This window comes from Scomber scombrus, chromosome 14, assembly GCF_963691925.1.
Source record: "Scomber scombrus chromosome 14, fScoSco1.1, whole genome shotgun sequence".
NCBI classification, from domain to species: Eukaryota; Metazoa; Chordata; class Actinopteri; order Scombriformes; family Scombridae; genus Scomber; species Scomber scombrus.
The window spans coordinates 8,828,248-8,950,143 of NC_084983.1; the positions used below are offsets into that span (position 1 = coordinate 8,828,248).

Consider the following 121,896-nt stretch of genomic DNA (forward strand, 5'->3'; position numbering starts at 1 on the left):
TATATTGTTCTTCAACACCAATGTTGCCTCAAGATTGTTGAGCTGTCAGTGCTGTCGTAATGCTGGGCCTTAAGTATATTATTTTAGCTACTAAGACTTCAGGGAGAGATTTCAGTGATTCAGTGATCTCATTTTGCCAAAAGGTTACTTGCTCAAATTTGACAAGGAACAAAGGCTAAAGTAATGTTGCATGGACATCTGAGGCAAAAAGCAACAACAAATAACAACCATGGATACATTAGATGAAATTAGCTACATATTCCCTGACCACAATGACCTGGATTTGACTGAAGAAGACAAAAATAAAAACAAGCAAATATAAATTAGCTGAGTTCAAAAGCCAGTCTGCAGCCTGAACACATCTAAAGAGCACTCTGAAACTCCACATCTAACAGCTACATTACAGCTCTACCCTGTGGCCCCTCACCTTTGCTTGCAAAACTTTTAAAATGTCTCCTAGCTAATCTTTTTATTTCAATATCTGAGCTTGAATTATTTAGGTAGCACATAGTCTTTAATCAAAATATGTACATGGCAGCTGTTTTCATGACAACATTAAACAGATTATTGCCTAATTTGATGTTCCTGTCATTTCCTATCAGTCAGACTCTGTGGCTCTGGCAGTAGATCTATAATAGGTCATTTGATCAGATCAAGAGTGAGATCAGCCAGTGATCAGCGGTTTACTTTAACACTTATACTTCAGCCAGGCAGTCTGATTGCCACTTAAATGTGGAGAGCCCGTGGGTTCCCCCTCTTGGTTCTGGTCCCTGTGCAAAAAGGCTTTACTGACTTTTTCATCTCATATTGAGCAACCATATTTAGAACACATGACGAGCTACTGATGCACATGAATTCATTCCATATTTGCTGGGTCAGTTGCCATGGGGGTCTCTCTGTGGATGGCATTAGGGGAGTCTATGTACCAATGCCATACTGCGCATGACATTGTAAGCCACAATTATATTTTGCAGATTTTCTTACCTGTCCAGACACTGTCTACTTGCTTTCAGCCAGTGATGCACTCTATGATGGAGCATGTCTATGCATTTTTTTTTTTCACTAAAGAGCAGCTCCCAAGGTGACAAGGTTGGCAAATAGGGTCATCAAGTCATGGCTTCACAGAGTAACCTCTGTCCCCTAAGGACGGAATTAATGTGATGAAAAGTTGACAGCACACAGGTTTGGAATTACTAAATGTCAAACCGCATGCTTACCAAGAAGACATCCATCTTTGAGACTTACTCCCCACGTATAGAAAACCTGGCTCCTAGAAACTATGATTATATACTATTGATATACAACAGAAAATATGATCTGAGAGAAACATGCTGGTTAAATTATGTGTATTTTTCAACATAAAGAGGGAAATGTTTTCAATGAACGTTTTTGTGCAAGTCACAAAATGTATGTCATGTTCATGAACAACACTTTCAATTGTTTTTTATGCAATATCTGTTCATAATTACTGAAGCAAGGCTCTTTATTGTATGGTTATGTTTTCGCACGCATAGCACTTTGTTATAGTTAGGAGAAGATTACAATTAAAAACTGAACATTTTAAAAGTGACAGGATGTGACTATTTCGTTAACATTTAACCTAAATCATTCCTCAACCTTAAGCAAAGTGCCTTTGTTACCAAAGCCTAACCACCTTCAGGACAAAGGATGTTAATCCCAGTCTCTGGTATCAAAGTCACTCCTGCTAATTTACAGTTCTGACCTCTAAATAAAGCAGTATATCATATCCTCAATAATCACAAAAGACAGAATTATTGTTTTCTATTAGTAGAAAATATATACATAACTATTATTTTCTCAAGCGATGGAAAGGGTAACCAAGTATCCACGTTTTATTCTGTTACTGCAGAAGTGCAGTTTATATCCTCCTTGAAAAAGATTTGGGAAAAAGATGTAGGATAATGTTGGATGATGTTGGATATAGTACTTTCAGGGCAGGAGTGGGCCAACATTTTAAGTAACTTAAAGTACTCTTCGAGGGAGGCACGTACAAGGTTAATAGAATTATTGGACCCCCACTCGACTGTGTAAAGCCAAGCTTCAATATGATCCTAACCACTGGAGTTTTAGAGAGAAGGGCACACTAATTCAGGTGTTATGAAGATGTGTTAAAACAGGAATTTTGGACGGTGATACATAATTGTATCCAGGCAATCAGTGATGTGGGTATCCCCTATTGCCCACAATTACTTATACTAGATGAGCCTTCCACTCCACTGATGGGAAGATTCAGCAAGTATCATATGCAGGTGAACTTTTCTTAACTGTTAATTGAATATTAAGATGCATTTATCTTTTTAGCTCAACCTCATATGACACCAAAGCTTATTACTCACATAGCTTCAATTAATGTTGCATAGCCGTGTACTCTTGTTTTGGTCAACTGATTTATTTATGTAGTTTCTTTTTAGCCTAGGTATGTGTTTGCTGATCAATCTCTTTGTGGGCTTTATGTTGGAAAATCAATAATGATAATGAATCAGATAAATAAAGCATGATAAATTATCTGGCTCAATGATGATTTTTTATTTTGCTGTTGGTTTTTGTCTCAGTGATGTCTCTGTGTTCCCAGTGTCCAGCAGTTATTTTGGTGAGTAGTGTTCTCATAGCTGATAAAAATGATGACCAATCTCCGAAAATGATACTCATATTATTATAAATTGTAACGATCCTTTAAAACAAAACAAAGCTGATGTGTAACATATTCATTATTTATTGTGCTGTGTCATTTCTACCAATGTAACAGTGTTTTCTAAATTTATTTGTGAATCCTTTTTATTAATACTTACTGTAATACAACTGATACAGATACCATCTGTCAGTTACTGTGGGATGCTTTTATGTAAACAGCTGAAGTTATTGCCCCAGTTTGTCCAGTGATTTCAAACACAGCAGAAGGTTTAATAAGGCCGGCTTGTAAATATCATCATCATTGACGTCATTGACTGTGTGCCTCAGAAATCTAAGCCCCTGACAATGTAAGGCTTCAAGTGGACAGAGAGCAGGTTTATGCCTTCAACTTTCAACTTTTATAAATACCTCAACCATATTAAAATGTAAAGATCTGATAAAAAATGCTCACTGTGTGTTTTAGTCACTTAGACCTCATGAAATATTTCCCAGAGTGCAATGAAGCGACCAAACGAGGCGAGTGGATGACTCCTTTCAGGCCTGGCCACAGCTCTCACATTAGACAGCCCATCAACAGGCACATTTTCACAGGGGGGGAAACACTAATGGTGTGATTAGGCTGGAGGTGAATCTCAAGGCCTTAGACAGCCGTTTACATCCTGGCATCCAATGACCATAGAAAATGTATTATAGTGTCCAGCCTACTATTATGCTATATTAGTTTAGCTTCTATCATAAACGTACCAGTGGCAAGTTATTATTTAATCAAGCGCTTGAAATTATTTTCAACATCTTATCTCCATCCCACCATTAGAAACCCAAGAATATTTGCAACATAAGACACAGGCTTTGAATGCTAAAAGAAGGACACATGGCAAATCTTTTAATCCTTCACAATCTGGGCTGCAATACTGTATATACTGGGAGGAAAGCACGGGTGAGGCTGAGTCCATCCATCTGGGTTCAAAGATCCAGTGCAGCTGTATGCTGTTAATCCTCAAAATTGTACTTTATATTATGGAAGTGGAGTGAGAGCATTGTGGCCAAGAATGAAAAACAACAATAAGCCACAAAACAACAGCCACAAAAAACACAAAACAGGTAACACAGCTTGTAAAAATCATCTTGTCGTTCAATATTACTACAAAAGGTAGAGAAATACAGTCTTAACTGGCTTGATTCAGTAATTTTATCAAGTATCAAATAAGGATAAAATAACCTGTAATGTCATTCCCATACCCTCAATGTGAATTTTAGTCATGTCCGTATTGATTAAATTCCCAAATACATTTAAAATGCTTATAGAAACTGACATAAATTATGTATCAGTACAACAACACATATACAGTGCCAAATGCAGTATTTTTAAGCTACTAATGCTGAAGTAATTATGCACTTGAAATTCAACCCACACACAAGCATAATCAACAACCACTTTTTTTACAATTAATTATAATCTGAGATATTTACCAGGCAAAAATGCCAAATTATTTTTGGCTTCTGCTTCTCAAATCTGTTTTTTTCTTCCTTTTTTGAGTGTTGGTTGCACAAAACAAGTATTTTAAAGATGTCATCTTTAGCTCTGGCGACTTTTACCATCTTTTGACATTTTATGGACTCAATTGTTAATATGTTACTTTATTAATCTGATGAAAGTAATCATTAGTTGCAGCCAACTACCACTATGCTTGTAGTATTACATGATGATGATACAGATGAACAACCAAGTCATGCAATAGTTATCTCATAAGTATGACACTCTATAGTATGAAGTAATTACCAATAACCAGATTCATTAAGTATTATAATACAGGGTTTCTGTACAAAACAAAGTACCTGAATCCATTTACTGGAAGTCATTATACAGTACTAAATTGATGAGTGTAAAAAATCAGTTTCAACATCTAAGAGTTGCTTTCATTCGTACTCTTTGCAGATATAGATCTTTTTTATTTTGCAGATATCATTATTCCATATGAACAAAGGCAGGTAAGATTCCTATTGTTTGAGAATGCATGGTGCAGTGTAAAAGCTGTCGACAGCACTTTCATACAATAATAGCTGCAAGCAAGAGAAGAAATGGATGTGAGGTGCCACACATGCCTTTGTCCATTGTACTCACTTTTTACTCCCCCACAGGCCCTCCACACTCTTTGCCATGTGGCACACAAAATGCTGGCAGGAGACAGAGTCTAACTGGAGGAGAGTGCTTTGATGAAAATCCAAATATTCCTTGAGAGGAATCACTTCTTCAGTATTGTTTTCCAAACATCTCTTTTCACATCAAAATGTAATGGGTGATACTGCATATTGAGAGCAGATTGTGTAAAACATGCAGCGTCATACAGTAGTGTAAAGCAGTCATAGTACTATGTTTTTCAGCCAGGAATGGCGTGTCAGTTGTCAGAGGAAGAGCTGAAATGGTGCAGCAGCACATCTGGTGAGGAAGCTGATAGAGGAATGACCTCACCTCTGCCATCCACCATTGCTGAAATGCCCCGAAGCAGGGCATTAAACAAGGCATGGAGAAACTGCAGTAGTAGATCTGCTCTGAGGCCAACAGGACAAGGCTGTAATGTTTGTACTTGGTAGCTCCCAGCTGTGAGTGTGGGTACACATATCCTATAACTTCCCCCAACAGCTATTGTTGTAAATAGGAATGTATTTTTAGTGAACATACCTTGTTAAATCGGGAATATAAATTGTATGACTATCAATTTGGATTTCATGATAAGCATTCTGCCTTTATGGCATTGGTCCAATTAGCTGACAGAATAGCTACAGCTTTAGATAACAAAAAAATTACAATAGTATTTATTGATTTGTCAAAAGCTTCTAACAGTGTAGATCATAACATATTATTAAATAAGCAACAAGCTTATGTTGTTATTAGTGTTGAACTTAATTGGATTAAAAGATGCCTGATTAACAGGAAACAATGTGTCATTTGAAATGGAACCATACTGCCAAATACAGTGTGGTTTTCCACATTAGGTCCTCTTTCATTTCTTACGTACATTTGTAATTTGCATTTGGTAACAAAAGAAGTACTCTTCGTTTTATATGCTGACAATGCCAATATTTTTCTTACAGATATTGGTTGATAAATCGTATGAACTGTGTTCTACTGTACATAGGATGGATATCAGGTTTAAAAGCAATAAAATATTCCTTGATGTTAAAAAGAGTGTATACAGTATATGAAGTAGAACCCTATCTCTTAGGACAATATGTTTGTGTTTGTTTAGTTCCTTTTTTTATTTAGAAATGTTCTCCTCGTGTTTGTTATCTTTACTGCCTTGGTTGATTACCCCATGTGTTTCACCTGAATCTTGTTTCAACTCACCTGTGCCTCATTTGTAGTATCCCTTGCTATTTAAGCTCAGTTTTCTGTTCAGTCTTTGTTGAGCCTTGTCCTCTCTGTTTTGTACTTGTCCGTTCTGCTCTGTTCAGCATTGACCCTTTCTTTCTGGCCTTTTTATTTTTTTGCCTGCACAAAAGAATTGGCAATTTACAGAATGTAAGACATATTTTCAAGAAAATACTTTCTGGATCTATATTATTCTATGATTTATACTTTTATTTCTTATGGTAGCATAGTACGGGAAAGCACATACAAAACCAATCTCTATTCCATCATTGTATTACAAAGTAAATTCGTCAGAATAGTCACTAACTCTTGCTGGAATGAAAATACTGCCCCATTATTTCAAACTCTTGATTTGCAAGACATATTTGACATCAATAAACTTCAGATAGGTACTATTGTATTTCAGTTTTTTAATAATTTGCCTCTTTTATTTCTATAGTTTCTTTGTAACTAGGTTTAAAATCCACCATTATCACACCAGAGCTTTTGAACTTGTATAGAATAATTTCTATGGAACTAACCTTGGCCAGTTTTCAATCAGCTACAGAGGTCCAGTCATATGGAACAGTTTTGCTGCTTCACCTTGCAGTCACTCCTCATTTCAGATTTAAAAAACACATATTTATTTCTCTTTCCATCCGTAGTCTTTTTGTTTTTTTTCATGTCTGGAAATTATATTTTTTTCTCTTTTAGATATTTTAAAAGTGTGTGTGTGTGTGTTTGTACATTTGTGGCAAGCATATACAGATGTCTTTAATTTCATTATTAGTTGTTTTTATTTTTTTACAAGCCCTCAGGGTTTGTTTTTTTCAACCCACCTGTGCATATTTGTTTTTGTGTGTCTTTTCTCTTTTGTTTTATTTTACTATATGCACAAATAAAGAACTAAGAACAAAGAATAAGGAGACTAGTTTATTGAACACTGCCACTGCAGTGACAGTAGAGTCAGTAAATACAGTACAGTATCTTAAAGGTGGGTGCGTCTCTGCACTCCAGGCAGTGTATTTTTCTGTGTATGTAAGGCATAAGCACAAGTGTAGTCAGCAGTCTTGTGAATTTGGCATAATAGAGAGTGTCACCATCCCAACATCTTGTACTCAGCAGGAAGTGACTTGGCTCCCTGGTGCTGGTCTTGTTTAGTTTCTATGTTGTCGTGCAATATAATGGATGATATACTCAAAGTTTTTCCTTATTAGCTAGTATAAATGGCAAACATATTTGAGCAGTGAAACACTTCTACGGAGACTGTGTGTTAGAAAGAGACAGGCAGAGGAAAGGGAGAAGGGGTAATTGTTTGAGAGCTTGTTTTATCATCACTGAGTAATAATTGCTGTAATTAGTGAGAATGTACATCCATCTTTTTCAGATCCGCTCATGAAAAAAGGGATAAATTTGACAATAGGGCAAACAGATTGTTTTGTTGTAAAGATTACTTAGAGTTTAAAATCATATCAGATGTGGGGCAAATCTCCTCTGTATTCAAGCAGTCAGTGATAAGAGTCTCTGGCGATCCATAATGTTTGTCTGCAGTAATTAACTGGAGGTGAAGATTATGGGAGATTTCTTCTCTAGTGTGTACACATCATGCAGAATTCATATTCTGACCTAAGCCGAAAACAATGAGCCTCATTTATAGCATCTGCTCTCGCTGATGGAGGATGGGTTTGACAGCGATCAAAACTGCACACTAATCTACCCAGCTGGCATTTGTCATTGATATGTATTTATGGCAATCACACCATGCATTTTAATACACTTTTACATTATGAGCCACAGAACAAAAGAGGAGATTTGCGATGTTACTGCAAGAACCAGGTTGACAGAAGGAGTCCATATTAGTCACTGCCAATACTCAGGTAATCAAGCTCAATCAAGGTGTCATGGCTGTCACATCTTCACATGGTAATACGTCTGAATGTTGACTCAGCTGTAGAAATCTATTTGCTTCGACTATGTCTAGTTTGACTGACTTTTACTAATACAACTGTAAATGAGAGAAACCCATGTGGTTAAGTTTGGTGCCTATCAGCACCCGTATATTAAAACAAAATAAACATTACATCCGTATTTAAACAACAGACTTAACACAAGAAACAAAAGAAAAGAGGCATCTAGAGATATACAAAAGGATATGTGTAGTGCTATTATTGTAATTTTGAAAAGTACACACTACTTATCTTAATCCTCCTGTTGTTTTCCCGTCAACTGTGCAACTTTTGTCCTCCCGGGTCAAAATTGACATGGTCTGGTTTACGGTGCATAGGGTATACATTTTCACCCAATTAGACCTATTTAGATGACTTCATTCTAACTTGTTACCAAAGGTTTTATGCATATTTTTGAAAATGATGGTCAACAGGCCTACTTTTTGAGTTAATGCCTGTTGTCCTCTTAGCAGTGAGGTTGCATAGTATCCAATTGAAACCCCTCTCATCATCCCCTTACAAGCGTGTAGGAGAACCTACAGTGGCTGCAAAACTCGCAAAGGCCCTCTTTAGAGCCACTCTTTGGTTTGTCTGTTCTGGGCTACTATAGAAACTGTTGCTGTGCAACATGGCAGGCTTTGTGGAAGAGTAGCCACTCACTATGTAGATATAAAGGGCTCATTCTAAGGTAACTAAAACACAGCACTTCTTACTATAGGGTATTAAACACTAATTAAACATATTATATTCCATTTCTGCCAAGTGTGTTCCTCTAGATGTCACTTAAGTCTGCACACTGCAGCTTTAATGATTGCAATAGTTTTATAGAGACACATGATGGAGGAGATTTTGTCTCTGTGGGGGGATGGGGGGCCCAAAATTGTATCAGGGCTAATTAAAGGTCATGACCTTTAACTGTGCAGATAATTAACCAGTTCACACAATGAAGGTTAAAGCTGCTAATCCCAATTGTTTTCAGTTCTGATTTGCATTGATCTAAAATCAATATTATCCATCACACTGTACAATATCTTAGCATGACTTTGCTTATATATTATTATTGTTTATTTAATTTGACTGAAGGGCTTTTGTAGACATTAAATTATTGATAATAAAACTGATATATGATTGGGCTAATGAGAAAGATTTAAATCCTATTTGAAAGTTGAGCCTTCAAGTTACCTGTCCAAAATCAATATCAATGTACTGCCAGGGTAAACATTTATTGTGCAGGGGTCCTCTTCAACTCTGATTGCATCTTCAGCAATCTGTTGATGGGAAATCTCTTTAATAGCCTCTTTTCTCAATTGTTCTTGTGTGTTAAGCGTTTTGTCCCTGTGATCATGGGCAGGCAGGGTAACTGTTGCTGAGGGTTAGGGTTAGACCTGAGCAGACGTTTAATGTTAAACTGCGCAATACAAATAATCTCGTCAAAAAGCTTCCGATATGAATGATACTGGACTGTGAATGATGCTCTTAAAGCAGGAATGTCGGTGTGCCATTGGCCTTTCATGAATAGCACTTGGATTTAAATATGGACAGCCAAGTCCTTTTATGATTACACATTAGCAGCTTCAAGAACAATTGTAAGCTGTATGCCACTTTCCAGTTAATCCATTATACATCCATCACCCATCTTACAGAAACTAGCTCTTGTGCTCTCTGAGCACTGCCCAAGCCAGGGAAAGGGTTTGACTGTAGAAGCTCCTGCTATTAACAGAATTAACTCCAGCCAGGAGCACAGCTCAGGGAGAACACACCAATTCCATTATCTCAGCTGGACGGAGGCCATTCTCTCTCTGCCACTCTAGCCAAAGTGCTCCAAGCATGAGCCCATTGTACAGAGACACAACATGCACTAACTCTCAAATGCACTCTATCAAAGCCTTTCTGCTTGAAATATTCATCTAGTTGGAAAACCACATTTGAATCTTTTGAAAAAAATAAAAAGGTACAAATATTTAATTTGTTTTTGCTTTTACTGACTGAGTTACGTGAACTACAGTGTACCAAGGAATATTTGGTACACTTTAGTTTACATACAGACCCTTTCCCAGGACATTCTAAGAAACATTGTTTTTCCTTCTCAGCTGTCATACATGAAGAGCAGCATAAATAGACAGCAGGTTGAAAAGTTTGATTATATAAAGCAAGAATTACTGTAGTAAATAATTTATAGCACAGTAATAATGCAATAATATGGTGACCGTTTGGTGATTGCATTTACTAATCAGGTAATAAGATTGCAACAATAATAGATAATGTATTGGTTACTGAAAGGTGTATTTGCATTTTCATGATACATGCATGAATGTGATTAAAAAATATACATTTAAGTCTGTAAGAAACAATGATATTAGTAATTACAAAGGAAGTTTCTGGTTTTGTGCACATAACATTATATTACATTAGGGAGATGATAAAACATTATATTAGCAACACTTAGAAAATAAAACCACAATTAACCACACTGGCTCATTTACATTTCATGCTGTATTCTGGAAATACTGTTATTAGAAACATATGTAATATATTTTTTAATGGTATATGCAGTACTTATAGTTGCAAGTAGCTATAGCGTTCATGCAGCTGGTGCAACTCATGGTTCATATTTACTATAATTGTTTAACTTTTCATATTTTCTTCAATATATTTATTTATTTTTACTAGCTATTAATGTATTCACTCTCAGTTAGTATTGATTTGAAAATTATTGTTCATGCTTTATGTATCTGAACAGAAAAAAACCCCTGATATCCTTTCAGTTAACTGCTTGTTATCATTTGTGTCATTAAAGTTTGGATAAAGGATAAACTCTTATATAAGCTCTTATAAACTGTTATATTGCCAATAAATTAATTGTTTTACTACAGTTGGATACAAGCATGCACTCCAAGCCAAGGCCTTTTATCAAAAAATGTATCTTTTGAAGGTGAATTTTGCACTCTGATCATAAAAAAAAGTTTGTTTTAAAGCCACATTTTGGTCGTTATATAAAATGAAAAGATTTGTTATAGGCTTCTGGGTAAACTGACTGAATTGATGTGTTTTTAAATCAATATGTATTCTTCACTTAATTCGTATATCCTTGAATAGAAATGGCACGTGTTAAAGTATAGTTGACTCATCATGTTAATGGAAAGTTTATGGAATCTACTGCAGTGTCTCACCGATGTTCGTGGTTGCTATTGGAAACTAGCGTCAGCCGTCTTTAAAAGGTAAGCTATTTATCAGCCAAATAGCTTTCTTTTGTACTATACTGTGCCCTTGTAAGCACAGAACTGTCCATTAGCATATTCAAATAAGTCATATTTATGTTCAATGTTAATGTTGAATTAATAAAAAAATAAACACTTGTTTGCTTTTCCTCCCAGTGCTTGTTAAAACAGGATCAGATAGATTTAAGAAGCCTGATAGAGCCCGGAGGCAAGAAAGTGAGAAAGCAGAGAAGAGCAGGTGAGAAATATGAATCTGGGCTATAATCATTTATAATCAAATACTGTTGAGTATATAATTAGTATTTCAAGAATTGTTTTACACAAATTTGCCCCCTGGCTATAAAGGCTTGGGACAGCATATTTGTGGAGTTGCTTTTTCCAATATGGCCTCCCATGACCATTATCCATTTGCAGAATGGATAAAAAAAGTGTGTATATATATATATATATATATATATATATATATATATATATATATATATATATATATATATATATATATATATATATATATATTTAAACTGTGTGCATCAGTAAAGCAGGATAAACATTGGAAAAAGCCCCAAATTACAGTTGCACTGTGACTTGTTTACAATAGCCAGTAATAAGACACATTTATTACCATTTGTTTGACACATAGCAGCTGTTGTTCCTTCCAACATGGAGGGAAAAAAAATCCGGAGTATTCTGTGGAAAAACTTCCATTCTTTCTAAACATAAAAAAACAGAACAAATTTATATCTTATTGTTTTTCAATGCAGGCATCAAAGAGAGAAGCAGGCACAACCCAAGCCAGACAACAAGAGGAAAGAACAGCTAAGACTGCACAGTGTGAAATGCATTGTTATTTCATACACCGCACTCCTGTGACATTTTCTGCAACATACATGGGTAATTCATAACAAGTGCGAGATCAAAACAATAAAATAAAATAAAATGTTGGAGTTTCATATTGAGCTTGTCAATAAAGGTATCCCAGGGGAGGCAGAGGAAGATACAGAGAGAAGAAAAAACAGAAAGCATAACAGAGAGGGAAAGTGACCAGGTAGCTCATATTATCAAATAGAGCATGTCATTGGTGTTCAAACGTTATTTTCTGCCACTTACTCCCCAAGGCAATGCATTCTAGGTGACAGGAAATGTTGTCAACAATGCAGACTGATGACAAATTGTATAATAAAATGTAAAACAATTGATTTCTAATAAATTGTTTCTAAGTGTATGTGTGTATTCATAGTTGATTCAAAAACATTGCATTTAAAAACTGTATTAAATGTACTGAAAATCTCATTTCTAACAATGGGTGACTTTTAAATGAATACATCTGGCCTATTTGGAAGTGTATTACCTGCTAGTGTTGTTTTGTATAGAGGAATTAAGAAGCAATACACATTTTGACAGTGGTAGCAACAAATCTAAAAGTTTATTTAATGAGGCATTGCAGTGATTTTCAAGGTCCAATTGACTGCGCAACGCTCCCTTAAATGCTTCCAAATCAATATAAGTAAGGTGGTAGTCGTACACTTTGTTTATAATGAAAACCTGATTTCTCAAGGGCCACTGATTTAAAAAAAATTCCAAGTTTAAGAATTCAAACAGGAAAGGGAGTTACTGTTGAAACCTCGCCTGCCTGCAACAGTGAGTATAATAGGTAGATTTCAGAGGATTTAGGAAGAAAACAGCATTTGTGCAAATGAGGTACTCAGAGTACCTTCCCTTCCATTTTACAATGACCGTCTGAAGCAGTTGAACACTAGTCTACTGAGTGCACCCTCTTTACTTTGAGTATTGATTGATGATGATGATGAAAGTTGCTTTTTCTTTGAAACCCCAGTGACTGAAATTAGAGTGGGAGGACGATTCTTCTAATTCTTGCAAGCTGTCCAACTGCAATGAATACACTGAGGACTGGTTCATTTGATTCATGATTAATTCCTGTGAATGTGGCTGATCAACCACATTTTTTTTTGGAGAGCAGCCAGCCAGAATTAAGGCAATTCCCAAAGGTAGGCAGAAAATAATTGTGTTTGTCCTGAACACTTGTTTTGTATTAGCAAACTTGTAGGCACACTTTGTAGAGTATAGTTTATAGTACAACCACTGGACATTAATCTATTTGCAATGTCAGCTCAATTGGACTGGCCATCCAATTCAATACGTGACTCAATGACTCTGTGATGCTAATGCCTGTTAGAATAAAATGTCAGTCATCCGTGACATAGATACCTCATACTGTTATTACCTCAATGCAGGTGAATATATCTAAGATGTAGAATAAATTATGAATCAAGATGTATAGGAAAGGAAGCTATTTGAAAAAAAATATTTTCAAAATGATTTGAAAGGAATGCATTTAAGTGTATAACCCTAAGATGCAGTATAAGTAAGACATACAACATTGTTAATGTTAATACCTTAGAAAGTACTCTGAGGCAGAATTTGTTTTAAACGTAATCACTCAGACACTACTCCTGTGATTTGATTAAAGCAGAAGGCATGATGATTTTTGGCACTGTGTTCTGGCAATAACATAAATTTATGTGCCTGACGGGGACATCATATTTCAAGGTCAAAAATTCAAACCTTGCAAATGTTGACATGTTCCCAAACATAATTTCATAGCGGTCCAACTCCCACATATTGGACTGTACTATTCCTTTTGTCAACACATTTATATTTTGTGTCACCTCCTTTAAGTATCCCTACACCTTAATCTACTACAACTACATTATAATGTGACAATACTGTAAGAATACTAGAACACTGGTCTGCTGAGTTTTTTGATGACTATTCTTACAGTCCCTGCATTCCATGATTATACTTTGGGTTTCTACAGTCTCAATCTGTCAACTGGGGCTACTTACAGCATTTATGTGTTACATTTATTATTTACTTGTCACTGAACCCTGTTGGAATAATCGGTTTAGAGGGACTATAATATGAAAAATAGTCCAACACAAATGATTCTATCACCACACAACCAAAAAAAGCCACAATCTGAGCCTTTTATTATTTTGATGAAAGAAATATTTCTTAACCTTATACACAAACAAGACCAAGATGGAGAGCTAAAAGGCCTTAGCTTCACAGTCAAATCAAGCATTAGCAATTACTGTTTTTTTCAAAAATAATTATACAATAAAGAAAAGTATAAGGGAACTGTGCAGGCCAGCATGAGTTTTAGACACCACTGAGACACAAACCAGTTTTAAATGTGTAATTTTAAAGGTGCAATATACAACATTCACCCCTACTAGATGTCAGAAAACAACTATTTACCAGGAAAAAGATACAGTGGAGTAATGGTGTCCTGAGCAGAGAATGAAGTCACACTCCATGTCAGTGCATGTGAGTCCCTCCATGTCCTCTCACATCTGTTTTCAACATGGTGGCTAGGTCACAATGTTTCTTATATTACAGCTACACAAATCTAGATGTATATTTGATCAGCACTGCCTTGTTTGGGTTGATTCAGTTCATATTGCAGTTTGTAGTTCTTAGTATCAACATAAAAAAAAAACATCTACAATGTTATGACCTCTCAATTCACATGCTCAATTTTCTGCTTAAGTAGTAACTAATGTCATAATAACTGAACATACTGCAAAATATGCCACTCAGAATATTCACTGTTGATAAAGCCTACATTTGCAGTGAAGTACCTCAGTCATAATAAGCACATGTTCTACCCTCTTCTTAGATCAGAATCAGGACTGCATGAAACCTGAACATGCACTATGAAGATATTATTGCAAATTCCTAATATTCATATCCATACACCGTTTGGCTTACCATTAATTCACTGAAATTGGTTTTCAAAAATAGTCTTACTGTTGAAAATGAGATTGGTGGCATCCTGGTGGTTGGTGTGGTTGACACACACACGGCTGCAACATACCCAGTTTGATTCCAACTGGGAATCATTGTTGCATGTCATATTCCTCTCTCTAACCTAATTTCCTGTCTCTTCACTATATAACTATCCAATAAATACAGAAATGCACAAAAATAACAAAGGAAGACAATGAGATTGATAACTGCAGCTCATTAGATATTGCCTTTCATCTCACAAATGGAAATGCACACTATTACTATTGACATGAAAGTATTTGGTGCAACAGTAATTCATAGAATTCACTGCAACACTGCAACCGGGTTGTTGTAGTCTCTGGTCCTTTGCTGTGCTGATACACTCTTGTCTTAATGAGAGACCATCTCACCAGACTCATTAAAAAGTAGTAATTAAATGTGCCCTATATGCCATCCAAGCAGGTCGTGTCTGGTACTTGCTGTACTCCAGCAAGTACAAGTTTAAATGGTGCAAATATTTCCATAATTTTTACAGATTGCATCTTCCTTTGTGTTCAGTATTAAGTGTTATTCCCTCTCTACAGATACATACCAGCATATCCCTGTTCTTTCTGATCTTTGCCAGAGATTGGAAACTGCTGTGCACAGTTTTTAGGATGTATCTTCGGTGTATACAAGCTTTATAAATGAGCCCTCGGAGATCCAAGTCTATGATCTGTGATGTCACATTGATGTACAGCCCGGAGCTGTTCTTCTACTTCAATGGATAGGAAACTGACTGGATTTTTTTAACCATTATTTATCCAGTGAAACCTGGATGAGCTCACGCGCTATTGTTCAGCATGATTGTACTTGATTCCCACAGCTGTCTACAACCATAGTCTGATTCAATTGATCAGACAGCATCTGTACTTTACCACACCAGTGTTTTCAAGACACACTTTGTAATTCAAATTTAAACGGGGCTGACCCACTGCTAAATGTCAACATGTAAAAGAACCTGATATCAGTGTCAGAATGATTGACATACATTAAAATACCAATACTGATGCTATTGACAAGACTTGATCTACAATAAATTATTAAAGCCTACAGATAGTATAAAAAGATAGCACCAGAAAACCGACTTCATATTAATAGTTTTTGTGCAGTATCGGTTTAACACCTCCATCACACTGTATAAGAAAATGCCTGTAATTTATATTGTCAAAAAATGACTGATTGGGTCTTGTTGGTTATAAAACATTGAACACATTTGACAGCCATTGGTAAACTAACCTTTATCATATGTTAATCAAGGTAATATAACTGGGATAAAGTATTTCTTATCCATTTATTTCAGCATTTTTACAGATTTTATTTAATGCAAACTTGCAACTTTATAGACACCTGCCTGCTTTTCCTAATGTAGCCCAATTAAATTCCTACAAACTATATCTTCTTTTTAGGATTATCTTTGTAAAAAATCTGTTCAAACCAGTAAGCCTACACTTACACATCAAACACTGTTATGTCACAGTTTCCGTTTCTGTCCTTTTCCAAATCAATTATGCATCAGTGTGGTGTCTCAGATTTGGGTCTAAAACAAACCATTTTCTGTCATTTTTGGCTACACAGGAGGAGACAGTGGTGAGTGCTCACTAATGCTGAATAAACCGTCCAAGGGCAAAGGGACTGCATCTCGAAATTCACAGGTGTTCCCCGGGAACATCCAAATGTATTCAAATTCACAGGCATAGAGCTAGATTGAGGATGTTTAATAGGCTGCTGGAATCCAATAAAAATGTGCTGATTTACCTATAAAAGCTGTAAATGATCTATCTGGAAAGAAAAGAGGAATATTCAAGTTAAATGTCATAAAACGATTTTTGCTCTTATGTGGACCAAAAGGTTAAAGGCTTTTCATCCATGAGGAAAAATGCTCTCCCCATGCATTTATTTATACTCTGGCTGTTATGGCTTTTTCAAGTGTCCCTACAGGGCTGTCTGCACTTCCAGCACCTCTCCACTCTGACGCACTTTCCCTGGTGGGGCTTGACTGCACTGGTGAGCATGTAAAGCCCGTCTCAGAGCACTCTTCCTTCTGCCTGGGGAACGACACCCTCAGAAAACACCTACATGAAAATGCAATTAAAAGCTTCTTTCTCTGAATAGTACAGCCTGTTTTAAGGGACAGTGGCAGGAAATGTAGTATGAGAGCAACATGGACAGAGGATGAGGGACTGAGGTGGAGAGGTACTCCATCTGCATTCTCCATCTAAACCACTCATCTTACATCCATCATTTCAGCACTCAGTCTTAATTTACCCATTTTTATCTGATGAAACACACTCACAACCACACACACACAAACACACACACACACCCATCCTATTTATAGTAGGGCTACATCCACTGATATAACAAGCTTTTCATTACATGAGGTTGAAAACATTTTTAATGGATTGAACCTATCTCTTCATTATAAAGACCAATATATTTTAAAGGGAGGTTTTTACAATTTACTGTTTGTAATCCTTGAACTTTAATCTGTATTTCAAGTCATCTGAAAGGTGCAGGGATTATGTTCCACGACTAAGTCCTACCTTTGAAAACCTGCAGCGAGTCCAGGGTGGCAGGAAAAAGCAGAGTATGTAAGCCAAATATTTAATTGCACAAATGTTTCTGGTAAGGATTAATCAGTCTCTCCAGAATTCTTGGAAGGATGTTTCTGCAGTCAAGGATTTCAAGCAGTATCTAACTTATTCCCCTGGGCTCTTGAGTATAATATAGCATACATTTACAGTATCCATTGATCCTGACTTTTAAGAACCTGACCGATCAAAAGACCTGATGGCTATCAACCTACAGCCTCTACACGTAACAATAATGATTGATTTGCTTCCCACTGTTATTATGTCCATTGTGGCTGCCTCGCTTATGATTACCAGGGATTGTGCAAGCATAGTGCGGCAAAAAAAAGAAGGCTTATTTAATGACAGACAACGGACAAAGCAGAACCTTTTTCACCTTATCACATTTATGGTGTTACTTTATAATGGTGTATGGAGATTTTAAATACCTTTGTGGCATTTGGACCACCCCCAGATACAGCATAGAATTTTGTAGCAAAATGCTGCAGGGAAAATAATCTCTTCATGAGAATCTTGGCTCTAACAATGTGAGCAGTAGATTCAAGAGGAATGCTTTAATTGGCATTAAATAGGACTCGACATGCCCGAGCCAGCACAGGTGTCTTTGGGTCAGTGATGCGTCAGTAATATGGATCAGAATAGATATCAGAGTAGATTTCTCATATCGTTTGTGTGCAGCCAATGTTAAAAATCATTAAATATCTTGCAGCACCCTCTATCTATTCCTCAGACATTTGATTTGTACATTGAGGCAGTGATGTAGAGATGAATGTGATAGTTTAGAGGGCTGTTGATTTTAGATGGTAAATGACTTTAGGCTCAAAACACACCTAAGATGCTGTACCAGCATTTTAAGACGGGATGTGAAGCCAGTTAAGAGAACACATGTTGTTGGAGTAACAGCCAGGTCATTTATCAAGTGTTATCTGCTCTTCTGTTTGCTAAGAAAATGAGCTAGGATACACATGTACCCTCTGTATCTGTTTTACTTAAATCTGTGTTTCTGTCATGTTTTTGCTTGCAGACTCTACAAAATAAAAATAAAAAATAAATTAAAAAACGGTTTTATTTAAAACAACATGTCTTTGGTTTTCTTCGCTACGGACTATTTGTGCGCTGCTGGAGAGCTATCAAAAAAGTAATTATCTCAAATCAACATAACATTTAGTTGCTTTTAGATTGCAGTGTGGGAAACCATGAAGAAAGTTATTTTATACGATATCTGATAATTATTTAGAGGTTGTCATTACTGAAATCTATCTCTCTCATGGGTGGAGAGTGTCTGTTAGGAGAGCATACGTTGTGTGGGTGCTTGATTGTATAGCTCATTAAGCTCTTCATGCATTCACCATCACTGTAGAATGTAAACATTCAATTGTAGACAGTGTATGAGTAACCATCATCTGTAACAAAAAACAATGGCCAAGTTGTTTTTACCTAAATGCTTTTGAATCATTAAACAGCCCCATGGTTTTTCAGCACTGTGCTGCTGACACTTCCAACAAAAACGAAATGTACAACACGGAGAGAATATATCTATGAAATGTGTAAGTGTGGGTTGCTTTTGTCTTGTCCTTTTTTCTTTACTGCTGCATGATTTCAAAAGTCTGCAGAATTATTTTTAGTGCATATCACGTATAGTACACACTATATATATCACACTATAGTCTTACAAGTTGGGTGTTTTATAGAGTGTAGGCTAAGCAAATCTTTATAGTTCTACAACAATAGCATCAATAGCACAAATTTAATGCAGGAGTAGAGTGGAGCCTGGATTTTTGTCACACCACTATATGCCATTTGCCACATTTGGCATTTGGCTTTGACAGAAAACACAGAGTGCGATATTTTAAAAGCTATTAAATATTCCTTTTCATTGAGTCTCTTCTTCAGCATAAATGAGATTGCTGAATTAGTTGCATCTTTGCTCTCTGGATACAAGTATTCCACTTTATAGTATGCTTTAACCCTAGGTTCAAATTGTCTGTATACTGAAAATTACCATGGGCTTCTTCTCTACTCTAATTGCTCAAGATGCTAATTGGACTGGGGAAACGGCCTTGTTTCATTGGGGATTTCCACAATCTGAATTCAAAAATAAGAAGCAAAAAGGTTTTCGAATTGCCACAAGACATCTGGATGGCCTTGCCCTGAAAGCATATCCATAATTAATACACAAAGTCTGGTGGAAGGTGGCTTTTTTTTCTTTTTTTTGCATTACCCCAGCTAAATATGAAAAGAAGATGTAAACTTGGCGTGCGAGAAGATGACATTTAAATTAGAGCATTCGGCCGTCATTAAATTTAAAGTATAGAGGCCAGACATAATTTCTCTGTGCGCCGCCCTGTCATTAAATGTAAAGGACTGAAAATGTTTTAGATGATCATAACATCTCATTGCAAACATCAGACATTCTGTGTGTATGCGTGTGCATCTTAGACAACAGTTTAATCTAAACTTAAATAATGTTTAAACCTTTCACATAAAATAAATAAATAGTTGCTGAAACCAAGTACATGTATACATCTTCTCTAATACCTTACTGGAAGATAATGCTCTTAACTGTCATTGCAAATGTTGAGGTTTAAATGCTGAAATCATAAATCGACACAAAGTAATTTCTTGCTGTGTAGCTGAAGCCTGTGTCCTTATAATTGAGAAGTGTGAGGAAAGAAGGAAAGAATGGATCAGTGGTGAAATCTTGCATTTGTATGTGGCAGGCGGCGTAGCGTCAGACATAAAGGTCACATGCTGCGCTGTCATTGTTACATTTTGAAAAGTGTGGCAATCTGAAAGCGATGGCTGCCTTGAATGACTATGTTAAAGGGAGGCAGGGCAGCTAATGGAGACAAGCTCTTTCCATTACAACACCATCTGTTCCACTGAGCAGTACTGCTGGCAGCTGCACACATGTTGGAGCGAGACCTAGAAACCAGACAGAAAGGTCCGAGTCCCTGCACTCTGTTAAGACCTTATAAAGCCAGTTATTTTATGACAAAGATCTAATTGGCTGAACTGATCAGTGGAAATCCTTTGAATCCTCTGCTTGATATGTTTTCTATTGATATCCAAGGGGCAAGATGAGTAAGATTTTAGATGCTTTAGTGTTGAATTTAATTGCCTAAGGTGAGGTCATGAAGACAGCAATTATAAAGTAAACATGAACAAATTATTCTGGAGCATAAAAATGTTCTCTTCCATAAGGGTAACCAACCTAAATGGATGATTTTATTTGAATATTATCACAAACACAGTCAAACTCTCTGTGTTTTCGTTTGCGGTTGTGTTCCATACGGTAAGTTTTTGTCATGACTGTGCTGTAAAATAAATGAAAGCAATAAACGTGGCTGTTGATTTGGTCAGAGGGATTCACCGTGAAGCCATCCTTCTACATGAAACATTTATTTCTCCTAACTACCTTGCAGAACCTTTGAGTGGTAATAACATGTTTCTTTCCGCTTGGCCGTGCCAGACGAGCGACAGGAAGACTGTAGGCCATAATTATCCTGTTTGTTCAGAGGCCCAGTGCTTTTTATTATTTAAATCTCCTAGGGCTGTGAAAGTGCTGAGAGGCAATTCTTTCTCCCATTTTTCGCCATGCTGTGTTAGTCAGTGTTAATGCCGCTCTGTAATTTTTTGATGTTCTGTTTGCTCAGTGTTCATCAAGAATGTGAAAGATGCCTTAACCAAGAAAGGGACGTGGCATGACAGTGTAAACAAATAACTTGAACAAATTGCTTTATACAGACATAAGCACTGATGATAACAGACATCAAATAGTCATATTATTATGACGAATCAAAACTTTGTATTTACAATGAAGTGATTCCGTGCCTCTGAGGTAGCACTGTTTTCCTACTATCCCCTTCAGTCAGTCATCAATCTGGGAGACTGTCTTGATGCTTTTATTTATTTGACCTATGATTGTTGCAAATAGGTACAGTAGGTCTATCCATGTGATGACATGAAAATGTTTTATGTTGGCAACATGTCGTGAAATAAATTCCAAACTTTTCATTGTACATTATTACCTTATTTATCGAAGTACGCTCAATATCTTTCCACAACATTACAGCGCACTTGAACCTGCTGTGCGGAAATCTTGTCTCCCCCTTCTGGCAGTGAAAGTAATTACACAAACACTGTCAACACAGGCTCTACTCTGCCACTACTGTTGTGGTTGTAAAACACTGGGTAAATTATTTTGAGCATTACATCCCCCGCAAAATGACTCATTTCACTATCAGAACTTGATCCATTCGATCTGTCTCGAAAGTGTAGAAGAGCTGCAAGATTAAATTAATGTCTTCCCATTCAAGTTAACAGAGGGCTCAACCAGAAGTTAGCCTCTCTGGTTAGTCTCTGGTGTGCATGCACTAAGGTTATAGAAACCATCAAATTTACAAATGGGTGTTATTTGGATAAACTGACCATATATTGGGAATCTGGGTGGTTACTTTTGCACCTGAAAAAGTATTAAAGCTCAATAGATATTAACAGTCCAACACTGTAAATTACAACAGCTTTTGACCGGTCAGATTTAATGGATCCTGACCCATCCACATGAGTGCTCAGCCCTCTGGTATCTTCTTCTGGTCACAAGGCAAACCAAGCATTTGCTGGTTGACACAAAATGAATCACTACTGGTGCACCAGTGTGGTAATGTCACCAAAGACACCAGATTTAAGAACTCTGAATATAGTGAGATACAGAGAGGTTGACCCGATGATGATAGGTTTGATCAGCATTGTGTGAACTAATTTGGCAATGGCTCGAATGTAAAGGTTGTTCATTTATATGTAAAAGACCTACACTGCAACTTAAAGTGACTTATTTCTCTGTGATGAGATGTCATTACTTTAGTGGTGCATGACTTTTGGCTGCCACACTTGGTATTTTACAACACATTGTAATAGTTTTATTTCTGCACCATTTTCAAAAGAGATTTAACAGATGTACAGTATACTGCATCAATATGCTAAGGACAGGAGAAGACGTTGTCTCGGTTAGTCATCATCAAAGCATTTCTTTCCCACCAACTGCTCCATGATAACAGGATTTTACTGGCAGTAAATTAAAGGCCACCAGAGCCACATGAGCACAACTAAAGGGGATGTAATGGTCCATATTTACCACACACAGGCATTACCTGCATCACAATATTTGCGATAACTGTAATATATCCATAATCATTGGTATATATTTTTACAATCAAGACAATGGTGTATTTATTGTTAACCTACCCATCCCCTGGGTAAGCTTTTTGTGTCTTGTGATTTACCCGAGGTAGTCTGAGAGACACTGTAACATTAGCTCTGCAGTATCTATACCAAACAGCAGCACAATCATGAGCTCATACAGGTCACAAGAAAAATCTCATGTGACTGAGGTTTGTTATTCTAACATTTAATTATCTCCTAGAGAAATTATAGTGACTGCCATATTTATAAACGTGCATTGTACTTTTGCTCCGTTTTTCCATTTTCCACCATCTCGTGACAATATTGCCTATACACCATTAAAGTATTTCCTTTTTCCAGGTGTCAAACCCCCCACACACTTTCTATGAAAATTAATTCGGAGCTGATAGTGGGCAGTCGCTCTCAGCACACAAGCTCATACAAAGCAATTGTACACAAGACAATTGTAAGAGAAAGAAACCGGAGCCTGGGAGAGCAGAGATATCTGAGCATGTCTGAGGAGGCCTGTGATTTGCTTATGCTGCTTGGAATGAGACACCAGCAGGGCAATACTGTATCCTCTGTTAACTTGAGTGTGTACCAGTGAGGGAGTCCGACTTAAAAGGTGCTGTGGTTTAACTCTCACTCCCATTTTGTAGTCATTCGGACTGCAGTTTTAGTCCTCTCCAGATGACACTTCCCTCAAGGTTTCAACAAACTGACTTCAGCATTTATTTTACCGTGAAAGGAGTTTATGCTGTGTTGCCCCTCATTAACTCTTCTGTCTCTAACTATGATTTTAAGAGGTTATTACAGGTCAGTCAACATGAGTTGTTCACATACCTCTTTCGATAAAATACTGCAACTGACTCACATTTATCTTTCTAAAGAATCATGTAGATAAAATACACATTTTGTGTCTACTGTATGGCAGAAGTTTTTACCTTATTTTCTGGGAAAGAATGACAATCTTACTTCCAATCCATCTAGTGGTTGTGCACTCCAGTTCTGTGGTTGGGTGTGGTATTATACTTGTGCCTTCAGCATTATTTAAACATTTGAACGTTTCAATCTAGGCTTTTGGTCAGAGAATATAAGCTCAAAGTACTACAACAAACTGGAAGCAAGAATGTATGGACTTACTTGGAAATCCCTTTCTCAACAAAGGGTTCATTCTTGTGTTCTTGACCCCTTTTCTCCACCATGACGCTACCTCCAAAATTAAATCAGCCTGATATTTACTACCCTTAAAAGCCATTTGACAGCCTCACCATAAATTAATGGGACATATTTGTCAGCAGTACCAGGCCACACCCGACATCTCAAAGAAACACTCCTTAATAGATACAGTAATCTTTGTTACTGGACTTTTAATTTGTGTTAAATGAATCCAACTACAATTTACACTGTGTTAAAAAATAAACAAAACATTTTACGTTTGCCATTAATGACACAATTAAGCAAAGTGTGGCATTCAAAATAGTGCAGAAAACCACCCTGATACAAAAGACGAAGGATATCAGTTTGTCATTAAGAGAATTTGTCTTGAATCCTAAGACACTAACTTACAGTGTGACATTAAAGTATAAGACCTAAGGGTAGCACTGTCCTTTGCTAAATGCTGAGGAGGCACAGCAGTATCTCTCTCTCTCTAATGCTTGTTGTTTACAGTAGGCTGAATAGCAGAGTTTGGGATTTATAGGCAGTTGTGATATGAACGAGCACAAAGACATGAAAATGTCACACTTTGTCAAATGGCTTGTGACCTGGAAAAAGAAGCACTGTTTACAGAGTAGTGCGAGCCTGTACAGAGTACATCATAATGTGCATGACCATGACTAACAATTACTCCTGTATTTGAATATGCGTAAATGTAATATCTCTAAAGCTCATATTCACAAAGTGAATGTTGTCCTATCTTCTTCATATACTCTTTGAAGTTGTTATAATTAAGAATCTGCAAAAAAAGATTGCTTGGTGGATGAAGATAAAAGAATCTCTAATCACTTACACATGAGCCTGACTTACCTTCAAATATATCCTAATGATAACTAAATGTACTGCAAGACATACATAACTGTGCATGAAAACAATAGCACCGTCTAACCAACTGCAGTGTATGCAGCAGTGATTTGCAAAGCCACTCACATGTACTCCTTTGCATGTAAACAATTACCTCCACGCAGTTTTCCAATTACTTATTGATGATTAAGTGTGTGGATAGTCATCCATTCATTCAATTGTTTACAGTGTCAACATAAAAAACAAAACAATGTGATTAATATTGAACAGAGCATGCCTGTTACCTCCGGGATAGATTGCTTTTTATTGTGTTCTTTGTTGTCAAAGGCCTCTCATAGCACCTGGAGGGCTTCTGCCTATAAAACCTGAACAACAGGGAATGTGAAAGAGTCTCCCAAATGTTAATGTATAATGTCTTCAGCTGCTTAGAAGTTTCTGTTTGGCTTTTCAACTTAAATCAAGGTTCTTTTGTCCAGAGGTGGTGGTGGTATTTCACTGTTTACAATAGAGATGGCCTTCCATATACAATGTTCAGCAGTAACAGATTGAATGACTTTCTGCTTGTGAACACCTGTTCCCTACACTCCATGCACTTTTTTTTCTACTGCGCCGTGACAATGACCTTGTGGTCACCTCACTTTACTTTGACCAGAGTCAGTGGAACTAGAATAGTTTTTGCATGCTAATTGGGTTCAGTTCAAGTATCAACATTGTTCATGGACATAATATAACATGCTGTAATAGCAAATTCAAAACTATTCCCAGAGAGGAACCTAAAGCTGCATGTTCAATAAAATATAAGATAGACTGGTGCCTAGGTATATTTCTGGAAGGAGCAGAGTTAATCATTTTCATCATCATTTTATTTATTTAAAACCCTGAAAAACACATTGAGGGAGATATATCAATTAAAAACAAGGTAAAATTAACAATGCTAAAAATTGAAAGAGTAGAAATTTACTGAGACTATTAAATAAAAACAATGAGCACAATAAGAATAAGAACAATTTATAAAATAAAAAGCAATGACAGTTACAGTCAATAAAATTAGCCATTCAATGTTGGAATTGACTTCACAGTATTAATGAGGTCAACTTGAAGCATATTCCAAGTGTGTGTGGCACAGTAACAAAAAGCAGATCTTCGTAACGCTGTATGAATTGTTGGCACCTGCAGGATGAGCCGTGTCTGTGAGCAGGTACAATGCCTTCAAGTTCAGAGTCTTTACTGCAGATGGAAAGAAAGTGAAACAATTAGACTGTACTTTCCACATCAAGACACACAGTTCGCAACCCATCTTTTCTTTGACAATGCCCACAAGAGAGAGAAAAAAATGAAACTAAATAATCCATAAAATAATGTGCCGTGATTACAAACTATCTTCATTTCAATGCAAAGTACTGTAAAAATCCATTAACCAGGAAACTTTCATTTAACTGACAACTTCACATTACCGTCATCAATATTCTGCCGCATTTCTTAATTTGCTTGTTGTCTGATCCAATATGTTTAATGAATCTTGCTGAGTGGGCCGGGGGACTTAATGGGAGCCAGCTGTGCAAATATTCAGTTTTAACAGCTGATGGTTCTGCTTTTAACAACAATTTGAAGCATATTATTATTATTGTTATTATTAGTATTATTAGTATTAGTAGTAGTAGTAGTAGTAGTAGTATATTCAGTAAGTGTTATAAATATTCACAATTTAACAATGTCTTCAATAATAAATAATAAGGATAATGATAAGGAATATATTAATGAAATACAGTACAGAGCTTGCATATTAAATAAACAGTTAAGGACTTAAATTTTGAAGTAAGAATCACAAAGTTAAATGCCAGTTTAAGTAAGTATAAAATAGGACTGGCAAGTAGCACTCTAAAATACATTTTCACAACATGAGCCAACAGATAAACCTTCAAGGAGCTCAGAGTATCTGTATCTAAATCAACCTGCGTGTGTAATGGTCCACCTTTATTGCCTTCAAGAAGTATTTATGTTATTTTGCCAAACTCTGTATGTCGGTCAAAGATTTTTAATAGGGCTGTAGTTTCACATGTCAGCTCCAATATCCCCCCCCCCCCCCCCCCCCATCCCTTCATCCTTACTTCTAATTCTAAAAACCAATTACCTTGTGTGCCCCACATGGATTTAAAGGCAATTAAACAGAAAGAAATGTACACAGAGCAACAATCAACTTCCAAGTTATGAGCATTGCCCTGCAGCAAACTGCCCCCTGCGTTTTTCTCATGGATTTGTTCCTGCTTGTCAACAAACTTTACCGAACTGGTCTTGTGCAGTGACACAGCATTGAACGATATGAGAACATCTGAGGCAAAAGGTCAAGGCAACACGACGAGTCTAAAAAGAATAAAGATCCACAGTCCTGCTCATGGACTATAGACGCTGCAATATTTATTACACCCAGCAATACAAAAGATTTAGATGGCACAAACAACATCATTTTTGATGATTTTTGCTATGCTATGTCCAAGCTGTCTACAAGTGATAAAGAATGTGAACGTGCTCACTATTGGTTTGGGCAGAGTTACTATAAAGAGCTCAGTAATTTCTCTGCAAAGTTTATGCGCATGACCAACAATATGCATTTATTTTTACATTTGGATGATATATCTCTGGAAACTCAGATGTTTTCTTCATGTTTAAGCTTTTTGGTCAGCTGCAGTCTCGCTGGACGTGCCTTGCAAGGTTAGATGGCTAGATGGGTTAAAGTTTAAATAATCTGAAATGTGGGCAGCAGAAGTGGAAAATCCTATATGTGCAAAGCTCAAAGTGGTACTGCTGCTAGGTTTGGCCTCATAGTACTCTGCAGAGTTTAACAACGGGTCAAGCTACTGCACAGCGATTCTGCTGCTGATCCTGTGTAGCTTGCTTCAGAGTCTTATTAATAGAGGAACAAAAAATTATCAAGTTTGAATCAGTGGTTTGGTTTATATACTGTGGGTAGGAAAAGTTAACAAATTTGACTTGACTTAATTTGGATATTCAAATGCTGATAATGAACCAGTGGCAAAATGTAGATATTAGATAAAGGGTGTTCATGCATTTATATTGCTACATTTACCTTATCCGAATCCTACAACTATCACAGACACTATCTAGTAACTAATTTCAGTCGCTTTAGCATAGGATATCAGGAAGTGATATGTCATCTGGGGAAAATGCTTTATTTTTAAAAGTAGACCAGAGGAGTGTATGGATTTGGATGTTTAGTGCATCTTAATACAGCTTATTTTTAAAAAAGCAAAGGCAATTGTAGTGTATGTGCCAAATATGTTGTATTTAATGCAATGACACTTTGTTACCAGGAGATGGCAGCAACACTTAGTTTCAGTAGCAAAATCATTTCACTCACTATCCCTGACTGGTGTGTGATGGGAGATGGGCTTCCTCAATATATAAATCTAAATGTCCCATCTCAGAGTTATAGAGTTGTAGACAGTACACAGTTAGGTCTAGGGTGGGCCCCTCTTTATTGTGACATATTTACATAGTAACAATTAGAAATACACACAATAAAGATGCAAATAAAGTAGTAATTAAGCAAAGTGGCAAAATATATTTTCTCCTCTGTTCTGGTGGAGTATTTCTCCAATTTCCCTAAACCTTTAATGCAGGTTCAAAATGAAGTCATGATGCCGTCTCTCAATTGTGTTTTCTGGAAGAATAATATGCTGCTCATGAGGCATCTATTGAGTCTGGGCTGCTAGAACAATGGTTTTGTCACGTGGAGCAATACTCATCCAAGATCCAGGATTACTGCTTTTCACCACTTGATGGCAGTGCAACTGAGGACATCTGCAATTCCTTGACTGATAAACGCAAGCTGGCTTTGTAGGAGAAAATGTCGCTGCATATAGGCGATCACTGAAAGTTATTCATTTGAAAAATATATATTCACTTTACAGATGAGATAATGCACATAAACATCATCTCATGAGAATGACTTAACAACAAATGAAGACAAATAGATCATAAAACCACCTAGAGGCGAGGGCAGTATCTGTTTATTTGATCTATAAACTTATAGCACAGAACATTCTTTTAAAAGCAGAATAATAAAAGACGATGAGGGAAAAGTACCAGCTCTCTTGTAGGTGTCTGTATCTGTATGTTTGACCCTGTGTCAATGAATGAACAGTATGTGCCAAGTATGCATAGCTTATTTCATGGCAAATAAGAATGTCAAACAAAAACCACTTGCTTTCAGAACGTCAGAAGCTAAATAATGTATAGTTCTCTCTTTTTTAAAAGCAAGTATACAGTCCTATGTATTCAGTATATGTCTTTCTTACTCAGTAGAGAAGAAGTCCAGCAGCCAGCACTGTTAGAAATGGTAAACAGCATGTTGTGAGACAGTCACAATCAGTGTTATGAAGACTAGAGGCAGCCTGCTGGCTAAGTTTTAATGTTAAACAGAGCCCTGTGTACTGTGCTAAGATGAATATTTCATTATGAATGTCACAGCATGCAGTGAAATGACCCCAGCACTGTATAAAATGACCAGCATCCTGCTACTATCTGCATAGTGCTTTGGCAGGCATAATTAGATGAATCTATGCCCCGAAGATGTCAGGCTGTTCCTGGGTCAAAGGGGTATCCAGTCTGTTGCAGGATGAGTGTAATATAATGTAATTATGTATCTAGTATACTACCCACTGAATGGTTTCAGCTGTTGACATCTCTAAGTGGGCAACCCATGGGCTTTTTAAGGCCACCAACCATTTCCCTCGTTTTCCTAATTTTTGCTCTCGTGTTGTACCAGATTACATGTCATTTCAGCCCGATTTTTTTGCAGTTTTATCAATTTTTAGATGATCAAAAATAACAAGAACAATACTAAGCATAAAAAGCTTATTTTAAATTATGTTAAAATATTTCTTCACTTCATATCTGCATTAATTGAAATCCCGGATTCCATTTTTGTCAACATTATCTGCAAATGAACTTTTCTCAAGCATCCGTGTCAGCCCAACTTAGGCTCTGTGGCTGTCATTCAGCGGGGAACGTGGTGAAGTTGTACAAGGTGTGTCAGCGAGATACAGCAGAGTCAAAAGCCTGGGGCATGGTGTGTATTAAGGTTAATTTGAACTGATTAGATTAAGCAGTGGGGATGTTGCTGTGGGGAGTGAGAGCGATGCGGTGTGTCCTGCCGTGAAGGGTGCGTAGTGTGCTTTATCTCGAGCTGGTGAGGGTGCAACTTCATGCTTAGGGATAGCAGGTCACATGAGTTCAACTCTTTGATAACATTTATCCAGCAGTTTGTCACGCTTGATGTGAGAGTCAAATTGGCAGGGTCTGCAACAAGGAAAGCACTCTGGATGAGGTTGGTAAATGCTGTTTTTCATTAACAGTGCAATCCTCCTCACTCTCTTCCCATTACTATTGTACTTGATGTTTATTATATTGAATTCTGCTTATGTTTCTATAGTGTCTTTTGTTATTATGCGGTCTGTCCCAGGTGAGCTAAAGTAATTTTGTGTTGTCCCTCCTTTTCTTATTTCCAGTGTCTTCTTCCATTACACAGTAATGCTGACTGAGACAGAGCACTGAGCCCTTAATGCTTTGCCTTTCTGCGTATACATTGCAGCCACTCCTGTTTGTCTTTTCCTCTGTCTATTCAGTTCATCAGAAGCCTAAAAAAGATTTCATGTTTTTAAGCAAGGTCCTTCCAGTGTTCTTTGTTGTTTCTCCCTTGGCCCTTTTGGAAGCCCACTTTTCCCAAATGTACAGCTGTTACACTTTGAAGAAAACTCAGTGCTAAAACCCAAACTGAACAACCACAAAATCAAAGATCTGTATCTGAAAACTGCTGTTGGCCATAACAGATGATCAAAAGTACACAAAAATCCTTGATTTTGTTTTTATTATTATTTTTTTCTTCAAGAAACAAATTTAGCTTTGACATATCCAAGATAAAGTGTTTCCAAAATAGGCTCAAGGCCACACAAAACACTCTGTGAGGCTGTACTCAGGAAGAGCAGTGCTTTGAGCTCACACACTGATAACATGTTGACATTAGCAAGCTAACACTTGCTAACTAGCACTAAACACAAAGTATAGGTGGGAATGTCATCAGATATGCAGGTATTTTGTTATAAAACATATTGGCCTGCTGGTTTTGCTATGTGAAAAGACAGACTATCACTTAAGTATTACAATTCATCCCGTGGAGAACTATCTTTACCAGATTTCATGGTAATCCATCCAATAGCTGTCAAGACATTTCAATCAAACACAAAAGTGTTAACCTCAAAGTGGTGCAATAGAACCATGAATGTCATACAAAATTTCATGGTGATCCATTTAGTAATCCATGTATTATTTATATACATTTACTTGTTGAGATATTTATGTCTGGACTTAAGTGGCGGACCAACCAACCAATTGGTGTTGCCAGTCCTAGAGCCACAGTGCTAAAAGTGTATAATCCTAATATGACCAAAACATCTAAGAGAGACTCATACTGGATTTCTACTTGCACCTCCCTATACAGCTTACAACTGAATTTTCCAGTAATGAGTCAGTAAACTGGAGTGAGTGAGTTTTGCATCTGAAGTACTTCCCATAAATTATTTGCATGCTGTAGCAAATAGAGACAAGAAGGAATGAAACAATGTGACAATTCTGATGAGCATGGCTCATGACTGTTTTTCATAAAATACTCATGGCTGTGTCTTAACCTATTAAGAAATGAAGGACTGTCATCATGATTTCATCATGTGCACAAGGCATCTGTGCAATTAAAGGACAATGAAAAGGAGAATACATGTAAACTGGTGCAGCTAATGAAATCTGCAGGTATTGAGAGTGTTGAGGTGATTGTTTGTGTGTCTCACAGAAAAGAGAGACAGAGAAATCTTCCTGGTTTCCTGAGCGATACTTAGAGAAAATGATGAGCAGCTTGGTTAAGCTGACAGGTCTTAAATCTGTCTGTGCTTTTGTTTAGATATGCAGATTGACTGGGTATGAGGATGCGACAAAATTCTGCAAACCTGGCTGATTAGAGGGATGTAAACAGGTGGTATTAGATAGAGGGGTGACAGTTAAGGCACATCCAGATGTAATGCAAATATTCCATTATGCAAACATATGTCTGAAAAACATGTAAATATCAAATTTGAGACAACATTTTTCTCAACATAAAAATACTGCTACTTCTGCTTGCTTGTAGCTGGGTATGAGGGAATTAAGTATGTAGTTGATTGTATGACTTTAAATAAATCCTTGTAAAGATTAAGTTGTTCTTTGAAAGCACAGCCCACTATTTAATTGGGGTAATAATGTTATTAGGTACTAACATTGACATAACATGATGAAAACATAATACCAGTTGTTGCTTCCTGGTGACCAATGACCACACAGTGAGCAGATGACACTAATGCAATTGAGGTATTCAACACTGGTTAAGCCCAGTTCAAAAGATAAATACATGGTCAAGCACAGAACACTATTTAAGAACAGAACATAAACAACTTAATCAGAAAGTGTGAACATCTGTTAACCCCATTTTAAACATAATTTCCTGTCACAATAAGCTGATGATGATGGGATTTTTCCGCAGGTGTGTTGCTCATCTGAAGATTTGTACCAAGCCGTGTGTTATTCAGCGCCAACTTCAATCTGAATTTCAAATATATATCAGCCAGAGAAAATTAAATCTCATGAAGACATGGCTGGATATGGATGGTACACTTGCATTAATGTTAACATTGTGTAAAATTACATCAGCCGGGAATGAAAGTATCTACATCTCCTCTCCAATTAAGCTCCCTTTACCACATATTAAGTGCTCAACTTAAGCTGTAGGCAGAAGAGGATGCATTTCAACATAGCTGGATTTCCTTTCAGTCTGTTTGGCATACAGTTTATGTGAAGGTATTACTAAGCCCCTCTAGATTTTAGTTTCTGGAGAAAAAAAAATACTGCAGCCAAATTGAGACTCTTCATCTAAGCTGCTTTAAGCCTCAGTGAGGGCTTAGCTTTCCCTTATTAGTATTGGCTGCTGTATAGATTCTGCAGACTTTCCCCTCTCCCTCTCTTTGCCACCCATGTATTTACCTTTGATGCAACCGTGTGCAGTGATCACTTCAAGCAGACCCCTTAAGCTCACATGTTAAGATGGAGCATGGTGGTTATATGCTAGTATAACTTGTTGGTTGTTTCTCCAGCGAGTATGCGCTTCAAACACAGCTTTCCTTATCAAAGTCTTGCTGATACACAGTGCTCGATCCAAATATATGAACTCAAGGAAGAATAATTGTAGATTTTTTGGGTTTTACATTGAATATTTAACCACTGAAGGTGAAATTACAGTGGGTGACTGAGTATTTCTTGTTCCTAGGGAAAGCATCATATTTTATGTATGTGAAAAGCGTATCTTTTTCTGAATAATCTATGAATAGGCTGATTTTTCAGCTAGATATGCAGTGAGTAGCACCTCTCCTGGGAATGAATGCAAATGCGTTGGATATATTCTTTTGTATTGTTAGTCTTGAGAGTGCCATCTCTTGTGTATTATGTATCAGCTTTCCCCCCTGTCTGTTTGACACCCAAAACAACAGCACTGAATGAACAAGTGTCTGGAGGCTGCTGCAAACACTGACAGCTTCTGTCATTTTTACTTTTGTATATTGTTTGGCATAGATATGGAAGATTTTTTTGTGAAATTGCAAGATACGTCTGAAGTCTTGAATATTTAAAACTGCAAACAAATTCTACAAACTAGTTTGTAGAACTGCGTCGGTAGTAGAGGGAGCAAATGTGAAGCTTTTGCGTGCTATTGCAAAACAGTTGTCTTTTTCACTTTCTGCATTCAAAAGAGGCTGTCAGGTTTCTCCTATATGGATTGTGTGCCACAGCTCATAAGTAGGGGGCAGCAGTGCAGTACACACAGTTAGTAGCTGCTGTTAATTGCTGCATTGGAAAGGATATTATCAAAACAGCAGAGGCAGACAACAAGGCAGACGCTTGCGGCAGAGATTGGATAAACATATAGTGTACTAATCTGTGCAACTGAAAACTGTAAATAGTTTATATGTACAGCAAACCAACTTACCATCTTGTTCAACACTTACCCAACAGAGGAAATGTTGAGCTTTGCTGATAAATTCTGTATATGCCGCTTAAGAAATCTACATGAAGATAACTAGGAAATATGATTTGCTCTGAAAAGAAATAAAACAGTAAGCCGATGGTGACCACACATATTCATAATAAGCACTTCAACAGCTGGTCAGCATCCACAGCTGTGGCACATTTTCTTTGATTACCTCCAAATCTCCAAAAATCCTCTAAGCATCACACAAATTATGCTTCCAGCACTGGGTGGAAGGAACCCTTTCCAAACCCATTCCTACATAGAAGATTCAGCTATATTAATGATGCAGCATGCAAGTCTTCACAAAGGTTTACCACATCTTTATTGTGTTCATGTTACAATGCAAAATGGTCACTACCAAAGTTAAAACCAAACTTACGCCTTTGGGTGTGTGTGCAATGTATGGGTGTGTTGGTAGGATGGAAAGTCGGACAACTGTTCAATCTGCAAAGCAAAGTAACTGTTTTGGTTTCCTTAAAGCCCCAACTGTTCAGTTGAATCTATTGAAACAAAGTAAACACCTGGCACAGTTCCAACCAAAAACTCAAACCCAGGAAATCAAACTTCAATATTTGCACCAACAATTACAATTAAGGATATAGAAAATGAATATTTACAATGAGCGCTCAATGTACCATAGCCTTGTCAGTCAGTTAGGTTTCAGGGTCATCATTGGCACTGGCAAAGATTGTTATTCAAGGGTATGAATCCAGTCTCAAGGGAAAACAATGTCCTTTCCCACTATTTCATAGTGTCCTTCTTCGTTCTTTCACAGTGGTGTTAAAGAAGCCTCTTTCTGATGCCTCTACTACTCTGAAAGAGCAGGACTGAGTGGGCGTTTCCATTTGAACAACCTGGACAAAAAAAATCACAGATGGAGTTGTCCTTTGAGGCAACAGTGGTAATGATGGTGATGATGGAGGCTCAAGGAAAGGGTTTTGAAATCTAGTCTCCTGGCATCTGGCACTGTGTTGTACTTTTTTGTCCATTATTAAACAGTTATTTATTGAGGAATGAGTGCCCAGCTAATAAGCCGAGTGCCGTTTTGGGGTATTTTAAACACCCACCAGAGGGATGTATGGTCTGTTTGAAAAGTCCAGAGGCTGCCTTCCACATATGTCTTATCTCCAGCATTAAGATCACTGCAAAGCATTTCAACTCAGAAGCACAGTAGTCAGCTAGATGCAGACTGCAGGTGGCAAAAGTGACGACTTCCTTAGTCCCAAGATTAGTTTTCTAGATGAATATTTCCCCCAGGCTGTTGTTGGCATGAATGAATAAAAGAATCCAAGGGTCCTGTAAAGAGTACGTGGTTCCTGTAACAGTTAACCAGGGTTTCACCAAATTTACAACATGCAGCATGAAAAAAGTTCCTGTTTTGTTCATTTTGACACGTTTAACTAATCGAAACTTAAGTATAACCTTTGCATGAACATGTGAGAAGACTGTAATACTCCCAAATGTATGAAATTTGCAAATGGCAATCATTTCAAATCAAACAGGGCACAGGCACCATTTGTGATCTGTGTGTAAGTGCATGCAAAGGCAGCTGAATGTTTAAAAAAAGTGGTTTCAAACTATGCAAGGACAGGATAATTGGATGGTTGTTTGTGTGGCTTTTGAAAAAAAAAGCCATGGGCATTTTAATGAAGCACTGTCGATACATTTAAGCACAAAAGGACAAACAAGCACTAGCTATACAGGCCATAAAACAATTTTCAAAACAATGGAGAAGAGATATCTAAAAATGGGCTCAGTTCCATAAATCTCAGTGTGTAGCATTTGAATCTTTAGAGTGCCAGCTGTCATAAATCTGCACAAGGCCTTTTTCCAAAACAAACAAATATGCTTCAAAACATTGGAATTTTGCACAGTATGCCAGCACCTGGAAATTGGTATCATTGCAGGGTGCACATTATCTCCCCGAGTAATCATTGGAGCATTATAGAGGGTTGTGAGTACGGATGACCATGGGAAGGGGCTTACATGCTCACTACACATTAGAGTCAGATGGACAGTCCAACACTTTTACTAGCTGTTCACATCATTTGTTTAAACAATGTAGAGCTGGAGCAGTGGTGTATAAATACCTGTAAGTAAGTCATTGCTATTTTTAACTACTTGTTAGCCATGTTTCAATTTGATGATGGGTGTTATGAAGAAAATCTTCCATCATGGTATATGTCATTTTATGTCACAGTAGCACTTTACTAAATAGCATAGACCTAGACACTTGGGGTATTCCTATAACTAAGGCTACTGTTAAAATTAACGAATTGAAGATTTAATTTCATATAACAGATGCATGTAGAACCTATTTCTGCCCTGTTCAAATTGTCACTTCCCACGTTCATGTGTATATTCTTAGTTCAGCCTTACAAGGGAAAAAAAGGTCTATCCAAGTTTATTGCCTGATTTAGCCACAAATAATGAGCTTCTCCTCAGACATTGATCTTTTTAATGAAGATCCACCAAGACCTGTCTTAACTGTCCACCATCCTCAAGCTGTATAAAAGCCTTTCTGTTGAGCTCTGTTGGTACACACATTGTACAAGAACAAAATATGCAGTGAGGGGGAACAGAGACCAGTGAAGACAAATGAACAAGCCTTACTATGAGTTACAATCATTTTAAACACAGTGTTACAATTAGGTAAAATTGGCCAACCTTTGGACAGAAATAACCATAGATGAACAGTTCATCATCATCCACAAGGAGAAATATGTGCTTCATGCTATTTCTTCAGTTTTAGTTGAAATCACTGTCTCTGCCTTTCCAACTACCAAGCATTTTGTAAAGTCTTTAAGGATCATTTTGAGGTCAGGCATCAAGGACCAGCAGATAGGTTAACTTTCAAATACAGGATACAGTGTTTAAAGCATTTTTACATTTGCATATACAGGAGTCACTGATCGGCAGAGACAGATACAGTTACACTGCTTCAAAAGGTGATGCATCATATTTGAAGTGAATCTCACATTCAGATATCTGCCTGTTTTGAATTTGAATCCATCCAAAGCTATTCTATGGGGAAACACTAAATATAACTAATGAATCATTTTAAATATTTGATTTTTAAAAATTGCTTTAATTATTTATTATTTATGCCACTCAACATAATGAATATACTATGTAATACAAGGAGTGAATTTAGATTGTGTTTTGATATTCAAGGTTACATTAGAGATATATTGTAAGTCCTGAGTTCGCTTAGGTTGCCACTAAAACTGAAAACTTCATGTGAATGTGACATATTCCTTCCTGTCATGCCCTTATCCCTGCTCCCTCCCTGCTTATCCCCTTATCCAAATCAACCTTGCACATTTAAAAACAGTGGCAAATTTGAACCCTTTTAAATGACATTAGCAATCACCATCTAACATCACTTTATTTATCAGTGGTAACCCATGTTTGTCTTCTGTGAACATTTTTAGTTGCTTTCAAGTAGACCAAAAAAGTGCTGTTGTGCTTTCTGTACCCAACACTCAAATCTGCTGCTTCAACCAATCTAAATTTCAATATCCAGCTGCTGCCTTTGTGCTGTCGAGGCTGTTTCATGGGATATCATTGTAATGTGTATGAGACAATGGCACAGCTACATTGCTATGATGAGTCATATCATCCCCAGTTTTGTTTGAACATCATCCGCCTGTGTGTTAAGACTGATGGTGACATAAGAAATGACTAGGTTCAATGTTTTAAGGCGATGCATGAAGTCCTAAGTGTCTGAGTAATGTTAGGGTAGTGTATGTAGTATAGGCTTCATGTGAGTATGCGTCTGAGCTCTGCTGCCATTTGTCTCATAGACAACAACACTGTACAACAGTGTTCTAAAGGTTGGGAGTCAGGAGTATTGAATTTTTCACACCAAGGGAATGTCACCTGCAAGCTTCATCTCATTTCTATGTTGTTGTCATCACTAGGAACAAGATTGACTGCAATGTAATGCTGTAAGATGCAAGACACTGTTTTAAATAGCATGAACCCAAGATGCTGAGTAAAACAAAGCATTTGCGCGTGGGTAACTGGATTTAAATAGGACAAAATAGTCCAGAGTACAGTATTCGTTCAAGTACTATAGACCTTTATCTGGCCTAAACACTTATGAGAAGGCAACCTAATTACCACTAATTAATGTAAGGGTTCCCACTTGCTGCTTATGTGTTTTAACATATACTATTTTGACTCCACTGTGCAAATCATGTGAGGGTAACAAGCTGTCCAAGTACCTGTACTTTACATGTATTTTGCTTTAAAGAGTTTATTTTCCATTTATTTTTTCCAAGTTAATAAACAGTCAGTTATCCAACGCTCCCTCAGACCAATGACAGAAAACTTGTATCACATTGTACAATGTATTTACATAATTAGTGAAAACAATGTTAATTTTTTGAAAATGACTAACTAATGCATTGTAAAAATGTGCTAGACATCTATTTATTTTCTGTTATTTCAGAAGTTCAATAATTAAGTCAAATCATTAAGTTTCAATTCAAACACTGAATTACATGGTGGTATACCTTTTTTATAGGAGAGGAAAATGTCCTATTGTGTTTGGTGAAGCCTCTGGGGGTCAGCCTGCTACAAAAGCAGTTTCTGACAACGTGAAGGAGCAGTAATGATACCAAGGTCCTTTTGGATCACCAAGTCCATCACCCTGTCACACAGAGTGAAGCCATAAACCCAGGGTTACTTGTATCTAAAATCTCATTCTTTGGTCACTACTCCGAAAGCTCACAACCATAGGTCAGGGCCAGGCAGATGACTAACCAGAAAATGATGCACAAAATTGCCAGTCAAACTCACAGTCCCTGTTATTCCCACTACCTGACACACCTGAACTCTCCTGCTTGGATCATACTGTATAAACCCTTTAATGTAGCAGCCCACCATTTATCCAGAAGAGATGCGTGTCCTCAGAAATGGAGGTACTGCCTGACAGAAAAAAGTAGAAAAAAAAGTATTATTCCTTACATAAATGCAAATTTATGCAGCAAAGTCCTCAGAAATCTAATCAGATCATCTACTATAGAAGAGTGCAAGACAGGTGGTGTAAGTATTAGGTTTCTGGCATGTATTGTTCATGAGTTATTATGTTTTCAAGACTGTGCCTACACAGACAGATGCCACAATGATGACATAAAGTCCCACATCTATTGTCCTAAAATGAGACACAATGTGCAGTAATCATTTCTCTGATTATTACTACACATCTTTCATCAGTCACACAAAAGATTTTGCTCTGTTCTTCCTTTGAATGGACCTACTAGTGTGCATTTATTAATAGAACTAATCATAAAGGACCAGAACAGCACTGTTGGGATTTTGATGAAAATACAATATAATTAGTTTATTGTCTTAATAAGAATACATACCATCACTCATCATCAGACAAAATTATCTTGGCTCACTGCAGAAAATTGATTATTGATCATGTCAAATTGAACTCACACAGCCACATAGCTTCTCTCTGTGCAGACTGATAATGAATCCCCCACCTTAAATAGGTCCTCCAAGCTACTGAACAATCAGTTCAGGCAGGACCATATTTCTGACAGGAGAATAATGACAATGTTACTTGTATTGTAAACATGACTTTGTTATTTCTCACCATATGCCAAGAAACAATCATTATAGATCAAACAAGTACTGATCAACACTAATCTAACCCAGTATAACCACCCCATACTAGGTTTAACCCTTTAACCTATGACATCACCGATGATGTCAGCAAGAGCATTAAACCAGGAAGTGTTTTGGCAACACCCCTTTTGACCCATGGGAAAGCATGGTAAGTAAGAAGAAGAAGAAAAAGAAGGATTACCTCAATAAACAACAACTGAAGATAACAGTACTTCTTTGCCTTGATTTAACTAGAACATATTGTTTTGAACTGTTACAAAACTTAACAAGTTTATACAAGATAATATACGGGGAAAAAATGCTACTGAATGTCATGCTAGAAAACGTACAGAATGTACTTGTTTTGTTACATTAAGTGATCTCAGAATGCCATTTCAATTAGAAGATTGCCAAATTCTTAGCCCATGAACATTAAAATGAATTACACATATCCTAAAACTTCAATTTTATTACTCCTATAAAGAATCCAGTCGCATACAGTATTACTGTTTATCAATTGCTTAGCAGCTTGGAGCTTTTAAAGCAAACTCTAAAATGGAACAGTAGTAAATTTGTTGAAATAACAGGAAGTGATTTAAATATGACATGGATCCATGTAAAATGTTTTCAGACCAATAAACAGACCAATAAAATAAATCTTGTCTGACTGAAAGTACTAATGTCCAAGGCTATTTAATGACCAACACTGACACATGCTCTTTAAAACCCTTTTACTGAATTTTTTCTATGTTCTATTTAAAGCAGATACCTGTGCTGTTTTAGTAACATCTAACGAGATTAAGAGGTGAGTGCCAAATAAGTCTTTCACCCTTAACTACCTGTTTGAGACAGAGAAAGAGGCCATTTCTATGGAAATGCAATGTTTACACGCATGGGAGAAGTCTATTATCTGCCACTTTGAAAATGTTAAGAGCACAGTGCTTCCTGGGGTTTCTCCCTCATATTGCTCTCAGCATTTTCTTCCTTGTTTTTCTATTTTTTTTCCTGTGCTCATCCATGGGGGAAAAAACATTGTGTAAATGCCCTTGTGCCTGATTAAACACAAACCCTTTCTTTCTCCTCCACATATAGTGTATATAGCTAAAGAGATATCTCACTAGTGTCCGCCAAAGTACCTCTTCCAGATGCTGAATGGGGCCTTTTTCACCTTGAAAGCATTTAAATGGAGTTGGTAGGATTGGGTCCTTCTCTCTCCACTCTAGCAAGGTGTGTCAGGAGTTCAATGGTGGTTTGTGGAGCGTGAAGGTATACAGAGGAAGCAATGTGTCCACAACCAGGGAATAAAGTGATAGTAATGCATTGAAAAACCACTCATCTCTTAGAAAAACTGCATCTCTTAAGAAGAGACATCTTGGGATGTCTAGCTTTGATTTTAAGAGTCCTTTGGACATTTTCTTCAAAGTGTCCCGAGAGGTATGATACAGCTTGAGATATGATAGAACAATTGAAAGACTGAAAAAACCCTTATTGTTGAGACTTTATTAACATAATTATATTATTTTGAGCCATCTGTCTGCTATAAATATATAATGTAACTTCTCATAGGATTAAATAATGCAGAGTAGGTAAGTCTACTCTGGCCTACTACTGACCATGGCTCTGTCTACAAATCATTCTGGACCTGTGGGTACAGGGGGTGGACACAATGACTTTATTACTTGTAAATTAGCAAAGCATTACAATTGGCATCACAAACAAATCAAAAATCGCAATGGATAAAACAGACCAAGCTTAGCAATGATAGAATTGCATGACTGTTGCGTTGGATTGTATTCCGTTAGTGCCCACCTGTTCTGTCGTAGGGTTTAAAGGATACTGCCTTCTCAAACACAGACACAAGGGCAACATTTTAGGGTCATGGGCAATGCCCTCTGCCATGGAACAGGTGGTGTGACAAACTGTGATGTCTAAACATGTAGTAGATGACTTGCTTTCAAAGTGAAGTTGCTTGTTAATTAATCCTACAGTATCATGTACACCTGCTGCCCGCATCACGGTATTTCTTCCTACACTACTGTACATTGGAAACATATTTGATGTATTTAACAGTTTTCCCTAATCAATAATGACAATGTAGGCTGACCAAGACATTTAAATGTGTGTGTGAGATCCAAGCCATTGGTGTTTGATGGAAAGTTTAGATTCAATCAGCTAATAATTGATGATAAAACCTGTGAAGATGGCAGCAGCACAACACTTAGATGTATGAAAATTGATTCTTCAGCTGATTTAGTGTCTTTTTTTTGCACCAGGTGACAGCCATTGGATGACGATGAGCCAGCTTGTGTCATTTTACTCTGTGAGGCTTTACAGAATCACAGTGATACTGTCTAGGTACGTTACTCTGCCACCTGACCATCAATTTTCATGACTTGTAGCAAAGCCTACTGTGGAGTGTTGTCTGGAGACTGTTCAAGCAGGAAATCCCCTACAGGGATTTGTTCCTTGATCAGTCAGCTAGACCTTCCCCACTTCCACAGTCCACTGGTGTCTTCCCTCTTTTGTCAGCCCCACACCACCTCTGACGGCCATGAAAGCACCTCCACACATTCTCCTAATAGTGTGTTGAAGTCAGGCAATTTGAACCATTTTGGGAGATATATGAGGCAGAAACTAACCACAGCCACATGTCACTGACATTGTTGGATCATACAATATAATACATAATGATTTCATTGATTAAATATGCTATTCACAGTAATGCATCTATGTTTATTTTATGGAGTAAATTGAGAGTATTTCAGTAAAAACTGTGAGCTGAAGCCAGCAGAAAGCACTGAGCTGCAGTAAGGGGTGTTCTTTCTCAGTATAGGACTTGGATATAAATCCTTTGATGAAATGGATGTAATGTTAATGTGAAAAGTATTGCTTAAGGAGCTTAAGGTCACAGTGAAACAACATATTGATATTTTCTTTTGTCTCTATTAGATAACATTCTTGTTAAAACAAGATATTGGGGAACAATAAAAGTAGGGGAGCTGTTATTTTAAAGAGAAAAATGTGCTTTTTCTTGACGGAGAGGGAAAAGGCCAAAGGGTTCTTCAAGTAAATATAATGATTTTTTTTATTCAATGGCATATTGGCAAGTCATTTATCTATCATACTGCTACTTTAACCCAGCCATAACATTGTTCACATATTCTGATGCTGCAATTTAAAAAGTTGTTGATACCTTGCGGCCATGACTGAAATGCTCTAGTTGTACGTAATATGAAAGTGGTTTAAATTTTAAGACGGTGTTCCCGGTGTCTAATGGACTGAACACCTTGAGCTGTTTAAGACAGAAGTTTGTCACTTGTATGCAGGTTTGAGCTTCGTGGTCAGGACATATGTCTACTCTCACTAAGGCAGAGCATGCCTGGTGTTGAACACACTGTCACACACACCATCTGTTACCTCCAGCACTCCTGGCTTGGACAAACATGGTTATGAGTAGGTAATGGTGCGGACGAAACTTGCGACCTTGACACTGTCTCCTATGTGTGATCAACAGGAAGGGAGAGGGAGAGACGTAGATTGATGAGAGTCGGTAGCCCTTTTGATTTTGGTTTGTGCGAGAAAGGCACAAACCCACGTTGCCTGGAAACATGTCTGCGTGAGATGAGAGATGGAGTCTTTCTCTGCCTCTCTTATCTTATTCAACTTAAAAGATAAACATCAAATCACCTCATTCAATAAATGTACTTTCATTTTTTTAACCTTATGTTAGACATCAAATGCCATTATGTATGCCTCATGCCTTTTTTTACATTTTAAAGCTATTGTCAGCCCCCTCCCTATATGAAGACACTTTTTCCAGATGTATTAAACCTGTTTTCAGAGGGTGTGTTAATTTGCATCTTGCCATAAGTGAGGTGTCACTAAGACCAGCTTAGTCAAAGATGATCTGCATCTCTGGGTGTAACTCAAATTCTGTAATCTGTGGTAATTATTCAGAGTATTAGGATTTATTTGATTTAAAGGTGTCTGATTTCATACATTTATGTGCATGTAGATAATAATCATATTTTTCAGTGCTTAATATTTGAACATATCTACACCTACCTTTCCTTGCATTTATACACTAACATGAACATTTTGGCATTAACTCCACTGCAGTTGTCTTGTATGTCTACTGTTTTCTCTCCCTATACTCTGTAGGAAGAAATATGAGAATAATACAAATATTTCTAACAGCTCACAATGAATACTGTAGCAGCAACGCTGTGTATTAAGTCATTCGGTGCAATTAGCACTAACTGTGTTCTTGAAGTTTCCTTCTCGGATCATTAGAGTTCACCTTGATGGATTTTGCGAGGTAATTAATTTATTGAAAAGCCTATATATTATCCCCTCAGCACCTATGAAAGATTGGAAGTGCAATTGGTTAAGGTCACTCCGCATAAAATCTGAAGAACAGTCAATTGGTGGCATGTTACTTACTGTAAATCCTCCACTGAATTTTATTTTTTAAAGTATAGAACAGTTCTCTCTCTCTCTCTCTCCCTCTCTCTCTCTCTCTCTCTCTCTCTCTCTCTCTCTCTCTCTGTCTCTCTCTCTCTCTCTCTCTCTCTCTCTCTGTGTTTTTTCCCCCAAATGCCACTTGACTATTCCTGCACTTCAGTTATGGTGAGGGCTTGCACTATTGAGGTGCAACTAAAAAGCTGTTGAGAGGGAAGAGGTCTCCACAACACCGTGAACTGAGCTACTGCCATAAGAACAATCTCACAGGAAAATCCTATTGAAAACATCATTTTCTGATGGATGAGATCCATCCAATTGAAATGATTGTATTCACTTTGCACCCCCTTCATACAGACTCGATTTAGCCATCGTCTACAATTATTATTCGATCTACTGCCGTGAACACTGTGCCAAAAATGGTTTAATTTCACCCTCCAGATCAATAGCACCTGATACAGCCCTGCTCATTCTGGTCTCACTGCGAGGCTGCATTCATAATGATATTGACAATATTGAGTGGTATTGACGAAAGGGCAGGACAAGCGCCTCAGGCGGTGGGCAGGAATGAGGAGCCATTTCTTTACAGCTGTACACCTTTGTAATAGCTTTTTCTACCATTTAAATTAACACTTCAGCCAGTAAAACCAGAGGGCTCGGTTTGTTTATTAACTCATTGGTTAAGAACTGTCCATAGAACTGAAAGGGTTAGGATTAATAGAAAAAAAAGAAACAATAAAACAGAAAAATACATAAAGTCTTTGAGTCTTTCTTTTTCTGCAAAACAAAGGAATCTTGTGCATTTGGTGGACAAACAAAATGGCTCCAGAGACAAATATAGTGTATCTCTGGTTCCAGTGGCAATGTTGCATACCAGAGCATTACCTAGGGATGCTTTTCTCATAAGTGGATTGTCATGTTTTACTGAATGTGTCAAAGTAAACCTGTCACCTGTCACTGTCCTTCATGTGTACACAGGACAGTGCCCAGATGTTGCATGTTAATAAGGTTTTTAGAAGAAAGAAAGATGAGAAGAAACAATACTGTATGAAAAAATAACATTTATTTACATCTATTTCATGCAGATAAGAACAGTCAGGCAATTCAATACTGCATAATATATTCACTGCATCGCAGCAACCCATTTATCTGTCACAAAAATCTACTGTAAGTAGTGTTAATACATCTAAACTGTCAAAGAAAGACTGAAAGAAAACACTAAATAGCCAGTGCAGCCTACTTTGATTTAAGTTTATTATTGATCATGTTTCCATTATTGTGTCTTGTAAGCTAAATTAATCAGCTGTTTGCATTAAATTGTCCACAGGAAAAGAGGGAAGGGAACACTAATGAGCATCATTACCATCCACTTCTTTACGATTTAAAGTGCTGAACAGTAAATCTAGTGATCAGACTTATTGTAGGCCTATGTGTTAGTTTCTCCCAGGGCAGCGGAGAGGAGGGGCTGTGCTGTGCTGCACAGTGCAGCTACTCACCTCTGACTGAATCCCGTCTCCACCTTCCATCCCTCAACTTGTCCCACATGAGGATGGATGCGTTTCCCTTCGTTCGGACCCGGTAAAAGTGTCTGAAGAATGCGGTCGGACGCAAAGCCGTCAGTAACAGGAGTGTCTTTGGGCGTCGGTGATGTTTGCAATTGGTGATTGCAGAAATTTCCAACGTGATCGGCGAGTCGACAGACCAGTGCTTACTGGTGCGCTCTTGGAGAGGAAGAATGGACATGTGAATGAGAGTGATTTGGTTCAGCGGCTGAAATACCTGTTTCGGTTGTTTTAGTTCACTTACTTGAAACAGTAAATTGCCACAAAGTGACGCAAGTGAAGGCAGGATTGATTGATTCATTGAGTGAGTGATTTTTTTTTTTCGCTTGAAGAGGAATTCATGCGCCGATAGCTTACGGGGCCAATATGCCAGAATGGGTCCTCTACAGTATTTATTTCTCTGTGGACTTCTCTACACCCAAACCGACGGTAAGTTCATCAATACAATGTTGTGGTTGAAGTAATGTCTTGTTCTACATTAAGCTTTAGAAAAGCACACTGGGCTGTGACCTGACGCGTATTCTACCCGTGGTTTTGCCCGCTTAAGTGCATTAATAAGATACGGAGTAGGCTATGGTATCTCACACGATTTACAGTGAATTTGCTGCTTCTCTTTAATTTTGTGTGTATATACACGTTTGAAATCACAAATTCAGCATGCCAGTGCACCGCAGCACGGCTGGTTAATTTAGCCTTCATGTAAAATTGGGCCGGGCCAACTATTCAGCAGCTTAGGGAAATGAAAGTTGCTCATTTATTCATAAGGGCTGCCCTAAATTTGAACACGTTTGTAACTTGAATACAAGATTTGACAGCTTTGAAACCCCTTATTTCCTCAAGCATCGTGGTTTGAAATGTGTGCTGGCAAAAATTGAGCTCACACTAAACTTTTTTTTCTTTTTTTCTTTCTATTGTAAAGGAAAATGTGCCTTGATTAATTATTTATTTAATCAATTTCACTCAAGATCTCTTTCTTGTATAAACGCCTTAATAAGTGTTACAAACCTGTAATATTTCAGCCTGTGCTCACAATAAATCTATATCTCAGGTCATATTCTGTGTGACCTAATGCTCAGGTTGCACAGGCAGATGACCGTGCTTATGTCCTTTAGCTGAAATATCTAATGTGCCATGAAAAAGATGCTTACTCATATAGTCTGGAAATTCACCCCTGACTGTGTCTACAGGTTACTGATACCACGAATAGACTTACTGTGCTTGTGTATAAATGCAGCTGCACCTTAGAGACATATCTATCTGTCTTTCTTGACAGGAAGTGTTGCTGTTATCATGAAATGTTTTGTACTACTTTGTCCCCTGTAGACCATAGAACATAAAAGTGTGTCAGTGTAGATATACATGTGATGGGACCTTCAGTAAAGTGGGTGTGGATGTTGGGTGGTTTATTTTGTGTTTTCTTTCTTGCTTGTGGAGGAATATTTGATACTGTACATATGTGTAATCTGAGGCAAATCAATGTAATGCAGTGCTCTGCGGTTAATCCCGACTTTCTGAAGCTTATAGTATGTTTACAACGTTGTCAGACAGGTGCTGATCGAACTCTAAGGTTATTTTGCAGGTTGTAGTGTGTAGTGGTGGTGTTGTATTAGACTGCATTATACTGAAATGTGTTTTTAATGTTTTGTCCACCCACGTTGACATTCACTAGGGTTGAATCAAAGCATCTCTGAAACAGTGTGAGAACATTCATAGATACTCTAAAATACGATTAAGTGCAATGCTGTTGATTGTGTTAGATTCATATGGGAAAATCTGGTCATTTTGTGCATGTTTAAGCCTTTTAGATTTAGAATTCAAAGTTTGTATAAGAACTGAAAGTGGTACAAAGCATCCCAACTAATGGTGACTGGCTGACTATACCTATTGCAATACTGTAATAATATGTGGTCTATTAGGGAGGATAATGTTGAGCATGTGTAGCTGGTGGGCAGTTATGTTGCATTGATGTTGTGGCCATCTTGGCTGCTTGTATCTAAATCCTTTTTGAGTCTCACTGCTTTAAAAATTGTTATTGTCAGTTGTACTGACATTGAGGTTATGACATCTTAAATTAGATTTTCAAATAACGGAAAGAACCTGGAAGACTGGTGCCTTTGGCCTAACAATCAAATTAAACATGTAGTTATAAGCCAAAATGGAGTTCCTTGAACTGCTGGTATGCAGTTTTAACCTCAAAGTGACTCCTATCAGAGTGATTTCTGTTTATAAGCCAACATGTTCCTGACCATGTTTTTTTTTTTCACCTGCAGGACCTTGAGTTTCTGTTTCAGCACCATGGATAGATCCCCATAAAATGGCTTAGTGGTGGAAAAAACAGACCACATTATGAACTAAGTTTGATCCACTACGGCCTTAGACTGTCCTAGACTAAAGGATAAGCTGTATTTTTGACCAATAAAGGATTCTTAGTGTATCTATAGCAACAATCTGCATTTTTAAGACTCCAGCCAAATTACCATGCAATTTAAAGCCTAAATATCAATGCAGAACTATTCAGCAGCTAAAATACAAACATTTGATCTAAGGTGTGTGTGTATAAATCCAAATATATATCTATCCATCCATTTATTCATTTTATATCCCCACTTATTCATATTCAGGGTCACGGGGTGCTGGAGCATGCATTGAGAAAGAAGCAGGCAAACCCACCGGACGGGTTGCCAGTCCATCACAGGGCAGTAGATTGACAGGACCCTGCAGGACCTTCTTGCTGTTAGATGACATTACCAACCACTGAGCCAATGTGCCACCCACAACTTAAATAGTCTCATTTAAATTCTGTTGTCTGACAGCACAAATATAAAACTCTACATTAGCCACAGCGGAGACCGAGCAATAGGACAGCCAATTAGACAAACTCAGAATTCCACAAACTGTGTGTGTATGTGTGTGCGTGCCATTGTGGATCCACTCAAATGGTATTTACCCAAGAGACATATGTATAGGGTTTTAAAAGCATGTTAAAAACATAATGTATCACCATAGTTTGGTGGGCTGGCGCCAGCTAATGGAATGCTTTTTGTCAACAAACCTCTTAACATTATAGACTGTCACATAAATTTTACTCACATTTGCTTTTTTATTTCAGTTGCCGTGTAGGAGCCAATCATCATGGTTGCTTTTGCGATTTGTTTGATTTGTCACTATCAAAGGCAAAAAGACATGGGACCGTGTAACATCATTTTCATTTATTTATATATCTTATTTATTTCTTTGCCTCACGACAGTCCAAAAGGTGTTTTAGTGACTTCGACATCACACTTGAGGTTTATTTACATGCAGACAGCCGCTAAGGAAAACCTTTTTAACACAGATATTATAATGTGCTCATACACCATGAAACAGATGAGAGTTGTGATGCTGTCATGTCTGTAAACAAACACAGCGCTGCTACATTTGGGTCATTCTTCTGTGACATTTAGCGGTTGAATTTAAGAAACTGCATTAAATTGAGCTTAAGAATTCACATGGCCAAATAAATGGAAAGAATGAGCAGAGTAAGGGTCGTGACTGGGTTGTGGTTACACCAAATTACGACATTATTCTTATTAAGCATGTCAGGATTAGACATTTGCATGACCTTTGCTGGAGATTGACGATCAACTACTCAGGTTAAAATATAAATGCTTGTTAATGTGGAAATGTAGCCTGTAAGGAGAAACGTGAGGCTCCTGAAATGTGTACTTTGCATATCCTCAATATTATAGTACAAAGTGAAAAATCCAGTGTAGCAGTCACCGTTCTACATCTACTGAGACAACATGTTTGATGATGTCAGTGTTTGATGGAAACTGTTAATGAAAAAGCTAATGAGATGTAATGACTCCTCAGCTCCTGCCTGTGAAAGTAAATATTAAAGCCCGAGTGTAGCAACACGGCATGTCGTGCAGCCAGTAAAAACACGACACTAATCAACTTTCCCATCAAGGACTGTAACCAAATTATAATTTGTATATTCTGCCAATAACATGTACAAATCTATTTACATCTATTGTTTATTCAAGACCATTTATTCAAGTTTTCCTTATTTTAATAGATATAATGCAATATTTCTGCAGCATACTCAGAGTGAGAATTGCTTTGCTGTTTTTTTGACTGCAATTTGATTTTCCAATTAGTTTTTTTCCAGGTTTTTGTAGTTTATGTTTCTATTGGCCATAATTGCTGCTGTTGCTCATGTTAACTAAATATTTACTGTGTTTATCTCAAACACATTGCTATCGTTGCTGCATTTATTATGAGCCTGTAAATATTACTTCAATGAAACATTTCACACTCCTGTTTCCCTCTAGGGTCTCGTCTTCGCCAGGAAGACTCCCCTCCCCGCATTGTAGAGCACCCTTCTGACCTCATTGTGTCCAAGGGGGAACCTGCAACTCTCAACTGCAAGGCAGAGGGACGTCCAACCCCCACAGTGGAATGGTACAAAGATGGGGATCGTGTTGAAACGAACCGCGACAACCCCCGTTCACACCGAATGCTGTTGCCCAGCGGCTCCCTCTTCTTCCTACGCATCGTCCACGGACGAAGGAGCAAGCCCGATGACGGCAGCTATGTGTGTGTAGCCCGAAACTATCTTGGGGAGGCCGTAAGCCGAAACGCATCTCTAGAAGTAGCACGTAAGTCTTGAATTTTCATCTTGTCCCTCTGGGCACAAAGGTAATGCCCTGGTCAGTGTTGCATGACAGAATAAGAATGAAAAAATGGTGTGCTAGTATATTACAGTAATATGAAGTGTGTGTTGATGTTGATGTTGACCTTTTATGGAAAATATGAAGATGTGTTAAAGCTGTATCTGAAAAAGGTAGAGTTTAGGTTAAATAAAGCATAACATTTTGGGGATATTGTGCTAAGGGATACATATAAGATGTCATCTGTCATAATATGAGCAACGTCACCTATCCACTGAACCTACAAGTGTGTGTGCTTAGCCATGTGCATAGCATGTGTGCACATATGTGTGTGAATATGTTTTCAGACTGCTAGTGAGACCTGTTTGGATGACCTGTTTGAGTAATGTATGGGCAGAGCTGTGAAACGCTCCAGGGAGGCAGAGAAAGGGGGCAGGATTTTAACCTAGCTAACTCCCCTTCACTGTTTGGTTTTGGAAAGATGCAGCCTGCTCCCAGCCAGTTTTCTCCCTGTGTGGGAGAGAGACGCTCTGGGCTATTCACATTTCCATTATGTGCTAAACTGAGCTGATTTCTTGCCATGAACAAGATGCACACACGCTCGGACGCACACGCAGATATACATGCATGCAAACACAAACACCCACACTGTCTCCCCTGCTCTCCGTTTCGTACTCTCACAGAGATGTAGTGCACACGCTGGAAATTGGGAATTCCAGGCAAACAGCATATTGCAATTTGATTTTAAATATACAAAGCATTTACCTGCCAAATTCTTTCTACATATATGCCTCTTAATTGCAAATGAAGCACTGTTTTGACTCATATATTAGGTGAATCTGGGAAATGTTGCGCATAATAACTTTATACTGCAGTATGTTGTGCTAAGACTTGACAGGAACTCTCCCCTTTACAATGGCATAGTCTTAATGGTGCTGTTGAGACTTGTGCTACTTTTTCAACCAGTCTGGATCTGGTTTTTGGCTTTGAGGGGTTATCATGGAATAGGAGGGGGAAAAAAGGAAAAAAACGGAGATAAGAGCACTGGACCTAATAGGAAATCAGTCGAGACATTATCTGAGATCTGCGTCTTTTTGTGAAACACATTCTCTCTTTGTCTCAGTGCCTTTTCCACATTAGACACTTGTATTTCTATTGTCTTCTTTTGCTGGGGCTGTTTGCTATCCTTTCTCCCAAATCAATATTGTGCTGAACTGTCCTGGAAAAACTGAAGTTTAAGGAGGTGCAGGATATTTGAGAGGATACACAAATATGCCCATAAACAAGAATGTGTGTGTGGTTGTGTATGGTAAAGGATACGGCATTGATGTGTTCAATGCAAATGATGTTTACATACTGTATAAAATTCAGACATTGTGGTGTTTGATATTCTAGTTGATAAGCATATTATACATTGTACCTTATTTTGCACATCTTCAACAGTAGAGATGTGCTTGAAGACAGTGAATAATTCTTTCTCATGACGAAACCAGAGACCCAAAACTGTCGTTATAGTGTCAAGAGACAAATATTATAGCTGCTCCACTGATTCCCTCGACTGAATAGAGGCCGACTTTATGAACACAATGACTGTGTCAGAGTGATTTTGTAGGGATTTTCTGGCTCTCCTTATTTTGCGGCACAAACAGGCATTCGGAATTCATTTGCAGAGTTAATTGTCACATTCATTGTCAGTAGGAGCTGCAATTATTGACGTTTTTTTTCCTATTGTTGGAAGAGAGCTAGGCTACTTATGTATCAGCAACACATATGGAGGGTAAAATAACAAATACAAGATAGTGTTGCAAATGTGAGCACACAGGACCTTAATATAAGTATCAGAACATAAGCCATATTGAATATGGCTCCAATTGAGCCCCAGACTAGTTTTAATAGTCCTTCAAAACCGCCTTAAATGATCGTTCTTGAAGCCTTATTTAGGTCTGTTAATGAATTCATATGTATTTTGTATATGTATAGGGGCAATACGTCTCATTTGGGGATATCCTGTGGGATCAGTGTTTGCACAGCAGAGTGCACCTGGTACTTCTCTGTATTCCTTTGCAGCTATATAACCCTGCAGACCACCTACAGTATCTGAGTACTCCCAGTTCTGATGAACACTGAATTTCAAGTACTTGCTGAAACTGACATTTTTTAACTGCTTGATCATCAAGTCTCTTTTAAGGTTGGGTGGTAACATAGTGATAGGCTTTGCAATTTAGTTTCTTCAAATTTAAGTTTTTTTTCCCCCTAACCTTTATATAATTGTGATGCTCACTATAAGCTGCAGCTAAATATCTTGCTCACATGTTGTCCCCACTTATGCAGACACTTATGCAGACACTGTCAATAGTTTATTTTATCAGGAGATTCTCTTACATTAAGACAGTTCGACTAAGGCAGCCTCTAGTCTTCTCTGTTTGATTCTGAATATCATGGCTACAGGGATGCATAATTGCATGACTCCTTTAGGGGCTGCAGGATCCTGCCAGTATTGCTGCAGCCAAAGTTGTCATGCAATGCTGCGGGTGGGAGAAAGCTGGTAGATGAAAATGCTGTGGGGAAGCTCTGACAGTAAGCCTAGCTCAAAATGGTCTGTTTCCTTAGGAGTCCACACACATTCTCAAATTTTCTAATGGGCTGTAGCATTGTATCTCAACCAGTGGCTTAGAAAATGTAGCTAACTAGAGGGGTGCTGCTCCCTTGGGTACATTTGTGCTGTACAAGCTCAATTTTGGTGGTTCGTCATGCATTTTATGAGCTTTAGCCTGACTGAAATTTGAAGGGACATTATTCATTTTACGTGATGCAAAACACTTCAGCTGTTTCAGATGGTAGCAAAGCTTAGAATATGTAAATGATGTAGATACACCAGATAAATCTGCAGCTGGCAGCCTGGAAAAAGCAAATAATGTACCTTTTAACATTTGTTTGCCTTATGAATTAACCAAGCCACATACACATTAAAAAAAAACTTATTTCAACATTTGTTTTTTTCCAGACAAGTTGCACAGTAAAGCTCATGACAAATAATCGATAGACAGTAACCTAGCAAATTCATATTGCATGTGTGGGTTGGTATTGATCTTCTCATCTGACTGTGGGTAAGATTGCAAAATAGCAGAATGCACAAAAACAAGTATTTTAAGGGTTTTGCCTTTTTTACGGTTCTGTCTTACAGTTACACTTGTTCTTCATGTGCCTTATCATTTCACTTCAGGCTCATTGCAGTATAATTGTGATCTCCTTCAAAGCAATATTAACACATTTGTGTTTACATCTGCATGGTTATTTCTTCTTTTTGCTTAATCTTGTATCATGTGTCTGTAGGTACTTTCCAGAATAATAAACACGGAGGACTGGAAATGAGAAAGCCAGAAGGAAGGCACTGGAGTTCTGTTAATTTTGATTGTAGGACAGTAAGGGAACATGTACTGTATGTCAGTGGAAAGACCATGGGTTCAGATCTGTAGTATTTCCCCCCTTGTTGAAATTCTATTTCCTGAGCAGTCTTGTTGGGTGCATTTTTGACACATATGATAACATCAGCCATTTTGTCGAGAACTGAGGCCATGTCTGTTTATTATTAGAAGGTCTTGTATTTTATGCTTGATAAACAAGACTTATTGTGTGTTGTGTACAGTTGCAGCATGTCACATGTTTGTCACATCCAAGTATGTAATTTTAATAATCTACAATCACCTGCTGTCAGTGTGTACAATCACACCCGGGCCAACCGCCGAGCCAGCTTTTCACATCTTCTGTCTGTTTAGTCAGACACTGCTGCTGAGCACTACTTCAGAGCAGCGTCAACAAACAACTGATCGACCTCCAGGCCACCAGTGGACTGGCACTAATCATCATAGTGAGTGGCTGTTGATGGAATTAGAACAGCTCCCTCAAACTATTAAGAAGGGACAGAAAAGACATAAACAGTAATGTGCTGAGAGGAGGTGTGGGTGGAGGGTCAGCAGATGCAAGGGTGTTCATTAGCACACAACCCAAGAACAAGATGAGTCCCGCTCTGTTTGACTGTGCTAAGTGAATTAGAAGTATGGTCACTCAGCTAGACAATCATCAATTATATCCTCGCTGTCACAAGCTGCCAATAAAGTAGCAGCCATAATGCTAGATAAATCTAGTGTCTGGATTGTGTTTGCTAGTGCTCTGAGGTAATTATTTTAATGAGAGGTTAAACACACTGGAAATTAATTTGAAATTTTAGTAGAATGAGTATGCCTGTGATTGATACTTTGGGGTGCAGTTAAGATCTGCAGTTGTGAATTCTGAGCCTACATCTACAGAAAGGGGCAAGTGATAAATAACACTTAGCTTGAGAACTGTCACAAACTATGTTATAAAATTTTACATTTTTGCCATGGAAAAGGGAAGTAACACAATTATCTGTTGGAACCTACTCCAGCACACACTAGGCAGATGTAGGTGTTATGGTTGGCAGCAGCCATTTCAGAGAGAAACATCTATAAACTGTCCAAGTATAACCCCCAAATATTGGAAAAGGTTAGTTAGTGTTGGAGAATTAGGTATTTTGACATCTGTACCAATGGTTTGTTTCACCAAATTTACTACATGCAAGCTGGAATTGGCAAAATAAGATAATTTCCTCTCACTCACACATTTAACTAATTAAAACAAACTGCGTGATTACAACCCATACATGAGCATGTGAAAGCCACCATTTGAGATCTCTGGTAAGCAATATTCACAAATCGCTTTTATGAAATGGGCCTGAGATCCAACATGAAACCAGCCATTGGAACCCAATCCTAGAAAGACAGCAGGGAATCACCCCTAATAACACCAATCAGCATTCCATATTTTCTAGCTTCTATCGGTCTAGAATGTGTCTGAAAATCTTAGTACTTAGAAATAACCCGTGCTTACAAAATTCATGCAAAAAGGGAACAAATTGCTCCATTGCTCCATCTCTTCTGTTCTAATCTGAGAAAATTACTTTAGGGACAACATATTAAATGTAAAGTCAGTGATTTTAATGCAGTACATTTTTGTCAAATTCAGCAAATACCTCCTCACAGACCGCTAGCTATCCATTTTGTGTGTGTGTGCTCTGTAAATGGGCATTTAAACACAGTAGCTCGGAGCAAGCAACACGCTATTGCAGCCAATCAGCAGGGGTCATTTGTGCTTGTGCACATAAGACAGGGGGAAGTCATCAGAACAGTTGTTTGTGTGAGGACATGACAGTCTAATGTCTCCCGCACCCGTTTAATGGCGGGGGAGGGCTGGTAAATTGGAGTAAGAGAGAGGAGCCGTGGCCAATTCACATAGGTTTTTCCTCATGGAACAGATTTGCTTCCATTTTATTTAATGTGTCAATCCACACTGAATTCAAGACACCACAGAGACCCCCCCCCCCCCCCCCCCCCCGTTTTTTAATGCTCTGAGTCGGTTTCTGTCGTGTTTAGTGAAGCATAATCTAAGCAGGCAGCTATTTAATTCAACCAAATATCTCGCTGTATATGCGTTTTGAAATTATTAACCCGAACCAATAAATCAATTAATAAAAACACTGAGGGTTTCTTGCATGGAGCCATTGTGCAAACTATTTTGGTTCTATAAATTCCTACTGTCTGTCAGCTGACAGATGGCTGCTTCTGTGTACAGAGATGCTGATTTTCCACATATTTTTCTTTTAGCCTTGGCCTTTGTGGTGCGCATCCATGAATTTGGGGGGCAGAGCTTCTAAAGGAACATGAAGGAAGGAGAAGATTTGTTTGGGTTCTTAGTTAAAATGTCAACCTTCTTCAACAATCTTTTTACAGAAAGACTGACTCTATCTTTTAATTGTTAAGCCAAGACATACTGTACTATTCAAAACTTTGGAAGTTTGTCTAAACTTTTGACTGGTACTGTATGTATTTTGTGTACCAAAACAAAAACTCAGCAACATTGCTACACATGAAATATGTATGTGAAGAAGATACACATTAAATACGTTTTTTAATCAACATTATTCGTTTTAGGCCATAAAGACTGTCAGAAAATTATTTTAATTTGACTTCTACTTGTATTGTGTCTTTATCCTGTGGAGAAATTGTCCTTGTACTCTTGCTCTGCTTCTTTGTCACAGTGTTCTTTTCGGTGGTGGGTATTCCTTTCAGCCATTCAGCACTAGAGACTATGCAGTAAACAACATTAACCTAATTGGCATAATTTGATAGTCAACGCCATTCTTTCTCCAAGCATGAAATAGTGTTTTCTCGCAAAGTGCATCACAGGGAGGGAATCATTTATCTCCACCTCCATATTTGTGCCGTACAACTGGCATACACTATACGGGTAGTGGATTAGAAAGTACTTCTGTTTGTTCAAGCATCCAGCAGATCCAGGCTACTGTTCTGGATGGGATTTCTGTTGTGATACCAGAAAAGTAGAGGTTGTGGTCAGACATTATTAAGTACCTTGTTAGTGCTGGTGGTGGAATTCTGCAAATGTAGTACACCATTTAAGGTTCAGTAGGACTTCTTTTGGGAGTCATTCTCTAGTGTTTTGGGGAGTGGCAAGTTGCCATTAATTTTGCATTTCTCTCTTACCCATCGACAACATTCAAACTTAGTCTCTGCCAGCCCTGTGTGTTCCCAGGCAGATTGTCAATGTTTTCTGTGAGTGGATAGGTTTGCCACATTGCACCATCTGTTGCCAGTCCAACAGCCCCCTTGTGTGCTTTTCCCCTGTTTGCCTTCCTGTGCTTTGCTCTTGTTGCACTGCTACAAAGTACTGAGTTTTGTGAAGTGATCTGGCTCAGCTGTTGAGGTGTTGGAGATAAGCTTGTGGTCTCAATATCTTTGTCCTAGTTGTCTGAGAATTCCTCTCAAGAACAATCAGTCACAACTTTTTAATGCAATTGTTAGATCACTGTTGGTCTGGTCCTTTTTGATATAATGTGCCATTTTAACATTTTCTTGTTAATCAGTGTGCCAAATCGACATTAAAGTTAAGTTTTCTCCCATAATCAGGAGATTGTAATTATATATATATTAGCACTATACAAGAAGTCTGCCATACTCATGAAAACATTTACATCTGAGTTAAAATCATTAACCATACCAACTTTCCAGCAATCAGGTTAATCAGCTCTAAAATAAACAAATAGTTGTTTAAAAAAGTGTTGCAATGCAACATATCAAAAAGGGAGAATTAAGTGTAACAGACAGAAATATGAGTGCCACATCCTTATGAAAAAATTCACAAGTGAGATGGAAAAAAGAGACCAAGACAAAGGGCTCTGTTATGCAAAGCCAAGTATGCTACAAATAAACAGATGCCTACCAGTCAATGTGATCCCTGGCCCTGCTTTTCTTTGCTGAGCTTCATTATCTGGGGGTCATAGTCACTTTAAGTTGCGCACAAGCTTTGGAGTGGTCAGTTGTCAAATGGCTGCGGGAGGGGCTGAGCACGCTCTTCATGTGCCAGACTATCTGCTCACAGAGATATATTGATCGGAGGACTGTCAGCAAAGCCGGTGCAATGTTCCTGAGACAGCTATACTTAGTAGAGATATCCAGCAGGTGAAGATGCAAGCTCCGTGATCATGCCCTGCTGTGGATTCCAGCTGTTTCCGTAACTCAACAGTGTTGAACTCTTTAGCTCAATTAGCTGCATTACCATGTTCTGTTGGATCCAGTCTATCAGAGATGAATCCGGTTCATGTCCATCAAAGCTGTTGGGTTTGAGGAACAGAGTAGCAGAAAGTAACAGTAACATGTCCAGAACAGTTTACCATGCACCATGCAGTTGGAGATTGAGTTTGTTGAGGTATCCAGTAATATCTTTGAGAAACCTAAGTTTCACAACCCATTTCTTGTCCGTCAGTTCTGGAGAGTCTTGGCCTATATTCTTTTTTGTTAGCCAGGAAGGCCATTATGACATTAAAGTAGCTGATTAACTGCTCCAAAACTTTTTTTTAGCTTAGCCACCTAGCCACTGAATGGAGAGGGTTATATTTGTATGAGCAGTGCATTTCTTTGAGCAGGCACCGGAACTGTTGGTGTGTCAGAGCAGATCGCTTAACTATGAAATTATCAACCTTCACTTTTATAGCCATGATCTCCCTTCAGATCTAAATTTGACAGAGGTGTGCACAGAGATTTTCTTGGTGTATAATGTAGTAATGTATAATTGTGTGACTGGCTTATTGCTTAATTAATGTGACTGCCCCCCTCTGTTTCCCAGCCATGGCAGGGGTGTCATCTATTGTCACTGCATATATCAGTCCCTTGCTCCTCAGAATTTCCATATAACATCTTTGGCTATGTCCTCACCTTTTGTTTTTCAAGCATCGATTTTAAGCAGCAGAGCTTACCCCTTACTGTCAAATCACAGTATCTTGCCATGACATGCCCTACTCTGCCTCTGATTGGGTCTTCATGGAATGCAAGTGAGAAAAACAAAATATATCAAACTACCATAAATAACAGGCTGTGCAACTGCAAACAGCTGTGAAAGAGGGAATATGGCATGTGGATGAAGGGCACTTAAACATTTCCAAAAAGTTCTTCTCTTGCACTTACTGCAAGTATGCCATTGGTTATGCTAAAGTGGGCCAATAGTGGCATGCATGCCCAAGGTTGCTCACCCCTGATCTGGTGAATGTGTACTGGAAAACAAAATTCATTGTGGAAATACATCATTCTGGATAATAGAGATACTGTGTCACCATATAGAGCTGACATTGTAGAGTTACCAAAGAATAGTGTGATGTATCATTCTTCCAAGATTTATCTAAGATAATCTAATCAGTGGTATCTCAGATACCACCATATCAGATACCATATCTAATCTGCTCCTGCTTTCAACCCCTATTAAGTTAGGTATGTATGCATATGAATGAAAATATGTATTTATATGTATTTGATCTTTGATTTTCTATGCCTTGAATGAAGGGTAACTAGTTTAATTTGTGGTAAAGCAGCTATCTTTCAAGCACAGACGAAGCTAAGATGTGTACTTGCGCTACAAGAATATAATACTTTAAAAACTATAGGCGGTCATTATTTGAAAAAGTGAGGCACACCCCCCCCCAACAGATACCCTGATCCCAATCACTCTGAGGCATTTTTTTGTTGCTAGGAAGCCCAAAAGCAAGTATTAATTACTTGTGTGCCAGCACGCTAGACATACACTAAGTATTTGCAACAAGTATGTCGAGGCAATGAAAAACGCAGCAGTAGCTGAAACACAAATCTAAAAATTTACCCCAAGGTTCAAGTGCCCAACAAATTTTCCTCCAAGGTTGATGTTTGTTGTTTATGTCGTGGCAATTTTTGTCAGTTAAATCAGATACTGTAGCTCCGGGTGGTCAGTAATGAGCATTGCTAGCCTTTCCTCCATTTCTGTTGTCGACAGTGCAGTTGGAAAGGCCTAGCCTTTATCTTTTATGATTGGACAGCTGAGAAAAATCCACAGTGCCCTAGAGTGTTTGTCTGCTCAGAGCGGAACTTTCTTTAACTCAGAGCATTTAAAGCCCTTGTCCAAAACTACAAGATATATCTGGTGAATGAAAACAAAAGTCAATGAAAACACACTTTAAACCCATTGAAATGAATTACAAAAATGGTCCATCCAGGGTTAATAACTTGCTATGTTATCATTCAATTTGATTAAGCCTTCATGATTTGACAAAGAAATCAGTTATTAATTATTATTTTTCAGTTTTCATACAGTATTTCATTGCCACCTGAGGCCTATTTGAGTGGTTGTGTCCCAATGTACTACTTGCATTTTGTGCATACTTGCTATAATTGCTATCCAATCCAGTGGTTGATTACTGTAGTACCATATTTGCCCATAATGTGGCTGATAAAACTGAAATATTTCAATCCATCCACCATTTGTTATTTAGTTGTTGTGTCAATGGAAGATATTAAGAAAACTCTATTAGTTTCATACAGAGTTATTTTCCTGTGTTTTGAGTGATCTCAGGTTCATAACAGCAAATATAAAGGTGTCCAAGGCAGGCAAGTGGAACTAATTTATCCACATTTCTTTGGCTAAAGACAGTGAGATAAGGGGCTAGCATCTGGTGCTAACTGGACCATGCTCACTCCTTGGAGGTCTGAGCATTATGAGGTTCGGTAAGTTAGCTAAGGGCTAGCATCTGGTGTTAATTGGACCATGCAAACACCTTTAAGAGCTCTGGTGCACTTTCTTACAGTTGGTTGGAAGAAACATATGCTTGGTGTGAAGAAGCATACTAACTAGATTACTATATGGCTTTCTTGGTGTACTCTTCAAATTCTGCATAAATCCAAGACAAATTTAAACATTTTTACATGTTATAGTCAATTAGTGTCATTTTAACAAATTAATTACAAGATTTTTGTGTTTATTATTATTATTATTATTATTATTATTATTATTATTATTATTATTATTATTATTATTATTATTGTTATTGTTATTGTTATTGTTATTATTATTATTATTATTATTATTATTATTATTATATTTTTTATTATTTATTTATTTTATTATGTATTGTATTTTACTTAACTGTTATGTACCTATTTTCAAAACACAGTTGTAAAGTGCTTTACAATAGAAATAGAACACATTTAAAATGCAAAAACAAACTGAAAGTCATAGAAAATAAGCACTTTATGAAAACACAAAGTAAAATTATCTAAAATGCAATAAATATGATAAGATCATGGAGAAGTAATTTCAAACAAATGGGTTTTTAACTGACGAGACCGAGTTAGCAGTCGTGATCTCCTTAGGCTGGTCATTCCAAATTCCGGTAGCCATGACTGCAAAGCCTCTTTATGTATCAGTCTGGACCTTGGAACAACAAAAAGCAATGTGAGTGATGATCTCAGGGAGTGGGAAGAAACATAGGGCAATAAGAGAAATGATAAAATGCTTTGGGCAGGGCCTCTCAGAGCTTTGTAAGTAATCAATAAAATCTTAAAATCTATTCTAAAGCAGGTGGTAGCCAGTGAAGGGAAGCCAGCATCAGTGAAATGTGATAATGTTTCCTAGACCAGGTTAAAATCCTGGCAGCAGAGTTTCGGATGAGCTGCAGGCAGAAGAGGATTTTTTTGCTGATGCCAGACAGCAGGGAATTACAGTATTCCGATCGACTGGTTATGAGAGAACGACAGTTTCCAGACTTTTGGCAGAAAGAAATGGTCTAATCCTTGAAATGTTTCTGAGATGATAAAAAGGATTGAAGCACTGAATTAATATGTTTATCTGTGGTCAGGTTTTGATCAGAGATGACACCAAGGTTTCTGCAAGCTGAGTTATTGAATGGAAAAGTGAACCAAAACTGAAATGTGATTGTTTACACTATATTGACCTTTAATGAATATATCTGTCTTATCACCATTTAGCTACATGAAATGTGAAATCCACAGTGAAAACTACAATGTAGCTGACAACAATCAGCTATACCAATGCAGAAGCTACTGTCTTTTAGGTAGGACCTAAACCATTCCAGAGCAGTGCCACTTATACCAACCCAGTTTTCAAGACGATCCAAAAGAATATTATGGTCAGTAGTATCAAATGCTATGCTTAGGTCCAGGAGAACAAGAACGGATTCATGGCCAGCATCAGGTGACCGTAATAAGTCAACAATGACTTTGAGAAGAGTGGTTTCAGTAATATGTTTTTTTTTCTAAAACCAGATTGGAATTTTGATATTATTATTATATTGAGGGTCAGACAACAATATAACGGAATTTAGATCGATATTTTAGAAATAAAGGCAAGCAGTTTATCTGCTACAACCTTTTCTAAACCTTAGCTAAAAATGGGAGTTTAGAAATAGGCCAGAAAATTAAGATCAGAGGATCAGGAGAGCTTTGTTAGATATGGTTGAACAAGAGCAGTTTTAAAATTCAAGAAAAGAACCTGTCAACAGAGAGCATTTTAAAATGTGCAGGATAGAGGGGGAAACTGTAGTTAAATCATCCTTTAGAAATATTGCAGCAAGAATATCCAAAGGATATGTTGAGGGATTTATTTTCATTATTATCAGTCAGTGGAGAAATTGGGTTGAATAAGCAGAGGGAAACTGCACAAGAATCGGGAGAGAATGCAACTTCTAATAATTGAGACCTTCTGGGTGTATAGAAGGACATACATTTGTTGCATTTCTCAGAGGTGGTAACTAAGATCTGGCCTGGAGGATCAATGGCACTCTGCTCATAGTGCTGAACTACATTTGTGGGTTGGACTGATTGTTTTCAATAAGAGTACCAAAGTAAGAATTTTTACCCTCTGCATTAAAAATCTCAAATGTTCCAGGTGAACTGTGAGTTTAGATGATTTCTACAATTGTCAATTAATATTAAGCTATTGACACTGACAATAATTAGGAAACTAATATATGTGAAGTAGGAAGAGATTAATGTAGAAACTATTACACTATATGCAATCTTTAGCTCCTGGGTTAATAGATTCACAGTCAAATCCAGTATAATGGCAGCAGCAGTCAGTACCATCCATTAGTATAACAGTGGTTATGTTTAGGAAGTCATTGGCAAAACTCTGGGAAAAGTCAAAAAGGGTCAAGCTGCTCACAAGCACCTGTGACAGCCTTTGACTGAGGATCCCTGTTATGAATAAACCAAATATTCCTGTCTGCCTAAGGTGTGCTGCCCACAGATTGAAAATCCTCCAGCAAAACACCAGGAAGGGTGCAGCTGCCAGCTATCCAATTCCTATTTGACAGACATTGCTTCTTATAAAGAGAGAGGGGAAAAAAATATTTACTGTCAAAGTAGCCTTGGGTTTTAATGCTTAAGTTGGTCTAGTGCAAGAGAAGACTGCATGGCAATACTGAACCCATTAAAAATGCAGCCAATTAAATAATATGCCTTATCCCTTATGTCAAAAGAATACTTGATGAACAGACACTCAAAGTTACATGAGTGCTACGTATACAAAGACATTCATAGTTTTGTCTGCACGTTTGGGTCGGTAAGACCATATCACACCATTCATTTTCAATGTGACAGATCACATTTTGATTCATTACATGCTGCCGACTACCTTTCAAGGTATTATATTGTGATGCCATATACACTACATTATTGGCTGTAATTTAATGCAGTCGTGTTCCAACATTTGTATTTGAAATATGGCTGTACATCTCCTTTTAGATGAGTTGGCGCCGGCTTAAGCTACTCCATTAGCAGACCTTGAATGAGGCCTTCACAGTATTACAGATACAGCTGTAACTTATTGCTGCTGTCATCTTTGGAAGCTGCAGCTGTGGTGTAGCCTTCTGTTTTCAGAAAGCTACATCCAGTCATGTTTGAGAACCATAATATAAAGTCACGTATATAGATGAGGATGTTCAGAGGGGAGTGTGGTCAGAAAAAATGTAAAATCGCATTAATGATAATTGAACTGACCCCCAGCATGCCTGTGTGCTCATAATAAATGTACAGTATGTGTGTGGGCCTGAATGACTTTACTCATGTGTGATGGTGTGTGCATCTGAGTGTGACAAAGCTAAGTCGTGTGTCTCTCAGCAAAATGATAATGGGTCATAATTGCTGTGCAGTTCTGATCAATGTGCAATCTTTGCATAAAGACTTGTTTTGGCATATGGGTGAGAGGGCATCTTCAGGCAGATTTTGTACTAATGGAAAAAAAAAAAACACCCAGGGACTTTGACCCATTAACAAGCAACAGTATTAATAAAATGCATGATCTCTGTTCTTCTGTGGTATATTAAGCGGGACTGGAAACTAGTTACTTTATTAAATTATCTGTCTTTTTGTGGTATAATGCAACTAATTTGAGTAACCTCATCCACTCACTTTAGTGATCTCCAGTCTGGCTGGGATGATGAGAGTGAAGAGCATCACCAGCCAGCCAGAGGGGCTCTGGTTGGTTTATTATTCATGTGGCCTACCCAACATCCCACCCAATCTAGGCCAAACCGCTGTTAGAACTGCTAAGTGTCACTTTTGAGACTTCCGTTCGCCCATTCATTCACCTCCATCACATCAGTTTGCCCAAGAATCCTCAACAACTCCATCCATCGTATCCTCTGATTCACAAGATGCGGGGGGTGCCAAGGCCAGGGCAGCAATAAGATGACATCAGACTCACCCAGTATACACCTCAGTGAGTAAAAAGGGGAGAATATCCGGAAGCTTGATTAATTCATGAATTCCACTGAATGTAGTATCTTCTTTCTATCCAACCCCCAAGCCCACACACTCAAGCGTCCGTTTCCTCATGCTTTTTACCTGTGTATTTCATAAATAAATGCTCTATATAAAACAGAGTGTGCACCGTTATGTTGCCTGTCACTGCCTTTTATACCAGTGAATCCTCAAAGTGCTGTGCTCCATGTGTGTCAACTCATTCTCCACTGGTTTGCAGGGTGTAATTGCAACAAGGCAACACATAAGATTTGAACATGTGTAAAGCAAGAAATAGTTACTATTGGTGCTGCTAGGCCAGAGATGTGGACTGGATGGCAGACCTAGAGCCAGTATACCAGGGGACCAAGTGGGGTTCCTGGTAATCAGACAACTGATAACCATCTTGCGCTGCATGCCTTTTTAAATCTGAACATCACTGTCTTTGACTTCCCTGTCCTCTACACCAAACACCCTGTTTTGATCTCTCTTTATCTCTTCTACTTTTTCGTCAAGCACCTTGCTTACTCACATCATGTTCCTTAATTTCTTCAACTCACAGACCTGGTAATCTGTGATGTTTTACCGCTGATGTGTGTTCCTTTTTTTGCGGAATTTACAAAAAGTACTAATATACTTCTGGTGTCTTGTATATCATGGATTTTTATGCACTGCTACATGTACAATGTTCAATTTATTCTGTGGGGACTCTTAAGTCCTTCACTGCAGCTGTAAAAATCCCTTATTTGAATTAAAAGTGATAGGAAATGCATGTTGAGAGCTACAAGGTCTATACTGGCTTAACATCATAGTTAAAGACACTTTACACTAGTTCACAATAAATGAAGGCAAGCCGTGTAATTGCATTTGTTGCAGAGGCGATTTCTTTTGCCAAAGACTCATCTCTTACTTTTGAAGGAAGGCTCTTTCGCTTTTTTTCACAACCAGTGTTTTTTAGTCATACAAGAGACTGGCGCGGATGCTATATGCTGTATGGGAGTAAAGGGGTTATTGTAAACTGAATTGAATATAAATGTATAACAGACACAACAAGAGTAAGTGGATGGTGCACAATAGCAGCATTTCGTACATCATAGGAGTCACACCACTTTGCTATTTCCTCTTTTTACCTTTTCCTTGCAGCAACCTTTTATACCCCAGGCTGAGTGCCAGGGAAGGGAAAGATGGCAAAGAGAACACAATATTGGGACCAAATTCATATGCATCATGTCATTTGGCTATTTGGAAGAAGGAAACCCAAAGCAGAAAGATCTAAATGTTGCACTGGAGACCAATGAGTCAGTACTGTTGTCACAACAGGCTATCATAAAAACATGACTGTACTTAAAGGCTATCACAGGACTTTTTAGAAAGGCAAAATGGATATTTTGGTTTGCAGGTAACATCTATTTGATTATACAGAGTGCAACAATGTGGAAAGCTGCTTTATAAAGCAGTTGTGCTCCTGTGTAAAGGATGATGCTCTTATGGTTAGTGGGTTAGCTTGGTGTCATGCTCCAATAGTTAATGTGCACTAGTCCATTGCTGCAGATGTTGTCCGTGTGGGGACTGGAACTGAGGAGTGACCAACAGAGCTCAGCATGGGGAGGAATGGACAGTGTGTTCCAGAACAGATGTTTCCAGCCTTTGTGTGTTTGTCATTTGGGCTTTAATCTGGTCAGTGAAGGGCATTAGAGTATAGAGTAGGCAAAGGGGAGGGATGCTGCATGCATGGGGACCCCAGCTGTCTGCTCCCTTCTGAAAGACAACCCCCCCTTCCCAAATCTTAAATTCACTCCCACATTCATGCTCCTCCCATTCAAATCCATACCCATGTACACATGCAAAGCAAACAGCGCCCAGTTTGTAATTGGCTCAGAATTAGGGCACATGGTGTATTGTTGAACCTGTGGAGATTATGCATTATGCTTGAATCTGTGGAGATTATGTAGCGCCGGGATATTATGCGTCCATTTTCTCTGATTGCCTCTCTGTATTATTTTATGCCTGTGCTATGGTGGAATATCATTTTCTCCTCTTCACCCCCCCCCCCCCCCCCCCCCCCCCACTCACCACCACCACCCTCCCTCTCTGCCTCTCTGCCTCTCCTCCTTAGGGCCTCTGGCTGTCTCCCCACAAGTGATGTTCTCCTGGCCAGATGATGCATGCATATCTCTTGTGTCTTCTTGATGCTAACTCACGCCGACATTTGCACGGCATTGTGGGATTCTGCTCTCGGTCATATTTCATGTAATGATGAAAATGATGATGGTGATGAGGATTTGTGGAGGGGATGGTGGGGCGCTTCTATTTTCTGCCCTTGTCTTTTCTTCAATATCAATCAGCGCGGAGAGATAAGATGGATGATAATGAGTGTTCACAGAATGAGTAGAAGGGATAACAAGTTTTGGTTTAAGTTTGGATGAGTTCACTTTCACTTTCCATATCTCATGAGCAACACCCATTCTGCTCAACAAAGAAGCAACTTCTGTCATTATCAGTTTTCAGTATTTTGAACTGCACCACTTGCACAGCTGCTAATGTGGTGTTGCAAAGGTTAAATTCTGGTGAAAAGTTAAGGAACAAAGAGTATGTGCAGAAATACATCAAAGAGCAGGATATCATACTGTCGTAGCGTGGGAATGCAGGAAATCGAGGATATGTTTGGAAGTGAGGTTTGATAAGCGAGAGTAAGATTTTTTATCTAAAAAAATGGCATATGTAACTTAGCCTATAAAAGATGGATTTGGGTGTGTCTTGTCAATCTCTTTTTCTGTGCAGAAATCACAACATGGTATAGACATACCATAAAAGAAATATACCACGCTAATAACTGAAGATCTTTCATGCTGTATAGCAGATGTTGTTTTGATGGTGTTGCTGTTCTCCATGTCTACACTAACACTGCGTTCTGACAACAAGACAGGAAGTGAAACAGATCCCTAACAGAATGGCGTTTTCCTTGCGTTCCAACAAGGGGAAATGTGTAAAATCAGTGAGTCGGAAACAGGAAGGATAAACACAATACAGGAAAGAAGTAGGGGTATATGATTATTTGGGATAACCCTGTAGAGAGAGGATGAGAAGGGGCAATGGCAGACTTTTGGCCTTCCAGCAGTGTCTCCTCTGTGTGTATCTAAGAGAGTTAGAGAGAGATGTGGGAGGTAGTGTGCACATTTCAGGGACTTGCCGGTATGCAAAGCTGTGTCAGTGGATATAGCATCTATGGAAGAGAGATTTCTTCACAGTCTTCGCTACACCCTAATTAATCTGCTTAAACCTGCTAGGCCTGTCTCCAGCACTCTTACAAATCAGAAAAGCCAGGCAGCTCTGAATCCAACCAGGATTTTCTCCATGGATGCTGGTGGAAAATCACTCGAGCCCCACAGCTGACAGCTTTCTGTCAGAGTGTGCAGAAATGCATATAAAGTAGAGACAAACACACACCTCATCATTTACCATGATGGATGTTGGGAGGGAGGCAGTTGTCACAGGGGTCGTGAAGCCCCTGAAACAATCAGGTTGTTGGTATATATTGTCTGCCTGCATCCGCTCCCGACACTTCCGTAGCCAACAGATGAAGCAATTTATGACCAGTAGTGTTCTTTTAGCCTTGCCCTGCGCTATGGCTGTGATCTGGATCTTACACAAATAACAATGACAAAAGGGTGACAGTCACTTTATTTTGTCTCTTTCACTCATAGAACTGGAGCTGTTGTAAACAATTCTCCTGGAAATATCTAATGGAAAGAATTCAGATCATGCAGTCAACTGATAGTGAAGGATGTTGTTAAGAACTATCCAAGCTTATGTCAAATCCAACAAACTCAGCTAACCTTATAGGTCTGCTAAGCAATATGCTCTTACAGAGGAGTTTTTTTTTTCATAGCACAATTTCTATAACTCTTGCATACGCTCGCTTTTTTTTTTGCTCAATGGGCCTTTTTTTAACAAGCAAATTTAATGTATTGGAATATTCTGGTCTGATCTGTAAGTCCATGCAACTATAGAGTACAGATTCCCACACTGAGTTTCAAATCAGAGCTGGCGATAAGGTTTCAGGGTTTTGGTTGCACTTAAGCAGATTACGGCGTAACGATTGTTGAATAAAGGACTCATCGCTGAAGCAAAAATGAAATGTCCAATAGCTACTTGGCAGTATGCTACAGTATCTGCAGCATATGAACTAATATAACGGAGTGCATGCGCTGCTGGGATTTATGAAATTAAACCAATTGTAATTCTATACAGACTAAACCAAAAAATATTTATATGACACAGTTCAGCTCCTTAAACCTGCCATGCAATAATTTCAACTGATGATTTGCAAAGTGACCTTCATATGATATAGATACTTATCCAATCAATCAACATAATGGATATAGTATATTGCAAAGCTACTCTTTGCAGCAATATTTCATGACAAATTTTATGTAGTCAGTAGTAGTGTTGCATTTCTAAATATGTTTGGATCTGAAGGACTGCAGCTCATAGTGATGTTGATATGCTGTGTTAAAGTACATGAAAACAACAAATACATGTAACAATGGATCTAGCGCAGTACACAACTTTAGTATGAAAAAAATAAGGTTGGGGTTTGAATAGTGTGAATCATAATGGGATTGATTTGAAAGAAAAGATAAATAAATGAATGAATTCAATAATAAAATACATGAAACCCTTTATGGTGATTCTGAGAATTTGCTCTACATTCTGATGAGTTTGCTCAAGCACAGTTTAATAGGAAAATATCTAAGTGTGTCAGACATTAAACCTGTTCTCCTTTTAACCAGAAGACAATTACAGTAAAGTACTATTAACACTTGACCTACCTGTTCTCTTAATTTGAAATCAAACAGCTCTCTTGACTGTGTAGCTAGACATGGATTAATGGAACAGCAGCCGTATGATTTGCAATCATACTTATTAAACTTCGAGACAGTCTGCTCAAGCTTGATTAACTAATATCAGTCAGACATCTAAGTGCGAAGGCTTTTTAGTATTTATTGAACTGTAGAATCTAATTCACAATCCATGTGTAGAAGCAATTGTTCCATGTCTGGTAAACAGAAGGAACACAGTCAAAGTCTTTTTGGGCTTTTAACATAATTCATTTGTATTTTGAGGTGTGTCACTTATTGAGTGGGAAATGGATTAGAAGATTAACGAAATGACTCCATTCCTGTAATTTGCTAAGCCAAAAAGCACTGTTATGTGTGGATTTAAGTGATGTGTTTGGTAACCCGCTTGCTATTTGTATGGTTAAATACCAATCGCTAAAGGGAATGGATAGGAGGACATGAGATGAAGATGATTTTTCAGTACAAGAAAATGTTTTGTGCATAAGTCGAAGTAGCAGACTAAAGCAAACTGACAGTAGTTGACTCTTTTTCTTGTGAAGAAATGGATTTAGATCTCTAAGCTTTTATGTATAAATCAGTTATGGGGCAACATTTCCACATATATGTAGTATAATTCCTGGCCATTTTTGACTAAAATGATTAAAGTGGACAACAGACTGTGTTTGCCAAAATATCTGCCAGTTTATCTACCAGTTTGTTCCACATAAAAGTGTGGTGGGAAATCCTCTATTAACCAAAGTTATAATATTATAGGCAAAATTTAATTTAGGTAAGTGTTTGGTTCTCTTACATCAGAACTAATAAACATTCAACAGTCATTTTCATTGTACTAGGCCAAGTGTGAAACTGAAATCACTCACAAGAAATAGTGTCTCAAATCACATACTTCCATTTGTAGCCTACATTTCCACGTAGTACACTGTATACACTATGTAGAAGTACATAGTATAAGTAAGTAAGCAAGTAAGTTTACTTGTGTAGTGCACAAACTGCCACAGGGTAGTGTACCTCAAATCAAACACAGCTGTTGTGCACTTATGCACTTATCGGAAATGACAGTTACCTAGTTAGCATTTGCGTTATCGTTCATGGTATCAAATCATTACAGACTGCTAAAATAACGTAATAAACCTACCAAAAACAACACATGTATAACTCACATTTGTATAATGTTCCCGATTCTCACCGTAGTTAAAACGTCCTCAGCCGCCACTTTCAGCTTGAAAAGTGATCCCTTCCTTTCTGCTACATAGCCAAGATGGCAACCATTGAGAGCGAGAAGTGTCCATTGTTCCACACTCAACTTTTTGACCATACAGGTATTCATAATGCACTGCATTTTTTCATTATTCTCAGTGTGAATGCACTTAGGCACTCAAAATATTAAGTGTAGGCACAGAAGTATGTGATATGAGACACAGCAGTAGTGTCCTGATAATATGTTGAAGTGGAAAAATAAGCTTTTGTTCAGACACAAGATAAATATAAACAAAGAAAACTAGACTATAGGATGGTGATGTAGGGAGATGTGTGTTGCTGTGGTACCTTGTATTAAACTGCAAAGTAGATAGTGGGTTTCAGTCACACATCACCCAAGCTCCAGAAAGCGCTTGAATATAGCTGATATCATATATTTTTTGTTTTATGTTAACTCTCTGTACTGGGTTTGGACTTTTTAAGCACAACTGAAAAGCAAATTTAAAGGCCTTCGTTAACGGCTTTACACTGACCAGAACCCACCACCTACTCTTCTGTCTAAAGTGAACATGACATAACAGAAGGTAATGACGCAGAGACCCCCATTATCTAAGAAGAACTGCTTTAAAGCATACAGCATACCATAATTATAGCCCACAGATGAATTGCCATGACTGCTATAAAAAAAAAGCTCAAACGTCCAGTAAAAATTCTGGCCTAAGTGGCACAGACAGTACTAACTTCACATAATTTGCAATTCAGGGTGCAACTTTGTGTGAGTGCATTTGTAAAGAGGCCATTTCTCTTATCTGCCAGCTTGATTCAGATTGCCTCAGATAACCAGCTCCTGTCATGACAAAGCTACAGAAACAGTATATCCCATTCCAGTGCAGTCATGCTTCCAATATGAACATTTGTCTTGTCTGTTTTGCATATTTTATTGAATTAATTTACATTTCATGAAGTATTAACAATATTAGATTTATTTTTTTATTACTACACTGTACAAGTCCCCTGTGCCACACTCACACAAAAAGATAAAAGTTGTATATTCTTGCCTAGACTGGGAAAGAGAAGGGACTGAGGAAGATCAGGGAATACCATAGATAACCAAGATCATTTGTGTTACTTGACAGAACTAGTTTAACTTTTGAGTATGCATGTTTGAATAGATAAGTCGTGTCATTTTATGTGACCTGATTACATTTTTAAAGCTTGTTTAGATCAGAATAACAGATATTTTTTTATATTATTAAAGCAGCCTCATATCATCAGATATTTGCTCATTATTGTGTCATGCACTGTACAGTTTGTTGAAAAGTAGCTTTGTTCGTTGTTGCAATGTTTTTCCATCTGCTCTCAAAAGCAGCAATCGCTCAGACACCACACATAATTAATTAAATAATCCATTAGTAAAACCAGACGAATGTACTGTATGTCCCAACTGAAATCATGACCTTTATAAAAATTATTTACATTAGAAATAACTGTTGACAAAACAGTCGCACCTGAAGGTCCACTTCCTTACTTACTCTCGAGCTTTCCATAATATCACACAATCCTCATCAGCAGATTGAGTTTGCTCCGTTACCATTGAACTGTAGATGTTCAAATGATGATAGACATGGTAAATTAAAATCACTGTTCCTACTTAAAAAAATGTGGTGAACTTACCACCTCTTTGTGTGATACGACTGCACATGCAAACCCACACGCACACACACACACATACACACGTGTCCTGACAAATGCGCACGCAGTAACAGTGAGCAGGCAGGCAATCAATTAAATGATGTTTTAATTGGACTTAGGACGAATGCTAAAGCAGAACAATTCCAAAACCATCCTTCTCCTTCTGTGTTAGCTCAATTAATCCCTGATTGGAGCTAATTGCTTGTGCGAAGTCTATCTGAAATAACAGTGGATATGAAGTAGGCTGAGCATGCTTGGCTGTGTCTCCTTCACTCTTTAAATGCAGTCTTACTGCCAAACAAACCAAATATTTGATGACGGAGTGTCTAATTGCTTCCTCTCTGTCTCACTTACTTTCTTGCTGCCTTTGATTAACAAGCATAGACAGGTGCATACTACAATGATGTGTGTGTTGGGTTTAAATTTACATTCATGCACCATGGTTTATACATTAACACTGCAGTGGAGGTTCTCAATCAATTCACTATGTCTGGGCCCTATGTCACCATCCATCAGTCCTCTGGTCGTACTTGCTGTTCTCCAACCATTAGAACACTCCGGTCTGGCTTCACTCAGGCTATTAGCAGCTGTTAAGCAGGCTGAATAAACTGTGAGCTAATGATTAGAATGCATCTGCGAATTGTGAACTCTATAGCACTGCATTTAGCAACACTTAATTAATCTTAATGCATTCCGAAATAAGCCAGCCAAACAAATATCTTATCCATAAATTACTTTTCTCTGTTCCATACCACACATTGCCACAAAGCACTCCCTAGGGATGCTTTAACTCTGGAACATTAATGTATGTGTGTGTGTGGTGTGTACTGTATACATGAAAGCAGGAACACATACAGTAAAAGCTGACTGAAACACACAGACTCTTCCCCAGAAAATAAGTGTCTTCCACATTATTAACACTGTAAATCAACCTTTCTCTCTTTCTCTCTCTCTCCCCCCCCCCCCCCTCCTCATCATCTTCATCCTGCTCTGTATTTTTTCTCTTTTTTCACACCATAATTCTCTGTCTGTCTTCTTATGATGTGAGGGAACACAAAGAGTTCAGGACTGCACCAGTGCAAGTTTTTTGAAGGGATGCCATTTAAATTTAGTGATGAAGTTGAATGAACGGATTCACTAAGTGGTCTTTGCAGGAGTATGTTTGTTTGTTTGCATGTATGTGTGTGCGCGTGTGTGCGCGTGTGTGCGCGTGTGTGCGCGTGTGTTCTTATGTGTGTGTAACGCCTGCCACAGCGTTCTTATCACCTCCTCACACACCTGCTTCCCTCGAAGACTTAGCCTCCCCTCTTCTCATGCCTCCTCATCAAAGCCAGATTCCAGCCACAGTTGTCGCTTCCCTTTCCCTGCATGCGTTTCCCTCCTCCCTGTCGGGCTGGTCTGGCTCTCGCTCAACAGCCATCACTCCCCTTGTATTACTGTGTTGTCCAGGCAGTGTAAGACCTTGCTGGTATCATACCATCCCTGGGTGGAAAATTCATGCGGCTCTTGGAAGCACTATTAAGGATTAGGTAGGATGACAAACTGCTAAAAGCGCAAAGCCTGAGGTTGGTGGCACTGGAGGAAAGGACATTTTACTGCAAACTATGTTTTAGGGAACAAAATCAGTGTCGAATAATGTGCAAAAACCTGCTATAAGATGAAATAGATGACAGCGTGTGCATGAATGAGAGGAAAATGGTGACTAATATCCTGTAACTTAGAGGGACATTTTGTACCTGCTCATTGGTTGCAGGTTCACAGTAAGTTCTGTCCATGCCTAGTCATCTAATGATTGCGATAACAATGTTGAACCTAGAATGCGGTACATGAAATGTCCTTATTTCCCAGAATATAGCGAAAATAGGATGTGATTCAGCCCTATCTAATTAAAAGGCATCTGTGTAGGTGGCAGCAATTTAATTTGGTTTCAAGTCAACTTTTGTCCTCCATTGTTAAACAACTGATCATCAACAGTACAAATTAAAAGTACTACATTAAAGCCACAAATCTAAATCAAAGCCACAAAGAGAAGATAATGATCTGAACCTGTAAATGCTGGAAGTTTATCTAAAAGATATTGCAAGTCTGTGTGTTTCTTTAAAATCTCCTCCGATAGCCAGTGCATGCAGGCTTTTGGATCTTAGTGTACAAGGTGACTTTGGTATGTTAGTAGTGTCAAATCTTCACCGTACAGATCGTGGTTTAGGGCTACTGACTGTTCCTCACTGCTAAGAATTCACCAGTTTCACACAAACACAGATGGAATGTGTTCACACAGTTTAGAGAGAGATATTTTCCTTCTGCACCTGCCAAGTCTTGTGTTTTTGGTCTGTTTGATGGACACTCAACCAGGCTCATATGCCTGGAAGCGATGCAAATTCATCTCAGTTTGGTAACATGGCAACAAATATAAATGTTGCATGATTCTTGTCTTTTTTCTATATCTCTCTACTGTCTTTTCCAGAGCTTTACAGACCTTCAATCAGTCAACCACTTAACATTGTCTAATTGCCTTCCTGGCTGCCATTACTGTACGTGCAACATGAACTCTACATGAATTTCCTTGCCTCTTCTCTTTCATTCCCTCTTCTCTTACTCATATGTTTCTTTCCACATACCTCTTGATAGCGGTGGTAAAGTGTTCATATTTTTAATTAACTTTGCCAAAAGACGGAATGTCTTTGGATTTCTAATTAACAGGGGCTGAGGTTTAAGTATATTGGGAAAGTAAAATGAGAATCTCCATTTCTTTGTCTCCCTTGAGGCTAGGATTTTAGGAACAATTTTGTTATGTCTCATCAAGCATCTTGTGCAGGGTATCTCGGTACTTGCCACTTTTCTGATAGGTTTGATAACAATGTGTCTGTTAAAAGATTAGGCTTTTTGTGGATTGCTTTTTTTATGTCTCTGTTTATCATGGATGTGCATTTGTCTGATTCCTTCACCTAATAGGAGCGGCTATTTTCTTTTTGTTGAAATAATGCAAACCTCATCCATGCATGTAATGTAAACAGTCATACCTACAGTCGTGAGAGCTTTTATGTCAGCATCTGTATGTGCAGTGTGCGTCCCTCCCTCACTGCCGGCTTTGTCCTCCCCAGAGAGCTGCAGCATTAATAACTGTAAGTGGATAATGCCCTAGCTCGAATTCCGATCAAGGTTTAATAAGAGCATGATTCAGTCAGCCACTGGCAGCAGGAGGCACTTTGTGTGCGTGGTCTGTCTTTGCAGGCATGTGTGTATGTGTACATGTATTTGCCTCAACGTATGATATTTTGAATGCGAGCCTGACTAACTAAATATCACATGTCTGTCGGGGCTTGGGTGGTCAGTATACAAATGGTAAATTGGTGGTAAATTAAAGAGGGGATACTAAGAGTCATTAATAATGTAATCAGGAGAATTCTTTGTTGTTATAAACCACTTTAGGGCCTTCACTCTGCTTGTGCCAGTGTATCAATGGGTGACTAAGATGATTTTGTCATGGCTTGTTCTTGTGTTTACACATCAGCTTCATGTTTGCAGCTGTAGATGGAGCATCTCTGTGTGACGCTGTCGAACACCATGCACAGTCAACCACTGTGTAGCTCTGCATATATAGTTTCCATTGAAGTATGAATGCAACTCAACAGAGTTAATTGGAGCGTTGCATGGATTCTATATGGGTATGCCTTCAACAGCCAGTGTTCTAATACAAACAGACTGGTAGGCCTTGTAACACTGCATAACATAATACATTACAGCAAAAGGAACAAGGAAATGAAAAATGTACTGCAAAGTCACATGGAAACACTTTAGAATTATTAATGTTTTTTATGTATTATGTAATATTGAGTTCTCTGTGGATGCCGAAGGACAATACAGAGGAAGCATAATTCATGTTGTGAAGACGCGTTTTGCTGAGAGTCAGGGCCATTAAACATACTATCTGCTCATTGCCATTAGCTCCAAATGCTCAGAGAGCAAACCTAACTTTGACATCTAATCCTCTTACTCAGAAGAGGACTAATGCACACAGAGTATACAGTTCATCCGACAACCAGATCTATTTTTTATGTGCGTATGTTGAATGGCACAATATCGATGAGAATCGCGTTTTTTTGTTGTCTCCCCAATCTCTTTTGACTCCCCCCCCTCTGTTCCTGTCTCCCCCACCCTCCATCTAACCAGATGGCCTCCCTCCAACAGAGCATTGACACCAGATGTGCAGTTCCAGTGTCGACTCAGGGACCAGCTGGGCTGAGTGTGCCAGTGGTTCTGTTAATGAAAATGGCTCCACTGTGTGTGTGTGTGTGTGTGTGTGTGTGTGTGTGTGTGTGTGTGTGTGTGTGTGTGTGTGTGTGTGTGTGTGTGTGTGTGTGTGTGTGTGTACTATGTGTGTATGTGTGTGTGTTGTTTACTGTGGTTCAGTGGCATGTGACAGTTGGGGAACTCTCAGTGGGTGAGGGTTTTGAGAGTGAGCCACAGCAAGTTGCACTGCAGCTCAACTCAGCCATGCAGTGCTCAACAGCACACCCACCAAGGTTGAAACTATACAGCTACCCATCCAGAATAAACACACACACACTCACTCATTCTCTCTCTCTCTCTCTACATCCCATCCCTCCCAACATCTTGCTATCTGGCATACTATTTTTCTGTCTGTTGAGCTGTCTCTCACATCCCCCATCTTCCCTCATACATAATTATATAGTCTTTCCTCTAACCTATTTAGCAGCAAGGGGATCACTGGGCTTATTACTAATTCATACATACTCCTCAAACAAAGAAGTAAAAGTACACACAGTCCAGGGGAGAATTTATCCAGCTGCAATTGCTTACAATGAAATATGTTAAGTTTTATTAAATATTGCTCTCATTCGGATTGGTCGCAAATAGAAACGTGAGCGCAAGGTAACACTATAATGAGCGTTTCATACTGATAAAACCTCGAGACCCAACTAATGAAGTTGTTAGTACATGCTGCGCTCTGTAATTTATGAATTTGCACTGAAACAATTCATTATTACAGATCGTTCTGCTGATCAATTAAATGATAAGGAAACAAAGAAATCCCGTATGCTTGGCAATAATTCCGGCAGTCTCCATAGGATGAAGACAAATGAGCTAAGTGAAAAAAATTTCTCATTAAAAAAAAGTGTTCCTTTTAAAAAAATTGTAATGCAAAAAAAAAGTGATAGATACGGAAGCATACACCTCTGTGATAGCCTAGTTATCTGAGCTGATTACGTTTTGCCCCTATCTCCCTGCAAAGAGATTATTGGGTGGGTGCGGGGTTTAATACCTACACCAAATTGGCTGACTAGGTGGATGAGATTCCTCAAGCTCTTAAGCATGCTCTGAAAGAAGATTCTTGCACTTACAGGATAAGTCATAGCCTTTTGAAATTTCTGAAAAGAGTGTGGAGTCCACTCACCTATACTGTAATAATTTTAGCATTTCAGCTAGAAGTGGTGCAGCAGAGTGACACAGGAGTGAAGGCTCCCATAGGATTCATTCCATTAAGCCAATGGGGGCAGAGATGTGACTCCAGATATTGGAGACTTTTCAGCTCTACAGTAATATATCTGGCTGCACCCCAGAATATCCTTGAATAATTCTCACATGACTTTCACTGATAAAAAGTTCTTCAATTTTTAGCTGCCTCCCTTTTTTAAAGAGACTGGCACTTACCAGTCACATTTATGACAAATAATGTGACACCTTTACAATAGGTACACATTTTAAAAATAAGACTTGACATGTGGATGGTGAACACATATTTCCTACTACATAGTCTGGCATGAATGTTTCCATATTCAGACTGTCACACTGAATCTGTTTCTCAGACAGCTGAAATCTGTTAAACCAAGGTACAAGACCAACTGCTAAGCCAACCATTTAACTTTGGTAAATGACTTGACTGTCACTAACCTCAAACTTTAGTTAGCTATATATACACCATAATCATCCAGTGGTAAACTGATGATGAGGATGTTCTTAGTCCAATATGGAGAGATTTGTCAATGTAATTTTGGTCACTTAACTTAGTATTACAACTGATGTGTTTTGGCTTGGCTTTATCGCAGGAATCAAAACTTTAAAATCACATTTAACAGAATATGATAACTAGACTAAAGGTCTATGCTAGCAGCTCTGTAAATTGCACAGCAGAGTTTTGAGCCACATGCCAAAGTCAGTATGCCGATGTTTGGCAGATATGATATTTACAACAATCGTTTGGTCAAAACAATATGAGAAAATAGTGAAAAAGGCCTATGCAAATGATCTAAACTTCTAAAAAAAAAAGAAAAGCATCAAATCCTCACATCTGAATAGTTGGAGCCAGAATATGTGGCATTTTTGCTTGAAAATCACTTGAAATGATGGATGATCGATCAAGAAATTGTCAACTAATTATTCAGCTCTATTCACCACCTGGGTTACCATCTGCTAGTTAGCACTAAGCAGGAAGTATACCAGAGGCTGATGAATGTCATTTGTTTGCAGGTATTTGTTCATAAGCCATATTTATTGATCAAAACAAAATTTTGACCTGATGAGAGTATTAGAGACAGATAATCACTAAGGTCATTAGGGTATATCCTCTAGGGATCATGAGTATCAGTGCTGGATTTCATGTCAATTCATCAAATAGTTATTGATATATTTCAGTCTCAATTAAGGTTGTTCACTGACCAATCAGCACACCAACATTGCCATTCCAAGAGTCACATGGCTAGTAACAATCATATGTAGTCCAAATAATGTAATAAGCAGTACTCGCAGGTCAGACATATCACAAAAGTGACCTGTTAAGTTTTAACAACACTTCTGTCTGTTTTTTTAATCTGTTCAAAGTTGAGGATGGGGTCTATCCTAGTATTGAAAGATGGGCAGGGTACACTGATGGTCTGGTCACCAGTCTACCACAGGATTAACACATAGACTGGCAAATATGTTCACACCTACAATGATTAAGACTTTCAAAGCCACCTAACCTGCATGTCTCTGAGCTGCAGAAGGAAAACATGGTACCCAGAGGAAACTTAGGCAGGCATAGACAAGGCGAACTCGGTTCAAGGCCCTTTTAGCTGTTTGTTAATTACTTTGCGGTTGTGCTGCCCTAATAGACTTTTTCTCACAATGCACTTGCACATTGCTCTCCCTGTGGTTTCATTCAGACAGAAGCTTGTAGATAGATATTTTAGTACAGAAATAAATTATTAACATGTAGCCTTGGATTCAGAAAAATTGCAAAAAAGCCTTGGTGATGTGTGGGGGTTGATGACTAGTGTGTCAGCTTGAAGGCTCTGCTGCCATGTGGATTAGGCTGTCTACTGTGCACACTTTGAATGCAGCTGTGTTTACGCATATCACTGCTGCCAGGAAAACATGCTGAAATGTACATACATTAGCACTTTAATCTTCAGTCCCAAAATGGCCATTATTGCCATTACAATGAAGGGGAAATAATGTACAATTTTATGGTTCTTATATTTAAAAAAAGACAAATAAGAAAGCAAAAGGTTTTATTTTGGGGGAAGTAGATTCCTGACATTGCCATCACTGGTTCAAAGTATATTAAGACAGTATGTTATGGTATAGTCAGGTACCAAATATGAAAACAGCAACCAGGTAGACTCCACACATATTGCAAGCCAAGTAATAATTTGCTGAGGGACTGGATGCTCCAGTGGGTGTGTTGTTCCACTGTGTCTCATCAATTACATTCCCTGAGAGAAAACACCCGGCTGTTTTCTGTTTCTTCGGATGCTGGGGTTAATGGTGCTTTTCTCAAACGCCTCTGCCAGGCAATAATTGGAGCAACTTAACAATCATAAGTGCAGTCTTTGTAGTGTAGGGAGCGCAGGCTGAATACAGCTTTATTAACTATAAAAAAGTGAACTTTTATTGATTGACCCCTTCTTCATTCCTCCTTTCATATCTCCTAACCTCTCACTTTTATTACTTTACAATGAATAACACTACAGATCATCTGAATAGAAAAGATTTCTATCAATATGCATTTCAAAGCATGTGGGTGCTTACAATATCTAGAGGATTAAAAAAACTTAATAATCAGCAGTGAAAGGAAAACCATTTTCTATACATTTGCATTTAAAAAAAGTAAATTAAATAAAGTATCTGAACGTTTAGACATTTTGTCGCCAACCATGTAGTTTTGTCCAACATTGGCTTTATCAATGTCATCCCATTTCAAAGTTGCCTACATCTGAATTTTGGGATAATCCTTGCTCAGTGGCGTGAAACTAGCTCAAGGTAAACACAAGGCACCCTATAGTTTGCAGGAATTTCAGTTGCAGTTGCAGTTTGATGCCATTATTTTTATTAAATAGTTTCAGTTCAATGAATAATATTTGAATTTCAATCATGGAATAAAAGAAGATAGGCTGTGGAAACCAACTTGTTTGTGTTGGCTGTTTGTATGCCGTGTGGGTGCTGGTTGATTTTCTTTATCCAGAAGATTAAGACAGGATTGTCAGTTTCCTTACGCCTTGTACCTAGAGAATATGGGCTGGCATCCACATCCATGCTTGCATCTGTCAGTCATTTATTGCATGTCTTACACTTCTGACCTTTTTCTTACTGAAACGTGACACAGATGTTGTCTTGTCTCTTTCTCTCTCTAGTTCGTCTGACCACAGACAATTGGGTTTGGCACATGGTGGTGCATGCAGATCAGACAGTAAAGTCAGTGCAGACGGGCTGCAGCGCGGCACTTCATGCTGCAGAGTCAGCCCTCACAGCAGTCATTTTTACCATGATTTAAAGGGTTATTACATCGCCTGCAGAAAAAGAACTGTCCTTGTGTGGTGTACTGTATTTCATCAGGGAGAGCTCTCTGTGATGAGTGATAGCATGTCAGTAGTAACTCTGATTGACAGGTCATGAAAGCATCAACAAATATGATTTTATTTTGATAAAATCAAGTAAAGCATGGGACGAGAAAATCAACTAGGACCTATCCTTCTTTATATAGAGAACAGCTGAGCTAACTGCGTTAACACATATTGGTGTGTGTTAGCAGAGCTTAGAGTCAGTTTTAAAATGATTTTTTAAACCCCAATATAAAGAAAGAAAGAAAGCTGATAAATCATAACAATATACTGCCTGTACTTTAGGAAAGGCTTGGTTGTATTTGTTGCTTTAATCAGTTGTATTTGGACACAGGTATACTGGTTCTGGGATGTTCAAACATTAAACATCAAATTTGACTTTAGACATAGTAATTTTATCAAAATATTATACAGATTTTTATTTTTTTAAATTAGACAAAAGAAGGGCAGTGTGATTCCATTAACTCTTATTGTGGAAATTCAACTTAATAATTTAACAAGATTACAATTGTTTTATTACAATTTATGGAAAATATATCAATATATCGTCCATTGCTCTGATACATCATTATCTACCACTTCCTTTAACAACTAAATAGATGTCTTTTTAATGAAGGAAATTGTCATCTCTGTCCATAAGAGTGTGTGGTGTTTTTGCCAGCCATCCTTATTTTTCTTTATTTTTCTAGGCTTCCTGTCAGGAAGAACTTGTGTATCAGTTGTGATAAAAGAAAGTAAAAAAATACATTTCAGAATTTTGGTGGTGTCCTGAGATTGCAGCAGTGTTAGTCATGAAGTCAAAAAGCTGTGTGATGCAACACAAAGACTGTGCTGTTCGCAGCCTCTCTTCAGGACGCACAGATTCACAGCTTATCATGTCTGAAAGTGAGCGTCAGACCAGTCTGCTGCCTTTAGCCCACTTGGCAGCCTGGTGGCTGTTGCTCATCTGTCCCCAAGCCAGTATGGGCACATCACCGATCTGGACCAGGATTAAAGGACCTAATACTAACAGCTGTGCTGAGATTAGCCATGTCAGTATTTACAGTTATTTTGTCAACCGGTGCACCACACACTCTGCTCAAATGATGAACTGCTATATATGAATTCCTTGTCTATTTTACTTTTATTGAACATTTACACTAAAAAGCATTTCACACATTTATTTTTTTGTGGAAAAATGGACAGAGTAATGCAGAGTACATACTGTAGAATGGTGGGGATAGGCGGGGTTGATTTCTATGAAGGAGAATGATTGCTGTGACTAATGCTGATATACAGTATGTGGATAAACAGAACTGTCAGAAGCGTTGGAAGAAGCCAACTCCTTTGTTGCACATGACCTGCTGTAAAATGGTGGGTGTTGGTAAAAAAAATAGAGAGAGGAAGACTGACAGAGGATGAAGAGAGAGATGATTAATTTAAAAATGTGAATGTCTGCAGCATAAAGATGTTGATGGATGGAGCAGTTTTATTGTGTGTGTGTGTGTGTGTGTGTGTGTGTGTGTGTGTGTGTGTGTGTGTGTGTGTGTGTGTGTGTGTGTGTGTGTGTGTGTGTGTGTGTGTGTGTGTGAGAGGGAGCTGTTATGTGCGATTGTGTTTGCACATGTACCTCCCTCTGCGTTTGTCAGCGTGCACCTTCCCCAGCAAGTGCATGAATATGCATGTGTGTGTTCACACGGGGAGCAATGTTCTCTCTCAGTGTAGACTGATCACCCCATGATGGGCGATCACTGGAAGATTGGACTGATTTTCCATACCTATCTATCTACAGAAATGCCATATATAAAAAATTGATGCCATTTTCTGAAGTGGCACCCGTCTTTCCTTTGATAGATAGTGCATTTTTAATCTGCTGAGATGCTTTATGTGATGGAAGAGGTAGAAAGAGATCCTATAGGAGGTGTTGGCGAGCAAGCAGGTCAGTGACAGCCACCAACAGCTGCTCCTTTCCAGTCACTACATACAAACGGGATCTGTGCTGGGTGGCCTTGGGCTTACCAGGGGGTGTGCATGGATGTGATTAACGGAGATTTGGGGTGAATAATCTTCTAAGCTGCTCAGTGGAGCATTGGTGTTGGGGGCTGGGGTGGAGATGGGAGGGGTGTAGGGTTACTAAAAAATATACCTGGGTCTCCATCCTTCTGTGTGGAAGGTGACATGGCTTTTGAATGCTTGACTAGAGCCATACCACTACATCAGCCATGGGGGAAGCTGATATTTGCTCGTAAGATATATCACATTGGTGTATATGCTGACCACTAAGTGAAAAGGAATTGCAGTGCATGTGTTAGAAATTCCCACTAGAGAGCAGTGACAAGTTCAACTGTAAAATGAATGTCAACATTTTTGCTACTACGCAAATTTAAGGGATCCTTATCAAAATGGTTTGATCCTTATCAAAAAGATAAATACTGTATATTGTTTAGGGTTTTTTTTTAAACTAGTTTATTTGTGATGTGTATTATGGGGTATGGATGTGGGATTCTGTATGTGCCTATGCATAGTGTCACCTCCAGGTCACATGAACCTTGTGTACTACACTCATATTTGATCATTTCAGTTCATTTACTAATTTAGAGATCAAAGGTCAAATCAGTGCAATCAAAGCAACAAAGCGAGTCATATATTATCAGTTAATGTGGTAGCATGACATTACCATATTAATTAGTTTTCTTTTGTATTGAATGCCAGCAGTAATGGGGGAGCAGTGCCCAGCATCATAGCTCCAAGTTATTTAAATGCATTCATACATATCTATATGCTATCCAAACATGCACATATTGTGGACCATCTGTATGTAGCCATGCAAAGAAGGATTTACCCAGGATGTTGTGATAAGCACAGCTCAGAACCACCATCTCTGGTGGCCATCACAAGATGTGTTTGATCCTGCTGGATCACAGAGCATCACTTTCTTCCATTAGATCCCACACACAAGAATTGCAGCAATAAGGAAATATGACACCAGCTACTATAGTGCATATACATCAAAAATTCCCATACATCATCACCGAAGGGCACAGAGAGCAGAGCAAAAGTGGTTGCTAAAATGATAATAAAGGTGTAGTATAACAGATTAGGCTTTTTAAATCTTTGAAGGGACTGTGAGAGAACGCATTTCACCTTTTTAAACCAAAATCCACTTTATTCAAATGTGATCTTGATGATGATGATGATGACTGCAAAAAACAGCAGCATGCATTATTTCAGTTAGAGAAGATGAGTGCATGTAAGAAAGCACTCTCTCCCCGAGTGACCACTGCTTTAGTGAAACAAGGCGGATAAAAGGCTAGATTCTGATCCCTGACTCATTTTCCAGTTCATGTTGTACATCGCCGCAATATTGCTGTAAGGGTCTATGATATGCATGGTCTTGGAGAAAATAAATAATATGATCATTTTCTATATTTGCTTTCTTCCATTTTTCTCCTCCAGTAAGTCATTATCCATGTTCATGAAAGTGAGGCATGTGTGCCACCCAGCTCAATCAGAGTCGGGGAAACATTTCGTCAAATACTGGTATAGACAGTAGAGAAATTCATGAGGAGTAATTTAGCGTCCTTAAATGTGAAACCATGAGCTGATGTCATGAACAAATGTTCTCATGGTGCAATCTACACAAATGTGTGTCCAGATTTACAGGTGCTAGTAGACAAAATAATAGCAACTATAAGCAGATTTACATAGTGTAGTCTGAGAGGTGCAGCAATGTGTTCTTGTGAAGAAATGCATGGAGACAGGAGTAATTAATTATAGATGTAGAAATGTGGTCTGAGGGAATGCTGTTACAGTAACTAGAGGGATGGCAAGTGAGAGATGAGGGGAGTGGAGACGCGGGGGGATGGGAGAACCTTCCTTATATACCATCCACAACTTCAATTTAAATTACATGACAGGAGAATGGAGGTTAATTAAACATGACAATGGTTGGGTGTTTATTGTTAACCCTTCATGGTGGCTGACTGGCTCTGAACTCAAAGGCCAAAGAATGAATAACAAATACGTTTTAGTCTACCCCAAAGTGTAAATTCACATTCAAACATCTCATGGAAAGAAAGGCTTGGGGTAAAATGTTTCCTAGGGTTCTGTGTGCTGCAAATCTGGGTGGAAATGGGTTCATTCCTAAGAAAATGTCAGTAAAAAAAAAAAAGAAATTCACAATCCAACAGCTTTAGCTAGAGTCTTCCCCAGTTTATAAAAACAAAAACTGCTTCGAAAACTGCTAAATTTTTGTTTTGCCACAGGCTTGCACTTTTCAGTGTGCATCTATTTCCAACCATCATATTGACGCTAATTGGACTCGACACTAATGATGCCAAATAAGCAAAGTGAAGCGGTGCTAGGTTTTCTAACTGCCTGCTTATAATTTTGGAGAAGGCCTATTCCAGTTACCATGGACCTCTTGATCTCACGCTGGCTTTGAGATGTGATGGTATGCTGGATTTCTAAAAGCAGTGGCCAGCAATACAAATTAGGGCTGGAATTTATGTCATACAAACAATGACTTATTATGAGACTGTTTCTTTTCAAACCAATACTTATTTTCATATCATGCCTTTAAGCGTATTGTGTGGAGATTATATACTGATTAAATGCCAAGCATTGAAATATTTTCTGCATGCTGGGTACCATGTTTTTTCTGTGAAAGTGGGCCTTGATTTACTCATGTTGTGTCCAGCTGTTGTGAGGACAGAATTATACTAGGTAATGCACGTCTGTGCTGGGCTCGTAGCCTTAGGGGACATTGTGTAAACGCTCCTCATCTCCCTGCTGATCGTGGTTCTGACTGATTGCTGATGACTTTTTTAGGGCACAGACATGTTAAGTTGTTTATTTATTAAAAAAAAATCCCCAATGCAAATAGACCAACTCTCCACTCTTTATTTCTCCTCCCCCTGATTGTGTGTCAGCATATCGGTCTTGGTTTCTGTTTCTCTCTCTTGAACGATAATGATGTGTTGTAGTCATCAGCAAAGTTTGTGATATAAGAACAGGGCAGCTGTTTTTTTTGTTTGTTTATGCATGTGTGCGTCTGAATGCGTCAGTATGCATTTTATGCATGTGACAGATATGGGACATCCTTGACTTGCCGTTGAGAAAGTGACACACCCCTTCAGGCTATAGCGTTCAAAAAGAATCTTCAGCAAACTCCAAACCACAATTTAGCAGGACACTGTCATATGTAATCACTTTACTGTTGTAATGCATTTTCTGACACTAGATCACCAACTTTACAAGGCTATTGTAGTTATTTCAGACTCACAATACCTGGCATTGGGCTGGGAAGCAAGGCATACAAGAAATAGAGTTGCTATGGAACAATTTATTTTAAAAAAGGACCACCTGATTGCTGTTTAAACCTGTTATGTGGCAAGCTTTGTCTACAAGCAGCACATCACTTCCTCGCCGTATCTGTGAGTCCCAAATGGAAATACAGCCATCTGTTATGTGCAAGAACTCGCAAGGTGTCTTCATCTTTCCTCTCTACGACTCATATACAATTCTGTTTCTTTTTCTCCTCTGCGGTGTTGCTATGCTACCACAACAGTTTTCTTTGGGTTGGGTTGTAAGGTGTGAGGTTATACTATAATTCCCTTGCTGGACAACCAGCCTCCTTGCACGTACGCACACACAGGCATGCATAATCATGCATGAGCAAACAAGCAGATCACTACAAAATAAACAAAATGCTGCATGAGTTAATTAGGTTGTGATTTTCTCACCCATCACCATCTGTCTGTCACACCTTGTTTATTTACCGTTTTGTTTTATGAAGTGAATGGATGTTGTATTCAATGAATTCACGCTCTGAACTGACTCAATGAGTTCTAAATTAATAGGTCAAGAATGATTAGTAAATGCATCAGCGTTAGCATCTTCACACTACCTCCCGTCTTTTGTCACACATGCATGGAGGACACTAGTAAAAATTACAATTACAACTTGTCTAATGTGAAATTCATTTTCTAGTGACTTTACATTTGGATTTTAATAACCACTAACATACCCACAAGGCTGTTGTGTACATTAGACAACAAAATTATTAAAGGACTAAAATAGTGAGACATTTATGAATGATGGCAGAAACCTGACAGAATTCACTTTGATTTCAATGACCCCCCAAGTAATGGGTGACAGAGGCTGACAGAGGTGGTGTAATGTTACTGAAAAACATATCTCACACCATACAAATATAGCCTAGCCTTATTACCTGGGGTCACCAGACAGCTAAATTGTTGGAGGACGCTGAGACAACAATTTAAAGCCATTTTGGGACATCTCACACTCAGCATGTTAAGCTTAGCATGATATTCTCAGACTTATCAGCTGTACTCAGGCTCAGCTGTGTTGTAAGAGAACGCTAATGATACTATCTTTAACATGTTAACATGCCGATACAGTTGGAAGATGATGTTAATAATGATATTATGACAATGATATTATGACGGCTGAAGCAATCACGATTCAGTCAGTAGTTGTAGAGATTCTGTCATGGAAGTGTCATGAAGTGTCTAACAAGTCGAAACTTTGACAGAGAAACTGACATCTTTCAGCCATGCCACCAGGATGATTAAAATACAAATATAACATGAAGCATTTTTATTGTATTTTTTTCTTATCTTGGCTGTGTGATGTAACTACTAACACTCAGCAGCATTGACTTGCATACTTAAAGAGAGGCAGTAAATGCTTGCCAGCTTAATGGATGCACCTGACATTAGGAAGATAATAAATGCATTGCCAGATACACAAGCTGCCTGTGCAGACCTGGGGCAGGTTTTAAAACATTACCAACTTTGTAGGAATAACCAGGTCGCTCGAAATATACGCATTTGTTACCGAATGGAGTTGATATTCTACTTCATAGTCATTTGGGGAGCTTGTGAGCTGAGCAATCTGCATCAAGATCTCAAGTGTCTTCATGGATTTTCAGTTGTGGTGAAATGGTGAAATGAAATTCACTGATAGTACTGCTGCCGTTGAAGAGGGTCGCAAGAAATCAGGATGCTAAGATGGAATATATATTAAAATGTACAACCACCAGATATCCCCCCTTCTCCTGTTAATCATATAATGAGTCCCTGTATATTATTTGTATTCAGATATTTCCACCTTGTCACATATTTTTACCACCTATTGTGCCATGAAATGAAGCCCATTTACAAATCATTCTCCTTCTGATTTGATAAATGAAACTGCTGAACGAGTAAGTCCCCTGAATGGCTTGTTTGAATAATTGAGCAATACTCAATCAGACAACATTAGGCAGTGGTGGCGGCCCCGCCATCTGAAATAATTACCACCCAACAACAGACTACACATGGGTGCTGCCTCTACAGGGGCTCCACATTTGAGACCATTAAATGAGAACAACATCACCACCACCCCACATCTCACATGCCTTCATGAACACCACCTACAGAAACCTGCAGAGGCCTAGTAGTGAGAGCAGGACAGGAAAAGGGGGGACACCACATGTAAGGGGTAGCCGTCACGGCAGAGGAGTAATGTATTCTGTCGGGATTGAATAAATCACAACCTCAGTTGGTATCAACAGCATTTATGTATCTGGACAAACTCCACCCCATACTCTTTTAAATTTGCAGTAGCCTATTATCAAGAGACTGTCGCTTAATAAGTTATTCACTTCTCATTTATTTAGACATGATATATTATGTACACCATCAATCAAACAAAATTGAATAACATACATTTTAATAATTTGTGGGGTAATGTACAAATTGGAATTAACCCAGAACTGGAGACAATAAGTAAGAAAAAGGCAATAGAGACAAATAAAATATGTTTGGAACTTAAATGATTTAGATAAAATTGGGAATTGACTAATATATTGATCACTCTTATCAGCACTTGTAAAAGACAACATATTGTTTGAATCTGATGTTAGCGTAGGGTTTTTAGATTTTGTCACAGTTCTAGCTATTCTAATCATTTAGAAAACAATAGTTGCTCTCAGCCTTACCATTACAAAAACTTTTCTTTAATTAGGTTTTTACTTCATGTCTTGAGATACCCACTACTGTTTTTCTCTTTCTGTGTCTTTTCCACAGTCTCTTGAGACAAGCTTTGCTGTTATCGACGCATCTTTACTGGAACAAGTTAGTTGTATGACTATGTGAGCGGAGTGCCGCTTTTATGGAATGGGTCACTAAGTGAATACAACCATGCGACAGCCAGCCAGGCGTATGTCTGTGCCAAAGTAGTGTCTGCAACTGAGACTCATTTACTCCAGCACAGACTGGGTGTGATTGACAGCCACGCCAAAGGGCCTTTGGCTCCTTCCTGATTTTCTTTTTCCACTAGAGGTGTCCTCTGGGACTTGGAATTCATGCTACAGTATATCAGCTGAACAGCTTATAACTGTAATGAGGATGAAAAGAAAACTGAAACCAAGAACGCTTATTTTAATCTATGCTGCTCAGAGTTTTACATACTATCATTTAGTTTTCGTCATGCACCATGCATTTGATTTACATTTTGATTTACTTTCGACATTTGCTGGAAAACCATCAGAACATTGACAAACATTACATGTTTTAGTTGGTCTACATAAATGGGATACAGAGAAGAGGGCAGTAAGTGTGAACTGTAATTAGATTCATCAGTTTGGCATGAATTAGTCATTCATTGAACTGAAACAAAACAAATCTTAACTATAATTTGTTTTTTCTTTTAACTATATCTTATTTTCACCATGATTGATGTTACACAAGACACTTTATTATTCAAATCTGGACCACAGTAAGGCTTTTCACAAAAACATCATGTCATAAGCTATTAATGCAAAGAGGCCACAATTCATTGTAGGATCCAAATCACAATGTCTATTTTTAACCATAATTCCAGTGATGCCTTGCAGTACAGTCATTCCTGTATCTACTTAAAGCAGTAGCTTTTAGAATTGATATTAGGGATAACAGCTGTGACAGAATTAGGAAGTTTTGAAGCTTTAACCTTTTAACTCAACATCAGCTAGCTCATACAGTACCTCTGTTGAAAATTCACAAGTACGGCTTTTACTGGCATTGTTTGACAATTCTTGATGTTCTCGCTCCTTTGAACACACAAGTACAGATGTCCTTGCAATGGATAAATGAATATATTTGCACAACTCTGGGAGATTAAATAAAAACACTTCTTATGGAAATTCATCATGAAAGTTCTAGATTGTTACATTCATGATTTTAGAAAAACAAATGTGGCATATTTTATTAAGCATGGAACTGTCATAATTTTGGGCTCTCGAGTTGTTGCCACCCTTAGAGTATGTATTCCCCTAGAGAAAGGTATGGACAACCTTTAGTGCATTTTTTCAAAATGTATGATCCTCTATTACTCTTTTCAAGAAACCAATGTCTGACCCTGTGTCACCACACACTCATCTTCAAACTGCTGTTTTTATCCAAGGTTTTGGAAACAAAAACTCTGCCAAAATAGATTATTTAATTAAAAAATCATGAATATTCTAATTAATAGTAAAATTGGAGTCTGATTATAGTGAACTTCACAGCACACACATTAGATACTCCTGGTGAGCCTAGACTCGCTCCTTTATATAGTATTGCATTTATAATATTCTGTTATAGAATTTTAAGTGGCTATTTAAGGTTCCCAGAGGATGCATTTTAATGATTTGGTGACCCTCTGATTTTGCCTCTAGCACAATCATCAGGCCAATATGTGTATGTGTATGTGTATGTGTATATGCTATATGCTATATTTCTAATACTCCAACCCTAGAGGATAGGTTTAATGGACTGAGCTCATTCACACTCCCCTGACGATGGACTCCATTATGGACTCTATAAACTTTCATCCAATGCAAACCACGGGTCAAATTGTCCACCGTGCCTGTCTCAGTATTGCTGCCACCAGTGTGTGGTTTAACATAAAAACAATAAGCATTGGTGTTTTAATGTATGTCATATACCATCACAGTGTTTGGACTTTCGAATAGTATCCGTACCCACAGTAGGGCTGTAGAAATTTAGTGTTGTGTGAATTCTTTAATGCAGGATTTTTTATTTATTGTTTTAGACCTCCCTCTTTGTGTTCTTTCTCTGGTTTTGCTTTGCTTTTATGTTTCTTCCTGCTCTTCTAGATGTCTTTCCTCTGTATATTGTACTGTTAATCCTACCAGACTTTACACACTCTTACATTTATCTACTGAGATCACAGAAGAGCCCATACCTAAAGCCTTAGGGGGATGGCTGTATTATTAAAGACAAGAGACAAGAGATTGCTGAGGGTCCTGTGAGGCTGTCTGCTTGATAGAATTATCTTCAGATTCTCACTTTAGAAAAAGGTGGTAGAGGTCATATAGCCCAAGACAGCTCAGTCTTAGAGTAAGTTTCTGTTTCTCATAATGAAACAGCTGAACCTAAAGTAAATTTCAAACTAATCAACTGAATGAACCTTTGTTACAGCAAAAGTAATGTCCCTCGCTCCTCTCTTTTATCTCTTAGTGTTACGTGATGACTTCAGACAGAACCCACAGGATGTGGTGGTGGCGGTCGGAGAGACCGCCAGTCTCGAGTGTCAGCCTCCACGCGGGCATCCTGAGCCCACCACCTTCTGGAGGAAAGATAAGGCTCGTCTCGACCTCAAAGATGACAGGATCACGGTGGGTCACTCCCCAGGGGGCACTCTTGTGCCTTTTAAACTACTCTTACACTCTAAATCACATACTGAATGATTCACATTCACCTAGCACAGTTACAATGTAAAGCACTTTGTGTTGTACTGGTTAACTGATATTGAATATCTTTTTTCTCAGGTTCGTGGGGGAAAGCTGACCATCTCAAACACAAAGAAGAGTGATGTTGGGATTTATGTGTGTGTAGCCACCAACATGGTTGGGGAGAGGGAGAGTGAAAAAGCTCAGCTCTCTGTGTTTGGTAAGTATGAGATCCACTGGTTCAATAAGTAATAGAGCATGACTTTCTCAGGTACTTACTGCTCACTAGCACATACTGAAATTACTATCCTTCACAACTATATTAAGCTTTAATGTTATGTCCTCTGCCCACATCCAGAAAGACCAGTGTTTGTTCAGCGGCCTGTGAACCAGGTGGTCTTAGTTGACGAGAGTGTGGAGTTCAGGTGTCAGGTCCATGGTGACCCACCGCCTACACTGCGCTGGAAAAAGGAAGACGTGGATATTCCCCGTGGCAGGTGAGGAATGTGTGTGAATGTGTGTAGTGCATATGTCTGTCTATATATATGTGTGTGTTTGTGCACACATATTAATGCAGTAAAAGTGATAATGGATATGCGCTGAAGCAGAGCTAATGAGTCCCGCAAGGACAGAAAAAGATTTGACATATTACTCATGGAAGACTTTCATCAGTGTGGCAAAAATCGTTTATTAGCTGCAGAGAATTTCATTATTTGCTGTTTGAACTACAATGCTAACAAGAGATGAAGGTGTGTCCTTGTTCGCTTTCCACTAATACTCACTTGAAACACCATTATACTTTGTATTGCACATAAGGCACCAAAAGGTCCAAGTGTGGACATATAGCAGGATAATATTAATATAAATCCAATACTTAAGCCCTACAAGGAATTGTGTCTATATGAAGTTAATAATGTCAGGTCAGTTAGAAAGGTGTTAATTCAGTTCTGTGGTCATTCCGAAGCTATAATTTGTGGTGCTGTTGCATTGGATAACATCCTACTTTAAAGTCTTCTTGCGGTTTGGTCCACCACTGTGTGCCCACATCATAAGCGCATGTTAAAAGCACTGCAATCATGAACACATATTTTAGAGTCATTAAGAGCCTGTCATGTGGGTCTTAACAGTAACTGATCAGCACTTTATACTTTTAATTACATTATGACTCATTATGTAATCTGGCCATCTATCAAAACCTTTTTTATGTCTTTGCTAAGCTTGAAGTAGTCCTTCTATCCAAAGTTTCAGAAATCTGATAAGTAAATGACAAACATCTCATACTGTTAGGCGTCAGTGCATAATTCATATTTATGCATAATCCCAGAACAGTTCAAATACTTCTGCAATTCAGTTGAGCAGTTTTATGTAAGAAAACTTCACTTGACAATTACATTTAATCACTAAACTCAGGAAAACACTTTCTTAATGATCTACTGTTTGTAATTTCAGACACATTATGAGACTGAATTAAAAGAATATGCACGGCAGCCTCTGTCATTCACTGTTACGTAAACTGTCTTGATTCATGTATGTCAATTCTGGATACATCTAGTCTTAATTATGCATACACACAGAATCCTGCCCTGGGTTGTTTGTGCAGCAGTAGATACATTTCCATATTTTTTGTACTCTGCTCTGCACCGTTTTCCTGCTTTTGATTCATGGATATTTGGCAGCTATACTGTAAAACTAATTACAGATTATGTTTGTGGAAATGTAGTCAGTTACTACTGCAACTGCTATCAAGTAAATCAAGCATCGAGTACATCTAATATATCAAGTTTATTACCTAAATGTATAAAATTTGAGTGAATATGGAGCCTGTGATGCCTAGAGAGTTAGAACTACTAGACTGCTCTCCTTAAAAAAGAGAAACGTTTACTTGTACTAGAAGTTAAACTAGCACCTGTTACAAGCCATTACTGCCATAAGTAAAACAAAGTGGCACCCTCTCAGGTGTGTCATGGTTTAAGAATATACTGTTAGAGAGAATAATAACTACCTGTCTCTCCGTCTGGCAGTCTGCCTGCCTACCTGTGTTCTGCCCTCTACCTCAGTACCCCTTGACTCCAGAAACATGTCCTACTTTCAGACCTGCCTCGCCTCACTTCCCTTCTTCCACTTCTTTCATTCTTTTCCTAAACCAGTCAGCCTCCTGGGAACTCTGTATCTGGGTCAGAGATGTGCTGTGAATGGAGTCCTCACCAGACTCTGGACAGACCCCACAACCCCCATCGATATATTCTCCCCACACCCTTTGTAACATCTATTTCAAATGTGACTTTTTCTCACCCCTTGTGCCATTTCTCTGCCTGACTTGTCTTCCATCCCTGAATCAGTATGGCTGGCTAGACAATTTCACAGGATCTCTCACGCCAAAAGAGACCCCAGAGAGGGAGTGCCTGACTTCTTGCTCCTCTACTCATTCTGTCTGTTGCCCCTCTGAGGCGCTTATCTAAACTCTGGTAGCTGAGATGTTTCTCTCACTCTTGCTGCACTAGTGCTGCCTCACAGTACCGTATGCTGCACTGGTGGATACACACTGATGCATGCAACGTCTCTATGAATTAGTCATTTCTTACTGCTCGGCTCATTCATCAAATTCAGTTTGTCAGACTGTGCCACTCCCTTGCTCTCAGACTGTTTGTCTATCTGTCTCTGGCTCTGTCTCCCTCTCTTTTCTTTGCTCTCTCCCACTCAGATACACTCACACACACATACGCACATACACATATAGTATAGCATGCTGCACAGCCCACACCACAGTGGGTGGCTCGTCTTTATAAATATTGAAATAGTGGAACAGTCAGGGTTCCAGCTGAAAGCACCTTTCATTTTGCCATGCCTTCATTGCAGCATAATTGCTCTCCTTTTTCTGCCTCTGCAGCAGTGTGTACAGCAGGGAGTCTTAATTGCTTCAGAAAGTCTGTCTTTATTCTATCAAAAATGACACAACCTTTATAAGAGCTTTCATCTAAGACATCACACAAGTTTAAACAAGCTTGATTCAATTTCCATGTTTCTTGTTTATATTTACTTATTAAAAATACACATGCTGTATAATGTTTTATTGATCTTCCGGTTTGATCGAATCAACGTTAGATATCACTTGACTTGTCACTAATGCAGACTGCAGTTAGCTTGATTTCAGCTGTTCCTCTCTGTCGCCAGGTATGACATCAGATATGAAAAAGAGGATTCCCTGCTGAGGATAAAGAAAGCGTCAGTCAGTGATCAGGGGACCTTCACCTGCCAAGCAGAGAACCGTGTGGGTAAAGTGGAGGCCTCTGCCTACCTGACTATCAGAGGTGGGTAACTGCTTGTGGACTCACTCGTGGCAAAGCTCATAACCCATCCCTGATATTTTTTTTGTATCTCCCAAAGGAGACCACAGGACAATCAGTCCTTTATTGCCCATTTTTACAAGCGTTATTGCCCCCCTGCTGAAAGGCTGGGCCTGGCCTCAGTTTTTGTTTCATATAGCGGCTGATGTAGTAGATTGCTCCAGATCTCCTGCTAGGCTCCAGAGATGAACAATCTAGCCAGCTTTAAGTGAACTGTTATGACCTTTCCTGGGGGGTTCATTTTCCACCCAGCCCACTCACTCCATATTTAATCTATATCGACGGGAGGGAGCTATTTCATAGTAAAGGTTGATGATGTGCAAATAAAAATATTGCTATTTGGCAAGTCAGATCTGCTCTGCTTATGGCTGTTTGTCACAGGGGTGTGTGAAAGCATTGTTCATACAACTCGAATGAGTAACACTTGATTTGAAACAAGACAATATAACACATACTCAACACCCGAATAAGATGTATGTCATGCATCATCATACATACTGCATATCATAGATCACATGACATTAACTTTCTATTCCTTCTTTATCATGTACTTTGTGTGTAAAATTCATATTCTTGTTCTATTTTCCATGCATGAACTGCATTATTGTTTTAAAAACATATTCTGATCCAACTTTAAGATTGGTGTTGGAGTCACTCAAGACATATATTGAGTGATATGTTATATTGGGTAAGATTTGTGACTGTGCTTGTGTGAAATATTCAAGAAATGTATGATGAGTTAACACTCATTATAAAACAAAAACTACTGGAAAGCAGTAAGTAATGGACATAAAAAATAAAATAGGTGTTAGTGTTTTTCTATTTATTCATTCGCTGTCATGACATTATGTTTTAATTATTTTCACTTATTATAATTCTTATTGAGCTGATGAGAGGAGATATTGTAGGTGCAACAAAAGTAATCAACGAGACTCTGGCAGTGAATGATGTACATTTTCATATAATTATATTTTGCTGTATTTAATCAGTTTAATTAAATCTGTTCTAAACCTGCCCTTGTGAAAGGTTGCTTCATTAATATGAGACACCTTGATATAAAAACACATCTGTTAACTGGGTGAATGTGTTATTTTTGTGACATAACTAAAGCATTGCATATAAATCACTTAAGCCAGTGGTTTTTGGCATTGGGTCACCCTTTCTCCTTATTGTTGCCAAGGTGTCATTCCCTCAAGGCCCATGCCATCACCTGCATTGGTGACCGAGCTCCACCCTCCCCCCACCCCCTCTGAATTTCATGGATGGAAACCCGACTCCATCTCACTCATTTCTGATTTTCATTCTATTTTTTTTTCCTGTCCCTCTGTTCTACTCCTCTGCTCTCCTTCTCTCTGTGTTGTGCGTTATAATCTCACCCACACCATTGTTGTGTCACCAGCTCGCCCTGTTGGTAAGTAAGAGCTGATCCCATTGTGCATGCGTTGCTCTTTTTTCTGTTTTTTTAATCACGCACATGTATGCATGTACTGTTGTGGCATTCCACAAACACATTCATCAAACTTATATTGGACATGCATATCTACATTGCTACTATCAGCCCTTGACTTCCCCTGGCAGTCTTTTGTAAAAACAGTGGATTTACTACTTCACTTCTTTCAATGTGCGGGTCCACAGATGGTTGATGTGACTTAGTTCAAAAACTTGAGTAGAGAAGGGCATTATGGCACCCTGCTAATTACAGTACCTGATATAATTCATTCTGATTTTCTGGCCGCTGGATGAATGGCTTGAGTGATTGGCACAGTCAAGAAATAGATCTTCAACAAATAACATACACTCCCAGTGCATGAACCTGCTAGTTTACTGCTGGATATTCAGGCTAAGCATTTTGATTCAAAGTAGCCCTCCTGTAATACACACTTTGCATCAGTTTGCAAATATGTCTACTATTGTGTTGTGGTTTATTTGACCTTTAACCACAGAGGCACCCCAGTTTGTGGTGCAACCCCGTGACCAGATTGTCGCTCAAGGAAGAACGGCTACCTTTCCCTGTGAGACCAGGGGCAAACCTCAGCCCACCATCTTCTGGCAACGAGAGGGTAGTCAGGTGAGGATACTGATTTAGACATAATGTACTTGTTTATCTGTTCTGTAAATATGTGTGCATGATGGGGAATTAATTATGTATTGTTTCTCTTTATGCCCATCTTTCTAGTCATACATAAATTGTGCAGCAGCATCCACGGTCAAATATAAATATAAAAGTCAGACTAAATGGATCAAGCTAGGATGACGCTGTGTGTGGTTCTGTGCCACGTACAGATAATGAAGTGGTCATTTATCATCAATCTACACCAGTCTGACCAGCCAATTCACTTAGGAAGAAACAATGTCATGTGCTACATTAGAGTCATTAGACATAATGAAAGCAGCTAATGTCCTTTCCTGCCCATCAGCTTGTCTGCTCGGGGTGCAGAAATGGATAACGCTGATGCCTCAATTTCATGACCATGACTGCAGGTTATCACAGCAGGATTATCACTCTGGGGGTAAACTGCCATTCAGACCTAGTAGGAAAGAGACGTTGACCCACTTTTCTTACTGGAAAATACACTTTATTGTATAAATGTGTAAGTAGTCAGTTGTGTTAGTAAAAAATAAAGTATAATAAACGCAGTCTTGCATTGAGACATTTTTAAGACCATCAAAACTTAATTTTGGTTAAATCATTTAGTTATTGTTATAGTTTTAGGTATCCTTTATGGACAAAAAGATATACATGATTATCATCTGCATAAACTTAGAATATATATTGTTTGTTACCTGACCAAAAACTGAATGGGTCCCTATATTGATCCTTGGGGTACAACACAGATGAGTAATGCAGAACCCTGTTAGAAAGATATGATTTAACTACTGAAGATCCAAGCAATTCTATATAGTTTATGGGCTTGTGAAGATGCAGTATATGCTCAAAACAACTGTGTGTTGCTGCAGCAATATTCGGATTACAACTGGAGGAGAAGGCATTGAATTCCTCACACTGAGATGAAAAATACTGCTGTCAAAAAGAAAAAAAAAATCTCATCTGGGAGGTTCCAGTCTCTCGATGTAATACTTTTGTCCACCACGCAAGTATGTCATTTCATTTTATTTACATTACTTCCCACTTTCACTCCCTGTAGGATCTTCTGTTTCCAAACCAGCCAACACAGGGAGACAGCCGTGTGTCTGTGTCCATGAATGGAGAGCTGACTATTTCAGCAGTGCAACGCTCTGATGCTGGGTATTATATCTGCCAGGCCCTCACTGTTGCAGGCAGTATCATGGCCAAAGCCCAGCTTGAGGTAGCTGACGGTAAGTCTGGATGCACAAGCACACACACCACACCTTCGCACACAGTCACAAAATAAATGTGTTTCTATAAAGTATGCTAAAACATAAAGACTTTTTTTTTTTTTTTTTACTCATGTGATTTAACAACCCCTTAATGTACTAATAACAATTATGTTGAAACATGTTTTCACTTAAATTAGTATTTTTACGCCCTGTTAGGTACATTATACATCAGGGAGGTACATGCACAGCATTAGTGACCACTCAATGCACTATTGCATGATTGCATGGTTCAATACACAGGTAATACAACCAGATTGAAGCAATTACATTTCCCCTCCATGGTATCATCTGGAAAGATTTGGAAAAAATGAGGGTGATAAGTATTGTAGCCTTGTATCACCATATCTGAACATGTGAAACATTTTGTATGAATGCATTCATACACTCACACTCATACACATACACTCCTTTCAGTGAGTGTGTCCTTATAGCAGTCTTCTTTTTAAAACAGTAACTTCATGTCTGTCTGTCTGTCTGTCTGTCTGTCTGTCTGTCTGTCTGTCTGTCTGTCTGTCTGTCTGTCTGTCTGTCTGTCTGTCTGTGTGTGTGTGTGTGTGTGTGTGTGTGTGTGTGTGTGTGTGTGTGTGTGTGTGTGTGTGTGTGTGTGTGTGTGTGTGTGTGTGTGTGTGTGTGTGTGTGTGTGTGTGCGCGTTCGTGCGTCTGTGTGTGCACATGCAGCACTGTGTGCATTAAAATTCAATGTTAGCCGATCCATATAATGTTGTTATATGTCTGGATTGCAGTCCAAAACCAGTGTTGTTGAATCATTGCAGCTAAATGTTATGAACCTGAGTTAGACAGAGATACACTCACTCACTGAGTGAGACATTCATGTTATTGGTTTGCAAAAGGAATCGGGTGTGTCCAATACAGCAAATACTGCTGATTCGTATTCAATTCATAAACTTCCAGTGAACCCAGTTTTTTTTTTTAATGCATAGAAAATATGTTCATGATGTAAGCACATGAACATTTTTTTATTAGGGCTTTCAATTGATTGATAGTAATTGCACAATTTGCTGTGATTAATTGAGATTAATTTTCTTCTTAATATCTTGTAAAGGTTGTAATAATTGATATTAAAATGTAAAATGTATAATCAACATCAAGGAAGTAAGTTCAAAAACTATTGTTTAATAGCATCTTTTAAACTTTGAACACAGATTCTCTCCTGTGAACTATGTATTTACAATAAAAACATACGCACGTGTATATGTGTTGTACACATTCACACATTTGAATGTATTCATACAAAAGGTTTTCACACATTCAGATATGGTGATACACAGCTACAACACTTCAGATCCTAATTTTATTCCATATAAGCTTTAAAATCATGCAAAACACCATTGAAGAAGCTTGCAGCATTGCCACTTAAATACTCAATCCTTTATGTAGTATTAAAGGCTATTTGTGTGTCCACACTTGCACTGGCGAAGATGCATGTGTATATTCTAAAAGCCAGTCACCCGCAATGATTCTTTTCATTTTTCATCTGAAAAGACTGAAACTGTAAAATAAAAGTGTCTCCTTGATGGAGAGACACTTTGCACTTCTTTGACAAAGCTTTAATGTCAGTACTAAGTGGTGAGCCGCTGCCAGCTCAAAGCTGTTGATGCCCCTCTCTCCCTTTGTTTCTTGGCTGCTTCTCCCACACATTATTGAATTAACATCTGTTAGTGTTTTTTGGAGAGGAAATGACTCCTGTACTGTCACTCAGAGGAAAAGGATCAATATCAAAATGTTTGGTATAGAGCACAAGGGATGGAGGAAGTGTGGTTGATTGATGGTTGTAAACATTGACGGATAAAGTGTTTGGCGTAATGTCAAGTGGAGTTTTGGAAGCTTGCACAGCGCCATTTTCTAGCATTATTTAAGAATGGTTAATTAGCTAGAAGAAAGCTTTATGAAGGCTCAGATATAGACTAGCGTTCCAACATGGGCATTGCCTTAGATGTGTGATTGACAGGTGTACTAATTATTCAGTCAGACTTGAGATAATGGCACTTGCAGCAATTTGATGAGGCAATAGTGCTTAGAAAAGGAGTCATGCACTGTAAGGTTGAATTCCAGAAGGTTGTGTGTGACTGTGGCATTGTTTTTAGCCATATAAGCTGAAAAATGTTTAGAACCTACTGAGTATTCAGATATACAGCTGAGACATGGAAAGAGTGGTTTGCGAAGTTTCTATGGATGTAAAACAATACAGGATACACATTTTTGAAAGCCATAATGATAGTGATGAGTGAATAATGGATACTCAAAAGATAGGTTTTTAGTGTAGTTTGGCTTTAACCTCTCAGACTGATTCCTACAGACAATGAGAATGCCTGGAGGCTAATGTGGCTGATCAAAGGGTACAAACCAGAAGCTCTATCTTTCAGTTCTTGTTTTAAGCAGTGGTTTAATGATATTTGTAGAAATGGTTGCACTTGTTAGGTAGAATCATCTAATTAATGTTTTAATAAACAGCATTCACTTAGCAGCAGCCATAAAGCTAGTAATTAGGTCTACTAACATTAATTTGTCTGCAAACTTAAGTAATTCAGTTTATTTCATAGCCTGAAGAGCCTCTGGTAGTATCAATAAGTGAAGCACAACCTCGAAAAGCAACATTTTGTTATTACCTTTGTCACTAAAGCTGCAGTATATGATTGCATTTCTTACTGGACTCCACCTAAACCAGGAACATCAATATGATGTTGTTATTGGCTCTGTAATCACTTGGGGTAATGATGTCTATGTCTATCTTTAGCCATAATAAAGACTATGCTTAAAAAAAAACCAATAGGCTGTTTTGAATCTGCAGGTATAGGAGACCCAACCTGACACCATAAAAGAAAAGCTGAAATGATGAAATTTCCCACTCGGTTATTTGGATTTGTCCTAATAAAAAGTGAGGGATCACCCGCCCCCCTCCCACCACAGTTACCCAACTGTCACTGATCCTGTTGTGTATTTAGCTTAGTGTTGCAGCCTAAACATTGTTCATAATCCCTCATACTGTCGCTATCTATTTTTGTTTCTTTAGTGAACAAAGGTTTGTAAAACATGCACTCAGAAGGCGGCCAGTATTTAAATTGAAAACTGACTCAATAAATACATTGTATGAATTATTTATGTTTTCTTAATTTCACACTCATACGCTCTGCCATAGCAGTCATATCCAAGTGAATACATTTTTCTATTGCCATACAATGGAAACATTTGAGCCTCTATAACAACTGGCATATTGCATGTGGTTCTGCTTACTGTACACTGTACTACACCTAGTTGTACCTGATGTGTCTGCTACACTGCTTGAGCTGCTGTGTTCCTCATTGTGCTGAAGGAGGTGCGATAAAAGATAAGACGGGGGGGAACCTGCTGTAAACACTTGTACGAATGGAGACAGACCTGATAACAGTGGAGAGCAGCAGTGAGGAAATTGGAAGCGGGGGGTTGTTACAAGGCCTAGAGAGATTCAACACTCCAGAAATTACTGTTGCTGAGTGCAGGGGCTGTTTTCTGGATGATATAGCATCCTTTAAAAAGCTTTAAAAGAGATGTATTGTTTTTCTGCTTGGCATGCTAATTCAGAGTATAGTTTTGTGTGTGTGTGTGGGTGGGTGGGGGTTGGTGGGAGGCGGGGGGTGTAGGAAGCGTGGGGACAGGCATGAATGTGTTGAGAGGTGTTATAAAGAAGGTACGGTAATTAGCACCACGGGTGAAGCATCGTTAATCCTTACCTAGTAATTAAAGCTCATAGGTGTGATGCAGTGCCACGAGCACACTGCCCTACTGTGGATAAAGCTCAAAAACAGTCACTTCCTCTTACAACAGATCCATCAGATTGAACCCTAACATATTGGGTTTGCAATTACTGCAATCACAAATTAACACTTTGTGATAAGGTCATGTTTTTTTTTAAAAATATATCTACAAATCAGGCAACATCTAACTACGTACGGAGTAATTGTTTCACGCCAGGACAGTGACATAGAAATTACAGTGCTAGAAATGTGTTCAAATAATAACACATGTCCCTTGATTATTATCTTTAGCTCTGAAGGACCGCCCACCACCAATCATCCGCCAGGGGCCATCCAACCAAACGCAGGCGTTGGGAGGTGTGACTGTACTTAGGTGTCAGGCGTCAGGGGACCCAGAGCCTACAGTCACCTGGCGAAAGAACGGGGCCAATCTGCTTGGAAAGGATCCACGGTTTTCTCTGCTGGAGCATGGCAGTCTTCAGGTCCAGAGTGCCAGGGTGAGTTGTAGTAGATTACAGTGAGATGCATAAACATTGGGGTTAACATGTGGCCTTTTACCTTTAGCATTAGGTGGCACAGTGGCTTACTCTTAGATACTATTTAAGGATAATTACTGATTATTACAATTTTGGTTTTTAGATTTGACAATAATTATAAGGGTTTGTTAATATTATGTATGCCAAAGTAATTGCTGAGGTCTTGGAACAAGCTAATATTGCTACATAGAAGTCTGACAGGGAAAGAAATGAGCAGCAAGCCTGTGTGTTTTAAACCTGACAGCTCACATCACATTCTTTGTTTTTTGTGATGTGACTGCTTTCCCAGATCTCAGCAATTAAAGTGATAAGTACAATCGTACTAGAATCGCAAAAATAAAACACAAATTTTAATAAACTAGAATTATCGTTTAAGCTAAGCATCCTGCTGGAGAGCAGAAGATTTAACAAAGATTTGCTGCCTTTTTGCCGTACATGAAGTAAGCGATTGTAGCAATCGAGGTTCCCTGGCAGCAGATCTATCAGGACTGAAAGATTAATTAATAAAAACAAAGGGTTGTTAATTAATGCTTGAGAGAATGTTTTGCCCCAAAATGAAAATAAAGTAATTTTCTACTCAGCCCCATATCAGTTCAATCTTCCCTAGATGTGTTTCTGCAAACAATCATACTGTGTGCACATTAACATTCTACTAACCTTCAAATTATACATATAAAGCATACACTATACTGACACAGGACATCCAAACTACTCTCATGTTTCTCCTTCAGACTCAAATAATATGTCTATGTTACATTACTTTTACTGCACTTCCGATGCAAACAACCATTATTAAATACGATCTATGGGATGAAGGATATAAATGTATTGTATTCAAGGAACTCGAAAAAACATGTGTATTATGTTGTGTGTCTGCACGTCACATCCTTCTGTTGCATGTGAAAGAGAAAAAAAGAAATTCTCTCATCTGCCAGCTGATGTCACCTGAATGTAATTCAAATGGACAAGTGTAGTCAGGTTGCTTTTAAAAGATGAATAGCGAGTATTGATTTTTTAAGACATTAAACGCTGCTATTTAGTCTGAATCTCTGAGGCAGCAGTTAGACCCAAGGACTCAAGGACAGGGACTAGTGAAAGGAGTCTAAAGAGGGTAATATAATGGAGGAACTGCAATATACAGTGCCCTGTCACTGTGTCAAACCGCTCTGCCTGTGTCTCCCTCATCTACTCTCTCTTGAGAGATAGCATAGTTGTCAGTGGCTCTGAAGGTATTGCCAATATTAAATAGATCGTCATATCTCTTATTTCCTGTGTCAGCACCCATGATGATAATGTTGATGGTTCTGGGAATGGAGGGTGACTATTATTGGAGGGAATCAATTAAGAAAATTAATGTAAGCTCTTACTGGGCTCTTTTTTTTCATTGGCCGGTGTTAAAGTTTTCTCTCATCCACTCTCGGGCTTTTCTCGAGCCAAATGCAGGCCAATGGAGGTTAATGCATTTTTACTGTACTACTAGCTGCGAACCTCCTTCAAAAGCCCAGGCTGACGTAAGAGTTTGGAGAAATCATCAGGGCTCAGAGTCACAAAGGATTCAGTCTCACATAGCAACAGAGAGCACAGTCTGAAAGCTGTATTGTTAGTGATTTTAACTATCGGCCATTATTATAATAGTTAAAGTTGCCATACTGGAGATGTAATAAAAGCTTGTTTGACAGTTTAAATAATATCATAATCTGTCTTCCATAGCTGTCGGACTCCGGGTTGTACACCTGTGTTGCTACCAGTTCCAGTGGAGAAACCTCATGGAGTGCCTACTTGGATGTCAGAGGTCTGCTTCAGTAGAAATAATTAATATGAAAAATGAACACCATGGTATTCACATGAGGCATAGCACTGCCTTGCCTTTGCAGGTATTCATTTTTTACTTTTTACATTTCCTTTGTCAGACTCCACTGATCTCACAGACTTCATGTCCCACAATGTGACGGCGCTCCCAGGGCCACCCTCCAAGCCAGAGGTCACTGATGTTACCAAGAGCAGTATCTCGTTGTCATGGGAACCGGGGCCAGAGGCGGCCTCCCCAGTGTCCTCCTATGTCATTGAGGCCTTTGGGTATGTCTATGACCTATGGCCTCGAGCCACATTTAGTGACCCCGAACTTTCATGGCAGTAACAGATGTGGGGGTTTCTGTGGCCGTTCAAGCAAGCTGGGAGGGTTTCAAGCAGCATGCTCTGGGGTCCATATATTTTACTGTATTTTACAAGACTGAAGTTTGTTTCTGGTATTTAAATATTTAAATCCTAATGAGGCTCTCTTCAAGCTGAATATGATTGGCACATGAGACTTTGCTTTTTCCTTTCCTTACCAAATCATTGATTTAAAGACAGGACCACAAAAGTGTAGGAAGTCTCGTCAATGTTGCTCTGATTGCTCTTTAATGATGATAACAGGAAGAATCTCAAACGTCATTATTGTGTAACATGTTATGTTTACTTCCAGTCTTTTGGAGAATGTCTCACCAGTGTTGCCCAAACTAAACTCAAGATTTTGGATTCTACAGCAATGGAAAGATTTCTCCTACCTAATTAGATGTTTTCATGCTCTTTTTACAGTCAATCAGTGAGTAACAGCTGGCAGACAGTGGCAGACCATGTGAAGACCACTGAGTTCACAGTCACGGACCTACGACCCAATACTGTCTACCTGTTTATCATCAGGGCAGTCAATGTTCAAGGGCTTGGAGACCCCAGCCCCATGTCTGAGCCTGTCCGGACTCAAGGTACAGAAAAAAACAATGGATTGTAATGGATTCCTATTAATAGGCATCACTATTTCACTGTACATGTCCTCCCTTCTTTCTCTCTCCCAGACATCAGTCCGACGGCACAGGGAGTGGACCACCGTCGCGTGCAGAAGGAGTTAGGGGATGTGATGGTCAGCATGCATAACCCCGTAGTCCTTAGTTCCACTTCAGTGCAGGTCACATGGACTGTGAGTACTCGTAACATTTGGAAAATATTATGTTTTACTCTGATTTATAGCAGTCAGGGGAACAAATATTAAAAACAAATATTGTCTAAGCTTGTTTGAGGACTTAATACGTGGCATGTTACTGTGATTTGGATTAGTTGTGGGGGTGGGTACGCATTCATTGTCTGAAAAGCTGATGCTTCATCAATTTAGAATAGTTTGAGGTGATGCAGGAATCAAGACTAATGTTTCAGTCCAACACAAATACATCACCATTAGGCGCTACATGTGTCTCTTCTGGAGGCGGTTTGCAGTCACCTTTTTATCTGTGGAATTCTATTTCTGTCTGTTGGCAAGGTGTCCCTTCTGTCTGCTGCTGTAGGTTAATGACACACCTAGAATGTGCTTACACTAGCCTGCTATTTCATGCCTGTCAGTATGACAACCATGTGCTTTAATGCTGTTTTCAGACTGACACAGTGACAGGATAAACCTGTGTTTGTGGTCTGTGTGAAGGAGTAAGTGCACATTATTTGTCCCATTGGTGGGAAGAAGAACACTTATTCATTACCCAGTGTCAAGCAAAGGTTTCTTGATTTAAGTGTTAATGCTCACTGTTGTCTTTGTCTTAGTTCCGTCTGCATGTCCTGTTGGAACAGTTGCACAGATGTACAACTGTATATTGTACAGTTCCCATTCTATATTTGATATTTCAGTAAATTGTAATTCGATATTTTGCTATGCTAAATGTCAAGTGACAAAACAGAGATGCTGTGTCACTCGTTTCCTAATTGTAACTCTAACCCTCAACCTAGACTTCATCTTGAACACAAACCTTATCCTGGCCTATACACTATACAATATCTACAGCCTACTTCTGAGACTCAAATAACTTGTTTTATGAAAGATCACAGAGTTTCTATGTCAGAACAATACTGATAAACAAGATTTGTGTGACCGACTCATTTATAGATATATCGTAAAGTACTTGTGTAACTCTGCAGTCATGTGGAAAATTGAACTTCATGATAATATAAAGTCAGATAAGATTTGAGAATAGAACAAAATTGCACTGGCCACATTGAATGGCAATGAAAGTATGCAGTTCGGTATACAGTACAGTATACTTGATTGATTTTGTCCTCTTAGACAAGTGGAGGATGAGGATAAACAAGCATAGTTATATTTATTTATTGCTTCAACCTTTTCAATTCTATTTCAAGTAACATAGGAGAACAAAAAGTGTTTGGACGTGCACCCCTGTTTATAAGGCTTTTAGATTCACAAGTCATTTTAGTAATGGCATGCAGAATGAGACTACAAAAGTGCAAGAGAGAGAGAGAAGGAAGAAAAGTATGAAAATATTTGGATTGGTCTGACAATAAACAGCTGCTTTATTTCACTTGTAAAAGCCTTCTCTTGCTTTTGCCCTTGTTAACAAGACATTAATATGAGTTGTACCTGTTACATATTTTACCAGTGAAATGCACTAGCAAAAAAAGGAATGAAAAAATGTATTATCTCATCCAGTATTTTGAGTTCAGGCTGCGCTGAGGATCTCTGACTCAGGTCATACTGTTCATCTGTTGCACATTCACAACAACTCTCATCATGTGCCGTCTTGCTTCTCTGCTACTAATTAAACTGTATGATTAACTAAGCGTGCATTGTCACTGACAGAGGGCACAAACCGAATGCTCCAAAGCAGTTTACACACAGGCATATGATACCTCCCACATCATTACCATGCAGTTTGTAGTCATCCCACTGTCTTCTTCTCTCCTGACAGGTGGAGAATCCATCCCAGTTTATTCAAGGTTACCGTGTTCTGTATCGGCAGACGTCAGGCCTGCCTTCCCCAGGGCCATGGCAAATACAGGACTTGAAGGTCTCCTCAGAGAGGGACATGCCTCTCTCTGGTCTCAAGAAAGGCATTGTGTATGAGATTAAAGTGCGGCCATACTTCAATGAGTTCCAGGGTGCAGACAGTGAATCCATGACAGCACGCACCATGGAGGAAGGTAAGCGACAAATGAGTTCCCATTTCTGATGGAAATCAATTTCCCTGTCCACTTCATGCTGCCAGAATGATGTAAGATTCAGTGTCTTACACATGAGCAGATGCACTTATGTAAATGATTCTTCCTACTTTTTTATTTAACCGCCTCTAGTAATAGCTTCTTGGCTAGATATTAATGGATAATGGCATTTTAAGTACAGCCACCCGTGCACGCATACTGCTGCAGCGCTATATCCCCTGTGTGTGAAAACAGGTCTCCCAGACAGCACAGTGGGGGGGCTCTGACAAGCCTGGGCCTTTGTGAGTTGGTGGGCAGAAGGGCAGGGCACAAACTGTCTCCTTTGACATAAGCTCACATCTCTAGCTGCTCTTCTGCGGACCCCTGCTGCCATGTCTCCGTCACACACCAATACCAGACCTGCATGATATGACCCCCGGCTTTCACTAATGCACACACAGACACACACACTCAGCTTTATTGGTGATACGACTGCTTGGTCTTCTCCTCATCCTCCTGTCTGGTGATCAGCTACTGATTCTTTCTGGGTTAACTGTTTGTGGCACCTATTAATGTTAAATAATATCATTTGTTGTATATTTTTTATTTGTAAAATGTACAGCTTTCAGTATAATTCAATGCAAATTTGTCACCTTAAAAAAAGTTGATTCAACACCACTCTTACAGACCATCAACAATGTAGTGAAACCACAATTTCACAGTTATAACCCATTGTCTACTTACTAGTTTTACACAGTCTTATCAGCAGATACGTTTTGCCTAAATATCCAAGTAATTGTAGCTGTTGTTTTATGATTTCATCCATATCATTCTTAGCACTTCTCAGCTCATAAATTAAGTTTGATAGTTAATTATTTACCTTGGAAATATTAGTATGACAATCCTAGCTCAATGGTATCCTTACTAGCTTATTTTAAGAAGTTCAAAGCGTGCTCTGGATGATGTTCATAACAGCTACTGAGGCCTCATGTTAACTGATCAGTTTCCATTACAACTGAGTAAACACCCACTGATGAAAACCACATGATGAGGCTAAAAGTCAATGGCCTTTGGGTTAGAATTGTTTTGTCGAACGACTAGTATGTCAAAGGTAAAGAATATACCATCATGCTTGATTCAAAAATGTTGTTAGCTGCTGTGTCACCTGCTGGAATACAAAACCAGCATCTCAAAATCTATCTACAACACCTGCTGGCTGAGTGAGAAGGAGAGAATCTCTTTATTGTAAACTCTACTCTGGTCAGGTGCTGTGTAAGCTGGAATGTGTACTGACAGCAAGTCATGATGAGGCCATTAATGTAAAAGAAAACTTTGACCCACAGCATGAGAGGGATATATGATATCACAGTGCTGCATATTCTTCCCAGTAGGAATATATGAACAGGGGGATACAGCTGGTGGAGAAAGAGAAATGTGCTTCACTCGAGCCCAATTAAAATGGCCACACAGGATCACTGCAGACTCGGGTACATGCTCTAGTTTCTTGGGAGAAATTGGCTTGATCTACCAATACTCTTGAGCCGGAAATATGCTGCACTGCAGAATTATGAGGAAAAAAACTTGTTATTCATCAAAGCCAGAGAGGGAATGTGTCACTGCTTTTGTGAAGAGCTAACAGAGGACGTCTAAAGGGTCTTGAGGTCAAAACAGCTGGTGTCTCTCACTATAACCCGGTAATAATTGTGTATCAAGATTAATGGTTCTCACAGCATTAGATTAGTTTTTCAGTGCGAGTAACTTAGGATCCTCAGATTTTCAGTGCTATGGTAAGTCTCAGGCAGCAGTAGTGATTATTATGAGGATATACTGCTATTATGAGACTGGGGCAGGAGGGTCATTGGGAAAAAAAGGAAAAGGCCAGCCGTAGAATAGAACTCCCAGATTCTACCAGATAAAGCTTATTTTACAGTTCACGTGTGTTATATGGGGCAGGTAGGTTAACATAGAGATGTTTTCTAATTTATGCATTAATTCGCTTAATTGATGGCCTCATTAGCATAACAGGCTATGTTTACCACTTGTGTATAGCAGGACATTAAGCAGCTTAAGTGCCTTTTGTTTAATTGCACAGTTGTGAGTGCAAACACAAATTAATTGCTTTAAAGTACTCATTTCTGGCTGTTGTGTTCGTCAGTCTTGAAATCAGTATTCACATTATTAAGAACACGCTCTTTGACCTTTTTATGCTGCAGTGACCATTTATAGTAATGTTACCCTGAGTCATTACTGGTATTAAAGTCATTATGCATCCTCAGGGATTGTTCTCGTACATACGGAAATTGCACAACTACACTTAATGGTTCCTGTCTTCTCCTAATGTAAACCTTTGACTGACTGGGCAAGCCTCATCACTGTGCTGAAACAGCAAACTGTAGCTTGCTTGCTCATACAAAATGCACTTACAATAGCAAACCCCAAAACATGTATAGTTGTATTTATATAGTTTAGGCGTGGAAGTGATGTGAAGAAGTAGGCAAAACTAGATGCTTTTTTTGGTGATCACCCTGTGCTTGGCAAGATTTCTGTCAGTCGCTTCTCCCTTTTGTTTCCTTTTTATTATCATTCATCCTCCTTTTCCTCCACGTATAGTAGTAGCTGATATTCTATGCCGAGGTTAAATTATGCAGCAGACTGTTTACTGATGTCTTGTGGGAAATGTATGAGAAAGCAAGCATATGTCTTGCTCATTTGATTATTTCTTGCTGCAACCGCATTCAGGATGTCATACAGCAATGTTTAACAGACAGAACAAAGGAACATTGAAATAATCACTTAAATGCAGTGCAACCACATATTGAAGTTTTCTACTTCCAGTTTTGTTTGCAAATATATTTTTAAAAACAACAGTAGATAGACAGCTCTTGATCAAAGCCTAAGGATCGTGGTGACAATCCAGATGTGCAGTCCTTTAATAAACCAATTTCATTGTTGAGCCATAGCTATTGTTCTGTGTTTATGTGCTCGTATGCTAGTGCAAGAGACCAACATGTGGATATTGCGGCTCGGCTATCAAACAGCTTTGGGTAATACGTGTCGATGCCAGATGGAATCTTGACATAAATGTATCGTGAGTGTAGGATCATTTCTGGAGTTTTATACTGGGCTGGCCTGTCATCAAGTAATTTTGCTGTCTGAACAGTTGAGTCATCACAACATTGCGACAGTACACTTGTGCAAGTTGGTTCAACAGTAATTGCTTCAGAAAGTCAATAGAGTCTAAGTGGCTGAATATAGATATTCACAAAGCGGGTTGAGTCAATTTGTTAAATGTAATAAAAAAAATCTGCATCTCATATGGCGGATTTAATTCCTTTGTACTGCCAGACTGTCAAATATCGTGCCGACATGTCATACCTTTTTAGAGCATCTCTTTTAAAGACAAGTAACATCATAAAGGGAGGTTTGTTTCATCTTTCCAACTCAAAAAAAAAAAAAAAAAAAAGGCAGACAGCAGCTTCAGAACTGGCGCAGACCGACAGACCTGGCTTTATTACTCACATCTACCAATACAGGCGTTGCATTTGCGTCAGTGAGACACGATCATTACATTTCTCTGCAGCCATTTACAGAACCAAGCCCATCTGGAGGATTCAAGTCACAGTAACCATGTTGCTGTCTGACCAGGTGGCAAACACGACAATACCGTCATGGCCCACCTGCTTCGGCCTCTCAGCACGGCTGTGGATATGAATGTCTTGCTTACATGGATCCACTGCAGATAGCTTTATTATTTTGCACGTTCTTAATTGGGTTCAAAGGTAGTTATTTCATCCACTCAGTCAGAACATAATGATGGTTTTAATGAGAATAGAGGGAAAGTATGTGCCCAGAGCGGTTGTGTAGTCCATCCAGTGAGAGATGATGGTTCGCTCAGTTGCATAGACATGGTGTTTGCCTCCTGCTGCCTGCAGTCTCTTTAAATCTCCGATCTGTCCATGCAGGTTATCAGGCCAGTTTGGTACTTTTAAGAAATGGGAGTCTGAATTTGGCACCGTGAGGCATGGCTCCACATACCTGTCAGTAAACTATCCCCAAACCCTCATAATAGAACATGGAGATCAACCATTTTCATTTAGATAAGATATGCAAAATTAAATGCTGCTTCTTTGGATGCATTTATACGTAGTTATTATAGTGATAATCCATTATGGAAGTGATGTTAGTTTCCTGGCAGAGAAAATTCCACTCATATAAAGACTTACTGGTCTGCTTGGAATGGTTATCATTTGTGCAATTAGTAAAGCACAATTTGGACCTCAAATGCTTAGTGTGTATAATTTAGGATGCCAGTAAAATAAGGAACTCAATATCATGGAAGAAATGTGCATTTTTAGGTCTCAGTGCATCCCAGTTATACAAAAAGAAACTTACCATTTAGATATGAAATTGGTATGAAGTACCATCTGCTACACTGGCTTAGAAAATACCTTATTGTATGTCCTGCTGTGTGAATATGGATTGAGGTAGTGGGTGAGACAAATCCTTCTGTGATATGATAAAAAAATAAAAATCAGGAGTCACTTTTTTTTCTGGTCAAAACAATTTATTCTATTTCATTCATGTTATTCTATTTTTTCTTGTCTTTCCTTTGTTTCTTTCATATTTTCACCCCCCGTGACCTATCAGCACCCAGTGCGCCTCCACAGCAAGTGTCAGTGTTGACCGTAGGGAGCCATAACAGCACGTCCATCAGCGTTTCATGGGACCCTCCCCCCTCCGACCAACAGAACGGCATCATCCAGGAGTACAAGGTAGACTCAAGCCCTGCACCTGATACACTTTAGTAATATACTGTGCAGCGTTACAATGAATTCTCTCTGGCGTGTCTGTCTTTGTCAGATCTGGTGTTTGGCCAACGAAACTCGGTTTCATGTCAATAAGTCTGTGGACGCAACCATCCGTTCAGTGGTTGTTGGGGGTCTGCAGGCAGGAGTGCAGTACCGCGTGGAGGTAGCTGCAGGCACCAGCGCAGGAGTGGGGGTCAAGAGCAAGCCCCAGCTCATCATCTTGGGTAATGTACTCACACACACACACACACACACACACACAGAGACACCAAAACTGAAGTCAAATAAAATGACCTCATAATGGGGAACCAAGGTCTCCATCACAGATTGGGAGGTCTGGAAAAATGATTTATCAATTTATTGCACTTGAAGAAAGAAGATTGCACTTTACAATGCAGACGTCTACCAAGAAATCAATAGCGGTTCATTAAGTGTAGTGTCTGGTAACACTGTGCCAAGTACTGTTAGGCATATCAATAATCCTTTTCAGTATGTGGGCAGCTGGCGCTAACAAAGTAGACAGTGTTTTTGTAGGAGCTTATCAGCCTATCACATCTTATCAAATAGCTAAAGGATGCTCAGAGTATATAAGCCCAGAATCAATATTGGAGCCCAGGCCAGATGCTCTTCATCTGTGACTTTTGACTGATAATAACACCCTGAACGCATAGAGAAAGGGAAACACAGGCCTGTGGACTGAAGCTTAATGATGGGAGGGGGTTTCCTTCTGGAGACTGTGAATCTAATTTCACAGCACAGTACCCGCAACAGAAAATCAAACTCTGTCAGAGCTGCTCTGTCAATCTCGTGTCTTGCAGTTCAAGTTGATAAGTGCAGTGCTGAATTGATTAACTCTGCCTACATATTGGATGCACTGATGCTGTTTTTTATTTTTTACCACAGTTGCCCTCTGTGTTTTTTTATTTATTTTTTATTTATTTTCATTTATTCATGGTCTCATGTTTTAGAGATTCCTGTGGTCCATGTGTCTTGATGTTTGATTCATGCTCCCCACAGACTGATTTTCTTTTTACAGTGAATATTTTGGCTTGAACAATAGATCTTTGACTGATTTCTTTTTAATTTGTATAAGTTTCTTGGTGATTTAACCAAATTAGATAAATAATATTGGAAATCAGTTTTTTTTATTCCCAATGTCATCTTCTATCAGATATGTCTGCACATCTCTTGTCCTTTGTACTTCATTTGCTTCATTTACATGTTTTGTTGTGAGTTGAGAAACACAAAAATGAGTTAAATACAGAGTTTATTGAAATATAATAATGTATTTTTTTGTTTCATATTCATTCATTCATGTTCATTGTTTCTTTTCGTGTGTGTGTGTGTGTGTGTGTGTGTGTGTGTGTGTGTGTGTGTGTGTGTGTGTGTGTGTGTGTGTGTGTGTGTGTGTGTGTGTGTGTGTGTGTGTGTGTGTGTGTGTGTGTGGTGCCCCCAGGTGCAGAACAGAGGGATGTAATGACGGGATCGGAAGGCAACAACAGCATCTCAGATGTGGTGAAGCAGCCGGCCTTCATTGCTGGCCTGGGAGGGGCCTGCTGGATTGTCCTCATGGGCTTCAGTGCCTGGCTCTACTGGAGGAGGAAAAAAAGGAAGGGACTCAGCAACTATGCAGGTAAAAAATCAATTTACATGGTTCTGCATCAACACAGAATCTCAAAGCGCAGTAAGTCTATCTCTCCAATGAAAACTGATGTCAGCACAGATGCGACTCCATTTGAGCTGGCTAAAATACAGAACAAAGGAAATATATGAAGCACAGATGGAAATAGGCCCTATTTACTTTAATTCACTGTGCACTGATGTGCATCAACTGTTCTGAGTTCCATCAGCATCGTACCTCAACACTCTAATACAGTCATGCGAGATAAGTAATTTAACATCCCTTTCCAGTATAAGACCATGGCTGGTGTTGTTTGCACATTAACACAAGGCACGTTTAGGTTTAGGTATGAAATATTCTTTTATCCCTCTGTGAGTCAAGCATATAGCTGTGTGCCATTATCATAATGTGTATTGCAGCTTTCATTGTGGTGATTTGGGGAGAGACCGCAGTGATTTCCTAATTCAATGGGGATTTACATGATTGAGTGCTGCTGCTCTGATCCTTTCTCTCAAAACAAATTGAGGAGTTTAATTCCAAAACATTACATTTCCATTTTAGAGAGAAAAAAAACAAATATTGACATTTTTTTCATGGATGAGTAAGAGTCTTAAATATTCTCAGAGTTAGTTTTTGTTTTCTATTTTACTTTACACTGCAAAGTTAACCACTAGCTTAATTAAATATTTGATTGCAACATTAATTACTTTTGCTTTGAGATTTTCACATTTGTCAGATAATATTATTTTAGAATAAACCTCTTTTTCCCTTTTCCTTTTTAAATCAGCTGTCATGCACCAATTTGTATTTGGGAATATAGATAAATAGTATGATGATGGTGCAGATGCCTCAGGGCAACATGGGTCAAATGTTTCACCGTCATCTGAACTTTACCCCTAAGGACAATCAGTGTAATTCAGGAAAATGCTGAAATGCAGCAGTTAGAAGCATCATCCCCCAAGTTTCATTAAAATCTGATCCGTGCTGACATGCCACCAGTAACAGATGAACAAACAAAGTAAAAACAAATGGACCCAATCCATATTTTCACACCTAGCCATGATTTTATGATGTTGATGATGATGATGATGATGATGATGATGATGATGATGATGATGTACTTATGATTTCAGGCACGTTATTTACCTTTTAATGTGACCACTCTCCCTGTCTTATTGAATTGCAGTTCAGTCCTTCACCTTTACTCGTGCAGGTATGACCTTACGTTGTGCATTATATATTAAAATATCACAGTAATTTAGCTGCCTACATTCTTGACAGCGGTAATATATCATTCATTCAAATTGATGGTGGTGCCGTACATTTTCTGACAAAATAATTGCAGTTTAATTCTTATTTTTTCCTCTCTGTCCTCTCTCTTTCCTCCACAAGTTACATTCCAAAGAGACAGAGGTCTGATCAGAAATGGAAGGTAAGAATTTAAATGAACTTATTAAAAAAAAGAAGAAACCTACAACTAGATCTTTCCATCTGACATTTAGATACCACACAGTGTAGTCAGTCTGCCTTCTCAATGACAAGAGCCCATTGTAATACCTGAAATGAGGACTTATTTCATGATGAATAGAATTTGCATACATGTTCCAATATTCCCCAAGCTTCCTCATATCAGCGTATTATTTTCACTGATGTATACTTGATGAAATCATTAATCACTCCTTTGAAGTGAGTGCAACCAATTAATGCAGGTGGGCCGCTGTTGTGTTCACTGGCTCTTTCTCAGTTCATCTAAGGTTGCTGGCAGAGAGAGAGGTCATGGGAGAGGAGGGGAGAGGTGATGAATGTGGCTGTTTCAAACGCTTGGCATACAGTACACAATGCTGGGTCGTATGTGGGGATGGAACAACAAGATGTTGGACCTTGAGACCCCAATCGGTGACCATGAGCGTTTCCTTTCTGCTCAAAATGCCCAAAATGATGAAGCCTACCTTTGTATCCGCTGGATATCAAAGTGCCCTGAAACAACAAGAGAAGGAGACAAATTAGCTTTGCAGAACAGGAAAGAATGAAGGCACTCTTCTGTTTTTTATTCCTCCCTCTTCCCTCTTTCATTTTTGTCACACCTAAGCAAGCAGATAAGCCCAGAGCCAGAACAAATGTTGCAAATAATGGACTAAAAATAAACAATTTCTTTCTGAGCCATTTTGTGTGTTTCCCCGCAGTGTATACACACATATGTGTCATTTTATTGGTGTTGGCTTGTGTTTCTAAGTAAATATATGTAAATGTATGTATATGCTTGTGTATTCTAAAATGGAAATTATTGACGTAATTGTTTGAACACCTTTGAGCCATCACCAAGTCAGCTGTGAACAATTCCCTTGGCATTTAGTGAATCAGGCACAGTGGAAAATGCACTGTGTGGTAGCACATTAAGTAAACATATGCGAGCAGGATGCATGAGGCAAGTGGATGTTTTGCCATTTTTACAGCAGCTGATACGAAGTGGTTGTAAATTGTCTTTTTTTTTCCTCCTGAATTGCCGCCCACAACTTCCCTACTTTGAAGTCAAAGCCTGTATTCATGACTGCTGTATTTCACTGAGACAAAATGACACGGTAGCTTTCCTAAACCACCTAATGGGCTTTTGCTGTCTCTGTTGCCATGGAGACAGTGCAGCAGTGAAGCTGCTCTGCCAGAGGCTGTCCATGATTCTCAATTTAAAATGTAAATTTCTGTTGTGCTAAGGCTCTAAAGTGGATTTAGTGTGTATTTAGGCCTGCCTTGTTTCTCGGGGGAGAGTTAGGGGTGGTGGAGTTAAGGGGGAGGCAGAAGTCTGATTTATAGACTTGCCATTTTATGTCTCTCTGTTGTTTATTGTCGCCTGTGCACTGCTCCACAGGCAAGAATATGCTGAATGAGTTTTCACATCAATTTGTTGTTGATGCAGCAAGAAAAAAATGAGCAGTACGAGTGTTATGATGCAGGTTGGATATTTAACTATGTCACTGTTTCTGTGTCTTCCTCCCCCTTTCCTCTCTTTGTCTCTCCTCAGCCGTCCGGGGCTGTTGAAATCGGGTGATCCAGGCCTTCCCTGGTTGGCTGACTCCTGGCCCTCCACAAGCCTCCCAGCTAATGGGGGCCTAGGGAGTCCGAAGGGTGGCAACAACTTTGGCAGAGGAGGTAAGAATCATAAACAGGCTTGGGTGGTGGAAAATACACTTTTAGCAATGCCTGGTCTGACAGTTTTGATGTTCATCCTTTGGGAAGCGCAGTGACAGGACATCACACATAAGCGAGCACACACTAACAAACATGCACCGAAATTAAAAGAGCCTTTGAGGGCGATACATTACTAATTTGATTTGACAAGCCTGATATTTGGCTTAAATGTGCAGTGTTTGAATATATATTTTCTTTTAATGTCATTTTTCCTCATGCCCTGCCATTGTGCATTTTGTGAGGTTGTATGGGTTTGATAGTTCAAGTTTAAGGGTTTGCACTGTGTATTTGTGTATTTGTGTGTTTGCGTGTTCTCTAAGCTCATTGGAACCCTGGTGAGCTGCAGGCTCTATGTGTGCAAGACAGTAGAGCTGAAGGTTAGCACTGTTTGAGTATCCCTCTTGTGAACACTCCACCAGTCTCCCACAGCGTGTTGCATGCTAATTATGGTTGTAGATAATCACTTTCATTTATATCAAGTCCATTTGAGACCTGTATTTAACTAATACAGAGTGCCAGAGCAGCAGGGAGTGTTAATGACCTTAAAGATCGTTAACTTCATGTCAACTTATCTCTCCATGGTCGTTTTTCCCTTTGCCTCCCCGCTCTGTCACCATCCTCCTTTGTCTCAGATGTTTTACCGTCCGCTGCGGTGGAGAAGACGGGCACCATGCTGTCTGATGGTGCCATCTACAGCAGTATTGACTTCATGGGGAAGGCAGGTTACAACAGCCCAGCGCGAGGCAGTCAGCCCACCCCCTACGCCACCACTCAGATACTCCAGTCCAACAGCTTCCACGAGCTGGCTGTGGACAGGCCAGATCCCCGCTGGAAGGCTTCTCTCCAAGCCCAGCAGGAAATGGCAAACCTGGGCTACTCGCTAACTGACAGATGCCCTGGCAGTGGTACGAGCCATGATGAAATGTGCAAGATAGAGCTAAATGCTTTGGGGTGTGTGTATGTGTGTGTGTGTGTTTGTGATATTTGCATGCATGTGTATGTTTTTTGGGTATTGCAATCTCTGTGAACTGCAGCAGTATAACATCAACATTTTGCGATAAAGTGACAGGTTGTAGTTTTTTTTAGCAGAAGCAAAGGAGTTGCAAACTGAACCAGGGAAAGAGCCAGGGCCGCTGGATTCAGTTCAGAAGTGTTGGGGACAAAAACTGTGTGTGTTTACACGACACACCCACTTTATGACACACCCACTTTACTGCATGACACACACCCTCTGATGTTGTCACCATAACAGCACGCTACACGGCACACACCCCCGACCCCTAACCCTAACCATCTCATTGCTCATGCCTAAACCTAACCAAGTGGGTGTGTCATTTACTAAAGTGGGTGTGTCTTGTAGATACAGCAAGTACACAAATAGACTGTTAGAATGTTAACGCTGTCCTTGTGTTGTGTACAATTTGGGAGCACCTTGATTGCCTTTACTCAAAAAAGAAATGCTTTGGACCTGTCATTTCAGTGCGATATCAGAAATTAACTAACCGCCCATGGGTGTAAGAATCCAATTAAGAAAACAGAAAACTGATTAAACAGTGATTTAATTTGCAAAATATTCTTCCCATTTTATTTTTGCCTGCTTTACTTTACCTAATGTCTTACAGTGGACAGGAATGATTGAAACATCTTTTTACCCAATATTTCTTGCAATATTAGGGCATTTTCAGGGATACAGTGAATCACAACTTTAAAAGATTATGGCAGGAGGGTAAAGTAGGGGGGCCAATGGCCCCTTAAGCCCGTACTTCCAGCACCCTTGGAAAGAGCAAAGTGGATAGGAGGGAATTTATTTACATATTCACTAAAAACAGACCCTAAGGATAATGTTCTTAATTACTCTTCTGTCTTCATCACAATTCTACCCTGGGAGTTTATCTAGCCCAGAAATGTCACACAATCATGACGCATTTCTTTGGGTTAACTTGATTAGTTATGGCGGAAAATCCTTCACTGTTCCGAGTTATTTATGCAGTGTTCATACATTTAGTATAGTCACGGAGGCATTTTCTGTCTGTACTTCTGTACTTTTGCACAATAGGCTGTGCGCTCAGCTAAATGTCAGGCTTACCAGAGATAAAGTGAAGCAAGTGGGGAAGCTGTATGGAAGCAACTTAAAGTGGGTCGCCGCAGGTTTTTGATGCCTCTTTAAGAAATGTCAACATTTAGAAAAAGTCCTAATTCGCTGTCAGCCCACAAAAAAGAGAAATAATGAACACCGGGTGGGAGACAGGTTTGAAAAAGTGCAGATGGCAGAGAAAGATAGAAGATAGCTTTCAAGGCAGCTGATGTATGTGTGTCTGAATGAAGTGCATTTATTTGTGTGTGTGTGTGTGTGTCCAGGGATTTCTTAGCATTGTGTAGAGAACACTAAACTTCTTTCCCTCTTTGCCTACCCTCAGGTGCAAAGGTTGGGAAGAAAAAGAAGGTGAAGGGTGGAACAAAGACCTCTAAATCAAATGGGACATGTTGGGCGAACATGCCCCTGCCTCCACCACCCATGCACCCTCTCCCTGGTACTGAGGTTGACCTTGACCGTTACCCCCAGGAAAACCACGGAGGAGGGTAAGATGCATTCATATCTCATCAATCTCTTCGTGTGGAACAGACACACACAAACACAAAAACACATTGACGCAAAGAAACACATGGAAACACAGAGGTCAAGATATCCTGCACCTGTGCCCAGTGTGTGTGTGTATGTTTACCATCAGGGAGTTTGGACAAGAGCTTCACACAATAAGAATATAGACCTCTAGCTGCCTATTTCCCTTATATAAAAAACTAACAAAACTAGAGCTGCTATACAGATTTGACTTTCTAATGAAAAAATGTAAACAATTATTACAATTTAGATACATTTACAGTACATCCATATAGGATCAGAGCAGATTCACAATATCTTAAAATAGTGGTGATGTAAAATTGATTCAACATAAGTATGCAATCAATCTGTTCTGTTAAGTCAATTTGGTGATTAACAAGGAAACATTTCGTCCACATGCCAGATACGACAGCAACAGTTGGGCTCCACCCATGTCTGTCCAGACCTACCGCCACCAGAATTTGGACAACGAGGTAGAAGAGGAGAGAGGTCCTACTCCCCCCCTGAGAGGAAGATCATCCTCGCCGGCAGCAGCGGCAGCAGCTCCTTTCGGCCAGCCCTCGTCCTCCTCTCTCGGCTCTGTCCACCACGATGAAATGCAATCCATTTTGCAAGCCCACTTGGATGAGCTGACCAGAGCTTACCAGTATGAGGTAGCCAAGCAGGCATGGTAAGGAGCTCCAGTTAACTGCATTGCTGAGACCACCTTCCTTCCATCATTTTCTGGTTAATTTAATTTGAAAGCGTTATTCTGGGAGCGTGCATCGCAATTTTGTTGAGATTCATTCGCTCTGCGTAGTAGGATAGATACCTGTAATTTCATTCTGTTGATAGTTTGCATATCAATGGCCAATATTTGAGTGTCTTATACTGCTGCTATTTACATGTGTCAGCCCGAAGCTGCCGTCCGTGTTCCTTGCGAGCGATAATAAAACAGCTCTCCATTGATTACACCTTTGATGGAGCATTGGAAAACTTGACAAGTCAGTGGCAACACGTGTTGGAGGGTAATGACTGGGTTTAGTCTAACATGCTGTTCTGACATCAGTAAATAGAGTTGGTAATTATGCATGCATCTCCTCTACGGCGGGATGTGAGCCATCATGGAGGACAGCTGTGGGGGAGATAACAGGCATGTTGGTGACAGCCCTGCCCATCCAGATATCCTTTATCCAGTCCAATTACAACTCCATTGTGTTAGCACAACGCACACCAGCACCGAGAAAGTAATCAGTGAAATCATGGCAGGCATTCATAGTCCCCACACATTCCATCTCTGCCTTTTTGAATATGCGCTAATTCTGTATTCTAAAGCTTGTTTTACTTTTTTTTTTCCTTCTTGCATTGCTTTTTTAAAATAATATTTTGATCATTAATATGCAGTATTTCCCCACAATTAATTAGGCACATGAAGAGCAGCCCAAGCGTGTCCAACACCCCCATCCCTCCAATGGACTTCATGTCCACCACACTGGGCTCTGATTTGGGAGCCACACTCCTCTCTGAAGATGATGAGGAGGAGGAGGAGGATGAAAGATACGCTGTGGTGTCAAAGAATTTGTGTGGCTTTGAATACACTCCCGGTCACAGCATGGATAACCTTGAGAGCTCAGGTATGTTTGACAAGTCAAAACTAATTTTACTGAAGTTGTTATTGCTTTTAAATGAGTAAACCAGCATGTTTGGCAGTAAGAAGGCAGACTCCTCACAACATCAGTTCTGCTGTATAAAATTAATATGGATAAATAATAATGTCATAAATAACATGATATGGGCATGTATAATGTATGAATATATATCAATAACAATTTCAACTATATCAAATAAATCAGAAATGTGATATATAGATACATTTTTCAATAAACTATAACAATAATAATAATAACATATTTAGGAACAACATACAGAATTTCTAAAGATACAGCTGGAAGAATGTCACAAAAGGAAATATGTTTTTGTATCAGAAATTTCACATGCATATACTTTATGTAAATAATATTTTAGATTTATATAGCGTCTTTCATACAACCCAAGGAATCTTTCCATAGCA

The 121,896-nt window shown here is 38.7% G+C and overlaps 1 protein-coding gene across 1 annotated transcript; it reads left to right on the forward strand.

Moving 5' to 3' along the window:
* The first annotated feature begins 45,951 nt into the window (after nucleotides 1-45,951).
* On the forward strand, nucleotides 45,952-120,520 carry LOC133993643 (roundabout homolog 2-like). Its single transcript, XM_062432627.1, has 22 exons — nucleotides 45,952-46,006; nucleotides 49,891-50,217; nucleotides 91,458-91,615; nucleotides 91,769-91,889; nucleotides 92,028-92,166; nucleotides 94,841-94,977; nucleotides 96,957-97,081; nucleotides 98,160-98,331; nucleotides 102,417-102,622; nucleotides 104,372-104,453; nucleotides 104,572-104,737; nucleotides 105,239-105,405; nucleotides 105,496-105,617; nucleotides 107,386-107,617; nucleotides 112,262-112,386; nucleotides 112,475-112,646; nucleotides 113,879-114,055; nucleotides 115,436-115,475; nucleotides 117,060-117,187; nucleotides 117,859-118,131; nucleotides 119,644-119,806; nucleotides 120,250-120,520. The coding sequence occupies exons 1-22, from the start codon at nucleotides 45,952-45,954 to the stop codon at nucleotides 120,518-120,520; spliced, it is 3,558 nt and encodes a 1,185-aa protein (XP_062288611.1).
* The last annotated feature ends 1,376 nt before the right edge of the window (nucleotides 120,521-121,896 follow it).

Bases quoted from the DNA above. Each gene is read 5' to 3' on its own strand.
- LOC133993643 (XM_062432627.1), top strand. From the start codon at position 45,952: ATGGGTCCTCTACAGTATTTATTTCTCTGTGGACTTCTCTACACCCAA. The intron at 50,218-91,457 runs GTAAGTCTTGAA...TTTATCTCTTAG, and splicing joins CGCATCTCTAGAAGTAGCAC to TGTTACGTGATGACTTCAGA. The intron at 104,738-105,238 runs GTATGTCTATGA...CTCTTTTTACAG, and splicing joins TATGTCATTGAGGCCTTTGG to TCAATCAGTGAGTAACAGCT.